The 133689-nt window shown below is 52.6% G+C and overlaps 3 protein-coding genes and 2 long non-coding RNA genes across 13 annotated transcripts; 3 read left to right on the top strand and 2 right to left on the bottom strand.

Annotated features, from left to right (window-relative positions):
- Positions 1 to 22539: 22539 nt before the first annotated feature.
- On the bottom strand, positions 22540 to 32992 carry LOC112443173 (uncharacterized). Of its 2 annotated transcripts, XR_009492230.1 has the most exons (4): positions 32171 to 32992; positions 31419 to 31528; positions 26055 to 26175; positions 22540 to 23274 (listed from the first exon to the last, which is right to left on the bottom strand). It is a non-coding gene; the product is annotated as an uncharacterized lncRNA (long non-coding RNA). The 2 variants fall into 2 exon arrangements; XR_003031482.2 differs by having other exon boundaries at positions 31419 to 32992.
- A 1-nt stretch (position 32993) lies between these two features.
- Positions 32994 to 38361, top strand: HSP90AA1 (heat shock protein 90 alpha family class A member 1). The gene is made up of 11 exons (NM_001012670.2): positions 32994 to 33138; positions 33598 to 33759; positions 33849 to 34215; positions 34525 to 34658; positions 34945 to 35265; positions 35437 to 35602; positions 35779 to 35969; positions 36078 to 36225; positions 36388 to 36656; positions 36945 to 37278; positions 37558 to 38361. The coding sequence occupies exons 2-11, from the start codon at positions 33598 to 33600 to the stop codon at positions 37665 to 37667; spliced, it is 2202 nt and encodes a 733-aa protein (NP_001012688.1). The 5' UTR covers positions 32994 to 33138; the 3' UTR covers positions 37668 to 38361.
- Positions 38362 to 49148: 10787 nt separating this feature from the next.
- LOC786914 (RIKEN cDNA 1700001K19-like) lies at positions 49149 to 64485 on the top strand. Of its 7 annotated transcripts, XM_059879203.1 has the most exons (9): positions 49149 to 49257; positions 50871 to 51009; positions 51666 to 51756; positions 51983 to 52189; positions 52464 to 52570; positions 59958 to 60018; positions 60656 to 60796; positions 61579 to 61629; positions 63678 to 64314. In XM_059879203.1, the coding sequence occupies exons 7-9, from the start codon at positions 60689 to 60691 to the stop codon at positions 64170 to 64172; spliced, it is 654 nt and encodes a 217-aa protein (XP_059735186.1). In that variant the 5' UTR covers positions 49149 to 49257; positions 50871 to 51009; positions 51666 to 51756; positions 51983 to 52189; positions 52464 to 52570; positions 59958 to 60018; positions 60656 to 60688; the 3' UTR covers positions 64173 to 64314.
- A 1709-nt stretch (positions 64486 to 66194) lies between these two features.
- On the bottom strand, positions 66195 to 127233 carry DYNC1H1 (dynein cytoplasmic 1 heavy chain 1). Of its 2 annotated transcripts, none has more exons than NM_001206138.1 (78): positions 126845 to 127233; positions 119352 to 119439; positions 117240 to 117413; positions 116751 to 117006; positions 116177 to 116363; positions 114414 to 114685; positions 114095 to 114322; positions 109909 to 110985; positions 109057 to 109236; positions 107413 to 107562; positions 105487 to 105633; positions 104024 to 104164; positions 103497 to 103673; positions 103297 to 103407; positions 103095 to 103214; positions 102370 to 102609; positions 100562 to 100717; positions 100308 to 100421; positions 99981 to 100091; positions 99694 to 99903; positions 99394 to 99540; positions 98889 to 99055; positions 98621 to 98794; positions 97687 to 97852; positions 97417 to 97605; positions 97127 to 97321; positions 96200 to 96482; positions 95610 to 95710; positions 94876 to 95035; positions 93692 to 93935; positions 93337 to 93520; positions 92897 to 93109; positions 91915 to 92153; positions 91594 to 91750; positions 89859 to 90086; positions 89169 to 89399; positions 88916 to 89056; positions 88471 to 88704; positions 88178 to 88384; positions 87972 to 88093; positions 87411 to 87576; positions 86297 to 86460; positions 85252 to 85381; positions 83121 to 83254; positions 82545 to 82659; positions 82285 to 82446; positions 81704 to 81918; positions 81417 to 81621; positions 80250 to 80423; positions 80030 to 80149; positions 79742 to 79862; positions 78242 to 78437; positions 77758 to 77875; positions 77463 to 77678; positions 76966 to 77178; positions 76736 to 76863; positions 75059 to 75212; positions 74342 to 74488; positions 74088 to 74238; positions 73717 to 73970; positions 73488 to 73622; positions 73282 to 73376; positions 73000 to 73174; positions 72745 to 72820; positions 71928 to 72088; positions 71692 to 71803; positions 71536 to 71596; positions 71323 to 71446; positions 71117 to 71230; positions 70367 to 70537; positions 70069 to 70286; positions 69869 to 69972; positions 68372 to 68583; positions 67850 to 68003; positions 67307 to 67449; positions 67054 to 67222; positions 66738 to 66865; positions 66195 to 66578 (listed from the first exon to the last, which is right to left on the bottom strand). In NM_001206138.1, the coding sequence occupies exons 1-78, from the start codon at positions 127095 to 127097 to the stop codon at positions 66450 to 66452; spliced, it is 13938 nt and encodes a 4645-aa protein (NP_001193067.1). In that variant the 5' UTR covers positions 127098 to 127233; the 3' UTR covers positions 66195 to 66449. The 2 variants fall into 2 exon arrangements, with proteins under 2 accessions (NP_001193067.1, XP_005222282.1); XM_005222225.3 differs by having other exon boundaries at positions 66206 to 66578; positions 66708 to 66865; positions 126845 to 127228.
- A 42-nt stretch (positions 127234 to 127275) lies between these two features.
- On the top strand, positions 127276 to 133160 carry LOC132343395 (uncharacterized). The gene is made up of 2 exons (XR_009492231.1): positions 127276 to 127491; positions 128006 to 133160. It is a non-coding gene; the product is annotated as an uncharacterized lncRNA (long non-coding RNA).
- Positions 133161 to 133689: the final 529 nt, after the last annotated feature.

The raw sequence follows: 133689 nt of genomic DNA, 5'->3' as shown, positions 1-133689 counted from the left end.
AAACACAACCCAGAGAATGGGAGAAAATATTTGCAAGTCAGGTACCTGATAAGACAATTGTATGTATAATGTATAGACAACTCCTACGCCTTAAAAAAACAACCTAGTCTTTAAATGGGCGAAGGACTTGAATAGACATTTCTCCAAGAAAATATACAAAAAAGCCAGTAAGCACATGAAAAGATGCTCAGCATCACTGTCATCAGACAAATGCAAATCAAAGCCACAGTGATATCCCACTTCACACCCTCTAGGATGGCTATGATCAGTAAGACAGGTAATACCAGGTGATGAGTATGTGGAGAAATCCAGACTCTCATATCCTGCTGGTAGGAATGGGAAACAGCACAGCCACTTTGGAAAATAGTCTAGTGTTTGTTCCTCAAAAGTTTAAACAGTTACCAATGACCTAGCAATTCCTCTCTCAGGTGTATGAGACCCAAGAGGAGTGAAAACGTGTCCACACAAAAACTTGTACATGAACGTACATAGCAGCATTAGTCATAATAGCCAAAAATTAGAAACAATCCAGATGTCTACTAACTGATAAATGGATAAACGAAATGTGGTGTATCCATGCAGTCAGATTTTGTTCAGCCACAAAAAGAAATGAGGTACCAATGTGTGCTCCAGCGTGGACGGACCTTGAGAACATGCCGAGTGAAGAGGCTGACACAGAAGGCCACATGTCTTATGATTCCATTTATAGGAAATGTCAGGAAGAGGCAATTCTATAGAGACAGAAAATAGGTTAGTGGTTGCCTAAAGCTGGAAGGGGGAGGGGGAAGGACTGGCTGCCTGTGGGTTTGGAGTGTCTTTTTAAGGTGACAAGCTATTCTAACATTGACTGCATAGTTGCCTAGTTCTGAATATACCAAACCCCACTGAATTGTGTACCCTTTACATGGGTAAGTTGTACGTGCTATGGAGTCAAAACTAGAGCAAGCTACACAGGGTCCAGTTTACTTTTCAAACAGCTACTAAGTTATTAGGAATAAGTCCCGTTAGGCTGTTTGGACTTAACCTAATAAACAGTTGGTAGGTGTTTTGTTCTAAGCGGCAATGGGTGACGTAAAGAAATTGCTGATACGCTCAGACTGAGAACCAAGCAAGTTTGGGAATCTCTGCCCTAAGGCATGAGCCTCCCCCAGTCTCCAAGCTGTACCTTCATTTTTCTCTCTGTGTGCTTTTCCTTTTCAAAACAAATTTCTCCCCCTTGCTCTTGTAGGGAGTCCCTCTTGTGTGCTCAGGATAGCATGCTTAATTTCCCTGGCTCCCAGGCACACTGCTGCCTCCACTGCCTCCTTCCCGGCAGTGTGAACTTGCTGAGCAAGGAATAGTAGTCAACAGAGGTGCTCTTTTTCTCTGCTTAAAAACAAAACACTCTATCTCATGCCCAGTCTCTCAGCTCCCAGCCTTGAAAGACTCATAGCTGTCTCCCCGGCCTTATATATATATTCAGTTCCACACATGCTATTTTAAATGTCTTAGACTCTTGGGATAAGACAGAAATGTGGATTTCAAACCATAGTAATGAAGGAAAAAATACAGGAAGAGAATGAGAGAGTCATTTGTTACAAGGCTGTGACATTCTCTCTGTCGCTCACAGACCCAGAACCAGTGGAATGATTTAAGGCATTCTTAGAACTGCACCCAAATTCGAACATCAATTTTTTGCGGTTGGAGCTTGTGCCAGCTTTGTTTTTCATTATGAAGCTCCTCTGGTTGCAGGTTCAATGACAGCCTGTCCAAGCAGCCCAACAAACATGTTTTATCTGTTAGAGATTAGAGCAAGGACATTCAAGCTTAATAGCCTCAATAACAATTTCTGATGTTTTCTGAGAACCTTAAACAGAAAAGAGAAAAGGAGATTGAAAAAAGAGTTGATATGCTATCTGTAAAGAAAAAAATTAACATGCTGCTAACTCATGATTAAAAGAACTTGACTCTTTGGAGAGCCTTATCAACATTTTATTAGGCTGTTGAGAAGCAGCAAAGCTGAGTGATTTCTAGCCATCAGCTGCTGTAAAGTAGTGGTTGGGAGCCTGTAGTAGAAAGTAAGATGATTTGTTAATTTAAAAATCCACGGGACTTCCGAAGTGGTCCAGTGGATAAGACTCCAAGTTCCCAATGCAGGGGGCACAGATTTGATCCTTGGTCAAGGAACTAAGATCCCATATGCCTCACAGTGTGGCCTGGAAAAAAAAAATCCATTTTGGGGAATTCCCTGGTGGTCCAGTGGTCAGGACTGCGCTTTCACTGCAATGACCCAGGTTCAAGCCATGGTTGGGAAGCTAAGATCCCACAGGCCTCGCAGCATAGCCCTAAATAAAATAAAAATCCACTTTAGGAGTTACCGTTGGGTAAAGCAAAATGCAATTTATATTAAAAAGATCTTGTCTCAGACAGGGTAGAGAGTATTCTCTGAAAGATTATTGTTAAGGACGGATATTCCTGTTATCCATTCAGTTAGACTCCAAGTTGACCGAGAGGACAAGCCATTCTTTTTCCTCTTTGGAATGAGGAGGATCCCCTCTCCCTCATGTAGCGTGACGCACATACTCAATGAATTTCCAGCTTTCTCCATGCGTGCACGCTCAGTCACTAAGTCATGTCCAACTCTTTGTGACTCTATGGACCGTAGGCCGCCAGGCTCCTCCGTCCATGGAAATTTCCGGGCAAGAATACTGGAGTGGGTTGCCATTTCCTTCTCCAGGAGATCTTCCCAACCCAGGGATAAAACTCTCATCTCCTGCATTGGCAGGCGAGTTCTTTACCACTGAGCCGCCTGGGAAGCCTTCTCCTTTTCCACCTTCCTCATATTTTTGTCTTTATTTTTTCTTTCTCTTCCTGGTGTTTGCACTTACACACCTTCCCTCCCTGAGCTGTGATACTTGTAGTTCCTCATACCTGTCACACCTAAGCTTCCGTGCCTTTGCACAAGCTGGAGTCCCTTCCTCCTCTGCTTCTCAGAGGGGATAGAAGGCCATCTCGTCCTGTGAACCTTCGCTGGGAAACTGCCCCTGCCTGGCGTGCTCTCAAGTTTCAACTTAGAGGCTGCTTTCTCAGGGAGGCTTCCCAAATGTTCCAAATTTAAATTATGGCACCCGATTCTTCTCTGAAGGGCTTTCCAGGTGGCTCAGATAGTTAAGAATCTGCCTGCAACACAGGAGATGTAGGTACGATCGCTGGGTGGGGACGAACCCCTGGAGAAGGGAATAGCAACCCACTCCAGTATTCTTGCCTGGAAAATTCCATGGACAGAGGAGCCTGGTGGGCTACTGTCCACGGGTCGCAAAGAGTTGGAAATGACTGAGTGACTAACACACAAACACGTTGTTTTCTGCACGTCGTTACACCCTTCAGGTGCCGGGGTCCCCAGCCTCCGGGATGTAATGCCTGATGGTCCGAGGTGGAGCTGATGTAATAAGAATAGAAATAAAGTGCAAAGTAAATGTAACACACTTGAATCATCCTCAAACCATCCGCCCCATCCCCAGTCTGTGGAAAAACTGTCTTCCATGAAGCCAGTCTCTGGTGCCAAAAAGGCTGGGGCCCACTGCTTTAGAGCACCTACCCCAATTTCTAATAACACATCCGCACATACTTCTGTGTTTACTCCCGGGTAGACTGTAGGCTCTTTGAGAAGAGGGATGCTGTCTTCTTCATCCAGCATTTTGTGTCCAGGTTGGGTCCTGACAGGAGGCACCCCATGTAGATTTGCCAAGTGAATGACTCACCCACTTTGAGAAACAGCCTCTAACTTTTAGCACCTGATGGTAATACTTAACTTGATGATGACATTTATTACACTGCAGTCTCATCCCACCAGATAGTCAGCTACGCATGACTGCAGCTCATGTGCTTGAAAACACGCTCAGTCATGCTTTCCTTACCCCAAGGGTAGACCTTCCCCCAAGGTTAGACCGTCCCCCAAGGTTAACCCTTCCCCCAAGGTTAGACCGTTCCCCAAGGTTAGACCTTCCCCCAAGGTTAACCCTTCCCCCAAGGTTAGACCTTCCCCCAAGGTTAGACCGTCCCCCAAGGTTAGACCGTCCCCCAAGGTTAGACCTTACCCCAAGGTTAGACCTTACCCCAAGATTAAACCTTACCCCAAGGTTAGACCTTACCGCAAGGTTAAACCTTACCCCAAGGTTAGACCTTACCGCAAGGTTAAACCTTACCCCAAGGTTAGACTCTGCTTACGGGCCTCATCGCGTGTGCTATCCGTTACCTCTGCTTCCAGCATCTCAAGGGGGCATTCGGTCCTTTGTTTCCTTTCTGTGTATGGCTTTCAGGTAAATATCGATCATGCCCTTTGGGCCGCTTCCCTCTCCTCAAAAAACAAGCAAAACTGTGTCCTCTTTTTGGAGAATATTTCTTTAGGGTCACATTTCTATTTAGTAGGATAGAATACTGAACTTGTCAGGTTTTTAACAGCATAAGAATTATCAACTGGATATTTACTTAGATCTCTTTATTGGGATAAGAAAAGATTATGAACTAGAGCACTGAACAGTTTATTTTTCCTTTTACCGTATCTTTCTTGTATAGAATGATGCTTTTTATGTAACTGGGGCTCAGCAATCATTTAATGAATTGAATATGTACCTGAAAAAGAGCATCGGGAATTAAGGTCAAAAGACCTGATGTGAGTTCTGCACTTAATCCCATCACTTAATATTGTATTGGAAGTGTTAGCCAGTACAGAACATAAAAGTCGAAGGTGAAATTATCATTAGTTATCATGATTACATGTTGAAAACCTGAGGATCAACTGAAAGTGTGAAGAAACAACAAGTGTAGCAGGTTATAAAGTGAATATTCAAACATCAGTAACTTTCTCGTGTCAAAATAGTATCTAATTTAAGTATAGCAGAAGAGAATATCACATAGTAAGAAAGTAAGGTATAGAAAGGAACTCATGACGCATTGAACAGGGACCTCAATCATTGACGTTAATGTGAATAGCGCCCCCTGGGGTTGAACTGTGCAAAGTCTCTGAATATATTCAGAAAGTTTTCAGTACTTGAAGAATACTATAAAACTCTATGAAGAAACCGAATAAAATAATTCAGTGAAAACACCTTGTTCCTCGGTAAGAAGACTCACCAATGTAAAAATGCCAGTTCTTTCTGAATCAGTATATGTACTGAATACAACCTAAATCAACAGAATTTTCTTTAGAACTTGTCAGAATTAGGGACTTCCGTGGTGGTACATCTGGTTCGATTCCTGGGTCGGGAAGATCCCCTGGAGAAGGGATAGGCTACCCACTCCAGTATTCTTGGGCTTCCCTAGTGGCTTAGCTGGTAAAGAATCTGCCTGCAGTGCGGTAAACCTGGGTATGATCCCTGGGTTGAGAAGATCCCCTGGAGAAGGGAAAGGCTACGGACTCCAGTATTCTGGCCTGGAGAATTCCATGGACTTCTTAGTCCATGACGTCGAAAAGAGTCGGACACGACTGAGTGGCGTTCACTCACTCCCTGCCCTGGTGGTCCGTTGGTTGAGAAGCTGCCTTGCAGTAGTGCAGGGGATGCAGGTTTGTTCCCTGCTTGGGGAGCTAAGATCCCGCACGCTGAGGGGTAACTAAGTGGGCACACTCCAGAGCCCTCGGGCTACGACTAGAGAGTCGGTGTCGAGAAAAGATCCCCAGAGGTGCAGCGAAGATCCCATGTGCCGCAACTAACACCCGACACAGCCAAATAAATAATTTTTTTTTTAAGGGACTTGTCAAAATTGTTCTAAATTTCACTTAGAAGAATAAATAAGAATCACTATGGAAAATTCTGAAAAAGAAGAGTAACGTTGGGGAATGACTTGCGTTGCACTAATGTGCATATTAGTACAGATTTTGAAACCTCTTTAATTAAAACATCAGTAGAGCTTCCCTGATGGCTCAGTGGTAAAGAATCCGCCTGCCAATGAAGGAGACACGGGTTCGATCCCTAATGTGGGAAGAGCCCCCATGCTGTGAGCAGCTACGCCCGTGTGCCACGGGTTCGATCCCTAATGTGGGAAGAGCCCCCATGCTGTGAGCAGCTACGCCCGTGTGCCACGGCTATTGAACCTGTGCTGTAGAGCCTGGGAGCTGCAACTGCTGAAGCCCACGTGCTCTAGAGCCAGGGCTCTGCAATGAAGAAGCCACCTCCATAAGAAGCTCTTGAGCCGCAATTGGACAGTAGCCCCCATTCACTGCAACTTGTTTTGCACAGCAAAACGACCCAGCATAGCCAGAAATAAATTATTTTAAAAATCAGTGGAGTACAATAGAGCATAGAATTAGACCCCCAATAAAAATAGACATATAATAAAGACAGGGTTAATAAAAGGGATTGGAAAAATCAACTAGCCAATTAAAGTAAACATGGATTCCTAATTCCTTTCTCAATCCAAAATAAGCTCCAGATGGATCAAAGACTTAAATATAAAAATTAACCTAAGAGTCCAAAAAGAAACTACTTCAGTAAATATTTATATTGGTAATCTTGAAATAGGGAAGGCTTTTCTAAATACAGCCCCAAACTCAGAAGCCTTAGGCTATTTTTATTCTATATTTTGCATGGCACAAAACACCATTTAAAAAGATAACAAACTTGGAAAAAATATTTGTAACATATATGGCAAGGGGATATTATCCCTAAAAATAAAAATGCTTCTTTAAATCAATAAGAAGGGAAAAATAATCATTTTTTGAATATGTAGGCAAAAGACATAAATAAGCAATTCACAAAATTGCATTTATTAGACTTTTTATGACTTCTGAGTTTCTTGTCATACCTAGAAAAAACTTCTCCACTCTAAGATGCTCAGCTTTTCTAATAATAAATGCAAATTAAAGTGAAGGTTTTTTTTTAATGTCACATTGGAAAATATAAGTTATCAATAAAAACTTGATAAAAGGGTTTCCCTGGTGGTTAAGAATTGGGTGCCAATGCAATCAGGGTTCGATCCCTGATCTGGGAAGGTCCCACATGCCTCAGAGCAACTAAGCAAGCCCATGCTCTGGAGCCCAGGAACCACAACTGCTGAGCTCATGTGCTGCAACTGCGGAAGCCTGTGTGTCTAGAGAAGAGAGAAGCCACCACAACGAGAAGCCCACGCACCACGACTAGACAGGAGCCCCCACTGGATGCAGCTAGAGAAAAGCCTACGCAGCAGTGAAGACCCAGCACAGCCAAAAATTAAAACAACAACAACAACAAAAAAAACCCCAACAACTTGATAATAATGTTACTGCAGATTTTTCATTGGCAAAATTGTATGAAATTGGCACTTTTAGTCTCCATTGATGAGTGTGAAGTGCTATTATTTGGAGGGAAATTTGATGATCACTGTCAAAATACCTGATGGAGTGATGCAATTTGACTCAACAAATCTCCAATTCCTGCACAAATGTACAAAGTGTAGGTATATTGCCTTTTTGGTCTGCATGAGTAAGTCTTAAGTTTTTAGGGGGTGAAAGACCCCTGTGGAAATCCTGTGGACGTCTTAAACCCCCTCCCCCAACCCAAATGCATACCTGTACCCGATTTCATGTACAACTTTAAGGGTTTCATAGACACTTCTTCAAAATGAAAAACGAATTCCGTTGATTTCTGCTGTTAACCCTACTCTTCAAGGTGCCTCAAGAAGAGGAAAACGGACTTCCCTGGTGGTCCAGTGGCTAAGACACCTCGCTCCCGATGCAGGGGCCCGGGGTTCCATCCCTGGTCAGGGAACTAGATACCCCGTGCTGCACCTGAGACCTGGTACAGCCAAGTAAACTTTTTTAAAAGAGGAAATCATTTCAACGCTGTTAGGGGTTGACTCGTGTCCCCACTGAAGAGATGTTACAGTTCTGGCCCTCGGTGCTTGTGAATGCAATCTTTCTGGAAATACAACCTTTGCAAATGTACTTATTAATAAATTATGATGACACCATTAGGATGGGCCCTGATCCAAAATGACTGGTGTCCTCGTGAGAAGAAGAGAGGCACAGACACACAGAGGCAGTGAGCAAAGCGCTGCGGCTGCAATTGGAGGAACCCCGGGATTGCCAGCGAACCCCCCAAAGTAGGAAGAGGCAGGAAGAATCCTTCCCTACTAGTTTCAGAAAGAGCAGACCCTGTCTGTACCTCAGTTTCAGACACTGAACTTCCACATCTGTGAGACAGCAAATGTTTTAAGTCACCCGGTTTGTGGTACTTTGTCGCATTAGCCCTAAGAAATGAATACAGATGCTGTAGGTAATCAGAATATCTAAAAACAAGTGAATTTTAGACCTGAGAAACATTCTAATTGGGGAAAAAAGGTTAAGTTATCGTTATTTACACATGATATTTGTTTGGAAAATGCAAGAAAATAAATGAAAAGGGACTTCCTTGGTGGTCCAGTGGCTAAGACTCCATGCTTCCAATGCAGGAGGCCCAGGTTTGATCCCTGCTCAGGAAACTAGGGCTTCCCCAGTGGCTCAGATGGTAAAGAATCTGCCTGAAGTTCAGAAAAGGCATTAGACCCAGAGTTGATCCCTGGTTCGGGAAGATCCCCTGGAGAAGGAAATGGCAACCCACTCCAGTATTATTGCCTGGGAAATTCCATGGGCAGAGGAGCTTGGCGGGCTACAGCCTACAGGACTGCAAAAGAGTCGGACACGACTGAGCAACTAAAAATCAACAACTTGTTGCAAGGTACACACCAAGGTTCAGTTCAATTCAGTTGCTCAGTTGTGTCCGACTCTGCAACCCCATGGACTGCAGCACTCCAGGCTTCCCTGTCCATCGCCAACTCCCAGAGCTTACCCAAACTCATGTCCGTCGAGTCAGTAATGGCATCCAACCACCTTGTCATCTGTCGTCCCCCTCTCCTCCTGCCTTCAATCTTTCCCAGCATCAGGGTCTTTTCCAATGACTCACTCAGTTCTTCACATCAGGTGGCCAAAGTATTGGAGTTTCAGCTTCAGCATCAGTCCTTCCAATGAATATTCAGGACTGATTTCTTTTAGGATAGGATTGATTGGTTTGATCTTCCCGCAGTCCAAGGAACTCTCAAAAGTCTTCTCCAACACCACAGTTCAAAAAGCATCAGTTCTTCAGCACTCAGCTTTCTTTGTGGTCCAACTCTCACATCCACACATGACTACTGGAAAAATAATAGTTTTGACCTTTGTCAGCAAAGTAATGTCTGCTTTTTAATGTGCTCTCTGGGTTGGTCATAGCTTTTCTTCTAAAGAGCAAGTGTCTTAATTTCATGGCTGCAGTCACCATCTGCAGTGATTTTGGAGCCCCCAAAAATCATTGTTTCCCTATCTATTTGCCAGGAAGTGATGGGACTGGAAGCCATGATTTTAAAACCACAAAACCCAGACCCTTCTCCAGTGATAACAGAAGACACCGGGGACACGGCTGCCCAGATGGCCTGCATTTCTGGGGTGTTAAGTATTGACCATGGTCTTGCTTATGAAGCCTAGTAGAAGTGATGTGCTGCTTCTGGGTCTGGATCTAAGACTTTTGGGTGCCTCCTCCATCACTTTTGGGTGCCTCCTCCATCACTTTTGGGTGCCTCCTCCATCATTTTTTTCCCCATTCCTGCCGGCTGTCACCTAGACGCGTCAATGACACAGCTTCAACCAAAGAGATGGTGAAGTGCCCTGGTACTGGCAGAAAACGAAAATGTAAGGAATCAAGTCTCTCGAATGACCATGTAGACAAGAGCTGTCCCACCAACCTGAACTGTTCACCTCGGACTGGCATGGGAATGACTTATTTCTTAATGCAGTGTTGAATATCTTTATTTCAGTACTTTATTCTTTCCATACCCCAACTACTACAAAATGATAACACGGAAGACAAGGTGGTAGCTACCTCAAGGAGAGGCACATAGAGAGCTTCTAAGATCCAATAATACTGTTTCTTAACCTGAGTGATGGGTATACTGCCATTGATTGACTTTATTCCTTTAAAAATTGTTATTTTTTGTTTACTCATCTGGCTGCACCGGGTCTTAGTTGCAGTGTGTGGGGTCTAGTTCCCCAAGCAGGGATCAAACCCAAGCCCCCTGCACTGGGCTGCAGTGGGGTCCTCACCACTGAACCACCAGGGAAGTCCCTGGTTTTATTCTTATTCTTTTAAATACACACTCTTGTATGTATACGTGTTTGTATGAATCAACCTAAAGTTCTAAAAAGTTAAAAATAGAGTAATAATTAAATACCTTTTGACACTTGCCATATTGGCAAACATTAAAAAGTCTGATCACTCACCTAGAGCCAGACATCCTGGAATGTGAAGTCAAGTGGACCTTAGGAAGCATCACTATAAACAAAGCTAGTGGAGGTGATGGAATTTCAGTTGAGCTATTTCAAATCCTGAAAGATGATGCTGTGAAAGTGCTGCATTCAATATGCCAGCAAATTTGGAAAACTTGGCAGTGGCCACAGAACTGGAAAAGGTCAGTTTTCATTCCAATCCCAAAGAAGGCAATGCCAAAGAATGCTCAAACTACCACACAATTGCACTCATCTCACACGCTAGCAAAGTAGTGCTCAAAATTCTCCAAGTGAGGCTTCAAGAGTACATGAACCGAGAATTTCCAGATGCTCAAGCTGGATTTAGAAAAGGTAGAGGAACCAGAGATCAAATTGCCAACATCTGTTGGATCATCAAAAAAGCAAGAGAGTTCCAGAAAAACATCTGCTTCTGCTTTATTGACTACGCCAAAGCCTCTGACTGTGTGGACCACAACAAACTGTGGAAAGTTCTTAAAGAGATGGGAATACCAGACCACCTTACCTGCCTTCTGAGAAATCTGCATGCAGGTCAAGAAGCAACAGTTAAAACCGGACACAGAACAACAGACTGGTTCCAAATTGGGAAAGGATTAAGTCAAGGCTGTATATTGTCACCCTGCTTATTTAACTTATATGCAGAGTACATCATGCGAAATGCTGGCCAGATGAAGCACAAGCTGGAACTGAGGTTGCCAAGAGAAATATCAATAACCTCAGATACGCAGATGACACCACCCTAATGGCAGAAAACGAAGAGAAACTAAAGAGCCTCTTGATGAAGATGAAAGAGGAAAGTGAAAAAGCTGGCTTAAAACTCAACATTCAGAAAACTAAGATCATGGCATCCGGTCCCATCACTTCATGTGAATAGATGGGGAAACAGTGGAAAGTGACAGACTTTATTTCCTTGGGCTCCCAGATCTCTGCAGATGGTGACTGCAGACGTGAAATTAAAAGACACTTGCTCCTTGGAAGAAAGCTATGACTGGACTAGACAACATATTAAAAAGCAGAGACATTACTTTGCCGACAGCTCCATCTAGTCAAAGCTATGGTTTTTCCAGTAGTGTATGGATGTGCGAGTTGGACCACAGAGAAAGCTGAGCGCCGAAGAATTGATGCTTTTGAACTGTGGTGTTAGAGAAGACTCTTGAGAGTCCCTTGGATTTCGGGAAGATCAAACCAATCAATCCTAAAGGAAATCAGTCCTGATATTCATTGGAAGGACTGATGCTGAAGCTGAAACTCCAATACTTTGGCCACCTGATTCGAAGAACTGACTCACTGGAAAAGACCCTGATGCTGGGAAAGATTGAAGGTGGGAGAAGGGGATGACAGAGGATGAGTTGGTTGGATGGCATCACCAACTCGATGGACATGAATTTCAGTAAGCTCCCAGAGTTGGTAATGGACAGGGAAGCCTGGCGTGCTGCAGTCCTTGGGGTTGCAAAGAGTCAAACATGACTGAGCGACTGACTGAACTGAACTCAAATAGTCTGATACTATTCAGCATTGGAGTGTGTATGGCAAAACTAGCATCTTCCTAAATTTCAATAGAAAGGTAAATTGACCTAAACTTTTTTTAATATAATGTTACATAATGATGAAAATTTTAAATATATAGAGAAAATCAACAAGAAGACAACCCAGTATTTTAAATGAGCAAAAGACTTGAACAGACACTTTACAAAAGGTAACATTCCAATGGCCAATAACCTATATGAAAAGGTGCTAAATGTCATCACTCATCAGGGAAATACAAAGTGAAGCCACAGTAATACTCTTGCACTCGCAACAGAGTGGCTAAAATTAAAAGCACTGACTGAAAAACCAAGTGTCGGGGAGGAAATGGAAGGAAATGGAACAACTGAAAGTGTGTATTGGTTACAACCACTTTGGAAGATGGTTCTGCAGTGTGTGCTAAATTGAGCACATGAATGAGCTAAAACCCTGGAGAAGGAAATGGCAACCCACTCCAGTCTTCTTGCCTGGAAAATTCCATGGACAGAGGAAGCCCTTGGGCTACAGTCTATGGGTTGCAAAGGGTTGGACATGACTGAGTGACTAACCCACACATGAGCTGAAACACATGCCCTGTGACCTAGCAATTCCACTCCTGTATACAGACCTAATTAAGATGCATACACACGTTTTTACAGTAACTTTATTTATAATAGCCAAAACTGGAAATAACCCAACGTCTATCAGCATGAAATGGTTAAATGGGTTGTGGTATATTCATATATTCCTGTGGAATTCCACATAGCAATGAAAAATGACCAGTGCTACATACACAGCGTGGATGATTTCACAGACACAATATTGAGTGGAAGGAGCTGGCCGTAGAGTACACATTGTATAATTCCACTGCTGCTGCTGCTGCTGCTAAGTCACTTCAGTCGTGTCCGACTCTGTGCGACCCCGTAGACGGCAGCCCACCAGGCTCCCCCATCCCTGGGATTCTCCAGGCAAGAACACTGGAGTGGGTTGCCATGTCCTTCTCCAATGCACGAAAGTGAAAAGTGAAAGTGAAGTTGCTCAGTCGTGTCCGACTCTTGGCGACCCCATGGACTGCAGCCCACCAGGCTCCTCCATCCATGGGATTTTCCAGGCAAGAGTACTGGAGTGGGGTGCCATTGCCTTCTCCGAATTCCATTGCTATGAAGTTCAAAAACAAATAAAACTAGTGAATGGTATCAGAATAGTGGTTATCTTGGAATGAGATAATGATTAACAGGAGATACATGGACCTTTCCAGAGTGCTGGAATTTTTTTTTTTTTTTTTTAATTTTAGCTTCACTGGGTCTTGGTTGCAGCATCCAGGCTTCCTCTAGTTGTGGTAGGCAGGGGGCTTCTCTAGTTGTGGTACGCCGGGGCAGGGGGAGGCAGGGCTTCTCTACTTACCCCCAGGCATGTGCGATCTTAGTTCCCTGACCAGGGATTGAGCTCTCTTCCCCTGCATTGGAAGGTGGAATCTTAACCCTTGGGCCACCAGGGAAGTGCCATGGAAATTCCGTGTTTTGATCTGGATCTGTACATTTGTAAAACTTTATCAAGCTCTATGCTTAGGATCTGAACACCGTACGTTTACTTTAATAAAAAAGTTAAAAAAAAATCCAATGGTCTAATTAAAATAAAATATAACGTCCATAACCTTACTAAAGTCAGGACAAGAAAGGATGGGGACTCCCCTGGTGGTACAGTGGATAAGAATTTGCCAGTGCAGGGGACGTGGGTTCGAACTCTGACCCGGAAAGACTCCACAGCCACAAGCGTGGAGGCCCGCGCACCTCAAGCCCATGGTCCGCGAGAGAAGCCAGCACAGCGAGAAGCCTGCACACCCCACGAGGCGGAGCCACTGGTCGCCCCGCAGCTAGAGAAACCTGCACACAGCAACAAAGCCTCAGCAAAACCCAAACTTAATCAACTAGTTAATTGTTTAAAATAAGACAGGAATGGCCATCGACTGTACTACCATTTACCATGGTGCCGAAAGTATTGACCAGAGCAATCAGAAAAGAGGAAGAAATTAGATGTATAGAGATTAGAAAAGAGGAGGTAACACTTTTACTATTTGTTGATAATATAATCAGATACTTAGAAAACCCAAGAGAAGCAGCTAAAAAGCTGCTGTTCGGTGAAGTGATAGGGTATAAATTATCTACAGAAGTCAGAAAACTTCCTGCACACAAATACACCAGGGCTTCACCGTGAACATCTCTTGTGTGTATCCTCTTAGGGGCCCACATGACCATTCCCCTGGATGAGTGCCCGGGAGCAGGATCCCTGGGTCAGAGGCTTCATGTGTTCTTCATTTGACTGACACAGCCAGATGGCCATCTGGGACAGCTGCACCCGCTGACACACCCACCAGCATCCTCGTGAGTGTGTGCCACGTCCCTAGAGAACGTGCTTCTGCAACGTGGGGGCTGAACCAAGAGAAGGATGACACGGGACCTAGGGAGCAAGGACTCTAACCCAGGAACGTGGGGAAAGGAATTCCCAGGATGTGTGGCAGGTTGGAGCAAGACGATGTGAGGCTGTGGGAAGGAGGCTTCCAGGAAATTAATAGTTGAGCCACTGCATTTAAATGGTTTGAAAATATTATATTGATAGTTATTTGAATAACCTGTTGGAGACTTCAGGAAAAAAATTGGGGGAATAAAAAAGGCAGTGCAAATGTAAATACAAGGCAGTCATTAGTGGAATAACTCGAAGTTATCAACGACGGGAAGGACGCAGGAACTGCCCTGGTGGCCCAGCAGTAAAGACTCCGTGCTTCCACTGCAGCGGGTGCTGCTTCAATCCCTGGCCAGGAACTAAGATCCCACATACCTAGTTGCTTCAACCAAAGGGAAAAAAAGAACACTGTTGCTGAACGTGAAAGTGTTAGTCACTCAGTCATGTCAGACTCTGCGACCCTATGGACTGTAGCCCACCAGGCTCTCTGTCCATGGGATTCTCCAAGCAAAATACTGGAGTGGGTTGCATTTCCTCCTCGAGGGGGTCTTCCCGACCTTGGGGCTTCCAAGGTGGCGCTAGTGGAAAAGAACCCGCCGGCCCACGCAGGAGACGCAAGAGACATGGTTCAATCCTTGGATTGGGAAGATCCCCAAGAGGAGGGCATGGCGTCCCACTCCAGTACTCTTGCCTGGAAAATCCCATGGACAGAGGAGCCTGGTGGGTTACAGTCCATGGGGTCACGAAGATGGACACGACTGAAGCACTTAGCACGCAGGGATAGAACCCGGGTCTCCTGCATTGCGGGCAGGTTGTTTACCTTCAGAGCCACCGGGGAAGCCCTGTTGCTGACCTCCCCTCAGATGTTTTCTTTATTATCTTCTTTCTGCTTTTTTTGTTTTCTGTCTGGGAATGTCCTGATTCTCATAATCTTCCTTGTGTCTACTGCCTTAAGGTTCAGTACCTGTTTTTCTTGGCTGTCGTGATTCTTCTCTTTATCCTCATGACTTTGACCATAAGAGTGTTTAGTGTTGTGGTAAAATGGTACCTTTTAATGTTCCAAACTTTCTGTACCTAAAGAAAGGTATTTCACTTTCTTTCATTTTAGGTATTTCGCGTCCACTAGGTTGTCTCCTTACCATATCTGAATTTTGATGTGATGAACAATTCAGAAAGAATCTATAAAATTAACCTGAAATGAAGACATACAAATGACAACTCAAATGTGTTTCAGCTGCTGTGATGCATTGCATCTCATTATTGTAATCAAGTTGTTTGTGCACTTCATACATCGGTGTATACGTCTGTGCTCATCGATGGAAATGTGCGGGAGCCTTAACTCAGGAACACTTTTTTCTGTGGCTGTTTTGCTGCCTCGGGGACAGTTTTGCCAACCGGACTTCATCAGGATAAGGTGCATCAGATATGCAAATTTGCACTCCAACAGACTGGGGTGAGGGCTTCCCAGGTGGCCCTAGTGGTAAAGAATCCACCTGCCAATGCAGGAGACATGAGATGCAAGTTCGATCCCCGGTTTGGGAAGATCCCCTGGAGAAGGAAATGGCAACCCACTCCAGTATTCTTACCTGGAGAATCCCATGGACAGAGGAGCTTGGTTAGCTACAGTCCATGGGGTCGAAAAGAGTCAGACAGGACTGGAGCAACTTAGCAGGGCAGAGCACACTGGGATGTAGAAAACACACGTTACCAGTCCACATGGGTGGACTTGGCTATTTGTCATATTGCTGCCGGTACTTGGCGAGGACACAGGAATTCTGATCAAGTTTATTTCATGTATTTCTTATCAAAATGGAAAAAAAAATGTGTGATGTGTTTGTAATTGTTTTCACTGCTTGCCAGAGTATATCCCTACCAGAGGAGACTTCTGTTCTGACAAAGTATTGATGAGAACTGAATCCTCCTTTGACATCTGGTAACTGGAAGAATTTTCACCAGCAAACTCCTGGTTTTGTGTATTTCTGACACGTCGTGTTTCTCCCCACGTCACACGTGCTTCCGTTGCCAGGCACAGTAGGACCCGTGGGAACTGCTGGTCCTAAACCCTTGACTCACTGGGTCTGAACCCCAGACTGCACAGAGAAGTGACCCAACCGCATCCACACCACCCAGGAACCCAAACCAAGGGGACGCTCAGACGCGGGGCAGAGGGCGACAGCGGAAACGGAGGAGAAAGGGGTCGGGACCATTCGTGTTGATGTGGTTTGAATGTTCAAAACCTACCAAAACGTGAGCACATCACTAGGCCCATCCAAGGGAGCCCTTGCAAGCGAGGGACCTCTGTGGTGGGCCCACCTCTGCTTTAACTTCTGCCCCGTGAATGGCAGCTGTTCTTGAAAACGCGCCAGACCCCACTGACTCCCAATCAGGAACCCACTCCCACATCTAGACCAGGAGACTCCTCTTCCTACCGCCTCCCTTCTCTCCACTCTGCTCCGCCTCCTTTCCCACAGGCGCCACCAGCTCCTTCCGCAAGCACCCCTGCTTCCCCAGGATAGAGCCTCTGCGTTGCCCTGATTGGGCCTCCCGGATCCGAACCGGCCATGCAGCAGCAGCAAAGGCTCTGAACATTTTGCCTTAATAATTCCATTGTTTTGAGTCAAATGTTGCTTCTCTGTAACTTCGACTCATTGTCCTGTCTTCCTGGCTCAGATGAGAGCCCTCCAAATAGTTCCCACCTGTCTCATCCGTCAGTCTGGGTTCGTCAGCCGGTGGTTACATCGGTGCTGGTCAAGGTGCCGGTCTATGAGAAGAGCTTGCAAACCATCTTCACTCCTGCACACTCGGTTGGGTTTAGCTGACTTCCTTTTGTAGCAAGCTCTATCAAGGGGCTTCCCTGGTGGTTCAGACAGTAAAGAATCTGCCTGCAGTGCAGGAGACCTGGGTTTGATCCCTGGGTCAGGAAGATCCCCTGGAGAAGACACAGTTACCCACTCCAGTATTCTTGCCTGGAGAATCCCATGGATAGAGGAGCCTGATGGGCTACGGTCCATGGTGTCGAAAAGAGTTGGACACGACTGAGTGACTAGCGTTTATCAAGGAAGCAGGGCATTGAGTCTGTCCTGTGGCAAGCAGTCAGGTAAGAGTGTGTGAACGGGCAGCCGGTCCACAGGTCATACTTTGAGCAGCACCATCTTTGAGGAGAGGATTTACAGTCTCAGGAGGTTTGTAAATAACCTCTCGCTTCCCTGCCTGAGTTCAGAATTACTTGAGAGACACAGGACTTCTTGGATGGGTGGAGATTAAGCTATTAGCTTTATTACTGAAAAGCTGATTAGAAAGATGGGTTATACATCTGTGGCCCAAGGCACTTCGCTGTGAGTTCAAATTCCCTTTGAATTCATTTCACCCACCATGTCCCAGTCTGGTGGGACCATAACTGACCTCTCTCCAGGGCAGAGAGCCAACCAGGAGGCGTGCAGCGTGCAGGTAGGTGATCACAACAGAACTGCTTTGAAGGCGTTCAGTTCTCCTCCCAAACATCACCCATCATTTATTTCCTCTGAGAGCGGAGAAAAAGGTACAAGGTGGGATGAGAGGGCCTAAACCTGTATCCATGACTTCTGAGTATTTGTGAAGTCCCTGAAATGGAGCTGTGTGCGTGATATCTTTCCAGATAGCCTATAGTAGGTATTGTGGGCACCTTGACCAGATCCCTTTAGCCCCAGGGCTGCGATGAGTGTCGTCTGTTAATCACAGCTTCCCCCTTCTCTATGATAACAGCCAACACACACTGCAGCCCTGGGGTAAAGGGATCACAGGTGCCCCACTTCTCTGGGCTTCCCAGGTGGCACTAGTGGTAAAGAACCCGCCTGCCAATGCAGATAGATGTAAGTAGACACAGGTTCAATCCCTGGGTCAGGAAGATCCCCTGGAGGAGGAAATGGCACCCACTCCAGTATTCTTGCCTGGAGAATCCCATGGACAGAGGAGCCTGGTGGGCTACAGTCCATAGGGTTGCAAAGAGTCAGACCTGGCTGAAGTGACTTAGCAGGCATGCCGGCCCCATTCTCTGATGAATTTCTTTGGCCATAAGGGAGCCCCGAGCCACAGAGGCTATACCTGCCCCCAGGAGGGGAAACTGACTGCATCAAAGGCTGCCCCCTGGCCTCAAGGTGGGAACAACCGTGTAGCGCGGCTCATGTTCCAGGGCCTCTCCCGAGGTCAGGCTGAGCTTACCTGCCGCTGAGACCACCGTCCAGCTTAGTTCTCCCCTGCCTGAGCCTGCTTCTCCTTGGAGCCCTCCCTCCAAAAATCACTCATACAACAACCCCTATCTCAGGCTCTGCTTCCAAGTGAAAGTGAAGTCGTTCAGTCGTGTCCAGCTCTTTTCGACCCCATGGACTGTAGCCCACCAGGCTCCTCCGTCCATGGGATTCTTCAGGCAAGAATACTGGAGTGGGTTGCCATTTACTTCTCCAGGGGATCTTCCAAACCCCTGGGATTGAACCCAGGTCTCCCGGATTGCTTTAACCTCTGAGCCACCATCAGTCCTTCCAAGAGCTTGACCCAATTCAAGGCTCATTAGCTCTCATCAGATTCTGAAAGTGGTTTAAGATCGTGTAGCGTGTTGTATGCGTACGTGCATGTGTGCTAAGTCACTTCAGCCGTGTCCAGCTCTTTGCGACTCCATGGACTGTAGCTCTGCTGGCTCCTCTGTCCACGGGATTGTCCAGGCAAGAACACTGGAGTGGGTTGCCATTTCCTCCTCCAGGGGATCTTCCCAACCCAGGGATGGAACACAAATCTCTTTTATCTCCTGCATTGGCAGGTGAGTTTTTTACCACTAGTGCCACCTGGGAAGCCCAGTGGGTTGTATAGTGACCCCCAAAAAAATATATATCCATGTCCTGAACCCTGAAACCTGTGAATGTCACCTCCTTTGGAAAAAAAGGTCTCTGGAGACTAATTAAGTTAAGGATTTTAAGATGAGATCATCCTGGATTATCCTAAATCCAATGACGAGTATCCTTAAAGAGACACACAGAGAAGAAGCCAGGTGAAGATGGAGTCAGAGACTGGAGCAACGTGGCCACAGGTCAAGAGCACCCGGAGCATCAGAGGCAGGGCGGGGCAGGGGCAGGGAGTGAGGTCCTGCCCAACCTCGATGTCAGGCTCCTGGCCTCCGGAAGCTTCTGATTTATGCCCCCTAGTCGCGATAATTTGTTATAGCAGCCACACATACCCCGCAAAGGTTAAGAACTCCGTATAGTTATTGAAGCTGAAGTTCTTCCCCATGAAACTATGAGAGTGCTGTGACCGACCGTTCCCCACCAGCAGCGTTGGAGTTTCCAGAGTCCTCATTCCCAGGCTTGTCAAAGTGTTCTTTGTTCATTTTGTCTTTAGACTGCGGTACAGCATGCAGGATCTTAGTTCCCCAACCAGGGATTGAACCCATGCCCCCTGCGTGGGGCGCATGGAGTCTCAGCCGCTGGACCGCCAGCCGATTTCATCAGGGGAAATGGCCTATACTTTGCCGAAATTACTGCGTAAGACATCAGCTTTTCTGTCCCTGGAGGTCAGCATCTCTGCCTTCTCTCAGCATCACTCCACTTGGAACTGTCCCCCTCATCATCCCTTCTTTGTTCTTCTTGCTCTAAGAATAACTTTGACGACCTTTTCATCTTCCTCAGGGTTTCTGGCAAGCCACAGCACTTCCCGACAGTGTTTTTCAGGCATGGTGTCATTCCCCAGGCCCCGTCTGTGTATTTCATTCATCTGTATTTTGTCCATCTTCTCGTATCAGGCAGCTCGGGCTGGCAGGCTGATCTCTACTACAGCGTCCCTCTTCTCATCTTCATCGTTATTGTTATTCATATGACCATCATATGATTATTCATGACTGTATAATCAGGATGGCTTTTTAAAGAAGCTCCCTACTTGCTATTAGCTGACAGAAGGAAAGGTTCTCCATTAAAGGGTGGCTCCTTTCTGCTCCCTGAAAGGCAAAAGCTAATGAAATACTTTGACCAAAATGAAAACAGCAGAAAACTTCAGGAGCAGTTGAGCAGTTGTTTGGGTGGATGCTCTCAGAGGTCAGGAATAATTGATCCGAGGGCTGTAATTGAGCAAGTAAGGGAGAAAGCAGACTCGGCTTACACCCGGGCACGGATGTGATGTGAACGCCTGGCCTGCCAGGCGCCGAGTTCACAGGACTCTCGCTTCTCTGCCTGGTCCCTGGGAAGAGCTTCCTGATTGTCTCTGTGCGTCTAACCAGTGCAGGAATTATGCCCGCCCTTGTGTCTGTACAGCCGGTCACCAACACCTGTACCCTCACCTGATTCCAATGAGTGAAGTGCCTTGTTTTCCATACAACTTGGCCCCTAAGTCACATTAACCACCCCATCCAGTGCTTAGAGAAGAACCAGCACCAGTTCCAGGCTGGAGCAAAACCCATGGCACACATCTACAAACAGATACCCTCCTGGGGGGCGTTTCAAGAGAGATTGCCCCAGCTCACCAACCGTGCGGCCCAACCAACCTTCAGACACTCCAGTTCAGCTCACCTGCGCCGTCCACACAGTGCTGCTCAGAGCCTGGGGAAAAGAAGCCCCAGGTTCCAGTTTTCCCCCGGGCCCTCTAGCCCAGTCCACAACCACCAGTTGACATGCCGCCTTCCTGGGAAATGGGAGTTGGGGATGAGCTGACAACTTTGAGGTCACCCAGCTCCCTGTCCTCTGACTCTGTCTGCCTTTCGGATCCCCACGGTGGCTTTCCAAGCAGGAAGAGAACATGCCACGTATTTCAATCCCTTAGACAGTGGCAGGGCTTCTAAGGAAGCCCAGCGTGTCCTACCTGGCAGGTCCAAGTTCATCCTGTGCCCGCCACAGGTCCTGGCAGGAAGCAGGTGCTTGGCACGTGTGTGTTCGATGTGTTTCTACCTCGTTCAGGGGGTCCCCTCCCACGAAGCCTCCCTCGCCTGCTGCTTTCTCCCCCCAGCCTGTGTCTGGGTGACTTGCTGGCTGATCTCTGGGTCAGCTTCCAGGTGTTCATGTTGCTCCCGCCGCTGTTGTGTTGGCTCAGACAGCTTCCCTCCTGACACCTGGAGAAACCCTGGCTCGGATCGCCCGTGGGCTCTGCCTTTACCGAGAGCTGACTATGCAGGTTTGGCCCGAAGTCGGGAAGATGGTGTTTGTGTTGTCAGCGGGGTGCTCGGTCACTCGAACCCAGCAAAGTTCCAGGGACTTGCCTGGTGGTCCAGTGGCTAAGACTCCACACCCCCAATGTCAACCCCTGGTCAGGGAACTAGATCACACATACCGCAACTGAGATGGATATAACCAAATAAATATTAAGGAAAAAAAAAAAAGGCCCGAGTGTCCCCAGGTGTGAGGCATGTATGTCTGGATCCATCACTCAGTCTGTCTCTGAGAATAGCCCTCCTCCCCAGTTCTCTGGGCTCCCTCGGGAGAGACCCCCTCGCAATGAGGTGGCCACTACATGTACAGTTGTATGGTTAGGGGTGAGGGGACTAAGGTTTACAATTCCTATCCCAAGCATTTCTAGTTAGCTCCCCAGCCCTCCACACCACCCTCGGTGAGGGGCAAGGATCCCAGAATGCAAAGCTGATTTCCCTTGTCTGCCCATTCTTCCTTCACTGCACCAGCATCTCCTTGGGGGCCACTAGGGCCCAAGCGGTGCCCAAGAGGTGCCAGGTCCCTGCCTGAGTGCAACTGGCAGTCAGCCACAACACAGGGCTAGAGAAGAGTGCTGGGGCAAAGGGGAAAGGCACGCGACCCCCTGGGCTCCCAGAAGAGACAGCTCTGGGCAGCCCCTTGAGCCCCTGCTCACTAGCGAAAGCTCAGGGGTGGCCGGCGGGGCGGGGTGCTGCAGGGGAGAGGTTGGAGTGACCGCATCTTGGGAGGAGAGTGGTGCTGGCAGGAGGTAAGTGGGGGCCGGGGCAGGGAGGCAGGGCCTGGTAGATGTGCTGAGGAGTTTGGACTTGATCCCAAGGTCAACATGAGCCCTGGAGCAGGGATTCAAATCCATGACCAAGAAAAGACATGAAAAGACTGGACTACTGGGACTTCCCTGGTGGTCCAGTGGTTAAGACTCCAAGCTTCCAATGCAGGGGGCACAGGTTCAATCCCTGGTTGGGGAACTGCAATGCCATGCGGTGTGGCCAAAAAATTAAAAGGATATAATTACTAAACTAGGAGATGCAAATTAAGATCACAATGAGAAACCACCACACACCCACTAGACTGGAAAAATTTGTTACTGTGTCACAGCAAGAGTTACTGATAATGCAGAGCAACAGGGACTCTGCTGGGAGTGTCGACTGATATAAATCACTGTGAAAACAATTTGGCTGTGTCAGCTAAAACTAAGGCGTTCAGTACCCTGTGAAACATGGAAACATGATTGGAATATCCACAGCAGCACTGTGGTAGAATATTACACAACTGGAAAAAGGGATAAACTGGTTATTCAAGTCAATGTGAATGAATTTCACCACGCTGAGCCAAAAAAAAAAAAAAGTCACAGACTACATATGATAACCCTTTATTTACATTCAAACACATCCATCATTTAAGGACACACATACATATATGGTAAAAGAGAACACTTCAGCACGATTGGTGGGGAATTCCCTGGTGGTTCAGTGGTTAGGACTCAGCCAAGGGCGCAGGTTCAATCCCTGGTCAGGGAACTAAGATCCCACAAGTGGCGTGGCTCAGCCTAAATAACTAAATTTATTAATAAAAATAATTTTATTATAACATTAATTTATTGATAAGCTAATGGATTTGTTATGAAATTTATTTAATAATAAATTTGTCATTAACAAATTAACAATAAATGTTTTTATTAATAGTAAGTGTATTTATTGACAATAAATAATTAAAGCTTCTTTTTTAAAAGACCATAAATTGATGATGTTGAATGACCTTCAGCAGGGTGGCCCTGCATGATTCTATTTCTTTGTTGAGAGTCTTCCCATCACTCTCCAGCTGGTGTATATACATGATAGCTCAGCACACTCAAAGTATTCACTGGGTCCAGAGCCGCCGCTGCTGCCGTCCTCCCTATAAAAGGAAATATGCTCGGAGGCTTGTCCACCTTTCTGTTTAAAAGGGGGGGCGGGTTTAATAATGACTTCATTTATAGATTTTTTTTAAAAAGAGATGCAAAGAGATAGCGTTAATGACAGGAACACCTAGGCCTCTGAGAACAGGGGGGCAGGTGCTAACCCGTGGCAGGGTGGTGGGCGCAGTGGTGACTGTGACCGCCTGGCCTCCCGCCCCTGTGAACAGCCCAGGGTTTCTAGGACAGGTCATTCTTCACTAGACCCTTCGTACACTTGTCAGGTTTAATTCCCTAGTTGTTTTATTTTGGATAATGAGACAATGCTGATTGAAATGTCGTGTTGGGTGGATTTACTTATCCAGTAGTTTTAAATGAAATGCCAAGTTTTGTTGAAAGGGCTTCGAATTTACAGGGCAGCATGCTGTTGGTGTGCTGCTCAGAACACTGCATTGGGAAACAGCTTAGAAATTAGAAGCTTCTGGGGCTTCCCTGGCGGTCCAGTGTTAGGATGCCTCGTTCCCACTGCAGGGGCCACGGTTCAATCCCTGGTGAGGGAAATAAGATCCTACATGCTATGTGGCTCGGCCAAAAAAAAAAGGAAAAAGAAAAGAATCTTATTATACATCCCTTTGAGGCTTTCCTGGTGGCCCAGATGGTAAGAATTCGTTTGCAATGCAGGAGACCTGGGTTCGATCCCTGAGTTGGGAAGATCCCGTGGAGAAGGGAATGGCTACCCACTCCAGTATTCTTGCCTGGAGAATTCCATGGACAGGGGAGCCTGGTAGGCTTCGGTCCATGGGGTTGCACAGAGTCGGACACGACTGAACAACTAATGCACTTTCATATATCCATTAGCAACTTGAACTGCAGACTCAGCTTTATCTGTCACAACACATTCATTGGGACACGGCTGTTAATTAACACACTTACACACGCTTGTCTACCATAACTTCAGATAAAGTAGAGGGTGTTTGCAAAGTGCGGAAGTTTCCATTAGCTCATTCACTGCTTGATTCTGGGTAATAACACATATGTGCCACAGTTGATTTGTCCTTGAGTGAAAGAATTTAGCACCATATGAAGACAGATTGTTGCAGGGGGAGGCAGGCTTCCCAAGTGGTGCTAGTGGTAAAGATCCTGCCTGCCAATGCAGGAAATGTAAGAGACTCAGGTTTGATCCCCGGGTCAGGAAGATCCCCTGGAGGAAGACATGGCAACCCACTCCAGTATTCTTGTCTGGAGAATCCCATGGACAGAGGAGCCTGGTGCACAGTTCATAGGGTCGAAAAGAGTTGGACAAGACTGAAGCGACTTAGCACACACGCACCCACGCAGGAAGACAGAAGGAACCTGTTCCGATTGTCCTGTCCCTGCCCCCGTTTTCCAGGTAAGGAAACTGAAGCTTCAAGAGACTTGGCCCCAAAGTCAGCAGAGGAGGCACACAAGAGGGACAAAGAATCAGACAGCACCTCACTGGGCAGGGAAGGGGTTGATCTTGCTCTTGAAGGAGTGGGTGTTTTCCAGGCTGGACAGGAAGAGAAGGCAGGAGCAGAGGTGTGAACAGGCGGGAGGCTGGGGCAGGCAGGCAGAGGCCCTTATTGCAGGGTGTTGAGGTGGGGAGCAGGAGGAGAAGCCTCCTGGCCCTCCAGAGGGCCTTCCGGAGGGCCTGGTCGGGACCCCTTTATGGGTAGTCGGTGCCCAAAATGATGACCCTATTCGTGGCAAGCTGGCCAGACCTAGGTGTCCTCCCCCTGGGCCACCTGGGCAGAGTCTTGACAGCCTGGTGACCCCTGGCTCAGTGCAGATGGAAAGGAACTGTCACCTCCCAGGCCCAGGAACGTCACACCCGCTTGTCCCCCTCCCGTTTCAGCTTCTGACCCACCTCACCTCACCTTGGGGCGTCTGAAGATCAGCAGCAGCTGGCCTATTCCTCCACTGGCTGAACACAAGGCTGCCCTTGGGGAAGTCTCAGCCTAAAGGCCCCTGCCCTCATGTTGGCCAAGACAAAGAAGCGAGCAGGAAGGGCAGAGCCGCCCCCAACCCACCTGCGACCCCCCAGCTTTAGGGCCATGACCCTGGGATGCCAGGGAGGCGGAGTGGCCTGGGGAGGGCTGGACTCACACCTGACTCCATCTTAAGACTCAGATGATTTGAGGTTGGCATCTTTTAACCCTCCAGTCTGTCTTTATGTATATGGGGTTTTAGTGGTGAAATACACACACACACACACGTTGCTATTGTTCAGTCTCCAAGTCGTGTCCTACTCTTTGCGACCCCATGGACTGCAACACACCAGGCCTCCCTGTCCCTCACCATCTCCTGGAGTTTGCCCAAGTTCATGGCCATTGAATCAGTGATGCCATCCAACACACATATATACAAATTATATATAACTTAACACATGTACATATATATATTTTTAATTTAAAAAAGTTGCCTCCAGTTCTCTCAGTTTCATTCCAACTCAGTGACAGGCTGACAGCTTTGTCACGAACTCTCAAGCGTGAGACATTAATGATAGTGACCTAGGGAATTCTCTGGTGGTCCAGTGGTTAGGACTCAGCTTTCACTGCCTAGGGCCCAGGTTCAATCCCTAGTCCGGGAAGATCTGCAATCCGAGTGGCACAGCCAAAAAAAAATGATGGTGATTTAGACTGCATCTCACATAATTCTCTCCTCTCTTTCCTAACTCTCCAGCTGGTGAGAATAAAGAAAAATGAAATTCCTAAACTTCAATGCCACTTCCAGTTGGAGGCCCCAAACACAACCAATCACCTACCTGGCCCTTAGATGGCGCCAAAGGTTAATCTGCCTTCGAAGGGGAGGAGTCCCACCTGGTCTCTTCCAACATCTTTGTGCGTGGAGATGGTAGACAGCCACCTGCCCAGGCCTGCTCTGAGCTGGGTTTGGGGGATCAAGAGACAAGACAAAACCTAGTTTCAGCTCCTCCCTGTGGATTAGAGCGTGGAGGAGGCACCCAGAGGAAACCGGGCAGGCGATCTCTGGGCTGAGCTGAGCTCCATGCAAGTGTCACCTGGAGGAGGAGAGGGTGTCTAGGGGGATCCCCTGCCCTGGAGTCCCTCCTGCTGTGCCTTCCCCGGATCCCTGGGGGTGGCTCTGGGAGGGGCTGGGCAATGGAGGTGGGAGGCTGGAACAACATCGGAGACCACCACCACACTTTCAGTCTGTCCTTCCTCCCTTTGGGCCTGTTTCTCTGCCATATTCTTCTTACTGGTCACCTGGGCAGGGTTGCTGATGGTGGCGCCCCAGCCTCGGACAATCAGTGGGGCTGGGGGCTGGGCCGGGGGTGGGCTGCAGGGGTCTGCAGCCAGCCTTCTGGGTCTGAGAGCACCTAGGTCAGGGGTGGGGACAGGGGAGTGGTCAGGCTGAGGTCAGAGCCAGTGGTCGGAGGAGTGAAGGGCCAGCGGCATGATCGGGGCCTGGGGTGTGAACACCCAGACAGGGCTGCTGGCTGGGGGTCCCGCGAGCCCCAGGCATTTCTGCCAAAGGAAGTAGGCAGGTGAAGACAGGAATGCAGAGCAGGTGAATCCAGGGAGAGCCAGGTGACCATGGCATAGAGTCTGGATCCAAGTGGGACCCTGAGCTTGGAGAAAGAGGACGTCTTAGACGCTCCCGCGGACTTGGCAGCTTCAGAACGTGGGGGCTGAAGGGTGAGTCAAAGAGGACTCGGAAGGCCTGAAGGTGAGTTCAAGGGAAGATGGCAGAGCTTCCGAAAGTCGTCTGCGTTCCTGTCCAGGACCACCGTTTCCTGTAGGAGCCAGGGATGGGCCTGAACTCTGTCCGTCCCTCCCCCACGAAAGTTCTGAAGGTTAGGTCTGGGAGTCTCCAGCTGAGCCTTGGCCCCGGGCAACGCGCACAGCTGCTCACCCATCCTCTGCCTGACTTGGGCGCAGCACAGAGACCAGGGAGGGCTGGGTGGGGGACGAGGAACCTTCCAGGAGGGTGTGCCCCCCGGCCACAGCCCGCACCGGGCCCTGCCTCCCCCAGAAGGCGTCGCCCCAAGCCCAGGCCCTCTGCCTCCCGGCCCCAAGGCCACACCAAGGCTGCAGTTCTCAGGAAGTCCTGCTTCTGCCCTCACTGTCCAGCTCCCTTCCTGCCTGGCCAGCCCTTCCCTGCCTTCTTGCCCACGTCTCAGCAGCCCCTCTACTGGACGCCTGTCCTCCTGAATGCCTCACAGACGTTTGTGCCCAACACGGGTCACACTGAACCGGTCACCTGCTGCCCCGGGGTGACCACAGCCCCCCCCCACACACAGGACCCTTTGCGTCACCCAGGCTGTCCCTCATTCTCCAGGTCTTGCCCATGCCTGCCCTTTCTCCACCCACTGGCTCTGCAGGTGCAGCCCTCCATGGATCTCACTGGTCCCCACCTTGGCCAGAGTGGACATGGGCCCCCCGGGATGGCCTCCGATACCTCCCATGGTCCTCGGGCCACATTTCGGGTCCCCTGGTGCAGCGCACTCACCCCCTGCCTCACACTGCTGTGTCCCCCAAACCCCATGACTCGGAAGGGCTCTTCCCGCCTCCACTTCCTTTGCTGCCTTGCCCTCTCCTTCTTCCCCACTGACTCCTTTTAGATTTTGCTTTCGCTAACTCTATTTCTTTGCCTCCTCCTGGGTGCCTCTCCTCTCAGCTCTCAGAGGAGGCTCTGGTGTGCCCACACCCTGCCATCTTATGAATCCATGGGTCGGCCTGGCGCTGGCTCCACACCTGCCCCCACCGTGAGGGCAACGACCCAATTTGCCGCCCAGTGCGTCCTAGGCCTGCACACCGGCTCAGTAAACAGGCATTAAATGTGCCCATTACACAAGACACCATTTCCTCTAGCAGGAAAGGCCGGCCGCACTCAGCGCTCACAGCAGTAACACAGCAGGGGGAGAGAGTGCATCTCTGAGATGAACTGATGAGGAAGTGGCCAACCCCTCCCAGACCTCCAGGGATCTCCCAGAAGATTTGCCAGAAGAAGAACAAATTCAGCACCAAAGTATCCCCAATCTTGCAGTCAAATGGAAAACTGGTTTGCTCTGTGGAAATGTACCATAGAGTGGACTCACACACACACACATGGCCAGAAACAGAGGGCTGGCCCCCTTCCCGCTTGCAGCGTTCATCCCCACCTTTGGGGCTCTACTGCCAGCCCTCCCGCCCCTCTCGAGTTAGAGCTCAAACCGTGCAGGATAGATTCCTGGTGTTCCATGGCTGCCAGCGAGGTCACCCTATCTCCCTGCTCTCCATCACGGGAACAACAGGGTGCCCATCCATGGCGCACCCACTGCACCCCAGGGGCCAAGGCTTCCAGGGATTAGCTCAGGGCATCCTTCCGTTTCCTTGTTGTAGAAGAGACAATAACGAAGCACAGAAAGGCTGCGTAGTCTGCTCAGAGTCACACAGCCAGCAGCTGACTGTGGCACAACAGACAACCTGCTCCACGTCAACTATACCCATTTCCAAAGCGGGCATTTTCCAACATAGTTATAACTTGATTGTGAACGTTTCTCCAAGGTCATCCATACCCATCAGTTTTTTAAAAACAGCTTTATGAGACATACCTGATATGGAATAAAATGAATGTGTAAAGTACAATTGATACCTTCTGACATCGGCATGCACCTGTGAAATCACTCTTACCACGGAGATGAGATAGTGAGCAGACTCATCACCTGAAGTTTCCTCCTTCCTACTCCTGTCAGCCCCACCCCCAGGCAACCACAGATCCTGAGGGGTTTCAGCTCGCACTTCCTAAAATGTTATATAAATGACTTGGCATAATTTCCCTTGACATAATTATTTTATGTATAAAACATTTACCAAGATAGGCCACAACCTGGGCCATAAAACAACAAATCTGAAAAAGAATTCAAATCACGCCACGTACTTCCTGTGACCATTGTGGAATTAAATGTTAGAAATCAATAATAAATATCTGGAAAACCTCCAAGTACTTAGAAAGTAACACATTTATAAATTACCCATGGGTCAAAGAAGAAATCAAAAGGGGAATTAGAAAGCTACTGATTTACGGTAATAAACATGTGTACAGCAGTTACTGCCTGCCAGGTGCTGTCTTGGGCCGGTTCCCAAAACAGAATGAGCCCACATTAGGCCTTACAACAGCTCTGTGAGGAAGACACATACCCATTCTGCGGACACTGAACCCTGAGGCCCAGAGAGAGTAACGAGTTGCCCCAGTGAACAGAGAGGCAGTGGCAGAGCTGGGATTTGAATCCAGGACACCTGCCCCCAGGGTCCGGCCCTGGTGTCCGAGCTTACCAATGGAGGGACACGGAAAGGTTTCAAATGGAGAAAGATGGTCAGATTGCCCTGACAGCATCACTTTGGGATGAGTTCAACAAATACTCAGCAGCTAAGTCTGCAGGACTTGAAGATATATTTATTAGACATAGCATGGTGGAGGAAGCAGGAGAAGGCTGGGAGTTAAAGAAGTGAGTGGAGACCACCGGGGTAGGGCTCCGTGGGGCTCAGGCCAGGAGGGAAGGTGTCCACACGCTGAGAACCCATCTCTATCAGGGGACAGGCTGGGCCTGGCAGGAAAGCACAGGCAGGAAGGGGCGCCTAAGGAAATGCCTGTGCTGAAGCTCCCCTAGAACACTGATGAGCAAAGACACCAGTGTTTCAGGTCGAAGGGAGACCATGTCCCAGCCTGCGTGGGCAGGCCGCTGGTGGAGTTGAGGGTTAGAGAAGAGCGTGGCAGGGTGTGCAGTGGGAACGGAGGACCAGTGGGTCGTGGGGGCGCCCTGCAGGCCTGGTCTGTCTCCCAGGAAGGATGGGGTGTCCCACAGGGTCTGGGGCGTGTGTGCGGGAGCGGGAGACACGGCCAGATCTGGTTCTCACAGCTCGCCCCAGCTACGGGGTGGGGGACACACGCTGGACACGCCAGGGCAGAAAGACGCGCAAGGCGGCCACGCGGCTCTGGAGGTCTCGCAGGTGAACAGCGGCGTGAGGGGGTTGGGGCGGGCTGGGGACAGACTCCAGGTGCCCGGGGCGGGGGTGATGCAGGCGGGGGGTGGGGGGGTGATGCAGGCGGGGGCCGTGAGCGCGGCACCCAGGCCTGGAGGCTGGAAGCGCCCTGGCGCCCAAGAGGGTACGGGGCGGGAGCGGCAGGGGAGAGGGGACCACGGCCGGCCCGGGCCATTGGTTTGGAGCCGGCGCCGGGAGGAACGGGGCCCGAACCGTCCTGTCCTCGGCGACCGCGGCTAGTAGGCGGGCGGGCGGCAGGAGTTTGGAAGAAGGGGGTTAAGGCTTGGGGCTTGCGGGGAACGCCGGGTCCACAAGCGGCCGCTGGAGGAGAGGAAACGAGGGCCCAGACACCGGGGATCTCATCGCCGGGGCTCTGAATGGCTCGTCTACGCCAACTCTTAAACTTCCCCGGTCGCGGCAGCGGGGCGGAAAGAAGGAAGCGGGCCGGGCCGCCGGAGGGGTGCCCGCCGACGGTGGCGACCGAGAAAGTTCGGCGCCATCGCCCCGGCCGCTCCCCTTGTCCTCCCCCGCCCCGCCCCGCCCCCAGCCCAGGCCGCAGGGAAAACCCGGGCCGCCTGCCGGGAGCTGCCACCCCATCTGAGGTCAGAAACACGTTTTACTCCTTCCCTCGGACGCTAACCACCCCCACCCACCCTCACCACGTGGTTGCTGGTTTCCAGTCTGTTCTCCCCGTTTTAACGGGACTCGGGACGCCCCGCGTGTCACAGCCTCCCAAAGGGGGCTCGAGCCCCAGTGTGAGAACCCTGTTCCTGGAAAAGCTGGGTTTCTCTGGAGACTAGGAAGTGGAGGGAGTCGTCAGTCAAGTTTGTTTACATCCTAAGGAGCTTCCAGATTGTTCCCAAGAGCGGGGGGTGGGGTGGGGGTGGCAGTGGTAGAAGGCACTGGAGACAAAGGAGACCAAAGGAAGGGGATGGCGAGGCGGGAGAGGCCTGGGCAGGGCAGGGGTGCTGCTCGGAAGCCTCGCCTTCCTGGATCGCCAACGCCCACCCCCGCCACCCCCCGTTATTGACCGGGCTGAAGACCCAAGATACTCCCCCACTCGCCGCAACCATCTGACACTCTTCTAAACACTTTTAGGATTCCCATTTAGAAATTATCCTTTAAAGTAAGTTAATTACCCATACCGTGAATTATATACTTCATGTGTGCCGGTATGTACTCAGTCGCTCAGTCGTGTTGGACTCTGCAACCCCTTGGGCTATGTAGCCCGCCAGGCTCCTCTGTCCATGGGATTCTGCAAGCAAGAACACTGGAGTGGGTTGCCATGCCCTCCTCCAGGGGATCTTCCCAACCCAGGGATGGAACCCAGGTCTCCTGCATTGCAGGCAGATTCTTTACCGCAGAGCCGTCCACCATACGATATCTCAAATTACACAGAATAAGTAAAAGAGATGGGCCTTACAAAATTATGATGCGTGCGTGGGTTGGGTGAGCATGAATCATCACCAAGTCCCAGAATTCCAGACTAGGGCCTGCAGTGCGTTGAAAGATGCGGTTTTAAAACAAACCCAAAGTAGGTAACAGGGAAGCCACCGGCTCATTGCAATGCAGGAAGCCTGGGTTCGATCCCTGGGGTCAGGAAGATCCCCTGGAGGAGGGCATGGCAACCTACTCCAGTATTCTTCCCTAGAGAATCCTCATGGACAGAGGAGCCTGGGGGCTACTGTCGCAAAGAGTCGGACATGACTGAGCGACTAAGCACAGCACAAAGGAGGAACAAATGCCCAAAGAACTAAGTAAAAGTGGAAGAATTCGGGACTGTGTCCCTTTCAACATTTACCCCCTGGGCGCAACGGGGCCTAAGGACAGGACATCCCCATACCGGAGTAGAGGCCTGCCTTGGGGTGGGGGAATGGCGGTTTGTTCCAGGGCTCACCTCTGGTTCAGAACCAGCCGAACGGACCCACGAGGCTCTGGAGCTCCCCTCTGCTCCCCCTGCACACACGCTGGTCACCCCTCGCTCACAGACCGCTGCACCCCACAACCAGGTTCTGGCTCTGAGCCTCCGCGTTAACGAGGCTCTGGCAGGCACTTGTTGCCTGAATTCCTAGGGCCCTGAACCTATAACCGCTGTCCCTGGCAAAGAGATGCGCCCTAGACCCCCTAATCGCTGCCCGGACCCCCCAAACCCCTAACCATGGACCTAAGCCTGCGATCAAGGGCCCGAGCATATACATGTGACACGGGACTGGACCCCTCACCCCGGCTTTGATCCCCTAAACGCGGCCTCAAGGCTCAAAACCTAGCCCCAGGCACGCAGTCTGGGAGTCCCGATGCTGGGAGGATCCGGAGTGCACACTATCTGGGGACACGCTTTAACCGCCGAGAGTTTACTTTTCTGGACTTCCCAGAGCCGCTGGCACGGGCGATCAGCCCCCGGGGCCTGGACAGAGATTGGGTGGGGAGAGCGTTAGGCCGACGCGCGCCGAGCGGGGTTGGCGGGCCCGGGATGGGAGGCCGGCGAGGCGCAAAACGCCGCGCGCGGGGGCAGGTAGGGTCGGGAACTGCGGCCCCGGAAGGCGCGAGACCAGCCCGAACGTTCCGGGTCGCGCAGGCGCACTGCGGCGGGCGCGGGCACGCTTGGCACGCAGACGCCGTGAGGCGTGGGAGCCCGCGGCGCGGCCCCGAGGAGGGGGCGGGCGGCCTCCAGTACGCAGGCGCAGGCGCGCGGCCGCGCCGGCGGTTGGGGAGGGTTCTTCCGGAAGGTTCGGGAGGCTTCTGGAAAAGGCGCCGCGCGCTGGGCGGGCCCGCCTCTATATAAGGGCGGCGCGGGGGCGGTGCGCCAGTTGCCTCTGCGTCCCGGTGCTGCGTCGCTGCGGATCCCGTGCTAGTCCTTCAGCCAAGGTGAGGGGAGGCGGTTGTAGGGGGACGTGGGGATCCAGGGACGGGTGGGCGGCGGCGAGGGCAGCCCCCGGGGCCCCCTGAGGTCGGCGGGCCCGGGGCGGCCATGATTAACCCGGCAGGCCTCGGGCCTGCGGCGGTCTCCCGTCCCCTCCCCCACCCGCCGTCGGGAGCGAGTGGGCCCGGGGCTGCGGGGGTCGTGTGGGATGGTAAGGGCCGGGGTCTGCGGCCCCGGAGTGGGGTCCCCGGGCCGCGGGCGGGGGCGCCCGAGCGGAGCGGCGGCCGCGCGGCCGGCGTGGGCTGCGGCGGTGGCGGCGGCGCCCGGCCCCCGGAATGAGGTCATCCTTTGTCAGCCGGCTCCTCCCGCGCGCCCCGGGCTCGGGAGCGGGAGCGGGAGCGGGAGCGAGACGCGGCGGGGAGGGGTCCGGCCGGTGGCTTCACGGGCTACGCGTACTCCCTCAGATGCCCGAGGAGACCCAGGCCCAGGACCAGCCGATGGAGGAGGAGGAGGTGGAGACTTTCGCCTTCCAGGCGGAAATTGCCCAGTTGATGTCACTGATCATCAACACTTTCTACTCGAATAAGGAGATTTTTCTGAGGGAGCTGATTTCAAACTCGTCCGACGTAAGTCTCTCAATGTGGATTGGGGTGTTTGAAAGGGGATTGTTTTAGGGGGGACGTTGTGCGTCATCACGTGTCATCTTTTTAAATAGGCCCTGGACAAGATCAGGTATGAGAGCTTGACCGATCCCAGTAAGTTAGATTCTGGGAAAGAGCTGCACATTAATCTCATACCGAACAAGCAAGATCGAACCCTCACCATCGTGGACACCGGCATTGGGATGACCAAGGCCGATTTGATTAATAACCTGGGCACCATCGCCAAGTCCGGGACCAAAGCGTTCATGGAGGCTTTGCAGGCTGGCGCTGATATCTCCATGATTGGCCAGTTTGGTGTCGGGTTTTATTCAGCCTATTTGGTGGCTGAGAAAGTGACCGTCATCACCAAACATAACGATGATGAGCAGTATGCCTGGGAGTCTTCTGCAGGAGGGTCCTTCACAGTAAGGACTGACACAGGTAGGCACCCGAGAACAGGGTGGGGTGCTGTAGGCACTGGAACCCCAAAGGAGGGATGAAGTTTGTAGTTTTTTTTTTTTTTCCTTTTTAAAACCTGTTTCTCTGGAGGGTGATAGCATGCACTTGTGGCTGTTTATCTTGGGCAAGGCCGTTAACTGCCCTCAGACTCTTCCCAGTTGTAACCGCAAGCTTCTGCTTCGTAGACTTTTCGGATAACTGCCCGGGAGAGTGAAATAGTATTTTTATTTTTTTGCCTTGATCAGGCCATTGTGATTGAAATTGGACTCAATCTCTGGACTTTCTTTTCAGGAGAACCAATGGGACGTGGAACAAAGGTTATTCTGCATCTGAAAGAAGACCAGACTGAGTACCTGGAGGAGCGGAGAATAAAGGAGATTGTGAAGAAGCATTCTCAGTTCATTGGCTATCCCATCACTCTTTTTGTGAGTTCCATGTATCCTGTATATGTAGGTTACTAAAGTGACTGAACTGAAATCCTGTTAGTCCTTAGTGCTTTTCATAAGAGATCCAAACTTGCATTAATTCCTGGGCTGGTGGGTCGACTCTTGTCAAGGTTCCCGGAACTGTTAAGATCCTTCAGAAATTGGTGAGTGGCTTCCTGGCTACTAGTGTTTCTCAGGTGGCGTTGGTGTAAGTGCTGCAGTCTCCTTTAGCTTTTTTCCCCCGGTTTTGTGATGGAGAGGTGACAAGATTTGTCCTCCTTTGAAGGTGGAAAAGGAACGTGATAAAGAAGTTAGTGATGATGAAGCAGAAGAGAAGGAAGACAAAGAGGAAGAGAAGGAGAAAGAAGAAAAGGAGTCTGATGACAAGCCCGAGATAGAAGATGTTGGCTCAGATGAAGAGGAGGAAGAGAAGAAGGACGGGGACAAGAAGAAGAAAAAGAAGATCAAGGAGAAGTACATCGATCAAGAAGAGCTGAACAAGACAAAGCCTATCTGGACCAGAAACCCTGATGACATCACTAACGAGGAGTATGGAGAGTTCTACAAGAGCCTGACCAACGATTGGGAGGATCACTTGGCTGTCAAGGTGAGTGACTAAGTGCTTCAAAACTACCATCCCTGCACATGTTTGAGGCAGCATTCTGTTCCCCGATGCCCCATTCTTTGCCCGGAGTCATTGTTAGGTAACTCTGTAATATATGGGGCTTTTTGTTGGTTTAAGTTGTTTGCCCTGTGTTAATCTTGATTGTTTTTACAGCATTTTTCAGTTGAAGGACAGTTGGAATTCAGAGCCCTTCTTTTTGTCCCAAGACGAGCTCCTTTTGACCTGTTTGAAAACAGAAAGAAGAAGAACAACATTAAGTTGTATGTTCGCAGAGTATTCATCATGGATAACTGCGAGGAGCTAATCCCTGAATACCTGAGTAAGTATAGTCTTGATACAAAGAACGATGACTGTTATTGGTCTGAGTGATTCATCTTGTCAACTCTGGTTTTTAAACTAAACATGGGGGAAGGCGTTCATCTTTGGATTTTTGGGTTTACAAATTAGTCAGTTTTTGTCTTTGGAGTGACTGGTTGCATTTGGTCTGTTTTTCAGATTTCATTAGAGGTGTGGTGGATTCTGAGGATCTTCCTCTGAACATTTCCCGTGAGATGTTGCAACAAAGCAAAATTTTGAAAGTTATCAGGAAGAATTTGGTCAAAAAGTGCTTGGAACTCTTCACTGAACTGGCAGAAGATAAGGAGAACTACAAGAAGTTTTATGAGCAGTTCTCTAAAAATATTAAGGTTGGTTAGAAACACATTTGACTATTATGAGTAGTAATCAAACTGATTTTTCATTTGAAATAATTTGAACACAGAGAAAGTCTTCTTAAAGCTAACAATGTCTTTCAGCTTGGAATACATGAAGATTCTCAAAATCGGAAGAAGCTTTCAGAGCTGTTGAGGTACTATACTTCTGCTTCTGGTGATGAGATGGTTTCTCTCAAGGACTATTGCACAAGAATGAAGGAAAACCAGAAACACATCTATTACATCACAGGTAACTTACAGGCAGTAAATGCGCCCGTCGATCTTTGTGTGATCCCATGGGAACAGTTGAGTGTGTCTTCTGCCCGTGTGGTGGTACACGTAGTTTAGTAGGTGTTAATCTAACAAAAATAAAGAGATTGCTGTTAAAAGATCTAAAACTTTGGCTTCTTAGGTGAGACCAAGGACCAGGTGGCCAACTCGGCCTTCGTGGAGCGCCTCCGGAAGCACGGCTTGGAAGTGATCTACATGATCGAGCCCATTGATGAGTACTGTGTGCAGCAGCTGAAGGAGTTTGAGGGGAAGACCTTAGTGTCAGTCACCAAAGAGGGCCTGGAACTTCCAGAAGATGAGGAAGAGAAAAAGAAACAAGAAGAGAAAAAGACAAAGTTTGAAAACCTCTGCAAAATCATGAAGGACATTTTGGAGAAGAAAGTTGAAAAGGTGTGTGAATAGTCTTTTTTTTCTTTTATTTTTTGGTTACTAACCCTTCTTAGGGGTGTTAGGTGTCTTTTGAACAAGTCACATATACATAGTCCTTAAGATTTTTAAAGACATGCGAACTTAAAAGGAGCTTAAAGCTTCGGATTTGTATTAGTATTTGCAAATAGTATTTCTGATTCATTAATACTCAAGTTCCTTAAATATTCAAATAAACCTGGTATCAAGTACTGAGACTAGAACATCTCTATGCCCAGTTATCACTATATACTTTTTTTTTCCTGATGAAAGGTGGTTGTGTCAAACCGGTTGGTGACATCCCCATGCTGCATTGTCACAAGCACATACGGCTGGACAGCAAACATGGAACGGATCATGAAGGCGCAAGCCCTGAGAGACAACTCCACGATGGGTTACATGGCTGCCAAGAAGCACCTGGAGATCAACCCTGACCATTCCATCATTGAGACCTTGAGGCAAAAGGCAGAGGCTGACAAGAATGACAAGTCTGTGAAGGATCTGGTCATCCTGCTGTACGAAACAGCTCTCCTGTCTTCTGGCTTCAGTCTGGAGGATCCCCAGACACATGCCAACAGGATCTACAGGATGATCAAACTTGGTCTCGGTAAGCCTTACGCGAGTGCTATGTGTAATACCATTGAAGAAAAAAACCCAAACACATGACTGGTGAAAAGGGTGAACTTTCAGCAATTTCAACAAGTTGGGGTCTCTTGTTCCATTTGTGAAACGCTGAAGTCACATGAGTTAAAAGGGGGTAAGTAAGCATTTTCCGTCACGTACCTTGTAGTTCGCTCAGCCTTGAGAGTGGGTATGATGAAGCTGTAGTGTTGGACTAATTATGTGGCTTTAAGAAGCCTAATGCGTGTTTTTTGTTTCCTTTAAGGTATTGACGAGGATGACCCCACTGCTGATGACAGCAGCGCCGCGGTCACTGAGGAAATGCCACCCCTGGAAGGAGACGACGACACGTCCCGCATGGAGGAAGTGGACTGAGCGCTGCCGAGGGTCGCTCTGCTGTGTTCAGCGCTCTGTCTCCATTCCCTCCAGTGTGTTTTCAAGTATTTCTTTATTTTTGTTAACATTTAAAAATCTGTATGGCATGATAACTGCATAAGGGGAGGATAAGATTTCTTTATACTAAGTGTGATACTGTGATACTTTTAGCACTAAAGCAGAGCTAGTTGTTGTTTCCTAGTTTCATGTTGGCTTATTTTAACACATGGAAGTAGTTGCCGTTTGTTGTAAGGTGTGTATGTAACCTCTGTTAACTTTGTGGTCTGAAGTGTTTAGCTATCAAGCAGATTCTTTAGTAGACCAAAATTTTTTGTCACTGAAATGTTCTGAAGTATATACCTTGATGTTTAAAAGAAACACTTGTCCCAGCAAGTTTTCATCTTCTGGGATATACTTTGTAAAGCTTCCATCCCCTGTAGTTATGACTGCATGTGCCAGGCCTCTAGAAGTTAGTGTGTTAAGCTGAACCAACTTGATTGGAGTCATTGTCCATACATCGGGCTTGTTTTCCAAAGAAAAATATTGTTTAGAGTAGCAAAATTATAAGCCTGCCCAGGCATGTTGTAAAGCCGCTGGAAAGGTAACTTGGAGCAAGTTTTGTGAATGGAAATGTAGTGCTCAAGTCACATTCTGCTTCAAAAAGTTGTAACAAATACAGATGAATTAAAAGAAATGATGTGTGATGTCTTATTTGTGGGGGTGGTCCCAGAATGTAAAACATGAGGTGTGCACCTCTTCCCTAGGAGAGTCAAGGAAGCAGGTGGGTGGTGTGGCCTCCCTAGAGCCTTACTGCTGCAACCTTAGGGTGCTCAGGCCACATGTGTGGGGTGAGCCTCTGCTTAAAAGACACAGGAGAATGGAACTTGCTGCTTCTGTGTCCACGTGTTAGATTTTCTAATGACATTGTGCTGTAGGATTTCAGTGTCTAAGCTGCACTTTGATGGTATTGGTGAAACAGGGGATATGCAGTACTCCCCTTTTACTGCCTGGCCCTCACGAACCACAGCTGCTGAACGCCTTCCCACCTGAAGCCATCTCTGCTGCTTGTTCTCTGGTTCTTTACTGAGCCTCAGGAAAGGTGTGTCCGGGAGGCTGCTGCTGCTGCTAAGTCACTTCAGTCGTGTCGACTCTGTGCGACCCCGTAGACAGCAGCCCACCAGGCTCCACTGTCCCTGGGATTCTCCAGGCAAGAACACTGGAGTGGGTTGCCATTTCCCTCTCCAATGCATGAGAGTGAAAAGTGAAAGTGAAGTCGCTCAGTCATGTCCAACTCAGCAACCCCACGGACTGCAGCCTACCAGGCTCCTCCGTCCATGGGATTTTCCAGGCAAGAGTACTGGAGTAGGGTGCCATTGCCTTCTCCAGTCTGGGAGGCTACTGACAGCCATAAGCAGCACACAGCAGTTGGAGAGGGCAGGGGTGAGCATTGGAGTACTTGGTGGGAGTTCTACCCAGGATTTGGACCTACAGCCTGAGAGAGGCCTGAAGAGTCCATAGACTGTGGCAAGTCTGTCGGATAGTAAGCGCTGGTGGGTAGTAAGTGCCTGGTAAGCAATAATCTCCTTTAATCCTTAAAATTTAATGCAGCAGCAATTTTTAACTCCCATTAGTCTAAGGAGGGCTTCCCTGATAGTAAAGAATCTGCCTGCAACGCAGGAGACCCTGGTTCAATTCCTGGGTTGGGAAGATCCGCTGGAGAAGGGGTACCACCTACTCCAGTATCCTTGGGCTTCCCTTGTGGCTCGGCTGGTCTGGTGCCAGTGGTCCTGCTGTTCAGGAATTGGTAACTGAAGGGCAAAAAGCAAGTTTTCTTACTTCCCACCTCTAGTAAGGAGACTAATTCCATTCAAATTAAAAGTATTAGATCCTCTATAAATGGTCTCCAGTGGAAAAAAAATGCCCACAGAGCATTTCCCCTCTGAATATGGAAAGTGTTTATGGCAGGCATGTAATTGGAACTGTCCCCCAGCAAGCCCCATGCCAGAGACGGACCACGGAGACCACACGTGCGCACCCCGGGGCTGAGAAGATGAGGTAGAGGACAGCAGCACCTTCAGTCGTCAGGGGGTCCCCGCCTACTGCTGCCAAGTCCAGCGTGTCACACTCCTGAAACTGGTCCCACGCTGGTGAGTGGACAGAGCGCTGGAAAGCGACATTGGTATGGTGCAAGGTAGGAATGTGCTCAGTTGCTAACTCGTGACCGACTGTGACCCCCATGGACTGTAGCCTGCCAGGCTCCTCTGTCCATGGGCGAGAGGACTCGAGTGGGGTGCCATTTCCTTCTCCAGGGGATCTTTCCTAACCAGGCATTGAACCTGCTGCTCCTGCATTGACAGGCAGATAGTTTACCACTGAGCCACCAGAGTGGAAAAGATTTCCTCCGGGATTGTGGTTGTGAGAAATCTACAAAACCGGCACAAGGATTCATCAAAGTCCCAAGATAAGAGATCAATATACGAAATGGGATTTAAATTTTGTTAGCAGGAAAAAAAGTCATCAGTGTTTTAAAATGCCTACTACCATTTTAAAATCTGTACTAGAAAACAACAACAAATTGTAATAGTATACTAAACAGGAATATATTTTACAAGAAGCTATGCAAGACCCTGCATCTGAGAACTGGAAAGCAGAAATTAGAGACCGAGGTAAACGGAGAAAAGTGGAAGAAGCCAGACAGAAAAAACACTGCCTCCTAGTGGACTGGACTGCAGGGGGTCCAGGAGGGAACTCGTGCCCGGAAACTTGGGACAGCTGCACAGCCGTGTGTGTTTATTAAAATTCCAGCTTAAAATACACAAAATGGGTGAATCTGAACTGGGTTTTGTACATAAACAGCAAATGAAAAAAAAGCAAAGCTATAGAAAGCAGTCTATAGGGATTCAGAAGTGAGTTTGAGCACGTCCTGTGCCTCATCCCTTCACTTGTAAATCAGCTAATATAAATACTCAGGAGCCTGTTCCGGTGTTCCCTAGGTAGTGGGCTTACCAGGTGCCTGGTGTCTAACGGGCTCACTACTCAGCCGGTCACCTTGCTTGGACTCAGTTCCCCCCGTACTTTCTGCAGTGTAACCTCCTGCAAGCCCCAACCCAGGCCTCGCCCTTCTAGAATTTTCCCCAGACTGCCGTGGCCTTGCTGTCTCCTGGTCCTCTGAACTCACTGGTTGCTATCAAGCACAGATTCCTCATGCTTTCATTGAACAGCAGCGAAGGACCAGCCCAACACATGAAAGACGCATCATCGGGGGTTTCCCTGGTGGTCCAGCGGTAAAGAATCCCCCTGCCAGTGCAGGGGACACGGGTTCGAACCCTGATCTGGGGAGATGCCGCGGAGCAGCTAAGCCCGTGTGCCAGAACTACTGAAGAGCCTGTGCCCTAGAGGCCCTGCTCTGCAACAAAAGAAGCCCCCGCAATGAGAAAGCCCACGCACTGCAATGAAGGGCAGCCCCAGCTCACTGCAACTAGAGAAAAGCCTGCACAGCAGTGGAGACCCAGCACGGCAAAAATAAGTATTTTAAAGAATAAAAAACTACAAAGAAACATGCATGATGGGGGAAGACAGCCATGGCAAAGGTCACGGAGCCCCAATTTTTTGTGGTTGGAAGTACAGGGGCTCAGCTGGTGGGGCAGGGTGGGCAGGTGTGTGGGAAGGCTCCAAGGGGGTGGTGTGGGGGCGGGGTGTGCTCCAGGAAGAGGGTGACTGCTGATAGAAGGTGGGGGGCTTCCCAGTGTAACCAAGTCTTGAGAGCCTGGATGTGTTAGGTCTTGAGAAGGGACCCCTGAGCATCTGAGTGATGAGAGAAAGCTAGAAGGTGAAACCTACTGAGTGTGCCTTGAACAATCAGCTTTGGGCCTGGATTGGAGACTGTCCAGCCACTTAGATGATGGGAAGAGGGTCGCCGTGGTCTGCCATGGGGCTGCTTTTTCAGAATAGGGGGGCCCACCCCTTGGGAAACGCCCTCAATACCAGGAATACTGAGTGGATTTGATGTGACCAGTCAGCTCTACCATCTCCGTGAAGTTGCCTCATCTTTGTACCCTACACACAGGAAGAACAGCACTGAGAAATCCAGGGCACGCCCACAGTGGCAATCCCACACTCGGTCTGACGATCCTACCTTCAGTGATGGGTCTGAGGAAGAGCCAATAGGACCAGCCTGACTCGCCAACATAGATTGGTAAGTATCTGTATCCAAAATACTTAGTGTTTGGCACATGGTACTCAGATATCTCTGTACAAATTAGTCTCAGACCTTCACAGTTTACAAACAGTTTACAGTTTCTAGTTTCTTTGTTAACTTTTCTTTTGTAGATTTCTAAAGTGCATGCAGAAGTGGAGAGAGACAAGTAAGTGTTGACAAGGACACGCAGTAATCAGAGCCCTCACACACCGATGATGGGGAAGTAAAGTCGTGCCATTTTGGAAAACAATCTGGCAGTTCCTGGAAAAGTTAAACATAGAATTACCGTGTGATCCAGCAGTCCCACTCCTAGGTATGTACCCAGGAGAAATGAAAACATATGTCCACAAAAATACATACAGTCCTCCCAGGGTGTCTATTCCTCAGGGGCTTTGTTCCAGGACCCCCGAAGACACCAAAATCTGAGGATGCCCAAGTGTCTTGAATGAAGAGAAGGGTGAAGTCAGCCCTCGGAGTCCTTAGGATATGTGTGCACACATTTTCATAGCAGCATTATTGCTCCTAAAGGAAATCAACCACGAAATTCATTGGAAGGACTGCTGCTGAAGCTGAAGCTCCAGTACTTTGGCCACTTGATGCAAAGAGTGGACTCATGGGAAAAGACCTTGATGCTAGGAAAGACTGAAGGCAAAAGGAGAAGGGGGCGGCAGAGGATGAGATGGTTAGACAGCATCACTGGCTCAATGGACATGAATCTGAGCAAACTGCAGGAGATAGTGGTGGACAGGAGCCTGCAGTCCACGGAGTCGCAAAGAGTCGGACACAACTTAGCGACTGAACAACAATTATTCATAAAAGCCAAAAGGTGGAGACAAACCAAATGTCCATCAACCAATGAATGGAAAGTAAATATTCCATGGCAGTGGGATATTACTGCCATAGAAAGAATGAAGTACTGATTCACACTATAATACGAGTGTACCTTGAAAACTATGCCAAGTGAAGTAAATCAGTCACAAAGACCACAGTTTTATCTCATGATTTCACTCGTATGAAATGTCCACAGTAGGCAAATCCACAGAGACAGAACGTAGCTGCGCGGCTGGCCAGGGACCTTGGGGAAGAGACATGGAGAGTCGCCGTTTAACGCCTATAGAGTTTCTTTTTGGGGTGTTCATGGTGTTGAACATAGATTGTGATGGCTTTTCAGTACTGTGAAAATAGTAAAAGTTGATGAACTGTACACGTTCGGAAGTTTTTGGCTGTGCCTGCTTTCCGTTGCCGTGCGGGGACTTCTCTAGTCGCTGTGCTGGCTTAGCTGCTCCTTGGCTCGTGGGATCTTAGTTCTGCCACCAGGGGTCAAACCTGCACCCCCTGCATCGGAAGACAGATTCTTAACCCCTGGGCCACCAGGGAAGCCCCAAACTGTACCCTTTAAATGAATGAATTGTATAGTATATATACGACTATCTCAAACTGTTACTGAAAAAATGTAGAAGGAGTTTGGTCCCTCAAAAAATTAAACTATATGATCCAGCAATTCCACCTTAGGGTATATACTCAGAAATCAGTGTTCATGGCAGTGTCATGATATTAGCCAGAAGGTACAAACAACCCATCACTCAGTGAACTGATGGATAAACAAAATGTGGCGTATACACACGATGAAATGTTATTTGGCCTTAAACAGGAACGATCCACTACGTGTTAAGACATGAATGAACCTTGAGGACAGTATGCTATGTGAAATAAACTAGACACAGAAGGACAAATTACTGTATGACTCCACTTATTTTTTAAAACTTTTTGCCTGTGTTGCACAGTTTGCAGGATATTAGTTTCCTGATCAAATTGAACCCCAGGCTGCAACAGCAAAAGAGTGGAGTTGTAATCACTGGACAAGCAGGGAATTGCCATGTGTGATTCCACTTAATATGAGGTATCAAGAGGAGTCAAACTCATCGACACACAGTACCAGGGTGGTTGCCAGGGGCTGGGGCAGGGGGAGTTGGCATTTAATGCGGACAGAGTTTCAGCTGGGGATGATGAAGAAGTTCTGGAGATGGACGGTGGTGATGGGGCACAGCGACGTAACTGTACTTGATTCCACTGACCTGTGCTCTTAGACGTGACCGTTGTTGTTCAGTTGCTGAGTCGTGTCCGACTCTGTGACCCCGTGCACTGTAGCACACCAGGCCTCTTTGTCCTTCACCATCTCTTGGAGCTTGCTCAAACTCATGTCTATTGAGTCGGTGATACCATCCAACCATCCCACCCTCTGTCATCCCCTTCTCCTCCTGAGTTCAATCTTTCCCAGCATCAGGGTCTTTTCTAATGAGTCAGTTCTTCGCATCAGGTGGCCAAACTATTGGAGTTTCAGCTTCAGCATCAGTCCTTCCAATGAATATTTAGGACTGATCTCCTTTAGGATGGACTGGTTGGATCTCCTTGCAGTCCAAGGGACTCTCAAGAGTCTTCTGCAACACCACAGTTCAAAAGCATCAATCCTTCAGCGCTCAACCTTCTTTATGGTCCAACTCTCACATCCATTTAAAAATGGTTAAAATGGTAACTTTTATGTCACGCCTATTTCCACACACACAGCAGGGGGAACTGTTCTGTGAGCCACTACAGTCCCATCAGCCAGCTTCAACAGTTATCGTTATGGATCTCACTTGAGTTTGGAATCTCCTTGTTTATCTATAATTTTATTGATTTATGACTGCTCTGGGGCTTCATTAGGCTTTTCTCGAGTTGCGGCGAGCCAGGGCTACTGTTGAGCTGCGTGGCAGTGGCTTCTCGTTTCAGAACACGGCTCTAGAGCACTCGGGCTTCAGCAATTGTGGTGCGTGCTTTTAGTTGCTCCTCGGCCTGTGGGATCCTCCCAGATCAGGGATCAGACCCGTGCCTCCTGTGCTGGCAGGTGGATTCTTTACCACTGAACCACCAGGGAAGCCCTGGAATCTTCTAAGGATCATTATTCATCCCTTTGATAGATGAGGCCACTGCAGCTCCGAGTGGTCCCGGGTAAGAGGGGGCGCCATGAATGGACCGTGTCTGCCACTTCTCACTCCTAGTGGGTTGTCCACAGACCTTTGGTTTTTTTCCCACACCAGCTTTCCATGACCCCATTCAAAGTGTGTGAGTGATGGTGGGCGCCTGATCCTCGCCCCCTGTCTGGCCTCAGTTTACCCTGCATCCTCCCCCTTTCTTTGACGCATTTCTCACAACCGTCCTGCAGCGGAAAGTGTGCGGTCCATCTTCCCGCCTCTCCAGGGCCTGTTGGCCGTGAAGGTTAAGTGTGTGTCCGGCTTGTCCACTGCCAACCCAGTGGCCGGGTATTCATCTGCGGGCTGAATGAAGAACTGGTGCACGCAACTGATCCTCCCCCCTTCCTGTGGGGATGGCAAATTGTTTAAACAGTTGTATAATCTGGGAAGATGGTCGTCCCTTTTCTAAGCCTTCAAGATCTTCTCGAACCTTTGAAAGTGTGATAACAGATTACTCTTCTATAGGAAGGAGCATTCCAGGAAGCAGGGCTCTTTGTGAGTCATGGTGTATTAATAGCACCATCAAAGTCGAACAAAGATCCTGTGACGCTGTTTCAGCTCCGAAGAGCTGAGCATATTTTCTGCCAAGTGTTATGTCTGCTCAGAACATAATCACCTCCTTATGAAAGTCCCTTAAAGCCTCAACACTTGGTCAGTGAAAGTTCTAGAACTTAAAATGTGGCCCAAAATGCACTGTTGTGTTTTTTTCAATTCCAAGGTAAATAAAAAAAGCTAACAAATGAAAGTGTAAAAATTGGTGTCAGCTCTCCACCTTTTAAAAAGTTGCATGGAAAAAAAATAAAAATAAATAAAAATAAAAAAATAAAAAGTTGCATGGATAGGGAATTCCCTGGCTGTCCAGTGGTTAGGACACCATGCTCTCACAGCTGAGGGCGCCGGTTCAATCCCTGTTTGGAGAACTAAAAGATCCCACATCCCACAAGCAGTGAGGTGTGGCCAAAAAAAGGCTAGATGGATGAAGCCAATAAAACATTTCACCTTTGAACTCCATTCATTGTGCATGGAACCCCATGAGCCCATCACTGTTCCCATCCAGCCAAATGGTCGAGGCCAGTCAGTCCCGTCCACACTCTGTACAACCCGCTTCTGTCCCCCAGGCTTTCTGAAGCAGTTTCTGAATTTCACTGAATCATATCATCTGTAAGTATTTCATCTTTTCCTTAACATTTCTTTGTAATTCAAACAGACTCAAGGTACTTGGCACTGCAATGAAAAATACATAATTAAAAACCAGGCAGGATGGGACGTCCCTGGTGTTGTGGTGGGTTAGAATCCACCTGCTGATGCAGAGGATGTGGGCTTGATCCCTGGTGGGGGAAGACTCCACATGCCACGGAGCAACTAAGCCCCGTGTGCCGTTACTGCTGAGCCTGGGCCCTAGAGCCCGTGCCCTGCACAGAGAGATGCCGCGCAGCGAGAGCCGGCGCTCCGAGCGGGGTGGCCGCCCTGCTCACCTCGGCCAGAGAAAAGCCTTCTGATGAAGACCCAGAGCTGCCAAAAGTAAAATAATAGTAAATAAAAATGAAAAAATAAGACAGGATGTTCATTTTTACCACCTGAATTTAACACCATCCTGGAGGTTTCAGCTAGGGCAGTTAGGCAATATAAAAAGTACCCTGACTGACAGAGAAGAGTAAAAGTGATCTCTGTGGATGACATGATCTTCTACATGGAAACCTTTAAGGAATACACACACACACACACACACACACACACACACACACACAGAGTGGACTATTACTCAGCCATAAAAAAGAGTGAAATACTGACATTTGTGGTAATGTGGACTATCCCCGGTGGCTCAGAAGTTAAAGCGTCTGCCTCCAATGAGGGAGACCCGGGTTCAATCCCTGGGTCGGGAAGATCCCCTGGAGAAGGAAATGGTAACCCACCCCAGTATTCTTGCCCGGAGAATCCCATGGACGGAGAAGCCTGGTAGGCTACAGTCCACGGGGTCGCAAAGAGTCAGACACGACTTCACTATTCACTATGCTTAATGAAATAGGTCAGAAAAACAGAGACAAATATCAATTATATGTGAAATCTAAAAAAATAATACTAATGAATGTATATACAAAACAGAAACAGATTCCCAGGCATAGAAACCAAATTAGTGGTTACCAAAGGGCAGAGGGGAGGGGGAAGGATGAATTAGCAGTATGGGATTAACAGATACAAACTACTGTCTATAAAACAGATAAGCAAGAAGGATTTACTGTATAGCGTAGGTAACTGAACCCGTTACCTTGTAAATAACCTACGATGGTGCATAATCTGTAAAAATACTGAATCACTGTCACCGGAAATTAAATACAACATTGTAAATCGACTATATTTCAATTTTAAATACTTAGTGACTGTGAAGCTAATATTATTTGTGGCATATTAATTTGGTAATTCCTTTCATCATTCATTGAAAAACAAATACTTTTGAGCAGTTGTGCTGTGCATATAACCACCATCCCCAATAAAAAGAAACGCAAGAAGGCAAAGTGGTCGTCTGAGGAGGCTTTACACATAGCTGAGGAAAGGAGAGAAGTGAAAGGCAAGGGAGAAATTAAAAGTAAACCCAACTGAAGGCAGAGTTCCAGAGAATAGCAAGGAGAGATAAGAAAGCTTTCTTAAATGAACAATGCAAAGAAATAGAGAAAAACAATAGAATGGAGAAGACTAGAGATCTCTTCAAGAAAACTGGAGATATCAAGGCAACATTTCATCCAAGGATGGACACTATAAAGGACAGAAATGGTAAGGATTTAACAGAAGCAGAAGAGATTAAGAGGTGGCAATTATACACAGAATTATACCAAAAAAGAAAATAAAAATATTAATGATCCAGATAACCATGATGGTGTAGTCACTCACCTAGAGCTAGACATCCTGGAATGTGAAGTCAGGTGGGCCTAACAAGCATTTCTATGAACAAAGCTAGTGGAGGTGATGGAATTCCAGCTGAGCTATTTCAACTCCTAAAAGATGATGCTGTTAAGGTGTTGCACTCAATATGTCAGCAACTCTGGAAAACTCAGCAGTGGCCACAGGACTGGAAAAGGTCAGTTTTCACTCCAATCCCAAAGAAGGTCAATGCCAAAGAATGTTCAACCTACTGCACAATTGCACTCATTTCACATGCTAGCAAGGTAATGCTCAAAATCCTTCAAGTCAGGTTTCAGCAGTACATGAACCAAGAACTTCCAGATATACAACCTGGATTTAGAAAAGGCAGAGGAACCAGAGATCAAATTGCCAAGATCCTTTGGATCACCAAAAAAGCAAAGGAATTCCAGAGAAACTCTATTTCTGCTTCATTGACTGCACTAAAGCCTTTGTGTGGATCACAACAAACTGAAAAATTCTTAAAGAGATGTGAACACCAGATCACCTTACCTGTCTCCTGAGAAACCTGTATGCAGGTCAAAAAGCAACAGGTAGAACCGGACACGGAACAATGGGCTGGTTCAAAACTGGGAAAGGAGTACATCAAGGCTGTATATTGTCATCCTGCTTACTTAACTTATACGCAGAGTACATCATGTGAAATGCCAGGGCGGATGGATCACAAGCTGGAATCAAAATTTCCAGGAGAAATATCAACAACTTCAGATATGCAGATGATACCACTCTAATGGCAGATAGTGAAGGCCAGGGAAACCTGGTGTGTGCTGCACTCCATGCGGTCAGAAAGTCAGACAGGACTTAGCGACTGAACAATGAGCACATGGCGGGGCTTAAGACTGAAAGGTCCTTGGCTCCAGTCTAGTGAACCAGGTAGAAATCAGCAGGCAGCTTCTATACAGGCTGGTCTGGCTTGCTGTGGGTGAGAGTGCAGAGAAATGGCTCTTAACCAAGACTTTCAGGTTAAGGAAGGTTTCTTGGAGGAGGTGCCAAACTAAGAGGAAGAGGATAAAAAGTCAGGGGTGGGGGCAAGGAGAGGGAAGCCTTTCCAGCAGAAGTCAGAGCCCTGGGCGGTTGGGAGGGAGGGATCTCGGTAACTTCCCGCATCTGGAAGGAGAGGTGGGGGCAGGCGCGGTTTTTAGGTCTGGATGCCGCCGGCAGGGAACGTGGGGTTACGGTTTGAGGGTCATCCCCTAGCACCGGGGAGTCACTCAAGGTTTTGCGGCAACATTGTGTCCGCGAGTGGAGCCGGGATGCGGGAGCCTAGCTCAGCGGGTTCACACGAGCTTCGCAAAGGGGCCGCGAGGTCGAACCGCCGGAGCGCTGGGGGCGCGGGCGGGTGGAGAGGCGCAGGATGCGTTGTCATGGAGATGTCTGTGACGTCACACCGGTCGGGCCGCAAGACCTTCCTTCTCGACCCAGTGGATGGTCACACTGGGAACAAAATGGACATGCCATTCAGAAGGTAGGCCTTCAGTGACAGTGCTGTGCCCTGCGACCCCAGCTGCTCTGAATAAACAGCACCTCGGCCCCGGCCTCGCTTGAGCAAGGGTCCCCCCGGCCCCGACTTGAGTAAACAACCCGCCCCCTCGGAGTCACCCTTGAGAGCCAGTTCCTCGCTGCTCCTGGAGGCCGCACGGGGCGCTGCGGATCTCGGGCAGGTGGGCGCAGGTGTGCAGGTGGGCGCAGGTGTGCAGGTGTGCAGGTGGGCGGCCACAGGCGCCTCCAGGCGCTCCCGCCCCGCACGGGGCGCCTTTCCCCGCACCTGCCGCCCGCGCAGGGGGGCCATTAAAGCCGCGCCAGCCGCGGTAGGTCGCGGCAGGGCCTCAAGACGCCCCAGCGGCCAGGAGGGGCCCGAGACAGCAGAGCTCAGACCCTGCGTGGGCTCCCTGCCCCGTGAGGGGAGGACCGCCAGTCCCAGGGAGGAGGTGGGCCCTGCCTTGTGGGAGTGAAGAGACCTTCCCCTGGTGGTGGGGGCCCCTGACTCCGGGGCGTGAAGAAACCCCACAGTGAGAGTGGGCGGCTCCTCACCCTGCCCAGCCAGCACTTTGGAGCCATCTTGGGTATGAGGAGTGAGGATGGTTCCTCCTCCCCGGGACTGGGGTCCCTGCCTCCGAGAGAGCCCCCTTTCTTTCCCCCTTAAGGAGAAATATCTGTTGAAGTGAAGCAACGTGAAAGTTGCTCGTGTCCCACTCTTTGTGATCCCATGGAGTATGGGATCCCATGGACTAGCCCACGGAATTCTCCAGGCCAGAATACTGGAGTGGGTAGCCTTTCCCTTCTCCAGGGGATCTTCCCGACCCAGGGATCGGACCCAGGTCTCCCGCATTGCGGGTGGATTCTTTACCAGCCGAGCCACAAGGGAAGCCCAAGAATACTGGAGTGGGTAGCCTTTCCCTTCTTCAGTGGATCTTCCGGACCCAGGAATTGAACCCGGGTCTCCTGCCTTGAAGGCGGATCCTTTTCCAACTGAGCTGTTCTGTCCTCCCCAAGCCCCCCTGCCCAGGGCTGGTGCAGGCTGAGGCGCTGCCATCTCCTCAGGCGTGGAGTGAGGGGTTGCGAAGGGGCACCGGCAGCTCCCTGCCAAGGTGGGGCGGCCTGGGCCAGCCCTGAGCAGGTGCGAGTGGGAGGGCGAGCTTGGGCTGACCCCACTCCTTCCTGGGACCTCTAGCAGCCTGGAGATTCCCCTGCCCCAAACCCACAGGAGAATTCTAAGAATTCAGGAATTTACCTGAAGCAGGAGACCTGGGTTCCATCCCGGGGTTAGGAAGGTCTGATGGAGGAAGAAATGGCAACCCACTATAGTATTCTTGCCTGGGAAGTCCCATGAATAGAGGAGCCTGGCGGGCTACAATCCATGGGGTTCGCCAAGACTGACTATACAACATGACTTAGTGACTAAACAACAACAAAATTAATATCTGCATGTAAAACTGCATTTATTTAATAAATAAAATATTATTCTAACCTGTAGTTTTCCCTAGACAAACTGATTTATAATAAGAAAACCTCAGATGGTCTCTGGCTTTTCTGTGGGTTCCTTCAGCCTGAATGGGAATTCTTTTATTTTGGGTGCAGAACTGGGTGACCTTGATGGATTCTGAGAGGAGCCTGGGAGCTCTGGAGAGGCCGACCTACACACACAAGTTACCATGAGATGTGGCCGCCTCTGAAACTGCTTCTCCCTTTACAGCTTGGTCAACATTGTCTTGGAGTTGTAAGTTTTGATCTGTTTTTCAGACAGGAGATTGCAAAATGAAAAAAAAAAAAATCCACTGTCATTTTTAAAAACTTTATCTCAGAATAATTACACCCAAAAGTGTCTGGTCAAAATAATACCAAGTGTGGTATGAAGAGGGGTTCATCTTAAAAGTTAAAGCTGGAGGGCTTCCCTGGTGGCCCAGTGGTAAAGAACCTGCCTGTCAATGCAGGAGACGCAGGTTCAATCCCTGCTCTGGGAAGATTCCACATGCTGCTAAACAACTGAGCCCCTGAGCCACAACTACTGAGCCTTTGCTCTAGAGTCCGGAAGCTGCAACTACCAAAGCCCGAACACCCTAGAACCTGCTTCACAAGAGAAGCCAGCTCAATGAGAAGCCCGTGTACCGCAGCTAGAGAGCAGCCTCTGCTCGCTGCAAGTAGAGAAAAGCCTGAGCAGCAACGAAGACCCAGCATGCCCATAAATAAATAAATAAATATGTATTTAAACAGTTAACACTAGAGGGAAAAAAACAGAAGAAACTTTCCCTGTAGTTTGTGCATGAAAATACAGGTCTTACTGTCCCTGCCTCTTCCCAAGAACCTGACCGAATATACTAGGCAGAACGTAATTCTTTGGAGTGTGCATTTTTCCTTTCTTTTCTTTTAAGCCAGGGATCAAACCCATGCCTCCTGTAGTGGAAGCGAGGAGTCTGAACCACTGGACTGCCAAGGAAGTCCCAGAGGGTTCCAGGAGGTGCAGGGGGTAATGTTCCGCCTTCTGGCCTCCCATTAGCTTATTACACTTCAATAGTATTTCCTGAGCACCTGCTCTGGTGCAGTGGATGGGAGTTGAGCTTGTGAAGGTGTCCTTGGAAGATGTACAGATCCAGGATTGTTTCTTGTCAGTGTGTGTGTGTGTGTACATGTGTGTGTGTGTGCAGGAGTTTATCTTTGGAAATTTGACCTTCAAAGACTTCTTGCTCTCTCAGGTTCCCAGTCCAGGAAAGGTGCTCAGATATTCGAAGCTTGACCCAGATCTTGGTTTCACGTGGGCAGAGACATAAAGACCCAGCACCCTGTGGAACGACAGACTGTTTCCGTGATGCCTTAGAAACCACTTTAGGGGGAAGAGGAGCTTGGGAAATCTTTCAGGGCAAATTTTATTGCAAGGAAAAGATGCCTGCTTTGAACTGCTGGTTAGTTTTTGAATATTGTTAAGGGAGAGCTTTTTGAGTGTGTTTTTCCTTTCAAGCAGAAACGCAAAATTGAGTAAAGCACGGAGGCCAAGTTAGAGATGCCCTGTTCTGCCTCCCAGACCCCTTCATCCCCAGCGTGCCTCATCCGTGGGGCCCCCTGCTGGGGGTGAGGAGGGTCACAGTGTCTTCTCCCCTTCTTGGCTGATCTTGAGAGTAGACTTGCTGAGCCCCTCTTTGGCCAAGGACCACTTTGCCTCTCTGTTCTCTTCTTCAGACCAGCGTCGCTCCCTCCCAACTCCTCTGCTCTCAGAAGCCGGCCCTCTGGACTTCACCTCCGCCTTCTCTCTTCAGCCTCTGCTCCTGGTTGCTCCTGGACTCCAGGTAGGAACCTTCACAGGGGCTCCAGTTTGGAGGCTGGCCTGTTCCCCAGGGCGCTCCTCCCAGCGTAGGGGGCCAGGGCAGGTCCAGACAGGGAGGAGAAGGGAGCCAGCTAACCTGGGCTGCAGAGAGGAGGCCACTCCAGTCTCTTTGGACTGATTGGGAAGGCCCCCTTTCCCTCTTTCTGCCTTGTTAACAGGCATTTAAAAAACTATGTCTGTGCTGGGGCTTCATTGCTTTGCATGGGTTTTCTCTGGTTTTGCTGAGCAGGGGCTACTCTTGAGCTGTGGCCCGTGGGCACTCTTTGCAGTGGGTGACCTGTGGAGCACGGGCCCTGGTGCACACGGGCTTTAGTCGTTATGGCGTGATGGCTTAGTTGCTCCGAGGCGTGTGGGATCGTATTTCCCACGTGTCCCCTGCCTTGAACACGTGTCCCCCGAGTTGGCATTCAGATTCTTTACCACTGGGCCACAAGGGACATGTCAGCAGGCATTTGCTTTAAAATTGAAGTATAGTTGACTTACGGGCTTTGCAGGTGGTGCTAGTGGTAAAGAACCCGCCTGCCAATGCAGGAGACATAGGAAACCTGGGTTCCCTCCCTGGGTTGGGAAGAGCCCCTGGAGGAGGGCATGGCAACCCACTCCAGTATTCTTGCCTGGAGAATCCCCACGGACAGAGGAGTCTGGCGGGCTACAGTCCCTGAGGTTGTAAAGAGTCGGACATGACTGAAGTGACTTAACATGAAGGCATATCTTATATTTCTTGGGGGTTCTCAGTCCCTTTGCTGCATCTCCAGGTTGGGAAACCTGTTGTCGGCCCTAGAACTTGCAAAAGTGCAAGAACTTCTTCGGCATAATTAATCTCCAATTTGTGGGTGGTCTGCCCTGCGGCTCTATGGTGGGGCTAATGGCGACCTCCTCCTCCGAGAGGACTCATGCGACATGCCGTGCGTCCCGGGGGTGCTGCAGCCGGAGCCCCTGTCCCCGCGGCAGACGGCTGCCAGCCTGTGCCTCCACAGGAGGCCCCCAGACACTCACAGGCAGGTCTGTCTCAGTCTACTGTGGGTCACTGCTCCTGTCCCTGGGTCTGGTGCACACAAGGGTTTTGCTTTCGGCCTCTAAGTGTCTCTGGTGGGTATGAAGTTTGATTCTAAACACGATTTTGCCCCTCCTACCATCTTGAAAAACATCTACTTCTGCTTCATTGACTATGTCAAAGCCTTTGACTGTGTGGATCACAGCAAACTATGGAAAATTCTTCAAGAGATGGGAATACCAGACCACCTTACCTGCCTCCTGAGAAACCCGTATGTAGATCAAGAAGAAACAGAACTGGACATGGAACAGCGGACTGGTTCCAAGTTGGGAAAGGAGTACGTCAAGGCTGTATGTTGTCACCTTGCTTATTTAACTTATATGCAGAGTACATCATGTGAAATGCCAGGCTGGATGAATCACAAACTGGAAAGAAGATTTCCAGGAGAAATATCAACAACCTTAGATATGCAGATGATACCACTCTAATGACAGAGAGTGAAGAAGAACTAAAGAGCCTCTTTATGAGGGTGAAAGAAGAGAGTGAAAAAGCCAACTTGAAACTCAACATTCAGAAAACTAAGATCATGGCATCCAGTCCCATCACTCCATGGCAAATATAAGGGGAAAAAGTGGAAGCAGTGACAAATTTTAGTTTCTTGGGCTCCCAAATCACTGCAGATGGTGACTGCAGCCATGAAATTAAAAGACGCTTGCTCCTTGGAAGAAAAGCTATGACCAACCTAGACAGCATATTAAAAAGCAGAGATATTACTTTGCCAGCAAAGGTCTGTCTAGTCAAAGCTATGGTTTTTCCAGTGGTCATGTATGGATGTGAGAGTTGGACTGTGAAGAAAGCTGAGCACCGAAGAATAGATGCTTTTGAACTGTGGTGTTGAAGACTCTTGAGAGTCCCTTCATCTGCAAGGAGATCATACCAGTCCTAAAAGAAATCAGTCCTGAATATTCATTGGAAGGACGGATACTGAAGCTGAAACTCCAATACTTTGACCACCTGATTCGAAGAACTGACTCCTTGGAAAACACCCTGATGCTGGGAAAGATTGAAGGCGGGAGGAGAAGGGGACGACAGAGGATGAGATGGTTGGATGGCATCACTGACATGATGGACATGAGTTTGCACAAGCTCCGGGGAGAGGATGAGGGACAGGGAGGCCTGGTGTGCTGCAGTCTATGGGATCACAAAGGGGACATGACTGAACAGCAACAATATTTGTTACATTCAAAACTCCTCATGTGTCCCCCCCTCTTCCCCTTTGGTAACCACAGTTTGCTTTCTGTGTCTTCTGAGTCTCTGGGTCTGTTTGTGTTTTGTATGTGAGTCGGGAGAAGCCACTCTGTTTTTTTATTGGCCTGCTATGTGGTTTGTGCGATCTTGGTTCCCCAACCAAGGATCGAACCTGGGCCCTGGCAGTGCTGGTGCCAAGTCCTAACCACTGGACTGCCAGGGATTCCAAGGAGCAGCTCCTTTAGACGTCTGAAGTCCTGCATCGGGGTTGGTAGCAGACCTGGGTTTGGGGCCCAGGAAGTCTGGTCCCAGGCCCAGCAACTCTTCAGCTTCCAGGAGAATCTTTTTGGTTCCTGGCTTAGGGGTCCGGGAAGATGGTGGAGCCCCTTTAGGTTCAGTGGAGACAGGAAAGGAGGGGCATGTCTTGCGGGGAGAGCCTTTGGTTTGGGACACCCTAGGTGAGAGGCCCCTGTGTAGCATACAGGTGTGGTTTACCCCGGGAACACTCGCTGAGCACTGGCCAGGCTTGGGGGACACAGCAGTAAAAAGCCCGGGCGAGTGTGAGCTGGTTGGAGGGACTGCAGAGCCTGGAGACAGGCAAGGAGGGTACAGAGAAGGTTAGAGATGAAGACCAGGAGATGCGCAGCCTGTGTGTGAGCCAGAGAACCGACAGTGAAGGCGGGGAAGATTAACGCACAGGAGGTGAGGCGTCTCTATCAAGAACTGATGCTGTGGAACTGCAGGGGACTCTCGAGCCCCTGGGAAGCAAGGAGATCCAACCACTCCGTCCTAAAGGAAATCAACTCTGAATATTCACTGGAAGGATGGATGCTGAAGCTGAAGCTCCAGTACTTTGGCCCCCCGATGAGAAGAGTTGACTCACTGGGGAAAACCTTCATGCTGGGAAAGATTGAGGGCAGAAAGGGAAGAGGGCAACAGAGAATGAGATGGTTAGATAGCATCACCAACTCAATGGACATGAGTCTGAGAAAAGTCTGGGGGATAGTAGAGGACAGAGGAGCCTGGTGTGCTGCCATCCAAGGGGTCGGACAGGACTTAGCACCTGAAAGACACGGGAGATAGTGAAGGACAGGGAAGCTTGTCTACGGCAGTCGCAGAGAGGGGCCTGACTGACCGACTAAGACAGGACAGAAGGGAGGGGCCGCCAGGTGCAGGTCAAGGGAGGCTGAGCCCTGGGGGTGGGAGGGACCCGGTGGGCGCTACGGGAGAGCTGGGGGAGGGCTGGGACTTCCTCTGTAGCAGGGCATTGCTCTGGGCTGAGGACTGGGCAGGGCTAGGTGAGGGGCGGGGTGGGGGTGGTGGTGAGGGGCCGGAGGGGCATGGGGGTTGGGTAGGCCAGTGAGGAGATGCAGAGAATGACTGGGTCAGGGAAGGAGGGCAGTGGCTGAATTCTGGGCTCATGGGAAGCACAATCCGTGTGGTTGGTCACTGAATGTGGGGCTTGGGAGAAAGGGGTCGTCATATGATGGGAAGGTTGTAGCTTCACCGAGCTAGGAGGACCCCAGTGGGGCCATTCTGGGGAAAGATCAGCTATTTGATCTTGGCTGAGTCAATTTGGAAGAACCTATTAGGGACCCTAGAGCAGGCTGGGCGGTGGGGCCCGGAGGAGTGGTGCTGGCGATGGACGGTGCGGGGAGTGGCCTGTGGGTGCGGCCTGTGTGTGTGAGCACAGGTGTGTGTGTGTGTGTGTGTGCATGGGTGTGTGTGTGCAGCGGGCAGATGCTGGGTGGGCAGGGACTCACAGGACTTGCACTGGCAATTGTGTGGCTGGCTCTCAGCACAGAGGGTCACTTCTAACTCTTCCTCAGGAAGTGTCCGGAGAGAAAGCCCTCGAACATCTCCCGGAGGGGGGCCACCCGAAGTTGTCAGTTGGGTTAGGTTGTGGTCTCTCGGCAGAGGCTCTGAACTGTTGGGGCAGGAAGAGGGGAGGGTGGCTGCAGAGAGGCTCAAGGAGAGCTGCTCGGTGGCTGCAATAGGCCTGGGGTCCTGGGGCAGAGCCCCCTTCCGGGCAGAGCAGGGAGGGCCGGGGTGGGGATTGGGGCTGGGGCCTGCCTGAGGCCCACTTTGACCTTGACTCGGAAGAAGGGTCCAGAAGGAGAGGCCAGGAAGGACTGCAGGGTCTGTGTAACCCGGTGGCTTCAATAATAATAGGTTTGGTTTCAAAGAATTCTCCAGAAGAAGGGTCTAGAAGGAGTGGCCAGGAATGACTGCAGGGTCTGTGTAACCCTGTGGCTTCAATAATAATAGGTTTGGTTTCAAAGAATTCTCCAGTAGATCTGCATGATAAGGGCTTTTTAGTGTAACCTGTGAGGGTGTGCGGGGAGGGGGAGGGGAGAATCCTGGGGCGTTGGGAATTTGTATCTTTGCTCTGCTGGAGAAGCTGCTGGGCCAGCAAGTGGGGCGCTGGCCCTGAGACCTTGGGGTCCTGGACATCCCCTTAGGATATCCCCCTGGTGACATATAGTGTGTGTGTGTGTGTGTGTGTGTGTGTGTGTGTCTGTGTGTGTGTGTCTGTGTGTGTGTAGGGGAACAGAGCCCAGCCAGTAGGAGCAGCTGCTATGCGAGGAGGATCATTCCAACCATTCTGGGGAGGGGGCAGAGATTTCCAGGAATTGGGCCACCGCCCACTTTTTGGCCTTTGATGGTCTGCGTTGGAACGGTCCTGGCATCTCTGGGTGTGTCGTCTAGCTTGAGCGTGCACTAAAGATCAGGGTTGTTGAATCGTCTGCTGTCTTGACTCTCTGTGACTCTGACTCTTATCAGCTTCTGTTAAGCCCTCAGACAATGTCACTCTTCCAAAGGTTGTGCTCTGCCCCCTCTCTCCTGTTTCACTTTGGCCTAGAGAGCGCGTCTAACTCTTTCTGACCCCTGGACTGTAGCCCGCCAGGCTCCTCTGTCCATGAGATTCTCCAGACAAGGATACTGGAGTGGGTTTCCCTCTCTTTCTCCGGGGGATCTTCCCAACTCAGGGATTGAACTCACATCTCTTATGTCTCCTTCACTGGCAGGCAGGTTCTTTACCCCCAGTGCCACCTGGGAAGCCCATAGAGAGTCCTAACTAACTCACAGCGTGTATTCTCCTGGAAATCAAAATTAATTTGGGTTGGTCCTGTTAGAGGGACGCAGGAGCCAACTAAAGTTCCAGCCAAAGTCAGGACGACATAAATGACGTCGTCTTTATTACAACCCAAGTACAGATGCTGGAAAGATTGAAGGTGGGAGGAGAAGGGGACGACAGAGGATGAGATGGTTGGACGGCATCACTGACTCGATGGACATGCGTCTGAGCAAGCTCCAGGAGTTGGTGATGGACAGGGAAGCCTGGCGTGCTGCAGTCCATGGGATTGCAAAGAGTTGGACATACATGAGCAACTGAACTGACTGAAGTACAAAGTCTCAATCCTCTTGAGAGTCCCTTGGATAGCGAGGAGATGAAACCACTTAGTCCTAAAGGAAATCAACCGTGAATATTCACTGGAAGGACTGATGCTGAAGCTGAGGCTCCAATACTTTGGCCACCTGATGGGAATAGCTGACTCACTGGAAAAGACCCTGATGCTGGGAAAGATTGAGGGCAGGTAGGTGGAGAAGGGGACGACAGAGGATGAGATGGTTGGATGGCATCACCGACTCAATGGACACGAGTTTGAGCAAACTCTGGGAGATGGTGAAGGACGGAGAAGCTGGGCCTGATGAGGTCTGTGGGGTTGCAAAGAGCTGGACGCAACTGAAGAACAACAAATATAGAATTAAATGAGTGCATGCTGACATGAATCAGTGATTGAGCAATCAGTTGTTGTTCAGTCCCTCAGTCGTGTCCGACTCTTTGCGACCCCATGGACGGCAGCACGAGAACTTCCCTGTCCTTCACCATCTCCTGCAGTTTTGCTCAGACTCATGTCCATTGAGTGGGTGATGCCAAGCAATGAACAAATCAACAGGTGGGAGAAAAACCACCCCAGCCGAGAAATTTAGGCAGCTGCTGCCCTCCGAGGGCGCTGGCCTAACCCTCCGCGAGCGAGCAGGTGCTCCACAGAGGGCCCTCTTTCCAAAGAGGGCAGGACGGAGGGGGCGGTGAGACCAGGTCCCTGTCCGGGGGAAGCCTGCGGGGCACGGCCTCAGCCCAGCGATGGGACACGCCAGGGTGACGGCGCCTCCCGTGACGCCCTCAACAGGAGAAGGCGCCTCACGTCAGGTGTTCCTCCCACTCCCAGGACCCCATGTGTGCATGGGAGAGCAGGGGCAGATCCCAGCTGAGGGACAAGCCCACCAGGACGGTCAGGGTCATCAACGGCAGGGGCGTCCGAGACAATCACGGCCAAGAGGAGGCTCAGGAGACATTAACTAAATGTGATAGGGTGTCCTGGGTGGGATCCTGGGACAGAAAAATGACTTTGGGGGACAACTAATGATATCCGAATGTATGGAATTTATGGACTTAATATGAAAAAGAAAAAAGGGAGTTTTGGACTTTACCGGGAGCTTTTCTAGCCTTTAAAATGCAAATGCAGGGACTTCCTTCCTGGTAGCACAGAGGTTAGGAATCTGCCTGCCAGGGCAGGGGACACGGGTTCCATCCCTGGTCTGGGAGGATTCCACGTGCCAAGGGGGCAGCTGAGCCCGTTTGTTGCAGCTACTGAAGCCTGTGCGCCCCAGAGCCCGAGCTCCGCAACGAGAAGCCGCCGCGAGCAGCCCGCGCGTGACCCTTGCTTGTCACAACTAGAGAAAGCCCTCGTGTAGCAACAAAGACCAAGCACAGCCAAAAAATAAAAAAAAAATGAGGGGCTCCCCTGTCTGTACTTCTGTTGCCGGGGGGCCCAGTTCCATACGTGGTTGGGGAACCAAGATCCCACAGGCCGTGTGGCATGGCCAAAAAATAAACTGATAAAAATAAATTTAAGTAAGCATCTTTAAAAAAATAAATAAAATGCTAATGCGTATGGTGCTTTAGGGTCTGATTTGTAGCTTTTCCTGTTTCTGCCTCAGAACTGGTATTCCCAGGAGTCTGGTGTGGGGCCCCTGAGTCGACCACGCGGGCACACGGGTGGTGGGCGGTGCGTCTTTGTAACAGAGGTGTTTCCTGCAGGGCCCAGGGCGCCGACCCCCGGGATTCTGGAGGGAAGCAAGTGACATGAACCAGCACGGAGGTGTGTAGTCTCTCGTCTCAGTAAGTCGCGCCATGATCTGTCTTGTTTTCAGTGGATGTTTTCTCTGCTCTTCTTGGGCTGCATGGTTTTTAAAAAACTGTCAAATGTTTTTGATGACCTAGTGCTTCTGGGGGAGGGGCGGGAGGGAGTGCTCTCCGGGTTTGTCACCTTGGGCGCGTCTGTCCACAATCGGGGCTTATTTTTCTCATCTGTTAACAACAAACCAAAGCGGGGAGGGCACGGGAGCTGAGTGCGTGACCCCCTCCCTTCTCCAACCTGGAACGTTCAGTGTCAAGGACGTGTGACTTCGCCCGTGAGCTTCTACACGACTGGGTGTCCGGGTGCGAAGGGGCTTTCCCCTCACCAAGGTGCTGTTTGCGCACGGCCCTCCCAGGCCACCAGCTGCCTGTGGGTTTCCTTTTAGTTAAAAAACTTTTGAAAACTCCCTGGGTTTGTTCTGCTGAGCTCTCACTCACAGTCACCCCGTTGGCAAAGAGTTCTGACTTGTGACATCTGCATCAGCCCAGGGGAGACCAACGGCTCCGGGGCCCCAGAAAGTTCCCTCCACGCCCCTGTGGTCAGCCCGCCCCCACCCCTCGCAACCACTGAGCTGTGCCTTGTCCCTGATGCTCTGCAGTTAAGTGAAAGGTCCACCCCCGGCCCCCGAGCCATGGCTGGTCTGCGGAACGGCCATCGCAGCTGCATCCGGGCCGCGTTCACGGCCAGCACCAGGGCCGGCTTCCAGAAGAGGCAGAGAAACAGGCTCCATCGCCTCAAGGTACCCCTCCCCTCTTGGTGAGGCAGGGACAAGGTGGGGAGGGCGGAGGGGACTGGAGGCCAGGGCAGACTCGGACCCACCCCGGAGAGAGCAGGAGCCCTTGCCAGGACCCCACCCCCTTCTTGGAATTAGTCTTCTCTGCGGCTCTTGGCATCACCTTCTCAGGTTTTTTCTTTCCCTGCCAACTAGCAATGTTCAAATTCCTGTCCTTTGAGAGTCTGTCTTTTGATGAAGAACAAGAGTTGCTTTTCCCGGTAGCCTGGTGTTAGAGGGGAAGGTTCTGGAATATGGGATGCCAGTCCTGGATTCTTCCCAGGGACCCTGAGCAAGGCCTGGCCCCTGTGTGAGCCTCGGCTTCTGCGTCTGCAAAGGGAGGGTTTGGGGTGGATGACCTAGAACCTCCCACCATCTTCTGGCTTTGGGTGCAGCACAGGTACCCCGTGCTGTGTAGCCGGGAGGCCCTTCCCGGGGCTTCCCGGGCGATGGTGGGCTGCCGAGTCTCTGTCCTGGCCACATTCCTGGCTCTGCTTTCCCCTCTTGAGTGGCCCAGGTTTTCATCTTAAGTCCTACAAACACACTCTTGAAGGAGGGTCCCTGCCTGTGCTCAGCTTCCTGGGAGCGGGCTCTCCTTGTCACCACCCACCGCGGGCTACCGTCCATGAATGTGGGCAGGACAGGACCACTGGCCAGGGCAGTGAGCCCCTGGATCCTTGCCCTTGAATACGAATCTGCTGTCCGCCCTCCCTCTTAGAGAGGATGACCCAAACCCCTTGTTTTTCCAGGCCAGTCACAAGAAGAATCATCTGGACTTTGTTGAAGGCATCTGGAGAGAGGTACGTCCCTGAACGAGGCAGCCAGCAGCCGCTCCTGTCTCTGGGGACGGTTGGGCCCCCAAGCCCAAGTTCCCAGAGGCCAGGCCGAGGGCAGCATTGCAGACCTTCCTCGGGAGGCCGTCGCAGGCCTGCTCCGTGACCTCTGCCCTGCCCAGCGGCGTGGCTACAGTTTAGAGAAAGCTTCACTGTGACATTTACCTTGATTGTTCGCTCCTCTTTCAAGTTTTTAAGTAAGAACAAAAGGCTTCATGTAGTTTGCCTGGAAGATAGATTGAGGAGACCATGGGTTTGCAATTAGTCAATCTCAGAATGAATCTCAGGCAAATTAAATTCACTCTCAGGGATCACACAGGTGTAGGTAACCCTGGCCTCCTGGTGGTTTACGACGCCAGGTGCCCCTGGAGAGCAGGGCGTGCTGCTAAGTCCGTCTACCCAAAACCAGTGACTGGGGGGCCTGGCCAGGCGTTTCTTGGTTTGCCAGGACAGATTCTGTGGGCTTATAGCAACGTGAGGCCCTCACGGCACCCCCGCCCCCACACCCGGGGACACTCACTGCTCTGCTGAGGGTGGGCTCACAAGAGCGAGTGTCTGCTTTGTGAATTCCAGCGATGCTGACCAGGTTCTGGCCCCGCAATGGTTACGGTTGCCAGTAGATTACGGTGTTTACGTTCATTTCTCCTTCTGGAGTAAATGAATGTCAGCTGTCCAAAGACCAAGTGAGCTTTCTCGGGGGTTGTCACCACCCAAGGGAAAGGGCCCCTGGGGGGTCCCCCTGCTGACTCGGCCTGGGGTCCCTCTGTGCAGAGGCCGCGGGTCAGCGGGGAGGGAGGTGCTCACAGGTCGAGTCGTGTGGGTTGCGGGTCCTCACAGCTGGAGCCTGTCTGGAAGGGTCTCCGTGCAGCACGGGGTCGTCCCTGGTCTTGGGCACCTGGGCTTTCTCTAGAGACCTTTCCAGCCAGAGCCCCGGGGCAGGAGTGAAAGAGAGTAAGAAACAGAACTTTCAGTCCCTAGGTGGTGTGAGGAGGGTCCAGAAAGCTCTGCAGCCACCGTTGGCTGTGGCGGTAGAGGTCGGGGGAGGCGTTTGGCTGCTCTGGGGTGTCGCCTGGCCCTGATGGGCCCATGGTCGGCCTTCAGGAACCCCCCGGGGCACCTTGGAAACAGTGACTGTTCTAGAGACTCACTTCCACCTCCTTCGGCGCCTTGGGCGGCCTGTGCGGTGGAGGCTGTTGAGGCTCCACGGCCTGCTTATGCAGGCCGGTCAGGGGCCCGGGGCGGCCCAAGCGAGGCCCTCACCGGGGTCAGAGCAGGAACATGAGCTCAGACTGAGGTGGTGGGCAGGGGCTGCCAGCGCTGGAAGGGGGGCTTTAAACGATGGGGCTCGGGCTGAGACACCCGCACAGTGGGGCACCCTTGGGCTTTTAGGAGGCTCCTGGGATATTTATCAAATGCATTAAAAAATATTTAGTTATGTGGCTGCCCTGGGTCTTAGCTGCAGCACGCGGGATCTTCATGGTGGTGTGTGAATGCTTATGTGGCACACGGGATCTAGTTCCCCGACCAGGGATTGAACCTGGGCCCCCTGCATTGGGAACATGGAGTCTTAGCCACTGGATCACCTGGGAAGTCCTTATCAAACGCATTTAAAAAATAATTTAAAACGTGTTTTGGCCTGCGCTGGGTCTTCGCTGCCGCACACATGCCCTCTCCAGGTGTGGAGAGCGGTGCGTGGGCTTCTCGCTGCGGCGGCTTCTCCTGTCGCAGAGCCTGGGCCGCAGGGCTCAGGGCCTTCTCACTAGTTTTGTTGCTCCTCAACGTGTGGATCTTCCCGGACCAGGGATCAAACCCATGTCTCTTGCCTTGGCAATTGGATTCTTGACCAATTGAGCCCCCAGAGAAGCCCTTATCAAAGGCATTTTTGAAGATTTATTTGCAGGGCAGATCGTGCACAATTTGCCAAGGTCCATGACGGAAGAAATTACTTATGCGTGTAAGGCGTGTGTTCTCCTTGATTCCCCTGCTCGCCGGCTCAGAAACCCTTCTGTCATCAGCTTTTAGATCCTTACGACGCTGACTGGGAAGACGCCCGTGGTCACACCTCCTGTCATTTCAACAGCTGCTCCTTGGGTGCTGCAAACTGTGATGGGCCTCTGCACACGCTCAAGTCCAGGGGTCCAGGGGACGTGAGCTTAGAAGACCCCCTCTTGGCAAACCTTCCAGTCCTGGTCCTGACGGCCACAGGCTGGGCCCCTGCAGCCCCAGAGGCCAGCGACGTGGACATGCAACCTGCGGAGGCCGGTGGCCTGGAGGCGCGGGGGAGGATGGCCCGGCTGCCGGGACCCCCGGAGGACTCGGGGATGATGGAGGAAGACCGGGGATCCCCCGAGGCTGTCAGACCCCAGGGCAGGGCCAGAGGGTCACGGCCGCCCCCCAGACTCGGGACTGAGAGGGACAGGGGGCCCAAGCTTGCCCTCTCCAAGAGGAAACTGGAACTTTTACTTGCAGAGCCGGAGAAGAGTAAGCGAAAGAAGCAGTGTGTGGCCTAGATCAGGTGAGCGGGGCGATAGGTGACATGGGCCAGGGCCTCGGAGGCGAGGACAGCGTTGATGAGCATAGCAAAAAGAGCTTCCATGAAGCATGTGGCTCCTTTTGTGTCTTCTTGTTCAAACAATGGAAATGTATCATGAAGTTTCAGGAGCTGATGGTCTGCGGATGATGCGCGGGTTACTCGTTTATGTTGTAAATAACGCCTCTGGGCCCCACCACTGCGCTAAGATGGTTTCCAGCTCAGGAAAGGCCCCACCTCCCCGGCCTGAGTCACAGAGAATTCCCTTAAGTAAATATGTATGTATTTTTAAACCTGGACTCAGAGGCTGGGGCCTGTGGCCCTCTAGCCCACCTCGGTCCTGGCTGTGACTCATTCCCCCAGAGCTCCTCACACGCGGCCGAGGAATCGGCTCCCGGGGTCGCTGAGAACAGCTGGAACGTGGGGGGCGCTCAGTTGGGGTGGAGGCAAGGCCGCAGGAGGGATTCTCCCAGCAGCCCTGGGGCCGGCCCTGGCCTCAGATGCCTCCCTCTGCTCCACCCCACGCTTCTCCGGTTGCGTCTCCCCTCGGGGACAGGGTCTGCTGAGCGCGGTGTCTTGCGATCAGGGCCCCAGTGGGGTGACAGCTGGGTGTGGAGGTGCTTTCCTTTTTCTCATGCAGCCTTTTAAGACCTTCCTGGCAGGGAGGATCGGAGTCCCCCTCGCTGTGTTTGCTGCCCAGGGACACACAGTTCCAACAAAGGGAAGTCCACTGAGGCGAGGCACGTGGTCTCGTCCCTCCTGGCCGGGGTGGACCCCCGAGGCTTCTCCAGGGCACTGGGTGGGCAGGGGTGCCCAGGAGGTGCTGTCTGCCCTCCCCCAGGTCCCCTCTGGGCCCCCTTTCTGCCAGCTCTGCCTACTGTCCAGCCTGACCCCGCAAAGGCAGGTGAGGAGTGATCTAGGTGGGGTCCCCTTGGACCCCCTAGACTGAGCTCACATCAGGGTGAGGCTGGGAAGCAGCAAGTAAGGGGCCCCAGGCACTCCTGGTGGGGTCCTGGGCCTGCGGTGCCCTACATCCACCCCCAGGACACTCGGGCATCAGGGTCTGGCGGCTGCAGCGGCCCCTCCTCCCCAGCCAGGCCTTTGGGGCATTGAAGACGGAGGTCCTCCTCCTGCACCAGGAATCCCTGCCCAGCACCAACAGGCCTCTGTGCTCGGGACCTACTGTAAATGGGGTGGGCACGGGAGGGTCAGGCTTTCTGGGGGCTCTCCTCGGTGTTAGCAGCTTCCGGGCGAGAGACTGCGGCACTGCTAAATACTCTGGGTGACGAGAATGAGTAGTAAGTAAGTGAAGTCGCTCAGTCGTGTCGGACTCTGCGACCCCATGGACTGTAGCCTACCAGGCTCCTCTGTCCATGGGATTTTCCAGGCAATAGTACTGGAGTGGATTGCCATTTCCTTCTCCAGAGGATCTTCCTGGGTCTCCCACATTGTAGACAGACGCTTTACTGTCTGAGCCACCAAAAGCTGTATTTGTTGGCTTAGAGGAAAGCATTCAAAATGGGCCCCCATTTTCAGTCAAACACAGCTCTGGACAGCGCTCAGCCCCCCAAGGGACCCCAGAGGGCACGTCCCGGAGCCAGGTGGGCCGCAGCTCTGGCTCTGCGGTCTGTCCGCTGTCTGGGGTTGGGGGGACAAGGCTGGATAGGGGGTGCTGTGGGGCCTCAGGCTGTCCCTCTGGAGCCGAGCTCGCTTCCCACCAGAACGAGCAGGTCTTTATTGCAGGGCTGGTGCCATGCCCGACCAGTCACCCAGCCACCGGGAGCTCTCGAGGCTCCGGACGCACCAGGAACCCATTCCACAGGAGGCCGCACCTGGCACCCCAGGACTGTGGGGACGGAGAGCCCGGAGGCCGCGGGCTTCCTGCGGAGGGACCATGGCTGGGCCCCGGAGGTGCGCGTCACGGGTCTGGGGCGGGCCAGCCGGGCTGCCGGAGTCATGCGGGCTCCCGGGTGTCCCCCAAAGCCAGAGATGAGACGACAGGCCGGAGCCAAGTCATGCTTAGTGTTTTATTTCATAAAACAAGCCCCGCCTCGGCCCTCAGAACCGCGGCCCTGGGTCCCTCCCAGCTCCACCTCCCAACCGTCGGGCTTTTTTCCACGTCCTGCAGCTTCCAGCCTCGCACCAGCAACGTTGCCTTGACAAGTCCGTACACTTTAAACAGTGAACCTTCCGTAGGCTTTCATAATGAATAACGTTAAGTATCAATCACTGTCACACAAGGGGACTGGAAGGCAGCTCACTCAGTGCAGAGCACGGCCACGCCGCGCTCGTAGAAGCTCCGCGGGTCCTCCTTGGTGGCGATCTCGAAGTCGACCGTGAAGATGAGGTCGGCGCGGGTGAAGTTCAGGTAGACAGGCAGGGTCACCTGGGAGAAGGCGGGGCGCTGGCTGTGCGAGGGGAGGCAGCCCCGGGGGCGGGGCCCACCCGAGAAGGGAGCGGTGCGAGTCCCCCGGGGGCCACAGCCCTAGTGCCCAGGGGGCGCGCACGGAGTCACCTGATCACGGAGGAGGGAAGGGGCGCTCACCACGCTCGCCTTCTTCTCTGCGTTTGTCTGCTTGACCCAGCGCAGCTGCGTCAGGGGGAGGGCGGTGGAGATGGCGCTGGACAGCGACAGCTTGTTGTTGGCGCACGTGGCCCCTTGGAGCTTCAGGCCTGTGGGGGTGCGGGTGGGGCGGTCAGGACCCCGGGGGCTCTGTTGCGGGCACAGCCTGGGGGCACTAACCAGGCACGGCCACGCGGGCACCGCTAGCAGGCAGCCCGTGAGGGGCGGTGGCTGAGCCGCAGGCTGGGGACGGGGCAGGGGGGCCTGAGGGAAGCTGGGCGGGAGCACCCCCGCTCACCGGTGACCCCGAAGCTGCAGGCGTCCAGTGTGGCACCCTGGGAGGTGGTGACGTTCACCTCCAGGCAGAGCTCCTCCAGGGACCAGCTGTTGGCCTGGGCCACGTACTGCCGGGTGGCGGTGATGTAGGCCTCGGGCACGAACAGGCCGCCCAGGCACACGTGGATGTTCTGGAGGAGAGAGCTGCGGGTGAGGGCCGGCCTCCCCGAGGGCCCCCGCCCAGGCCCGAAGCGGCCTTGGAGAGCCGCCCGCACCTTCAGCTCCTTGGCGCCCCCGGAGGCGGCCGCCTGCGAGATGCTCTGCAGCTGCTTGACCCGCTCGCTGAAGTCAGAGACCCACTGGATGACGGTCATGCCGGCGGGCACCGTGTAGTGTGACCAGCTCCGGGGCAGGATCCCTGCAGGGAGGGCCCGCCCGCGTCAGTGCCCACAGCCCCTCTGCCGAGCGCTGGCGGGCCCCCCGTGTGGGCTCCACGGCCTCCCTTGGCCGGTGCACCCCCACACCTGCTCCACACCCAGTGTGCGTGACCCCCGGGGGAGTGAGGGGGGAGCACGACCGCCCCGAGGAACCACAGCTGCAGACACCCCCTCTCGGGCGGTGCGGCCAGGTGAGACGCCTGGGGCCTCGCCCTGCCCTCCCTCGGTCCTAGAACTCGGGACCGCGGGACGCGAGGCAAGGTCCTGGCAGATGCTCAGTGAGGCAGCAGGAGCCAGGTCCTGGGAGTGTGGGCCCGGCGGGGGGGTCGGGGTGAGTGCCGAGCTGCCCTCCTGAGCTCCCGGGAGCCCCCAGCTGCCCACCTTTCACCAGCTCGTTGATGAGCGTGCGGAGGTAGTTGGTCTGCTTCTTCCTGCCCTCGCACACCTGCACCACGTCGGCAAGGTCCTGGCGCACGTCCTGGAGCAACTTGGCACCCATTTTCACTTCTCTCTCAAAGAATCGGAACAGAGGATCCTACGGTCGTAGGGAGAGACAGAAGGCTGGGGTGGAGCGGTGAGGGGGATCGGAGAAGAGGAAGGAAACCGGCAGTAACTCGGCCTCGGGAGCCCTGGGTTTGCAGCACTGCCGGAACTCGACCTTGAACTAGACTCGGTGTGAAGCTGTGGGCGCCTGACCACAGCAGCTCCGGACCACCCTGTGAAGACGGGGAAGCACCCCTGCGTCCCGGAGGGTCACTGACCTCCTCCACTCTCGGGCGTTCCAGGCTGGGCCCTCCGGCTTGGCCCAGGCGCACACCTGCCCTGAGACAGCACTCACCCGCCCGGCCCAGCCCCACCCAGCAGGGCCGCCCCAGCCCCAGGCTCAAGGCCCGAGGCCACCACCTTGATGTTCTCCACCGTGCGCTTGAGGTGGCTGAGCGTCTGCGGGATGAGGTGCAGCCAGTTGGAGGCGGTGGTGTGCAGCGTCCGCATCCAGGCGGGGCGCCCGTCGGACGAGGAGTCAGGCCGCGCCTTCTTCTCCGTCTCCGCGTAGGCCAGGTCGTCCTCGTCCTCCAGCATCTGCATCTTCAGCATCTTGCTGATCATGTCCACACCTGGGCGGGGGCAGGGGCGCGGGGGGGCCAGGCTGAGCGCGGAGGCCTCCCTGCGCGTCTACCCGGGGGCCCTGCGCCCCGTGAGGTGCCCTGCGGGCACCCGTCCCTACGGCACCGAGGGCAGGCTGGCCGGGGAGAAGGCCCAACGCCACGGGTGGAGCCACGACCGCGGGGGCCGCACCGAGGCTGCGCGCAGACACCAGAGACGGCACCAAGGCTCACGCGTCCACGGTCATCGGGGAGCAGGTGGCCTCCTGAGTGCCCCGGGCTCGGCCTGTGCCCAGGGTCCTGGCCCCAGGGAGAGCTCCCTCCGAGTCCAGCGCTGAGCTGTTCCCTGGCCGGGCCCCTGGGGCTCAAACCTCACAGCCTCCAGGTGGGACACACGACCTTGGGCACCCTTAGCCCAGGGCCTCCTGCACGGGCCTGGGGGCGAGCTTCTCTGCAAAGCTCCGGCTTTACTGGGGCTCAGACACCTTCGCTGCGGTGCCGAGGGGACCCCGAAGCTACTCCCGGCAGGAGGCACCAGAGTCGGCATTCTGCCCTCTGAGCACGCGCTTCTGCACAGGAGGGCGCCCACCCAGGCCCCCGCCTCAGACCCTCCCCTGCGTCCCAACTAAATCGAGACTCAACCGCAGACAGCCCGACCTCCCTCGTGGTCACCATGGGGCCCAGCGCCTCGACCCCATAGCGAGAGGCTTGAGTCAAGGTGGTCCTCAGGCTGGAGGCGGGCCCCACAGCTAGGGGTCCTCGTTACAGAGCTGAATCGAGGGCCTGTCCTGTTCCCCAGCTGTGTGGCTTCGGGCACGTCAGTCTTCTCCAGTAAAGAGAAGCCTGGGTCAGAGCACTTCTCACACCTGTGAGGGTCCCGGCACCCCTAGTTCGGATGCCCGGGGAAGGGTGGGGCCCGAGGACCTGCATCTCTAAAGCTGCAGTCCGTCTGAGGCTGTTGGTCTAGGGACCACACTTTGAGAACCACTGCGTTAAATGATCTCTTGACTAGTCTTGAAGTTCTAATAAAAATACCTTCTAGAAAGAGACTAACAGTTCTAAGACGTCACTTAATGCCAGGAACTTAAAAGAAATTGAACAGGAGGAAAGACGACATCACTTCTGAACCCAAAACAGAAATCTAAGTGCAATCTCCAGACCCCATGTACTAGCTCCCGAGTCCGTGTCCCAGAACCGAGGCTGCAGAACACACACCGCCTGGGCCGAGGGTTTCCCTGCCTCCCGGGGGCTGGTCGGAGGAGGAGTGCCCGGCTGGCCAGTGGGCGGGGGTACCCACCCTGCGTGGTGAGGAGAACCTTCTCGGCGTTGTTGGGCAGGCCCAGCCAGGAGGGCGTCTGCGTGTCGGGCAGCAGCTCCACCCACTGCACGAACTCCTCTCGCCTGGAACAGCAGCACGCCGGTTAACACGTTACCGTGGCCGGAAGTGCCCGGTGCCCCGGCCCCCTGCCCCATGGTGGTGGTGGGGAGGGCACGCACCTGATGCCGTCCGGCATCTGGATGTCCTTGTGCCCGTCGACCTTGCAGGCCAGCTTGAACTCACTGTCGAAACTCCGGGTGGTGAACAGGCGCTCCAGGAAGGTGTTGAGCAGACGCTGGTCGAACTCGTTGTCCACCCGGCCGCCATAGATGGACTGGGCCATCAGGGTCTTGAGCGCGGACCAGGGGATCTTGTCTGGCGAGATGTTCTGTCTCCCCTGTGGGAGGAGAGGCGGGTCACGGCTGGGGCGGAAGCGGCGGCCTCACAGGCCCCTCCCACGGCGCAGCCCGCGCTTGCCTTGGCTGTGTCGTCCAGCCACGTGTCCACCGTGTCGCAGGCCGAGCGCAGGTCAGACTCCCCGAACTCATACTTCTTCGACCAGCCCAGGGGTGCGTATCGTAAGCGCTCCTGGATGACGGCGTGGAACCAGGCCAGCAGGAAGTACAAGCGAGCACGCTCATTGGGAGACTAGGTGGGAAGTTAGCAAGAACAGGGTCATCGGGATGTAGGCCCGTTCTAACTAAGAAGACAGTCCAGGGCTTGCTGCAGTCAAGGTCTTAAAAAGTGCTCTGCACGTACTCACACTGGGGGCACCCTGACCTCAGTCATTAATGCGAATGGTGTTGCTAGGAGAAAACCACACCAAGTTTTCTATTAATAAAGATGTGTTCCTGATTACACTGCTAAGCTAAGTGATACAGCCAACAGGAAAGTACACAGAAGACAAGTTTCTAAAAATGGCAGAAAGGGTGGATTATGGCCCAAAATAAAAGAGGACTTAAGAAACACAAAATTGGTAGATAATTTTATTTTTTTAATGCCACGTCGTGTGGTATGTGGGATTTTAGCTCTCTGAGCAGGGACTGGGCCCAGGTCCCCTGCAGGAGAAGTACAGATGCTTAGCCACTGGGCCTCCAGGGAAGTCCTGTGATGCAAAATTCCTGCCATGACCCCCTCCTCCCGCCCACAAGCCCTGGCCTCAGCTTGGCGCCCAGACGTCTGTGCGGCCCCGCACCCCAGCCCGACAACAAGCTCGGCGGCACTCACCTTGCATATCCGAGACACGGGGATGCTGCTGAAGGTCCTCAGCATGTTGGCCTTCACGCCCGGGGGTGGCTCGAACACGAAGATGCGGCCGGCTCGGAGCAGGTTCACGGGCACCTGAGGGGCACACGGGGCCCGCCGCCCGTGAGTGCTCGGCTCTGCCGCCCCACCCCCGCCCGGTGCCAGGCCAGTGCCCTCGGTCCCCGCACCTTGGGGTTGATCTCCATGGTGAGGAAGAGCCTGAAGCAGGCATGCGGCTGCAGCGAGTGCAGCTTCTTCTCCAGCTGCATCAGCCAGCCCGGGGCCAGGTGGACGTTCTTTAGCATCACCCACCTGTGGGCAGGGAGAAGGCCGCAGCCTCACGTCTCTGGCCGGAATCCTTGGGGACTCGGGCCTCATGAAGCAAAACCAAAGCAGCCTACCTGCCCGACTTCACAGCTGTGTTTATTGCCTTGTCTGCCTGGTTAAAGCCTTCTGTAGAGCCTGGTGACAGACAGCTGAAGGGTCAGCAGGCGGACTTGGACTCTAGCGCCCCCCACCGTGAAGTCCCAGGGAGGGGACAGACCGACTGCCCTTACCAATGGCGATGGACGTGATCTGCGTGTTCTGCTCGGCAGCAAGGTCCTCCACATGCCCGCTGGCGTCGTACCCGGGCACAGAACACATCAGGACGGGCGTGTTCGGCTTGACCTGCAGACCGGGGAGTCGGGCTTTGGTGAGGGGGAGGCCCGCCAACAGTGAGCCCGTCGAGGGGCAGGGCCCTTTGGGGGCTCATGCAGACGGGCAGCTCAGTGCCCACGGGGCCGGCGCGCACCTCTGTGTCCACGATGTGGGTCAGGTCGAGCGGCTGCTCCATGATGGACATGAAGGACTCCCCGAGGTTGGTGGACACAAACATGTGCGCCATGGCCAGCATGCGGTCGGGGCGGAAGGCCTGGATCAGGAGCAGGCGGTGGATGGCCTGCCCGATGGGAGCTGGAACGAGGCCGGGAGGAGGGTCGGCGACAGCACAGGCCTGAGACAGCCCCCCAGCTGTCCCTGCCACGGGCCCCTGCCCCACAAACAGTGGGGCAACACTCTGCTCAAACAACACCGCAGAGATCAGGACACCCCCTCTTCCTCTCTGCCTGTGAATCGCCAGCACCCCACCTCACCACAGCACCCTCTGGGCACAGCTGTGACAAGACCTCCGCCCAGGGCCCTCCGTGGGTGACGGGTGGCTACTGACTCTGAATGACCACGTGGAGCCCGCTCAGGAAGGACTCCGAAGAGCCCGAGAGACTCGGTAGCCACCGCCAACCTGTGTCCATGCTGAACCCCGGCCCCCGCACCCCCTCCCGGGACCCGGCTGGCCCAGAGCCTCATACTCAGAAACAGCCCCCTTCTCCTAACGCCTAACCCCGGGCAGGGACCTTCTGGCTATTCCTCTCAGTCTTTCAAAAAGAGTTGCAACAGGAACTGAAAATTTTTTGCTTTCCCATGTCCAAGCCACCCCCACAGGTTCTAACACTGAGATGCGAATCTCAGGAATCAGTGACTTTCTGTCCCTGGCCGTCCCTGCGTTCAGCCAGCGAAGTGCATTCCACGCCCAGGTTCAGACGGCCACAATGAGGCAGGCCCCAAGGGCTTACTTGCAGGGTTCTCCTCGCTCCAGAGGTATGGCACGGTCTGCTCGGGGGAGCTGCTGTCCAGCCAGATGCCGAATTGCTATGGGGACAACAGAGGACGCATCACCGTGGGCTCTGCCCACCTCTGGGCAGAGCGGTTGGACTGACGTGTCCGACGTTTGATGGGAGAGAACACAACACGAAGTTCTGGGCTTTATAGGACACGCGACTCCCTGGGAGGAGGCCAGCTCCCGCCGGGGACGCTCACCGGACCCTCACCTCGTCCGCCTGGACCTTGGCGATCAGATCCTTGAAGGCGGGCAGGCAGCTCAGCCTCACCACGGCCTCGGCCTGCTCCCCGGTCAGGCCCTGGATCTTGGGTGTCGAGCCCGCGCTCAGCACGATCTCCTTCCCCCTCAGGAAGTGCTGGAATTCCGCGTCGTAGGTGGGCTCCCTGGAGAGGGGGCAGCTGTCAGCCAGGGCCTCTCGGCAGGGGTCCCGTCCGCTGTCACCGAGACAACCGCGTCCTCTGGGGGCACCGCGCTAGGGCAGCTGACTCACCCGACGGTGCCCTTGAGCTTGATCCTGGCCAGCAGCATGGCGAAGGTGATGTGGTCCTGGTGCAGCATGCCTCGGGCCACGCGGTTGAACGCCACCTGGAGACACGCCGCGGAGCGCGCCATTGGAACACCGCCGTCCCTGGAGCACGCATCCCCGCCCCCTGCCCGAGGTGCACCCCACGCCGGGGCAGCCGGCCCGCGCTGTACCTGGAAGAGATCCTTGGTGATGATGGACAGGCGCTGGGTGTGGTCGGTGACGCCCTTCAGGTTGGGGTTCTCGTACAGGACGTTGTGGTAGATGTCCAGGAAGAACTGCAGCGAGTACTGGTACAGGAAGTGGATCTGGAGGCGGTGGAGGGGGCCATGAGTGTGCGTGCGCGGGTGGTGAGGGGGGTGGGGGGGGTGGGGGGGGGAAGCCCCGGCGCAGCCCGCCCACCTGCTTGAGCGACTCCATGGTGAAGTAGATGCTGCTGCAGGCGGTGGACAGTGGCAGGTACTGCTGGGACACGGTCTCCACCTCCTGCATCACGATGTCCGTCTCCTCCACCTTCCTGGTCACCTCAGCGGCCTCCCTCTTGAGGTTCTCCAGCGTCGTGATGATCGTGTCGTCGTCCAGGATGCGGCCCTTGACCTCGTTCAGAGCTTGCAGCAGAGACTTCTCCAGCTGACGCAGGCGCAGCTGAAACTCCCCTGAAACGACCAGAAGTCGCAGAGTTCACCCTGGTGCTGCCGTGACGCGGCCGGGGCACCTCGTCCCGGGGAAGCTCAGCCCCACATGCACCGAGAGCCAGGGACCCGGAGCCGTACCTTGGAGTTTCAGAAGGTCGGACCGTTTCTCGTCCACATCGGGTCTTTCTGCTTTGAGGACTTCGTTGAGGCACTGGCTCTGCAGGCTGCTACGGGTCACGGTGAAGTTGACGAAGGTCACCCGGGAGCAGAGGTCAGGGGGGAACTCGACCTGCCAGGAGGGGCGGCGGGGCAGCCGGTCAGCGTCGTCGCGTCCCGCGCCCTACCCGTCGCTGCCCCGTCTCCGTGGGGTGGGCAGCTGCCCGGGGCCTTACGGTGGGATCGCGAGTGGACAGGAAGATGACGAAGGACGGCGACAAGTCGATGTCCTGGTCGCCGAGCGTGATCAGCACTCTGCCCCCTGTCCGCCGGACTTCACGGTTCAGAACTGGGTTCAGAACGGGGTCGTAGCTCTCCACATCCTGCGTGTGTGCGTGAGGTGTCGTTAGCAGCGCATTTCACAGAGTGTATTTCCACCCACATGTAACTGATTCCTGCTCCAGATAAACACACCTCCCCAGCAGCTCCCAGTGGTTTAGACCTGTGCTGAGTGACACGTGGCCGCTAGGCGCCCACGTCTACTTCAGCAGATGAAGGGCTCTGCTCCTTGCTCACACTGCTGAGCAGGGTGCTCGGCAGGGTGGCCACAGCTCAGCACAGGTCTCAGAGCCCCAGGGGACTTAGTCCAGACTAAGTGGAGTTAGAGGGCAAACACTGCTTCTGCTGGGTTTCTATGGCGCTGTCTCACAGCTTTATCCCTGCTTTTTTTTCTTTTTGGGCTGTGCCGCGTGGCTGGTGGGATCTTAGGTCCCCAACCAGGGACCAACTCCACACCCCAGCAGTGAAAGTGCTGAGTCCTAACCACTGGACTGCCAGGGAGCCCTTTCTCACAAAGCCCAGAAGGCAGCACCGTGCTTTGCGACGCGTGTCAGCTGCGTTGCAGATCACTGACCCGGCCCGAAGGCCTTCCCTCTGGCGGCGGGGGCACACACCTGGACCAGGAGGGGGTTGCCGAACCTCAGCGCGCTCTCCAGGTTCTTCCTGAAGGCGTCGTCCAGGAAGCTGGTCCGCGTGATCTTCCGGTCCTTGTACTCGTTCATGATGAACTCTGTGGCCTGCCCCGAGGGGTCGATGATCAGCGGGTACCTGAGGATGGGCCAAGGACCGGTCAGATGCCAGGGGAGCCCGAGGACATGACGGCAGGGCCCAGCAGGGCGATGGGGAGGTGTCCCAGGCTCAGATGTGGGCTCCAGTTTACAGGAGAGACCACGTGACCCAAGGCTTGGTGCTAAAATCCTCCTTCTGAGGACCTCCTGTGGGGGCGGTGACTCAAGCAGAGTGCTCAGAAGGGCTAACGCCAAAGCGCTAGTCTCTCTGGGGCAAGGACGCCACTCCGTGAAGGCCGAGCACAGGCGCTCGGCTGGCTGGGTGGGTTCGCTGGCCCGCGGGGCAGACTCCTGGAGAGCAGGAACTGGCACCCCTGTCCCGCAGACTCATGAGCTGCAGGTGTGCCGGACCCTCCCACTCAGTGCTCACGGCAACCCTGTGAGACAGGTGTGATCGCCACACCAGGCTTACTTATAGAGGAGGAGACGAGCCACAAAGGGGCCAATGTCCTCTGTTCAGGGTCACACAGCCAACTCAGGTTTTTTAAAAATAACGTAACACTACGCGCGATTGTACAGGATTCAGAGGCTACAAAAGGGCAGGTGGTGAGAGCCCTCCCCCCTCCCCCCGTCAGCCTCTGGTTTCTGCTCTGTGTACACAGAGGAGGTTCAGGCCATTTGTAGACGCACACGGCCCCGGAGCACACCAGCCGGCACTGCCATCTGCTGCAGCTGCCCCCGTGTGGGGCTCTGGACGAAGGGCTCCCAGCTTCCTGCCGGGGTGGGGGGAGACACACAGTGACCTTGTCACTGGCCCGGACGAGGGGCGTCTGAGGCACTTCCGGGCCTTTGCTAGGACACACGCTGTCCTCGTGAACGTTCACGCGTGCAGGCTCTGCGGGACGGGCACTGCAGTGTGCACTCTCGCACAGGTGAGTGCAGCCCTCACCCTGACCCACCAGGACGCACGGCGTGGACATGCCCACCAGCGCCCCCAGCGAGGCCCTCTGAGACCTGACGGTCGGCTCCTCTTTGGACCCCGGGGACAGCGACACACAGCGAGAGGTACAGATACGATGAGACAGGAACCCGGGGCTTGGTTTTCAAAACAGAAAGAAAACCCAGGGTGCCTGGGTTTGGGAGCTGCCACGGATGAGGGAGGGTCCACCAGGGAACCTCTGCGCGGGCTCAGGCCTGGGGATGCCCGGACGGCACTGTCAGCCCCCTCCGCGGCAGGCCTGTTCCTCTTCTGACTCCAGCCTCCTTAAGCCAAAACCAGGCAGCAGTTTCCCTTAACTCCAGCCAGATGCTTTCAGTTCTCACAGTATTTTAAGAGAGGGTCTGTTTTCACAGAGCCAAGCACATCAATTTCACAAGGTCACAGGGGGGCCACTCAGGGAGGGTCACTGTGGACAGTCACAACACAGGGACGAAGGAGACCGTGCAGAGCCCGCCGTCAGAGGCGAGCCTGCCGGCCCAGCCCGATCTGCTCACCTCTTCCACAGGTAGCGGGAGCACTCCCCACGCACCCTCCCCGCCCCTCGCCACGCACGAGCACGCTACCTGTTGAACCTCTTCAGCATGATGGCATTTTCCGTGCACAGGTCGTCCGCAGGGAGGGAGCTGGCCTGCCAGCGGAGACGCTCATCGGCGTTGGACAGGTACTCCGTCCTCGCGATATCTGTGCGGAACTGAGAGGGGGAGCGGATGGCGCGGCTTCCGGTGAGGCCACTGAGAGCTCACGGACCCTCATGTCGGCCCCTGCCTTCCTGAGAGTCTCTGCAGACAGTTACCTGGATGTTGGCTTGCTGGAGGTGATGGGACCAGGTGGTAAACAAGTTCTGGCGCATCTGCTGATCGAAGTAACCTGCGTAAGCGATAAAGGCGGCTGACAGGAGACAGTCCCCAGCGATGGTGGACATCTGGTTCTTGAACGTTTCACTCGTCTTCTCCCACCGTTCCCGTTCGGCAGACAAGCTCTTCAGAAGAGCTGTGCTCCGGTTCACCTAAAAGGAAAATCAAACAGGTTAGTCAGTCAGTGAAGTCAAAGTCGCTCAGTCGTGTCCGACTCTACGCGACCCCATGGACTGTGCCGTCCATGAAATTCTCCAGGCCAGAATACTGGCGTGGGTAGCCTTTCCCTTCTCCAGGGAATCTTCCCAACCCAGGGATCAAACCCAGGTCTCCCGCCTTGCAGGCGGATTCTTTACCAGGTGAGCCACAAGGCAAGCCCGCGCAGAGGTAGCGCTGCCAGGGCGGCAGGAAACCCGCCTCCCAAGCACAACCCGACCTTGGCTTCCACGGCCGCCAGGTCCGCCTTGATGGCCTGGGCCTCGGAGATGAGCACCGCATACTCCTCCTTGTAGCGGGCGATGCTGGCCTCCAGGTCACGGATCATCTGCTCCACCTCGTTGGCCTTCTGCTGGTTGTCCTTGGCGTCATCCTCCAGCTTCTGCAGCTCGTTGCGCAGCGGCTCCACGCGCTTCAACATGTCGGCGTAGTTAAGCTGCCGAGGCGGACGGGTGGATTTTAGACACGACCGGGTGAGGAGGCCCTTGCCCGGGGCTCCTGGTGGGGCTGCTCACCTGCGCAATGGCCCATTTCACCATAGGCCCGCAGGCCAGAGAGGCCCGGTTGACGATTTCGTAGTTGTAGCTGGGGTTGGACATGTAGTTCTTCTTCATCTTCTCCCTTATGGCATCACTGCAAAAGAAGACCTGTGTTTCTAAGCATGTGGAGGCCTTAAGTGAAAAGGAGCTTTTCGGAAATCAAAAGCCAGTTCCCCTCTGCCGCCCTGGTGACCACGGAGGACACTCCAGGCCATGGCTCTCGCTCCCGCCCCTTCCCTGCTCCCCGGGGCCAGCTCTGCGCTCCCAGCCACTTGTGGGGACAGCAGGGGCAAGGGATCAGAGAACTGCTGTCAGGAACGAGGGGAGGGAATCTGGCTCTCTGGGGTGGAAACAGCCTGGAGAGGCGTCTGTGTGACCCGTGAGCTGACACAGCCTCCCCTGGAGGCCATGTCAGAGACGCCCAGGCCCCAGCAGAAAGGAGAAGCCCGGGCCCGCCCACCTGATCTCCTCGGCGGAGAAGTTGACGATGGTGGGAATGAAGTTCTCTCTCATGATGATGGAGCGGATCTGCTTCCAGTCCGTCGTGCTCTCCCCCAGCAGCAGGCAGATGGACTCAAGCGCCAGCTTCACGGCGGCAGGAGGGTTGGCCATGGACCGCACCTCCACCAGGTGCTGCTTCTTGATGGACTTCACGGCTGGGCACGAGGGAAGGGGCGGTGAGGGGGGCCAGACCACAGCGACGCCGCAACTCCCAGCAGAGAGGGGTGCGCGCGCAGGAGAGCTGAGCCAACGTGGGACGGCCTGTCTTAAAACCCTCTGGAGTAGCTGCAGCGGCCAAAACAACTACTAAGGCCTTCCGGTGCTGAGCCCAGATCGCCACGTTCTGGAAAATGGAGAGTATCTGTACAAACGCCTCACAAATCCTGACTCCTTTACCTCTGTAAAGACGTAAATACTCTTTTAAAGAATGAGATTGCTCATTTATGCTACACCCATTAAACAAAGATATCTTCATAGTACTTGTCTTTACTGGCTGGCTGAAGATGTGGAATTAACAGTTCAAAAAAATTGGCCAACATGTTCCACAAGCAGAAACGTGCATTTTTTCCCAGTCTGAACTTTCATTAAAACACTTTTAAAAGTGATCATTTGGCAGGTGAGACCTAAATCCTCATCCAAATCCAACTCAATGAAAACCCACAGTTTGGAAGGTCACTGCCAGTCCTCTGTGGTGTGAAGACTACAAGCCGTCAGGTGACCCGAAACAAGTCTGAGGCTGGTGGGCGGGAAGGCCAGGGTGAAAGCCGCTCCCAGTGCGGGGCAGACAAGGACAGGGGCGCGCGTCACCATCTCCTCCTGCACGTGTCCCAGCAGCCGGGGTGCAAGAGGAGGCGGGGAGGAGGCTGCCGGTGTTAGACTCGTCACTGCCGGCCTCGACCACGACACCCTTAACAGTTAGAGCAAAACTGCATGCTTCATGACATCCCTACATGGAATTCAAGCCGAGGATTTGCAAACAGTGTACTTAGGAAATCATTACCAGGTTAAGAGAATGTTTTGATGAAAAACTTATCTTGTTAACTTTTTCTCATAAAAAGGGCCCAGGTGGCGCTAGCGGTAAAGAACCCGCCTGCAATGCAGGAGACGTAAGAGACGTGGGTTTGATCCCTGGGTCAGGAAGATCCCCTGGAGGAGGGCATGGCAACCCACTCCAGTATTCTTGCCTGGAGAATCCCATGGACAGAGGAGCCTGGTGGGCTACTGTCCATGGGCTCACAAAGAGTTGGACACGACTGAAGCACCTTGGCATGCGTGCATGGGAAGAGTGGACTCGCTCCACGGGGACTTCGTTTTCAGAGATGAGGACAGTCTGAAGTAGTTAGAGGAGGTTTCTGAGACCTATCACTGATGCTTTCGGGGATGTACAACACCGGGACCTGCGGGGAGCCCTGCTGCCCCCCGCCCTCCCCAACGCGAGGCCCCCACGGCGAGCACACACCATTCTGGGCCTCGATGACAGCCGGCTCCACCTTATCCAGGTCCTCCTTCACGCTCATCTGCTTGTCTGCAATGACCTCCTGCTGCTTGTGCAGCTGCTCCTGAATTTCTTGGCTCATGACCTAGAGACAAAGCATGGCTCAGCTCTGGGGTGAGCACTGGTTAACTTGCTGAATGAAACCCTAGACAGCACTCCTCACGCCGCCTGGGACACACACGCGCACACAAACCCGGGAGACGGAGACGGGCGGCCCACACAGGCTATGGTTCCCGGGACAGGAAGCGGCACCTTTTTCTTCTCGGCCTCCTGCTGGTCCTTCACCATCTTCTTCAGCTTGTCGTTGGCCGCTGCGTTCTTCACCTCCAGCTCCTGGCTCTTTATCCTGAGGTCCCGACGCAGCTCTTCCACCTGAGGAGCAAAAGCCACATCAGGGCAACAGAAACACGCAGGGCTTGCCTACACCTGCGGGCCGGCGCCCCCAGCGAGGGCCTCTCGCGCTGTGGCGCACCTGGTCGACTGTCTCCTTGATCTTCCTGAGCCCCACGTTCAGGTGCATCTGCTGCTCCTCCAGCTCGCTCCGCTTCTCATGGAACAGGTTGGCGTAGTGGTTGATGAAGTCCAAGTAGTGGCGCGGCGTGATGGCCATGGTGCGGCCTCCTCGCTTTGCCAGCCGGGCGTTCGCCTTTTGAAACATGACGACCGTGTTAGTTCTCCGTGATTTAGCCTCAACACATCGCGATTTAACCTCAAAATGAGACCGTTCTGCTGGTGTGGTGTGGTGGCATGGCTCTAGACCTCAGGAGTCCCATCACTCGAGACCGGGTCCGGCTGCCTCCCGTGAGACGCCGAGAAGCCCTCCCACCTCGGAGCTTTCTCCTCCTGCTTCTCCGAGAGGAGGAGGGTGGTGCTGGTGGCCGCAGGGGTGTACTTCCCAGGAAAAGACCCCCAACACTAGTCGTCACTACACAGGCATCAGTGCGCCTCCTCTACCTTCCGCTGATTTTCAGCAGAACCAAAATAAGAAACGGCATCGAGAGGGGTGAGGCAGATCTCCAGTCCCCGCAGGTGGAGGGAGGTGTGGAGAGGGCAGGGAGCGGTGGAGGTGGCCTGCGGGAGCGGGAGGGCAGGGCCCACAGGATGCCTGCAGGTCAGAGTGCTCTTCACAGACCCCTCTGATGGGGCAGACTGCACTCCTTTGATACAGAGAGCTCACGGAGAGGCAGCTGGCAGCGGCCAGCAGGTCACGCCCTGCAGGGTGGCCTCTGCACGTGGGGCTCCCGCTCGCTCACGGCCACGAGGCTCTCGCACCACTGCTGCAGAGCGGGGAGGCCGAGCAGGGACCCTGAGGCCTGAAACACCAACCAGCTGGCCCTTCACAGAGAAACCATGGCCCCCTGCGCCAGGGGAGGACGTGGGCCTGGAAAGAGGCCACAAGACAGGTCAGATGGAGTCAACGTGGGGAGGGGGCCAGACGGCCCAAGAACATGCAGCTGGGCCCCGAGCAGGTGAGGCGTCGCTGGCAGAGGCAGGAAGCAGGCGAGAACCAGGCACTCTTTCCCAGGTGACAGTTCAATGTCAGACCCGAGGTGCCTTGGGGGCTACTTCTACATCAGCTCAGTTCCAGTCAGCACGGTGGTCAGTTTCGCTTCTCCCATGACCTCAAGACAGAACCCACCTGGTGAAGAGTCTGGTGAACAAACACACAGCTGTTCACGATGGCCTCGCGGTGCGAGGGCGGCTGCGGCAGCTTGTCGTACACGACCGGCATGTAATCAGGCACGATGTAGTTTGGCTTCTCCAGGTCCATCTTACTGGTGAATTCTTTGCCAACCTGATACAGAGCTTCCGTGGACCAGTCCCCAAACCAGTTCAACACACACCTGCAAAGACGCCCATGTCTCAGAGCAGCTCCCGAGGGCGGGGCCTGCCCCTGGAAAGCAGAGCTGGGCGCAGTGGGCGTACCTGTTGAACAGCGCAGGGGAGGTTGCCGCGCGGTCCTTGAGGCCCTCAGAGGACGGGTTCATGGTGAAGACGACGTGCAGGTTGCGGATGACCTGGCTGGTGAACCACTTGTACAGCTCCTCGTGCGAGTCCAGCATCAGGCCCTCCTTCTGGGCCCCCTCCTTACACTGGGTCATCAGGGTGGCGTACTCATCTCCCTCGAAGAGGCCGGGCACCTGGGAGACAGGACAGCGCCCTGGCTGCTGGTCCTCAGAGCCCCGCCGCGGACCGCGACCCGCGCGGCTGGCTGCTGGTCCTCAGAGCCCCGCCGCGGAGCGCAACCCGCGCGGCTGGCTGCTGGTCCTCAGAGCCCGCGCCACGGAGCGCGACCCGCGCGGCTGGCTGCTGGTCCTCAGAGCCCCACAGCGGAGCGCGACCCGCGCGGCTGGCTGCTGGTCCTCAGAGCCCCGCCGCGGAGCGCGACCCGCGCGGCTGGCTGCTGGTCCTCAGAGCCCCGCTGCGGAGCGCGACCCGCGCGGCTGGCTGCTGGTCCTCAGAGCCCGCGCCACGGAGAGCGACCCGCACGGCACATCAGGGGTTACCTCGCCGTTGGCCAGCAGGGTGTTCATCCGCTCCAGGAACCCAGAGTCCAGAACGTTGGACTCGTCCATTATGAACGCGATCTTCTCGTTTTTACAGCCAGAACGCCGCAGCACCGTGCGGAGGTCTTCATCGAAGTCCTCGCCCGTGTATTTCCTGTGGACCTGCAGGAGCGGGGCGGGTCAGCTCTGTTCTCGCCCAAGGAGCTGTGTGCATGAGCAAGGATCCACTGTGGGGATCAAGGGACTCCGGCCAGACCTACCTTAATCTGGTACACGCTCAGCCCGTTCATCCAGGCCACGAAGCGCGACAGGGTGGTTTTGCCCGCTCCACTGACGCCAATCAGAAGCAAGTGGCCCTGAGGCTGACGGAATATTCTGGAACATCATCAGAAGGGATGCAGGTTGAGGCTTTTATGCTCCACTCCCCCTTGGACACTCAAATCCTAACACTTTTCAGGATCTATTCTACAATATCTGGAATGCATTTCAACTTGTATTTGTACTTTAAACATCCGTGGAGCAACTGTGACTTGCCAGTGAGGCAGCAAAGGTCAAAAAAGACATGGCCCTGTCCCCAGACACCCTGACAACTCGAGCAGGAGGGTGAGCGGCCGTAACCAAGGCAGGTGGGAGGAGCCTGGAGAGGCAGAATGAGGCTCTGCTTAGTGGGGACGTTGGGGACAGTACAGCTGGACTCAGAGGAGAAGCAGGAAGTGCTGGCGGAGGCACGGGGCCCTGTGAGGAGGCCAGCACAAGGCCAGGCATGAGCCCTCCCCCCACCATTAAACTGAGAGCAGTGTGGGTGAGCGGTGAGGCTGCAAAAACCAAAAGCCCACCGGTCAATCCTGAGCACGTGGTCCAAGACCTCGTTGAACAGGACCAGAGGCACGTCCAGCTCTTCCTCGTAGAAGACTTTCAGCCTGGCTTTGACATAATCTCTTAACTCCTCTTGGTCTACTGGGATGTAGTCCTATAGGAAAGAAGGGAAGATCCACTTAACTAATAAGAAACCACCTTAGTTCTTACAGAAAAGTGGATCACATCTCTACATGTTGAAAACTGTCATAAAGAAGACAAAAGTAGGTATTTACAACATAGCAACAAAAATGGAAGTAAACTAGGGTGAGATCTAAAGACATGGAAAATCTTTATGGAGAAAACCGAACATCACTGAAAGACATCACAGAAAGTGTCAGTAAATGAAGAGACACACCACAGTCACGGAGGGAGAAATACATGACTGCAACCACGCCAGCCCCTCACAAGCGACCAGCGGATTCAGTGTAATCCCAAAGACTCAGTGGTGGATGGTGGAAGTCACAGTGGCACAACTTGACAAGCCAACTCCAAACTTAATTTGGAAGAGGAAAGGCCCAGAATGGAAAGACCCCCCAGAGAAGAACCAGGAGTGAGGTACTGTCGTCCCAGCAGGCAGATTCACAGCCATGATCATGACCACGTGGTTTTTAGCCCAGAGAGCAATGAACGAACCAGCCAGCAGGACAGAGCCCTGTAAGAGGCCCCGCAAAAACCCAAGTGACAGAGCCACCCAGAGCCCCAGCGCCAGGCCGTGGACACGCACTCGGGGAACCCCACGCGCTAACTCAATTCAGACTGATTGAGGGTTTAAATGACAGTCCGTTAGGAATGCGCATTCTTCCAATGATGCTATAAACAAAGCGAAAAGACAAGCCACTGGTAGAAGATGCTGCCTGTGAATGAAACAGGATTAGTATCTAGAGCCTGGAAGTAAACAGGACATTCTAGCAACACTGCGTTTGGAGAAGGAAATGGCAACCCATTCCAGTGTTCTTGCCTGGAGAATCCCAGGGACGGGAGAGCCTGGTGGGCTGCCGTCTGTGGGGTTGCACAGAGTCGGACACGACTGACGCGACTTAGCATCAGCAGCAGCAACACTGCACAAAACTCGCTGTTCTTCCTGCTTCTATGCCTGTGCTTCCCACAGGCCGTAGGTCTGCCACGCCCTTCCTGACACCCAGATGGAGGCCTGTGAACACTCACCTGAGCCCCCACGCCGGAGTCAGCCCTCCCAAGACAGAGCTGCTTCACCCTACGAGTCTGAGCTCCTAAAGGAAGACTGTCCTCGGGCCCAAGTCAGCACTGCCTGCTGAAGAAAGGCATGCCAAGGTTGCAACCTTCTAAGATGCCCTGCTCTCCTTCTGAGAAAAGGACAACTCCCGGCTATTCTGGAAACGTCCACTCTGCCTAGGATCTCAGTACACGGAACACTTGCACACAGATTACCCACAATGCCTTGTTTTTACTGTGAGGAAAGTAAAAGCAGGTGAGGCAAAGACTCCCTTCAATGCAAACATGTTGAACCACACCTTCTGGTGGTCAGCATCCACAGCTCTCAGAGCAGCCTGCTCCTGGGATTGTTTGCCCTAAATTATCCACAGCTACAATCCTGCAGCCCATCATGCCTCTGTCATGTGAGAGTTGGACCATAAAAAAGGTTGAGTGCCAAAGAATCGATGCTTTTGAACTGGGGTGTTGGAGAAGACACTTAAGAGTCCCTTGGACTGCAAGGAGATCAAACCAGTCAATTCTAAAGGAAATCAACCCTGAATATTAATTGGAAGAACTGATGCTGAAGCTGAAGCTCCAATACTTTGGCCACCTGATGCAAAGAGCTGACTAAATGGAAAAGACCCCGATGCTGGTAAAGATTGAAGGCAGGAGGAGAAGGGGACAACAGAGGATGAGATGGTTGGATGGCATGAGTTTGGGTAAACTCTGGGAGACGGTGATGGACAAGGAAGCCTGGTGTGCTGCAGTCCATGGGGCTGCAAAGAGTTGGACACGACTGACCGACTGAACAACATCATGCCTGTAACCATACCTTCCTTTACAGTGAATGCAAGTCAAAGACGTTTCTGATTAGATGTTGATCCTAACTGAAAGGACAGAAAAAAGGAGACTGCAGACACGGTGCAAGCACGTCACCTTTGACAGCCAGTTGCTGTACAGGATGGGCCGGCTCATGGCCTTCTCCTTGTCGATGTTGGGAAAGTGCTTCAGGGCAACCATATCGATGTTCTCGTCGGTCCAGCGCCTCTCCTCGTCCTCGACCAGTCTGCAGGGGAAAAGACAGAGGCCGCGCTGAGAAAACACCCGGCTCTGAGGGTGCCGTGGGCTACTCCAAGGCCTGGCGTTAAGTCTTCTACCAGAAACCTTCATTTCCTGCAAATGGAAGAACCAGAGAGTCTGAACTCAAGATGCCTTAAGTGATCCAGAATGTAGATGTTACAGTGGAGTGCTCAAACACATGAAATTAAAAATAAAAGGAAAATAAATAAGAATGACAAAGCAGGACCTAGGGAAACTAAGAATTTGTCATAAAACAAAGGTTGTACAGAGCTATAAACAATATAAGGAAAAGGTTCTGATTTTTAAAAGTCAGTAATTCTTAAGATTCCTTAAAAGATAAAAAGACTCAGCCTTTTACTGACACACTGGTTAAAACCACAGACCCTCCTGTGATCCATGCTAAATACCAACTACAGCTGTCAGCAAGTCTTCCCTTTGGTGCTGGTCACTTAACCAGGAAAAGTCAAAGCTTACAAGTGATAAATGTGATCAAAGCTTACACTTGATACAAGTGGTTAACAGGTAAAAGAGAAAAACCAAAGCCCCAGAGACACAGCTGCAAATCCCCTGATGAGAGCCAAGACAGGACGAGGGAGGGCTCACGGTTACAGGACGGCACCCCAGGCCTAGAGAGAAGGCACTGAAATCACCTGTGACCTCTGTACTCTGACCTTGCGTGGGGCCCACCCAACAGGGAGAGAGGTGAACTTAAATGCCTTGCCCTAGGTCCAAAGGTAACCAAGCAGGGCAGTCACAGCACTGAGATCCCGGACAGGGGGTGGCCGTGATCAATCACCAGAGGCGAGGCTCCCCTCTACCAGGGGGCAGGCAGGCCACGTGCAGATTCTAGCTCAGGGGTCAACATAGGGGAGCAGGGAGCTACCCGGACCCTCGGCTTCACCTGTCCTGGAAGAGACGGAGGGCTTCGTGTGCCCAGATGCGGATGAGCCCTTCCACAGGCAGCGTCTCCAGGGGCCTCAGGGCCTCAAAGATCCCCCGCACCCAGCGGGTCATCTCTCGGGGTGAGTAGATGTAGTGGGGCTGTGTGTCCTGAGTGAACCGCTCCTGCGGGAACAAAAAGAACACCAAGTTCCGTGTAAAGTCCCAAGACAAGAAAAGCAGTAGCAAAGGCAAATGCTGCCTAACACGTTTATATTAAAAATAAAGAATCTATACCCTGCGATATTTAGGAACGAAATGATAATGTTGGAACTATAATTTAGTACAGAGTTAGATCCAAAGTGCTCACTTTATGTTGAAATTATATCTTATTACATTGAGAAAAATCAAAGTAAATAAAACTACAGAAAAATTCTTATAAAAATGCTTTAAAAAATGTACTCCCTAAGCTGAAAGAAAACTTTTCTAAGCATTATCTCGAAAAAGAAAAAAGTTTACATTTCATGCTATTTAAAACATGTAGGTAAAAGGCTGCAATCATACAAAGTCTGAAGCATTTGTAATAACATGACAAGTGCATTCTCACACAGGACTCTAAGCCAGATGATGCCTCAGTGGAACACTGGCAGCTCTCCTGCAGGTGCCCTTGTCAGAAGCTAATAGAGGAATGCCAATCAAAACCATGAGAAGCACCTCTGCTCATCTAAGGAGCAAAGACGGTCTGAATCAGCCTTTTTCCAAGGCTGGATGAGGCGCCGTGGTGGGAGTGTAACTGGTCCAGCCTGAGTGTGGTGGCCACACCTGGTCACCACAAACACCATGGAAGAGTGAGTGCAGACCCACGTGCCCGGGTTGGGTCTGCTGAGACAGAAGCGTGCACACCCGCTTAGAAAGTGCACCATCCAGTCCCAGCTTCATCAGGGAATGAAGACGCACACACAGGCCGGACCGGGACAGCATAACAAGGGAGACGAGGCGCCTGGGCACGGTACTGGCTGGAGGAGTGACCTGATGAGGGCTCCGAAGGAAGCCTCAGCGCTGAGCAGGAGCTCCACAAGGAGCTCCGACTCTTCCCAGAGCCCTCAGCCCCGGGAAGCGGCAGGGAGGCCGCGCACCTGGGACATGGTGTAGAACTCCACCATCGCCGCGGTGAGCGGCTCCGCGTACGTGCGCAGCGACGGGATGAGCCGCAGCATGGCCCGGTTGAAGGTCCCGTAGATCTGCGTCAGCGAGGCGGGGCCCGGGTAATCCACGTACACCACGGGAACGTGGCGCAGGAACCTGCGGGGAGAGCCGGGCTCAGCCGCCGAGCGCGCGCCCGCGCCAGAGGACCGCCCCCGCCCCGCCCCCAGGCTTCCCGTCACAGCTCAGGGCTGCCTCACACCGAGCAGCAGATGCAGAAACCTGAATATGAAGCCAGCAGAGGCGGGAAGATGACTCGGGCTTCTTTCAGCCTCGCCCGGGCCCTGCAGGCAGGTGTGGGCAGCTCACTACTGCTTTCATCCTGAGTGTGTTTCCGAGGTTTCCAGCACAGTGCAGGGAAACCCAGGGGAACCCCACTGATGAGCAGTGGGGTTACCTTTTTTTATCATCAAAACCCTGTTTCTGTTATGCTTTGTTTAAAGCAATCCTGGAACTGGTGTCTGTGAGCCCGGGAAGTCTACCAGTGGTGGTACCTGTGAGAGAGGGGCTTTCTCCCAGGGTCGGTGGGCGGGTTACAAGCCCCCACAAACTGGATCCTCTCCAGCTTCACCCAGGTTTGGTCGGAGGTTCGGTAAAAGCCCCCATGCTCCACCATCTGAGGAAAAGGGAGTGATGCGTCAGGAGCAGAGGTGAGCAGTAACATGGGTGGGGAGTCAGGGGCTCGTGGACAGGAACAGACCTGTCTGATGAAGGATATGACCCTCTGCGTCCCGTATTTATCCATGTCTGGCAGGTTGATCTCGTCACAGAACAATACCAGCCACTTTCCGAGCTGCACGGGGGCCAAAACGACCCCGTTCGGGGTGCGTCTGTACTCGCAGTAGTGGTCAAAGGTCTTCAGCAGGAGCTCCGGGGTGGTTGCACTCGAGAAGTTAAGACCCACAACCTGCAGAAGGACAGAGGCCAGGGGAGCGGTGGAAGGCCGATCCCGTCCCTGGCCCCGAGGTCGGCCGCCCGTTCCTGCCCCTTTACCTCCATGTCGGGCAGGGCCCGCAGGGCGCTGAAGAGCGTCATGGTCTTGCCGGACCCGGGGGGCCCACACAGGACCAGCGGCTTGTGCTCAGCCAGCCAGGTATACAGGAGGGCCTCGTGGCGGACAGTGTCCAGAGTGGGCACCACCACGTCCGGGGCGGCCACCTTGTGCGTCTCCACCTCAATCTGTGGCACCTTGGCCTGCCACGGCGACCACTCTCCACTGATGGACACCTGCAGACGGGCGGGTGAGGGTCAGCCGGGCCTGCCCGCCTGCAGGACCCGCTCCCTTTCACCCAAGTCAGGACCTCCAAGTTAACCCGCCTTCCCTGTACCACAGGAGACTAAAGGGACAAGGTTCCTCTACGACAGGAAAGGCTGATTCAGTGCAGGCGAGGCTGCTGCAGGGCGAGAAGCGGGGAGGACGCCGCCCTCTGGTACATGCCTCGTAGTCGATGATGGGGATGTTGGGTGCGGCGGGCAGCGGCACCGTGGTGATCCTCCTGATGTACTCGCCCAGCTCTGCCCTCATCTTCAGCCTGCTGTCTCCGGACAAGGACCAGAGGATGGCGTAGACCAGGTACCGCTGCAGGGGAAGGAGGCAGATCCTGATTTGAGTGGAGTCTCAACATTCAAGGAGAGACATGTACAGCGACGTCGGCCCTGCAACCGCGGTGCCCAGAGCCCCCGGCCCTGACCTGGATGTAGCGCTCCAGCTGCTCGCTCTGCATGGGGAAGTCGGGGTGGTTGGCGTTGTACTGCGCCACGTTGCGGCAGGCCTGGTGCAGCATGGAGAAGAGCGCGCCCAGGCAGCGCAGGCGCGTCAGGTCCATGATGTGCTCCAGCGTGAGGGCGTGCTCCAGCGCCTTGGTGACCAGCCCACTGCTTGTGAAGTACGGCTGCATAATCGTCGCCGCGTCCCTCTGGATCTGCAAGGGTGGGTCAACGGTGCTCAGCGGCCAGCTAGCAAGGCCGGGAGACTTTCACCTGCTCTAACCCGGGCCTGGGGGAGGGCCCCGTCATGATGAAAACAGTTTTACGGGTTGAAAAATGAGGAGTCGAGGCTCCAGTGACCAATCCCACTCCTTCATCCTGGCAGCTCTCAAAAATCACGCTTCCTGGGAACACTGGTTTTACCGTCAAAACTGAAAATAGGCCGTTTTTCATCAATTTGTGGAGAAATCTGAAAGAACTCCTTAGATTTTCCACGCACGTCTACACTTTTGTAACTGTGACCACTGGCTTCCTCAGAAGCTGGCGTGAGACAACGCTGATCATGCTAACCTCCCGCAAGTCCCAGGCTGCAGCGGGGGCGGGGCTGCTGTGACATGCCTGGACTCGAGGGGGTGGGGGACCCCCTGGGCACATGCCGCCAGCCCTGCCCATACCTGCAGCATCGGGGAGGCGGCCTCCTCGCCCTCGTCTTCCTTGCCCTTGCGCCGGCGCTGGGCTTCGTCCTCCCCCTCGTCCAGCGGGATGCTGCGCAGCCTGGCCAGGAAGTTGTTGAAGATCATGTCCGTGCTCAGCACATCCTCGCTGAACCAGACCATGCCGCAGCGTGACACGGTGGCCAGCGTGGCGTACTTCAAGTCCTGTACCTCAAACATTATCCGCACCTGGAGGGAGAACAGCAAGTAGATTTAGGGATGTGGGCTTGGTAGAGATCAGGAAGTTAAAGTTGGTTTACCTACCTACCTACTGAAAGAGCGATTTAACTCTAATCTGTCTGCACTCAGTTCAGAAGTAAAAGTATCTGAGTCTGCATCATTACGACACCCGGCAACCTCTCTCCTTGAGAACGTGGACAGGAAAAAACCCCTGTGGTTGGGAGAACCGGGAGCTCCAATGGGACAGAACCACCGCTCCCTGGATGGTGGGGCCCGCAGTGAGGGGCTGTGGCCGGCCCTCGCACTTGAACCCACCAGGCTGGCCAGCAGGCTTTCCGTTTGCACAGGGGGTTGGCAGCCTCGCTGGGTCCACCGCTTTAGACGGTGAGGCTGAGAGGCAAACCACAGAGTCTGATTCCAGAGCTTTCACCTCAGGGCTAACGTGCCTCGCAAGGATATCCACCTTTCTGACAACAGTCAGAATCTACTGGGTGATGACCCTGACAAGTTACATCAAGACACTCATCTGCTGAGTGCGTGTTCCTGACCTGTATCTTGGTTTCTCAAGTAACATAACCCCTAACGCTGACCCTCTGTCATGATAAAAGCACCCACTCACCCACTCAGAGGTCCTGCTGGAGCCTCCGTTCCCTCAGCCCACCAGCAGATGCCACTGGCAGGCACTTTAACTCACACCCACAACTCAGTCACTTCTCAGTATCCCCACAGCCTCTCAGCTTATCCCAGCAGGCAAGCTCCAGTCCTCGGTGACCCCAGGCCTGTATCCCCTTGGGTCCTGTCCCTACGTCCCTGCGTGCTGGCCAACTGCCCCCCTCCTGGCGTGTGTGGGCACGCCTAGGGGCTCCTCCCGCCACCAGGCCTCCACCCCAACACCCAGGAGCTGCTTCCTCAGGCCCTGGTCTCCACTGAAGCTGCCAGCGTCCCCTTGAAGCCCTGACGGAGCGACGTCCTGCCTCAGCCGCATTACTCGTCTGCTCACTCCGCAGCCCCGTGCCAATTTCTCCCGTCTACGTGTGTCCTCCACCTCTGACTGTGAGCCCCGGGAGAGCAGCGGTTTTGTCTATGTTGGTTACGGCTATATTTGCAGCACGTAGAAGGGGCCCGGCACACCGTGGCACTCCATAAACGTGGGGTCAAAGCACCAACACACGTCCATGCCAGACCTGTGCACGGTTACCCACCTATCAGAGGCTCACTTCTGAGGGATGACCCTGAGGTCCACGTCTAAATCCCTCCCTGCGCCACTTCCCAGAAATCCCCACCACAACCCTACCTCCCCGGGCTGCAGGAAAGGCTGATTACAGAGCGTGCCTAACAACCCGTGAGCAGCAGGTTACGAATGAAGCCTCTGGAATGTCTCTCACTGGGCCTGGGAATGCAACAACCCTAGCAGAGAGAGGCGTGGACCACGAAGCTACTGCCACCCCGGCTACCCCAGGACGACCAGAGCCGCCCGCCTGGCCGAGCACGCTGGGCACAAGCACGCAGGCCGTACGTTGGGCGGGAGGCTGAGGCGCTCCCCGTTGGGCAGCGTCAGCAGCTTGTTGTCGTCCAGCACCGAGTTCAAGTTCTCCACCCACTCTGGGTCCACGTCGCCGTCGAAGACGATCCACTGGCGCTTCTGCAGCTCGCCTCTCACGTTGTCTATGATCCTGGAGTGGAGGGGTTACGACAGCGGTGACTCAGATGGAAACGTTCAGCTTGCAACCGTTTCTGAAGTGTTCCCAGACTGTGTAAGAATAACGCAGTTTCCCCAAGGACAGAGTGCCAGGCCCTAGTTCTCTGGAGGCCCCGACCCCACCCCACATGCACTCACTTTCTCAGAACGTGTGTGAAGAGCCCGTCTGTCCACTCCCGGGTGTTGGGGTCCAGGGTTCCGTACAGGTGGTCTTTGCTGATGGCTTTGGGGTCGATGATGTGGGCCACGCCCTCCACGCCCTCGAGCCTCTCCAGAGCCTTCAGAAGGACGCGCCAGGCCATGCTCTTCCCGCTGCCCGAGGGCCCCACCATCATCAGGCCGTGGTTGATCTGGGTGATCTGATAGAGCTGGAGAACCTGGGGGCAAATCCAGCGGCACCGTCAGCGCTCGAGAGAAGGCACGCCAAGGCTCCTTCCGCTTCTCACTGCGCCCGGCCAGAGACGTGTGCTGGGAGCCCTCCAGGCGATGCCTGCGATTTCTAACCAGAGTCCTTGAGCCGGCCACAACCACGGCGGGTAGAGAAGGGTTTAACTGCACTGAGGAGCTGTCTGAGGAGTCAGGAAGGCCGCAGCCGGTGGAACGGGAGCTGCTCAGCAAGCTGCCTCAGGAGAGACCCCTGCCAGGAGGACGGCGAGCAGCTGACGGAGCCATCCTCCGCCATCTAACCCGGGAGCAAGGCAGGCACAACCTGTGCACATGACCCATTTTCCTAAGTGACTCTCACAGAGGAGACGAAGGGAAGCAGCCAGGGCAGAAGAGACTGTAAACTCTGCCGATGGGCACGTGTACGTTGTTCACCGTGATGCTGGCAAGACCTACTATCGCAGACGCTTTTCCAGTGTCTGTCACTCCCCTTCAGCTGGCATTTTCAGAGAGCAAACTACACCACGTGCGTAAACATTTCCCGCAAGTTTTGCTGTCACTGCACTTAAGAAAATAATCCTGTCGGGGGACTTGGGACAAATGTTCACAAACCAGATGGCACGCCTGGTGGACACAGCCCCATCAGACGCAGCTCCTCACAGGTGGGCAGGGCCACTGTCACTCTCGGCCCCTGGGGACTCCGTGAGGCTCCAGCCAGCCCCGCGGCCCCACTCACCTTCTCGACCCACATCCCGCCGACCTCCTCTCCGTCCCCGTAGGTCAGGTACATCTCCTGACACACTTTCTTGAGCTCCTCCCGCAGCGCCGTCATCTCGCCCCGGTGGTACTGGACGCCGGGAAACACGTCCGACAAGAGGCTGAAGAGCAGTGGGATGTCTTCGGCCACGAGCTTCGGCACCATCGTCTCACAGACGCTCTGGATCAGGATCTGAGGGGGGAAACGGGCTGAGCTCTGGGGGTGGCAGCACTGCGTTCATTGCTCTGTCCCCACAGGGACCCATCACCCCCCCGCCCTGAGAACAAGCATGGTGACCCAGCGCCCCACCCCCCACCCCACCACTGCTGATTTAGCAGGTCCGTCCCAGGACCTGTGAGCCCCAGATCGGTGCGGGGGAGGCTGCACCGGCCCGGCCGAGAGGGAGGACACCCGCTCACCTCCTGCTCAGGCAGGTTTTCCGCGATCTCTCCTTCATCGACTGCTTCCCCGCGCTCTTCCTTCTCCCTCTTGATCTTCTGGATCCGCTCCCGTTTCACGTTCCCCGCGCTCACCAGCACGCTCTTCAAGGCTCGGAGACCAAAGTCATAGTGGCTTTGGGAAGAGAGCTGCTCGTCACACAGTCTAAAAGAGAAAGGGCTTCCTTAAGAACAGCACCCGCTGAGCCCCAAGCAGCGTCAAACGTTAAGAAACAAGAATGGACACAAGAGTGGAAAGAAATGTCGTAATTACACAGGCCACGTTTAAACGATGCAGTTAACATGTGCCAGAAACACGATCAGGAAAGTGACTCACTTGAAAAAAGGGACAATCTTGTTGGCGAGGACCTCGGCCGTGCGGAAGCCCTGAGAGTACAGCATGACCTGGGCGATGAGCTGACGGTCGGGCTTGGTCATGGCCAAGCTCCGGAACAGCTTCTTCAGGTTGTCTGGGAGGTTTGACCGGCCCGCGTAGCCAGGGTTCATGGTGATGAAGATGGCCATGTCTGGGCTCACCTTCACTTGTTTGTTCAGCAGCTCGCAGGTAATGGGGGCAGAGGCTGAAATTCAGATGACGGCAGTGAGGCTGTCGACGGTCAGAAAACCACCATAAGATCTGAAACCACAAGCCCAGCGCCCCGCCGGCCCGGGACCCCATGCGAGCTGTGGCCTGGCCTTTCTGCGGGGTCTCAGCAGCACGACACCACCTACCCGGGAGACCGATTTCCACACTCCCTGCCCACGTAAGAGCCACTCAGATGTGGCACGGATCAAGTCACCGGAGTGGGAAGCCCACTACCCCCTCTGCGCATGATTACTGAGTGTCACAAGGCCAATGCAAGAACAGAAACACAGCCTGACAGAAGCTGCAGCAACAAAAACCAGTCAAGTTGTGATAAACCTGACTGGCTAAGATCATGGACATGGCCCTTTCCTCAGGTCATTAAAAAAAAAAAAACCAAACCCACACACTCAAAAAAACATTCCACAAAACCAACCCCCAGCCCCCAACTCTGGACACTCAGGAGTCAGCTTCCCTCCATAAGCGAGCATGGAGTTCACAGGCACTCGTTTCTCTGACACTCTTCTTGTTTTACTCGGGTCTGGTAAGACGAGCTACTATTACTATGGACTAACAGGGAAAACCAATGGGTAAAGCACCTGTCCTGGATGTATGTAACTCCTCCAGCTCATGCGTCTAGGCTCTGTGTGGAACCAGCTCCCAAGGACCCCCAGACACATGACCAGGGTCTGGTCCCAACACTCCGGCCAGGAGGCCTGGCTCTGCGGGGCCACAGGGAGGAGCCCGGGGCCTCCATCTGCAGAGGAAGCACGGCCCACCCCGCTGGCTGCCATGGGGCGAGGCAGGCAGTGCCATCCTGGGCCCCGCCCACGTCTTCCGTCAGGATGCACCATCCCGCCTGCAGCCTAGGGTCTGGCACTGAGCCCTCGCTCATTTCTACCCCACAGCAGGGCAACTAAGCAAGAAGCGAGCCTCACTCTTCTCCAGGTTGGGGTTGGAGTGCTCGCGCAGCGCCTCCTGGATGCACTGCACTTGCTGTGACACGGCCGACAGCATCCGCTCCTCCAGGCGGTTGAACTCGTCAAAGCAGCCCCAGGCCCCCACCTGGCAGAGCCCCACGAAGATGCGCCCCATAGCCTGAAGAAACGAGAAGAAAGGCGCTAAAAGACGGCCCCGGTGCTGGCCGTACAGGGTTCCAATCCTGGCTTGGGGGACTGGTCCAACCCGGGCAAATCACATCCTGAGACCTGTCTGCTCATCTTTGAAACACGAGTAATACCACCTTCCTCCCAGAGGAGTGCAGTGGGGTGGAGAGGGCTGTGAAGGTGGAACCAGCTTCACCCGTGAGGCAAGGAGCCCAGCCCTACATGTAGCAAGTACTCCATTCACAGATGAACAGATGTAATGTATTATTTTCCCTCTTGTGCAAAAAATTCCAGTGACAGAGCTAACACTTTTTGTTGTTTAAAAAAAAACCTTCGCTATTTGTTTTTCCTAAACACAGACACCACCAGAAAGATTCGTTACACTGAAGAGTTAACCTGAAGACGTGAGGCTCAAGTTGGCGTCATGCACCGGCTGGCCCCTCAAACAGCTCCAGTAACCCGGTTCCCAAAAAGAGCGCTGTGTGCACCGCTCACGGCCCCCAGAGGCGTGGGCTGCGCTCCCCACCCGGCCCCCTGCTCTAGGCAGTCCCCCAGGAGCCTCTCACCTGGAAATCAAAGGTCTCGTCACAGTTGAAAACTAGAACAAAGCGGCCCAGCTGGTGGCCAAGGGCCTTGACAGACTCAGTCTTCCCAGTCCCCGCAGGCCCTGTAATTTGAAGAAAAGGAATTGAGAACTCAAGTGAGAACACGTCTTCAGCTTTAAGAACTGTAAAAAGCAATTCTTTTAAAAAAATCAAAGTACAGTTCGCCCTCTGTCTCTAAGCAAATTCCACCAGGTCCCACTGTCGGCCCTCCATATCCACAGGTGCCACATCCTGGATTCAACCAACCTCAGAAGGAAGCGTCAATTCACAGCTGGTTCAGTCTGAGGATGTGAATCCTGTGAACACGGAAGGCTGACTGCATATCTATTAAAAAATCTGTGTCTAAGTAAAATCTGTGTCTAAGTGGACCCTTGCAGTGCAAACCAGTGCTGTTCAAGGGTTACTACAAACGCAGTAACTGATGTAAAGATTTAAAATTTAAGAATGTACTAGCCACATAGTTAAGAAATACATTTAGATCATTTGCTTAATCTCTGAGAAGTAGGTTTACCACCTGACTTCACCTGACCAGGTTGTGTGGAGGCACTCACCGAACGGGGACCCCCCGAGCCTGGCCTCCAAGGCCTGTGTCATCGTCAAATAGCAGCGGTCAGTGAGGGGTGTCTGGACCAGCTTGTCCTGAACACCCAGGTATTCAAAGCCATAGTTAAACTTGGCATTCGCCATCTGAATCGACAGCTGCTGCAACACGTCGGTCTGCTTCGGGTCAAAGTAGAACCGCATCTGGCTGAGCCACTCGAAAGACTTGGCGTTGTCCACCCTGCTCTTGATCAGGGACCTGGTGACGTCTCTCTGGTGAACCAGCTCTGTGATCTGAAGACAGACTCACTTTAAGAGTTTATTGTAATGTACACTCCCTGAACTGAAGTACAGAAATGCCTCTTCTGGGATTACTTAGGAGACTTTGAAATTGAGTTCCTAGGCCCAACTATGATGTAAATAAATATTCCAGAACATAAATTTACTTTTAAAAATGATAGAACTGCTAGTCACACGATGGAATTACATAGAATAAAGAATTGCAACAAAAACAAAGAATGACAAAAACACCTTATTTTAAGTAAAAACCCTGCAACTCGCATAAAACATGATGGAGAAGAGCTGCCTCTGACCTAACAGTCTGCCTGACGCACACAACCTCACAAGCCCAGCAGCAAAATGGCAAGGCTCACAGACATGCCTCCGGAGGCGGAGCTCTGGGAAGGCGGGGCGAGACCCCGAGGGCTGAGGGTCAGCCTTTGAACCGGGAGGTCAGCCTTTGTACCAGGTCGTGCGTGTGGCTCCTGTTCCCCAAGGCTGCCCTTCAACAGGAAGAGAGCGCCAAGGACCACCCAGCACTTGTCAACAGCTCATCGACTTGCTTTCCTCCCAGACACTAATGAGGATATTTCTCGAGCGTGAGCTCTTTTAGCTGCTCGAGGGGAAGGCAGGGGAGCCTGACCAGGAGGAGGACTCACCAAGTGCTCCAGCTTGCGCCTGCGGAGCGGGGGCTGCTCCATGAGGACCGAGTCGGCCAGCACGTTGAGGGTGACCTCCACGTTGCTCAGCACGGAGTGCAGGGGGGCTGCGTCGCCGCTCCCGCCCATGCTGCTCAGCGCCGTCTCCACGTTCTCAGACCAGGCGATCTGCGCTGACAGGACCACCAGCTGGGCCTGGGAGGTGCGGCACACAGGAGACCCAAAAGAGTGGTTTTAAAGGTCAGCCAGTGTCCCCAGCTCCAGCCCGTCGCCCTGCTACTGGACAGTACCTGGTATTTGTCAATCCAGGTGATGTAGGTATTTGGGTCGATTGATGTTGCTTTACCAAAGATCTCGACTTCGGTAACAGACTCAGCGAGGAGTTTGGCCAGCGTGACCCGCATCTCCTTCTCCACCAGTGTGAGCCACTCGTTGATTTTGGGATGTTCGGTGATTGACACGGGAGTTTTAAACATAACCTGAAATAAAGACAACCTACGAATTAAGGTGTGCAAAGACAGGAGCGAAGTTTTCTGAGTTACAATCGTAAACCTCACTACCTCCTCTCCTTCACGGGACGAGATGCCCAGGACGACGGAGTTGTCTTCATTGAGGATGATGCTCGAGACTCCAGCAAACATTTTCTTGAAGTGTTTCTGTAACTTAGCTACATTCTTACTGTTTCCAATGATTTCAAGCAAATCTTCATCACCCACAAAATAGAATCTAAAATTGAAACAGCATTTAAGTTGCTAAAACATGACACATACACAAATAAGGTGAATCAAACAGTAAGAAAGGAAAGAGGACGTGGGTGGTGTGGACCGTCTCCAGCCTGAACGCGGGTCACATCCAGGTCTTCTCCAGCCCTCAGCAAGAGACTCACTCACCTAACAAGACACTGAAAAGAAATGCAATGCATTTCATATAATTCACCTCACTTCATCCATGTTTAAAAAACCTGCTCAACTTATAAGTAAACTATTCAGAGAGCTTCCCTGGTGGCTCAGACCATAAAGAATCTGCCTGCAGTGCGGGAGACCTGGGTTCGATCCCTGGGTTGGGAAGATCCCCTGGAGGAGGGCACTGTCAACCCACTCCAGTATTCTTGCCTGGAGAATCCCCATGGACAGAGGAGCCTGGCGGGCTACAGTCCATGGGGTCGCAAAGAGTCAGACACGACTGAGCGACTTTCACTCACTCAAACTATTCATAAAGAAAAAAAAAAATACCACTTAGAAAATAAAATCATCAGAGTGAGTTTTTTAAGAGAGGCAAGCTGCCTGGGAGGGTGAATAATAGTTTAAATGGAACTTAGTATACAAATCCACGGTAGAAAATTAAGAGGAATCAATCGATGAAAGGGAAACAGTATTCATTAAATGGATTACTGGCAACAAAACCCTTGATGTCAGAGTGAGCAACTCACAAGCCAGGAGGGAAGAAAGCACAGAGCTGGGCCTCCCCTCAGTCTGCGCCTGAGACGCCCCCCACCTGGGGAAAGACGAGCGCTCTCTCTCCAGGTACTCTCCCAGGGCCTTCTGGATCTTTCCCAGCAGGTCTGCCAACCTCTCCAAAGACCTCTGCACCCCCTGGATGTTCAGAACGTCCATCACCAGGGGAGACTTGGATACTTTCTTCATTAGAGCCAAGAACTCCGTGCTGATGCTACAGGTCAAATCAGAAGCGAGGTTACTGCCAGCCTTCACGCGGTGTTCCCAGCCAAGCCCGCCCTTCCGCCCCCGCCCGCTGGAGGCCACACCTCTGGAACCGCTGGGTCTCCACCGGCAGCAGGTGCTTGATGTCCGCGCTGCCCGTGAAGATGCCCTCCAGGTAGACCCAGCGCCTCTGCACGTCGATCCACACGTCGAAGAGGGCCATGATGCGGTTCAGCTTGTCTTCCCAGCTCAGGGCGTCCTCCTCAAACACCTAGCGGGTGAAGCAGGGCAGAGGTCAGCTGCTGCCCTCTCCCCTCTCAGATATGCCAGAACCTACCCCAAGATGCAGACGAACATCCTATCAAGTTATGCGACTCACATTTTCTAAAAACAGGTCCCTGGTAACTGTGAGCCTGGCCATTTTTATTTTTAAATGTTTATTAAGTTATTTTGGCCATATAGCACTTGGAACTCTTAGTTCCCTGACCAGGGATCGAACACGTACTCCCTGCAGTTGAAGCCTGGAGTTTTAACCGCTGGACCGCCAGGGACGTCCCCGTGAGGCTGCGGGCATTACGGTGGATGTGCGGGGGGGAAGCCCCCACGTACCTTGTAGTACGGAGAGAGCTTCATGGCGGACACGCTGTTGATGTGCTCTTTGACCTTGTTGAAGAGGTCGTCCCAGCCGCGGATCAGGCGACACTTGTTCTGATAGTTAACCAAGTCCAATTCATAAGTGTTCCACACTTCTCGTATCTGAATTGCAACCCAAAGAGGCAGGTCATCAATGTATGGGCGTGCGCCAACCACATGAGTGACCGAGTGAGTTAACGTTATGGGGACAAGAGGGACCACAGGTGGGGCTCCGTTTTCACACAGCTCAGGTGTGCGTCACAGCCCGACACGCACCTGCTTCAGAAACTCCTCCAGAGCCATCTCCCCCTGTGCCACAAGCAGCACATCCTTGACAACAGCTTCATTCTTCTGCAAGTCCACGTCCCAGATTTGGCCGAGGGTCAGCTCAGATACAACCCAGTTCACGTGAAGCCGCTTCATCAGCTGTTTCCAGTGGCGGTCCTTAAGTGCTTCGGACTTGAGCTCAATCACCAGCATGTTTATCTGTGGAGAGAGGGAGCCGAGTCATCCGCGTGGCGTGTTTCCGGCTGACTCCCAGCCGGCAGCTCCGGGTCACCCACCTTCAGGTAGCCTTTCAGGAGCCTCTGCACAAACTCGTAGGACGCGTACTGCCGCAATCGGGCAGGGAAGTTTTTCAGCTGGTTCAGGAGGCCATCTAAATTCTGTCGAAGCTGTCAAGAGAAACCCAAGGTGGTATTCAGTTTGCCAACGTTCCTTTAAAGGATGAAACATTTAAAAACTAGCCTTAAAAGAAATTTTAGATAAACAACCGGGAAGGGACTTCTTGTGAACTCACAGTACAGCTCCCTGCTTGCCAAGTTCCTAAGTACAGTCTCCAACTTTCATCATGTGAAGGGCAATGCGGTATCTGTCTTAGTGATGCATACCTTTCGAGGCTGCACAGAAACCCACGGCTGCTCCTTCATCTGGTCAATCTGCTCCCAGACCTTAGAAAGCTCTGACCAAACGCCTTTGAGGTCCTGTAACTCTTCTAAGGCCACCTGCGATCAAGGACGACAGAGCAGTTACACTTCAGAAGAGGAGCCACCTCGGACTCTGCTAGGGCCTTTGGGACAGCTGGGGTGGGGGCGAGGTCGGCACGAGGTGCCCGCACCCGCCCACCAGCGGGAGCGGCTCGTACCTGGACTCGCTCTTCGCTGCCGCTGAGAAGCCCTGTGTCGGTCAGCTCCAGGGCCTCCTTGGCCTTCGCGCACTTCTCGCGGTCGTCCTTCAGCCTGCCGAACTTCCCTTCGTATATGGTGAGAGCCTGAAGTGCCTCCTCTGGACGCAGGTTGCCCTGAAGCGGTCAAGGCCAGCGAGTCAGAGCCAGGTCTCAGGACGGAGGGGCCCAGCTCTGAGGCGCTGGAGGGGACTCTACGCTTCCTTGAGTGTCTGCGTGTAAATGTTCCCAAGTGCACGCTGCTGATGCGTGCCCGTTACTTCCAGGCCTGACCTGGGCAAGGGGAGCACCTGTCGAGTCAGGCATCCCCTTGCGGAGTGCCGGGGAGGCGCTGACCTGGGCCCGGAGCAGGACAGCCCTGCCAGGCACGCCCTCTGAGGCATGGCCATGGTATGAGTGACGAGGGAAGGTGAGGAGGAAAGCACCGCTCTCATCGGAGGCGGCTCGACTTCTGCACTAACACGATTCACAGGTGTCTTAATAATCTTTGAGAACGACTACACCGAGTACCGATTCGAGTTTTGTTTTCTTTTTTGCCACGCTGTGTCCTGTGGGGCCTCAATTCCCTGACCAGGGGGTGAACCCGGGCCCTCAGAAGTGAGAGCACTGAGTCCTAACCACTGGCCCCCCAGGGAACTCCCTCAAAGAGAGTTCTAACTAAAACATCACCAGCGAGGTGAGACGATGAGACGCCCACCCTGAGGAGCTGCACCCTTGCCTACTTACTGATCAGCCCTCACTCCCCCGCATGACCTGGCAGTTCTGCCATCAGTGAGGCACAGCCTGCTTCACCCCGGGGCCCAACCAGACACAAAGCGGGACCTCAGGGCAGCAGCACAGACCAGCTGAGGGCAGGACGGAGGCCGACCCAGCAGACGTGAGTGTGTGCTGGGGCCGGGGGCGGGGGCGTGGGGGGGGGTCCCCAGGTCTCGCGTGGAGAGCCGCAGCCCCGCCCACAAAACCAGACCAGCATCTAGGAGACACTCACACCTTCTCCTGCGGGGTGCACACATGTGCCTCTGAGTGAGTCCCACCCCGCAAACCAGGCGGGCCGGGACCTACATGGCTGAGCCCCGTCCTGCCTGTCTGCATGCCCCTCGGCACGCCTGCCTGCCCCCAGCGGTCTCCACACGCCAGACTCCCCGCAGAGCAGTGAGGCCCCAACACCCTCCCCCAGCACGCGTCTCCATCTGCCTTGAAGTGCGTGTCCTTCCGGTTCCCTTCTCACCCTGTCTCCTGCGGGAACGTGTCCCGCTGGGGTCAGGCTCCTTTTTGGTCACCGCTGTGTTCCTGCTACCCAGAACACGGCTGGTGCTCAGTACAAACTCGAGTGAACGCGGCGGCCTGGCTGCAGCAGTCTCTGGGCACAGAGAGCCTTAACCACTGCAATGGCAGTGGCACAGCCCAGGACGGCCCCAGGGCACAGGCCAGGCAGTGGCGCCGGGGGACGCCTGGCCTGAGTCCACAAGAGGGACAAGTCTAACTCCCGAGTACAGCTAAGAGGGTAACTTACGAGCGGAGAAACGCTAGGCTGTAGAAGCATTCCCTGCCTTAAATGACTGTCTCGAGGGGTCTGGCTGAAAAGAGGTCTATCTAAGCGGGCTTTCACGGTTTCACAGCCACTTTCTGCAAGGACGGCTCCCTTAATTACAGGAGGGCAGTGCCTTCACCCTGGAAAGCTCAGCCGCGGCAGGGCGCCTCACTCTGAAAGCGGGGACACAGAGGACGCTGCTGGTGCGGCGAGAGCACGGGGCTGCATTGGGGCTCACCGTGACGGGCTTGGTCTTCTCCCAGTCGGTCAGCAGGTCGGTGGTGCGGCTCTCCACAGCCCGGTCCTCCTGCACGATCTTCATCTGTAGGTTGGCCACCTGCTGCTGGATGGCGGAGTCCTTCCGCCTCATGATGTCGTTGAAGGCCCCCCACTCCCCCTCGATGTTGTCGATGTAGAGCCAGGACGGCGGGAACTGGAACCTCTGCTTCTCCAGCAGCCGCTGGCCATTGCGGTAGAGCTGGAGGGGGAACAAACAAATGGGCTTTTTCTTCTAGGAGTAACAAGAGCTACGGTCAGACTCCAAGAAGACACCCGTGGGTACAGGACACACCTGCTCTCCTCCAGGAACCTCCCCTCCCCACAGCGCTGCGCCCCAGGGCAGCAGGCCGCCGAGGGGCCCGCTGGGCCAGCCCTGGGACTGCCCTGGCCACACTCAGGCGGCCCCGAGCAGGGCCTGAGCGCCCTGGAACTGGGCTTCACACCCTAGGTCCAAACTATGAGAAGGAAATTCAACTTTGAGGACTTGAAGATCAACAACTAAAGTAAAAGATTTCAAAAAATAAGAACCTGTCGTTCTCAAACCTTGAAGTGCCTGAAGATCACCTGCAGAGCTTTTTAAAATGCAGCCGTCTGGAACACTGGCGTCCACCTTTACGAGGATGCCAGGGGGTAAGACAGAGACACCCCGGGGACCCCCAAGACACAGCGAGGGACAGAGCTCACCTCGACTTGCTTCTCAAACTGCTTGATCTTCCGTTTCAGGGACTGCACGTAGGTGATGAAGGTCACTGCGTCAGAGGTGCTGGCCGTGTCCACCGAGTGCTGCTCCAGCTCCTGGCGGGACTGTGGGCAGAGAGCATGGCGTCGATCGGGGAGCCGAGGCGGCCAGCGGGCTTGCCGCCCTGCCGGGATCCCGCCTTCTCACCTTGGAGATCTGGGAGTGGAACTCCGTCATGTTGGAGCCGAGCATCTGCCCAAATTTGCTGAGCACCTCCTTGTGCCAGGAGTCGTACTTCAGGTTCACCTTCGACTGGACCTGTGGGGGGAGGAGTGTTCACACTGCAGCTTCCCTGTGGTCAGACGCTGCCCTCACAGCGCGCCTTCTAGGCAGTCGGCTGGGCTCACCTTGCCGTAATCTATGACCACCGGCCCAAACTCTTTCTTGGTCTCTGCATTGTCGAAGGTCCCCCGGGCCTTCCTTATCTGGACCAGCAGAGCCTGCCACTTGCTGAGGTCTTCCCCGAGTCGGTTATAGATGTTCTCAGCTTGCATGTCCCACAAGCACTGATACTGAAGCCAGACCTGCAAACGAGAACACAGCCACCCATGGCAGCTCGACGTCTCGTTTTGTGAAATGTTAATACGTGCGGTCATATTCTGCTAAAAAGGTTTGTGTTCCTTCATCCCTGTTAGGAATAAACTCTCATTTCCAATGCTCAGTTTCCCAACCAAAAAAGAATAAAGTTTTCTCCTCTCCAAAATGATTAACATCCCAGAAGGTCCATTCCACTGTTCACTCCTTGCTTTAAAATGGCAAAGATCACCTCATAAATCGCATTACGTTTAGTCAAGACTTAGCTCCACATTCATTCAAGCTCACACTTGCGTCTAGGACAGATCACATACGCACCAGAGCGAGAGGCGCGCCTCACCTTGACGTACTGCTCGACCTCGGTGACGATGCCCATGACTGCAGAGTAGGACTCCTCCAGGGCCACGGGGCCATCCGGCATCCGTGTCAGAGCATTCCGGTAGAACTTCTCCTCTTCCGTCAGTTCATAGTGGACGCCCACCTAACCGAACAAAAGCGGAAATGAAAGCAGGGAGTGCGTACAGAAATGTGAACCTCAGCTGCCTTTCACGGCATTGAAGTAAATGGAAAGAAATGGTACCTAAGGGATAACGCTCACTCATCCCGGTCACAGGTAACCTAACTCATCAAACCAAGGAAAGGCGCGTCAACCACAAGCCAGAAGGTGTGGCGTCCCTGTTTGAGCAGGCGTGCCTCGAGCGGGGAGCAGGGTGTCCAGAGTGGGCCCCACGAGACCCGAGCCTCTCATCCCAGGGGGCGGGACTGAGGGTGTCACCTCAGCGAGCGAGGCACCACCACCAAGTGTGAACACCAGCGTGCACACAGTCACTCGGGGTCCACAACCTGTGGGCCGGTCACAGGCCAGGCACTGCTGCAGGTATTATGAGCAGACAAAGACCTCTGCTGGCACAGACTTATGTTCTGTGGGGGAGGAGAAGACAACCAAGGGAAAAGCAAACGACACAGGCCGTCAGGTGGCGAGCAGGGCTCTGGAGAAACGGCGGTGGGAAGGAATGCAGGGGCAGGACGTATTTCACACGGAGAGGCGCAGGAGGCCTCACTGAGGAGGTGACCCCTGGCAGAGCTGGGGGCAGGGGATGAGCAAGGGCAGAGGCCCTGGGGGCCAGTGTCCATCCGGCCCGTGTGAGGACGGGCAGGCCCAGCGCGCTGCAGCAGAGCCGGGGTGGAGAGGCAGGCGGCAGAGCGGCACGTGTCGGAGGCCCGCAGGCCCCGTGGTGGGCGAGACGGGAAGCCGTTACCAGGCCCCCCAAACAGCAGCGTCAGGGTCAACACACACCTAAGAGGTAATCTGGGCTGCTGCGCTGATGGCAGCTTTTAGAGGGGCAAGAGCAGACAGAGACCAGTGAGGAGGGGGCTTAACTAGGCCGAGGGGGGTGAGATGTACCATGCATGACTGCAGCACTGGACGTCACAAGAAACAGACCAGGGTAAATTCTGAAGATGGAAACAGCACACGGCTGGTACTTATGGCCAGACGGGACACGGAGGACGGGGTGGGGGGGCGGCGGGGCAGGCACAGAACACACAGGAACCAGTGATGTGGACGGGCCGGCAAGGTGCAGGGAGAGCTGGGGGAGCCGGGAGCGAAGACCAGGCCCCAGAGGAGGGAGGAGGGAGAAGGGAGCTACGTGCACAGCTAAGAAAAGAGATACACCTCAGACTGTATGGAGCAGTAACTACAGGGCAAGTGTCGGGTCACACTGCGCCCCTCCAGCGTTCCGCCAGAGCGCTGAGCTGACAGAGTGCTGAGCTGAGGTCTGGGGCTTCCTCGCAGGCACTCACCTGGTACCGCTGGCTCTGGATCCGGGGGAGAGACAGCACCACCATCTTCCAGGCGAACATCTCCTGGTACAGCTTGTACCTGCACTCCTCGATGGGCGGGTTCAAATAGATGACCTGGTTGGTGATCCTCAGCTCATGAATGACGTTCTGGAAAGCAAAGGTGTCGTTTTGACTCAGCAGTCTATTTCAGTTCAAGGGCTTTGAAATATACCATTTTCTCTCCCTGAATCATTACATTAGTTCCGTGTGAACCACAAAGTCTATTAAGTTACTAACAGATCCAGCCTTCTGTGAGCTCATGTTTGGTCTGCAGCCCTCCCCAAGGGCCTGGAGGGGGTCAGAGGGCAGCTCCGCATGGGCTCCTCCTGGGCACCCAGTGCCTGGCTGTCAGACACACAACAGGCGCTCAGCGAAGCGCCATGGGATCTGATGTCTGTGATGATCTCGGGACGTGAGGACCTTGTGGCCTGAGAAAGCAGAGACACAGGCCGACTTGGCTGGTGTAGGTTCACGGGCTGGGAGCAGCCTGCGCCGCCCGCCAGTGCTGTGGGCTACTTTCAGAACTCCAGCTCAGTCTTTACTACACGTCTGATCAACTCAGACACCTCACTTGCTTTTCTGCATCTCGGTAATTTCTTTTAAAAAGTATGCTCTGGGGATGAATATCTGTAGTATTCAAAAGTGAAAACATTTCAAGTATTAAAAGAAAACGTGAAGTCTGGTAAGAAAAAAAAAAAAAGCCAATTGTTTCTCTCAGATCAAAGCTTCTAGTCGCCCACTTCTATCAGGCTTCTGATCTGGAGACGTTCACTGGTGAAGAGAACACAAACACTGTAGACCATACAGAACAAATGCACGGCTCAATGCCATCAGTGTAAGGTGGACACGTTTATAACCAGCATCTGTGTTACGGGCAGAGTTTAAAGAGAACTTTCTGGAGAGCCTGCCAGCCCCAGCAGAGCCCTCCTTCCCACGGCAGGGAACAGTCGCGTGGAGATGAGGGCTGCTGTCCAGCGTGCTCCGCAGTGCACTGCTGCATCCTTCCGTGAGAATTCTACTCAGATTTTTATTAAAACTGACATTTTAGGGTCACAGTCTGAACTTCTGCTTGCAGCAGACCATTATATCCAGTTCTTCAAATTAATTCCTATGTATATCCTAGGAGAACAGAAATCTACCCCAGTGTAGATTTCTAAATGTTATTTTCCATTAAAGAAAAAAAAAAAAAGCTGGGACTTCCCCGGTGGTCCAGTGGTTAGGGATCTACCTTCCAATGCAGAGGATGTGGGTTCGCTCCGTGGTGGGGGAACTAAGACCCCACAAATAACTCAGCCATGAGCACAACTGCCGAGCCTGCACCGAAAGGGAGACCCCATGCCCTGCAACCAAGCCCCGACACAGCCAAATAAATGAAAAAATTAACCCCCAAGTGTTTCTGAAACTGTTTTTGACATAGAGCAGAATTCTAAGGCAGGCATGAAGAGGAAAGGTATGCACCCTCTCCGGCCTCCTCTCGAATGGTGTCATTACCAAAACAAAGATGTGAGTGCCGGTCCATTGTTCAGTGGCTCAGTCATGGGGGCTCCGTGACCCCACGGACTCCAGTCAGACTTCCCCGGGTCTCACAGGACACCACTTCACAGTTGGCGGCCACAGCCCCTCAATCCCTTCCACTCTGCGACACTCGGCTTTTCCCACTTTTCTCTTATGCCTTGGCACTTGGGGTGCTCTCTGCAGAACGGCCCTCCCCCCGGGTCTGCCTGCTGCTGCCATGGTGGATGGTGGGGGGAGGAGCTCGGGGTGAAGAGCCTCTTCCTCATCTCACGTCACCCCAGGACGCTGACCGGGCCCGGGTCTGCCCACCGCAGTGGCTTTTTCACTCGCGCTTTATTTACTGTGGAACCGGCTGCCCTGGGAGATACTCACCTTGATCTTTGGTTCTCCTCCAGGCTTGTGACTAACTTGAGGGGCATCTGTATCCATGTCAACCTCTGCTTTATCCTCCGCTTGTCCAAGGAGCACCTGCGTCCAAGCTCTCAGGCCAGCTTGCAGCCGGACGCCCAGTATCCTTTCAATCTACAGAGAAACATGTCCCGAGAACAATGTTTCTCCCAGTTAGCTCGCAGAGCGTACTGACAGAACACCGCTGTTTCCGGCCCAGGACAAATCGTTCCTGACCCCAAGCCTCCACCCGCGGCTCCTCAACCTCACGTCCTCACCCTCCAGCCCCCGCTCACGGACGACTAGGCTGGCTGTGCTCTCCGCCTGCGGACTCCCGCTCACAAGTGACAAGCAGACCCCACTGCCGCGCAGGCGTGGCGAAGGCCTTGAAATGTGTTCAGTGTGACAGGAAATGCACAAACACCAGCCTCAGGTACAAAACCAGGAAACTGGAGTTTGGAGATGAAACCATTTTTCTTTTTTAAATCGAGGCACAATTGATTTTGTTATTGTTGCTGTTCAGTTGCTAAATCATGTCTGACTCTGTGACCCCATGGACTGCAGCACACCAGGCTTCCCTGTCTCTCACTATCTCCTGGACTTTGCTCAAACTCGTGTCCATTGAGTCAGTGATGCTACCTAACCATCTCATTCTCTACCACCCCTTCTCCTGCCTTCAGTAACTGACTATAACATTAGTTTTGGATGTACAACATAAGGATTCAATATGTATACCTACTTGTAATATGATCATCACAGTAAACCTAGTCAACATCAGTCACCAAACGGTGACCATTTTCTTTCAACAAGTGAAGAAGGAAGTCAGAAATCTCTGATCTGTGAGATTTCCAAGGACTAGGGTGCCTGCGCATCTTGCTTAGAGTCCCCCTCCTCGTTGTGAGCCACTCAACCATCCTGGGAACACTGTGGGGGCGGCCTGAGAAAACCTGGGACTCGCACTCGATTCAGAAGACTGGGGCTTCTGAACGTTAGCTCTGTTCAGGGCCCGTTGGAGGAACTGCTGCATTTTACTCATCCACTTCAGAGGGGAAAACCTGTGACCCACACACAACTTCAGAACTGACCCACGACCACCTGTCCACTGAGTGACCTCTGCCATAAAACACCCTCCCTGCTTCTGGAGACTTCACAGCTGCTCTGACACCCGCTGACGAGAAAGCCACACGGGGTGCTAAGTATGCTCCCAACACCCACCCCACAAGGGTAAGCCAAGATCCTCTAAACCAGGAACAAGAGGTACGTGGATGCTGGGGGGGTGGTGGAGGGAGACAGGGTGGCCAGAGAAGGCTGCCAGCAGAGGAGGGCTAGGGAGAACCACCTCAATCAGCAGAGCAGAGACGGGCTGCAGGAGCTTGTCACACTCCCAGAAAGCAGACAGCACTCCTCCCCTCCCCCGGAGCTCCCTGCTTCCGGCGCAGGAGGGCGGCTGCAGCCAGCACAGCAGTTCAGCTACTGTCAGCTGCAGGGGGTTTCTGGAAAGAACTGGTGGTCACGGTCACTGATAACTGCCACAGAAACGAGCTTTTCAGGCCTGACCTAACAGACTTGTGGACCGGAGCCACCCCCAAAGATGGCAGACAATGCTAGGTGCAGCCGGCACCAGCTCACCTCCATGTCCAGCTTGCTGACCCAGATGGGCAGGTTGGAGTAGGAGTGCAGGTTGAGGTCGTCCACGGCCTTCTGCACTCTGTTCAGGATCTCGGAGAAAGTCTTGTGGTCGTACATGCACGTCTCCAGGGAGCGGACTTCCAGGTCTATCTTCTCCTCGATAATCAGCAGATCGTCCACCTAAAGGAAGGCACAGTTCGCGTTAAATCACCAGCTTACTCCATGCCTTTATGTCATGTATATTCTTCTCAATTAATAAACGTCTGAGACAGAGAAGTTCTTCCTCAGAGCACTAACCCTGCGTGCTAGCCTGATGCCACACCCCACCTGTCTCCGAGGAGGGAGGGGAAAGGTATGCACACCGGCGCCTCCCCCCTCCCACTCCAGGGAAGGCGCCCTCTGCCCGCACATGCGGGAACAGGACATCAAGGCACGCTGCTCTGCACCTTCCCTCTCCAGGAGCCAGCCACACACCAGACCAGTGGACTCCGCGCTGCCTGCAGAGGCAGGAGCAGGGCCAGGAGCTGACCGCGGCACAGCCAGGTGGGGGTTTTGGGGAGGAAGGCCAGGTCTGGGGCGGGCCGACCACCAGCCCGCTGTCCACGCAGCTTTATCAGTGACAACGCTCTCGTGCCCTTCATCTCTTCCCTGGCTCCCTAGCAACGGGGACTGTCACTGAACGGCCTCCCTAAAGGCCCCACACCATCCAACAGCCCGGTGAGGGGAAGGCCTCCTTCTCCCGCTCGGCAGACGTGGCCCTGAGCTGTTGGGACCATGGGCGACCTCTGTGGAGAGCTAACTGCTAACCGACTGGCCACCCTCTGGGATGGGGAAGATGGAAGCGGCATGCACCTTTTCCTGGAAGTTGAAGACCGTCTCCGCCAAGCGCTGCACGTAGGGGTCGAGCTTGTAGGACTCCCACACCAAGGCGATGCCCTCGGCGATCAGTGCCTGCACCTCCTTCTTCAGGCCCGCCACCAGCAGGGAGATGGTGCTCCGCTCCTCCACCTTCTCACACGTGCGCTCATAGGTCCGCACGCTCTCGATCAGCGAGATGGCAAAGGGGTACAGCTGGTTCGCTTGGTGAGCCTTGTTCACGATCGCCAGCGGGACGCGGAAGCCGAGCCACTTGAGGTTTCGTACTTCTTTGGAGAGGGTGATGATCTCGGGGAGGAAGTTGACCTTCAGCTTGAGGACGCTGCCGGCGCGGCCCCGGACGCGCGTGCTCTCGATGGTGAAGATGCGGCCCGACACGCCCAGGTTGCGCTGCTGCACCTTGCGGGCCCAGTCGTCGAATATCTCCTGCGTGTTGAGCTTCATGCGGAAGCTGTCCCCGTCCTGCTTCAGCTTCTGGCCCTCCACGTGGTTCTCCCAGCCCTTGCCCAGCACGTCCTCCACGCGCTTCATGTAGGCCGTCAGCTGCCGGTCGATCTGCTTGGCCCAGATGATGGAGCCGGACACGGGCGGCAGGTCGCGCACGTGGCTCATCTTACACGCCTGGCTCTGCGGGTATTGGACTTTGAACTTGTCGTGAAGAGACTCGATGTCGTCCTTCACACGCTGGATCAGCTGCGTCTGGTACTCGCGGATGGCCCCGCGAATGTGAGGCCGGACGAACAGCGCGTTGAACCTGGAGAAGATCCGGAACATCTCGTTGGCGTTCTTGGCGGTGCCAAGCTGGTCTCGCAGGCGCGCGGTGATCCGGGTCTCCACCCTGTCGATCCTCTCATCGTATCTCTTCATTGCGGCCTCCCAGGCCTCTGTGCCCTCCTTGGAGACATCCAGCCCGTCCACTTCCTTGACGTTCTCATAAGCCAGGTTGACCTCCTCTATGGCATTCGCGTCGGCAGCGTCGAAGAGAACCTCAGCCACTTTCATGTCCTGGGGCTCAGGCACCTCTCCTTGGTTCTGCTGTGCAACTGCTGTGACCTGGGAGGAGAGGGTTTGGAAGAAAACAGGTCTGCCAAGGGGAAAACTTTTATCTCGTTGAGTAGCACACACCACACAAGATGACCAGTCCACCATGTAAGCCTAACGTTTAGTCAAACATTTTACAACCACAAGTCAAGACCGTGTAAGACACGATACTGTACGTTTTAACTCTGCTGTAAAGACCTTCAGACAATGTAGTTTTGTGGCCAAAGAAGCTAAAAAAAAAAAAATGTGTTGAGACCTGGGTTTGGGGTTCTTCCCTCAAACTGCACTGGAAAGCTCAGGACTTCACAGGAGTGGTTCATACAAAGCCAGTACCCAGTACACTTCTCATTTTTATTTCTAAAACTTTAGATTACAGCCCAGGGTCCACACTGCAGCAGAGGGACAGGTCAAGCATGACAGTAACTGAGAGGGTCCGCTCAGTCCCCTGAACGCTCCTGGACAGACAGCAGAGCACACAGGCCCAGCACCTCGGGACGCAGCAGACCCCGGGCACAGCGCAGGCCCGCTCTCACAGAATTACACCGCCAGGCAGGGGGCGTGATCTGGGGTCCACAGACGCCGCCCATGAAGTTCAGACAGTCTGTGAATTTGTTTGGAGAAAATCATTTTCACTAAGCCTAATTAAATTTAGCATTTTCTTCAGTCATGATGTAGGCAACAGTTACAGCTGTCCCCAGTGCCCTCTGTCATCAATAAATTCTTCCAGGTCACACGACAGCTGTACTGTAGTCCTGAGAGCTTGTTTATGTTCACTACTTCAAAATCCTGCTAGCAGGCCTGTCTTGCTCTTTTACGTGTTCACGGAGAAGCACACAGATGACTGTCCATAGATCACAACTTCAGAACTGTGGACAAATGTTTCCTTGTAAACCTCTGCCTTTTATTTTATATATTTAAAAACATCCTGAGAACTCCTGGCAAGGACATTATAGGAGCAAAAACTGGACAGAATTATTAAACAGCCATTTCAGGACAACGGACAGCAACGGAATGCAGCTGACACTTTGAGGTGTGCCGACCTCAGGTGAGGGCGGGGAGCCGACGGCCTGGGGCGCTCCCACCCCAGGCAGGAAGACTCGAAGCTCTGCAGGTGGGAGCACAAGAGCAGCTTACAGCAGGGATTCTGGGGACTTCCCTGGCGTCTGAGGGGGTAAGAATCTGCCTGCGCTGCTCCAGGAAGACCCCACATGCTGCGGAGCCACCAAGCCTGTGCATCGCACCACAGAGCCAGCACTCTAGATCCCGGGAGCGGCAACTGCTGAAGCCTGGGCACCCCAGAGCCTGTGCTCCGCAACAAGGAAAGCCACCGCGACGAGATGCCCACACGCGGCCACAGGGAGTTGCCCCCACTCACCACAACTAGAGAAAAGCCCACGCAGCAACGAAGACCTAGCACCTACAATTCAGAAAACAAATAAAGGGGGAGTTCTGGAAAAGACAGTCTGACAAGGGCCAACGTAGTAAATTATACACACACACAGGAGCCCTTGGGAGCCCTGCAAGAATGAAAAGTCTGGACAGATTTACAACTTGCTGTCAACCAAAAATTCTATAACCAGTGAAACTATCCTTCAAATGTGAGAGTGCTGCCAGCAAACCTATGGGACAAGAAATGGCAAAGAATTTCTTCAGGCTACAGAGAGAAGACGGCAGAGGTAACTTAGTCCGCAGAAAGAAATGAAGAGAACTGGAAGATGTAAATCGGGGACAAATGGCAAAGATTATGTCATTATTTTTCTTTTCACCTGCTGATTTTTCTAAGATATATGTGACTGCTTAACTTGTAACACTGTAGTTCTGGGTTTATAATATATGTAACAGTAATACCACATAATAATAATATATTGGATACAGATGCATTGTAAGAATAGCGTTATTTCTCTTCTGTAAACATGACAAGCAGGAGGAAACAGATTTATATTGATTATGAGGTTCAGTCAGTATTGTGTATATCGTGATAAATTAGAGACCTATAGTAATCCCTAGAGGAAACACTAAAAAAGAAAATGCAAAGAAATATAGCTGTTAAGTCTAGCAAACAGCAGCTCTGAATCCAAACTTATCAATAACTACATTAAATGTGAACAATCCTCCAATAAGACCATCCTGAGAATGCACGCCTGCACACGAGTTCATTACACACTTTATGAACAAAAAGGCAGTGCAGACACCACATGGTTTACAAATGGAAAGCAGACAATGATGCTTTAACACAGTGATAGCTGAGAAGGACAGGGAACGGAGGGCTGAGTCCCAGCTTCAAGGCTCTCACGGACACAGTAAAGGGTTAACACGTAAAACCAACACACGCACACGTGTCCACGTGGATCGGGACTGACTAGCTGAGAAGGCACCAAGCACTCACTACGGACCCGCTCCACCCTGGTCCACCCTGGGCGGCAGGCGCTCCTCCTCAGAGAACGACCGAGACGGCAAGGCTCCTAGACCGGACCGCCCATCCCAACTAACACTGCAGAATTCTCAGAGAACCCTAAACACACACACGGAAGACCCCACCGAGAGCCTATGGTTAACACCAACCAATTAACATTGGCTACTGGCTTTATCGCATGTATCTATCCGTTTACCAATTCGTCTACCTACACACGTATCAATCCACCCGCTACTTCTGGATTGGATTGTTTAAAGCGAGAAAAGCAGTGCTCAGAAAAGTGGTGAACTGAGAAGAGAAAAAAAAAAGCATGAAGAAAGAAAAGGAGTCATTTAATTGTTCCAATAAATCTGAGCCAAACGCAATTATTATCCACATTTTACAGATAAGGAGTCTGAGGAAAAGAGTAAAACAGTGAGCCCAGTCACACGGCTAGTTCAACAGCTGAGTTAGGATGTAAACCCATGAGGTTTGGCTCTAGGGTCCATGCAGTTTGGGGATGGGAATGAATGGATGGAGAATGTTAAAGATCTGAACTCAAACACTATGATTCAGAATCACTAGATCTTCAAGATGACAGTGACAGATGAAAAAGGAGCTAGAGAAGCACTTCACAGTGTGAAAGAGACACAGGTAGCTGACTGTAAAAAAAAAGAGAGAGAGTCATTCAAGCAATGCAGGCATGAATTTTCAGACCGTGAGCCACACCTGTGGCCTCAGGACCCTGACGATGACCGCTCTCAGCTGCTCGTGCTGGCGTCTGAACTTTCTCATCTGGTCAAGGCGAGCCTGAAGCTTTCTGTGAGCAGGGTTGATCCGCCACACCATCTTGAGGTTTTCTTCCCTTTTCCTTTTGACAATGTCTCTCAGCAATACCTGGAGTTTCTCGTATTCATCATCCCAAGTCTGAAAAACTTCAAAGCACGCGACCATAACCTGGGATATAATTTAAGAGGGGAAGCTTATTATTAAAGCACGTTTTCATTGAAATGCCCTAAAGTTGGCTTCCTGAGATATTACAACTTACTTTTTCAAATTCTTCGTAGGCAACATGCATCAGCTTTCTAGTGCCCAGCACTTTGAGTAACTGAGAACTCAAGTCTCTCGAAATCGCCTCCACCAAGCGCAGTGCCCTCTGAATGGGATATTTCGTGTTTCGGATCTTTCTCAAATGGGTGAAAATTGCAACAAGTGCCTGCCGTATTTTGTCCAGCTCAGTGGCAGACAGCAGGTCATTCAGAGGAAAGTCTTTCATCAGAGGATTATAGTCGTTCACCGTTTCCAAAGCCTGTTTCAGACCTAGATTAACAGAGAAACAGTTACATAGTGTTCACATCAAGCGTCCACAGTCTCATAGCTTTCACATGAAGCCAGACAACTATAGTATACACTGTTATATGTCAATTACACCTCAATTTTTTTAAAAAAAGTAAAACAGTATTCCTTCTAGGTTTAAATATTGGCCAAAAAGTTTGTTCCATAAGATCTTATGGAAAAAGCCAAATGAACTTTTTGGTGAACCCAATACTAGTCAGGTAAACTAGGATACATCCTCAAAATGGAAGATTTTGATGCTGCAAAAGATTTAGTAAACACAGAAATTGTGCTGTTTGAAAAAACAATGTTATTAACAGGTGATCCCGGTGCGCTCTCAGTTTTGCTTCTGAAGAGTGTCAGCCAGTATGCTGTACACTGACTGTACACCGACTGTACACCGACTGTACCGTACGCGTCAGTCAGTATTCACGCGTACTCCACAGGCTGTGAGCGGCAGTCCAGACATGTCATCTTTGTCTGCTTTCTAGACTATCTAAGCATTCTAATAATACTACGTTAGTTTTGTAAAACTTGAATTTTATCAGCATTAAGAACACTGAAATTTAGATTTTATACACAGGGCTCAAGTTAGGGCGAGTGTATTATAGACATGGATCACAGAAAAACCTGGGTCTTGATCTTTTATTTTAAACTTTCTCTGGCATAAGATTTTAAAAAAAGAAATCTATTAGGAAAGAAATAAAGGTTTCAGAGGCATTAAAAAAAATTCAAAGTACACATTTCGGCACTAGTGAATGTCCGTATCTTAGTGAGTATACGAAATGTGGTCACAGGAACTGAAAAGGTTTCCTCTAACACTTAAAATGCGGGCACCACAACCTTTCTGGAGGGGAAGGAAAAGAACATGACGACAACTTCTGTCCCGATAACTGGTTCTAACGTGTCTCTGGTGAAGAGCACGGTCTGGCCAAGGCCGGCACTCCACATCTGCGCGCCCGGCACTTGCTCATCCAATGTCACCCTCCCTGCTACCCATTCAGAGACCACTTTCATCTTGACAATGGTTCAGAACAGGGAAGAGGGCGGAGAATGCAAGGAGGGGCAGGTAAATAGCAGAAGAGAAAGTACTGACCAGCCCTCCTTCCGCAGCCCTGTGGGCAAAGAACTTCTGCTTAACGTAAACCACGCTCCTGCCTGGACCGTCAAAAGCACGCTTAACTTTACACTGAAAGAAGCACAGTCTGTTCAGGGAACCAAGCAACTAAGAAACAGGAGGGGGCCCCGAGGGCTCCCTATACTCAGGCCTAGAACCTGGCTCCTGTTCTCGAAAGCCCTAAAGGGAAAGGGAGGTAGGTGGGAAGATCATTTCCATCACCTGGAGCTGGGGAAAGATGAGGTAAGATGCAACGGCATAAGCAGTCAGGAGAGACGGTGCATCTGTTCCTTTTCAGCACAAACCCAGGCTGAGAGCTCACTGGCATCCGCCTCTCGGCTCCAAGCTCTAGTCTTTACCTGTGTCAGTGTCAAAGCTGACGGTGGCATGGAATCGCTTGCCGTGTTTCAAGATGTCCAGAGTCAGGAGAACTTCCGGGCTCTCTCGTTTCTCCTGGATGCGGTATAACGCACGTTCCAAGTTTAGCCAAAAACTGATTTCCTGTAAGGCAGTTCCTGAGGCTGGATCTCGATCAAGTTTGGTCACCTTAAATACAAAGTAACATTCAAGAGTACTCAGCATTTAAGCAAAGGTAGAAAAATATCATTAACTGAATATGCGCATTAAAATTTAAGGCCAATATTTCAAGTAGATTTCCTTCCTTGTATAAAAGGTGGTTTAGTTTGGAACCAAAGGACTGAGACAGCTGAGATTAAGGCTGTCTCACGGGCAGTACTTAACCATGTCACACGGTACCCTGACCGCTCCATGCGGGCCGACATTAGTCCTCCACCAAGCACTCCCAGGACCAACGGGAGGGAGAGCCAATGGGCATCACAGAATTCACCTCCTTGACAAGAATTCGTACCGGTTTTCTCACAGACATTAAAGAGTAAAGCATTTTACATGATACTTTCAATACCATGCTCTTACCTTTTGGATTTCTCGGATCCAGCGGTTAACTCCAGATTGTAACTGATTGAGGAAGGTCGGGTCTTCGACCTTATCTCCAAAGTCTGTAACTTTCGGCTTTTCTCCACGCTCGTAACACTGTTTTGCAACGTTTGTAATAATCGGGTGAATGGGCAGGCTGATCTCTGGAATTTCAATATTCTGCTGCAGGTGCAGGAGTCCCATTTCAAGCTCGGCAATCTTTTTCTCAACCGAAGGAGCCATTTTATCACCGTCCCTTAAAAGACAAAACACATCTCAAATTTTGGCGTGCTATCGTCTCCAAAGAGATTCCATTATTTCAGGTCTGTCAAATATCAACGCTATACGTTAATGCAACAGATTCACATCCTCCAGGTTTACTGGCTTTACCCTCCCAATTTCTGAACACTGCATCATTCTCTCCATGGCGTGTTACGAACATTAAGGAAAACATGACATTCAAACTAACAAAGGAAAACTGATTTTTACCTGTCGGCCTTGCCAGACTCCCTGATATAGGACTTAAAGAAAGGAGCCACTGCATTGCTGATGAAAGAGTGCAAGGTTTCATATGGTGAGTCTTCGCTGAGCGTGAGGACTCGGAGCTGGGAAGACACTGGCTTGTCTGCATCAATCACTGGAGTTCGTTTAATGAACGCCAAGCTAAAAGAAAGGAAAAGAAAACATTAGAACAAATAGTCTCATCCTCATCAGTCTTAATGATGACAGACTTCTTTGTGGGGCACGCAAATTAAAAATCCATTTGAATGTTTTAATTTTAAAATCATATTAAGAATAAATTGTTGCTTTTCTAATAGTGAAATACGCTGCTTCGTTTTCTTTATTCTCTATGTGACAACAATGGAATCAAGGTTAAGGTTATAACACGTGACCATGAAACCAGGCCAAGTTAACCTGTCTCATATGGAGGTTGAGTTCATAATCTTGTCCTCACAAAAACTAACCTCCCTAGCAACTGCAAGCTACAAGCCGTGAAGAACTTAAATGTGATCTCATTATAATCTGTCCCATTCATTTATGATATTGAATCACATGTCAGCTTGACCACAACAGAAGTCACCTGCAGGTTAAAGTGATGAGGGAGCACTCCAGGCCCTTACACCAGGCCTAGACCAACTCCTCTGGTCTCCTCTCCTGCCATGCACCCCATACCCGACTTGAGACACCCTGTGAACCACATGACCCGTTCTCTAACAGCATGTGTTTTTCTGTAGTCGCTTAAGAAATCTATTCAACTGCTGAAGTTCCAAGTTAACCTTCAAAACCCAACTGCAGCATCACTTCTTCTATGGGACCTTTCCTAAGCAGAGGCAGTCTCCCAGGTTTCACGGTATTCTGCACCTCTAAGATTCTGCCAAGTCATATAGCTAGTTGTGTATCTGCCACTCTTCCTCCCCAAAGACCGTGAACCTCTTGGGAACAGGAGTTATGCTTTATTCCTTTGCACACCCACCGCTGTTATCTTGTGTGACAGGTGTAAGCACAGGTGCTCAAAGGTGAAACCAACAGCTTCAAGGGAAGCAATATCTGAGTTTTCCAGTTCTCACATTATGTATATGGCCTTTAGACACAATACTTCCTATTATTCTAAAAAGTCAATGAAGCTCCTGCTGTGACACGCTGAGAAGGAACACAGTCACAACAGTATTCCTGCCAAAAACGTACAACTTGAATGTAACTATGGAGAAGCAACAGACAGGTCCAGGGCAAGGGCACCCCATCAAACTACTGGTCTGTGCTCAGCAAAGACACCAGTGTCATCAAAGACACGGAGCTGGATCCTGGATCGTGGGAGAAATACTGCAAGGGGCAGTTTTGAGGACATACGAGCACGCACTGTGCCTAGAGTAAACTGTTCTAAAACTTCGGCAATTTGAAAACTGTACTGGGGCTGTGAGCAACGATGCGGCTGTTCTTGGGAAATGGCTGCAGAATGTTTAGGGACAAAGGGGCAGCCTGTCGATAACTCACTCTCAGATGGCTCTGGAGAAAAATGACAATGCAGACGTGGGAAAGGCTAACCGATATCTGGGAGGTGCCGTATGCTGTCCAGGGAACTCTGGTAAGCTTGAAATTATTCAAACTAAAAAGTTTTAAAAAGCCAATGCAAAATACACATTTACATAATTGAATTTCAATTAAGTCTACTAGAATAAAAATTGGCACAATCTTTTTAAAAGGTGGGAAATCTGGAAACGTGTGTTAAAGACGCTAATGCTGTATCTGAACTAGTGGTGCTACCTTTAGGGATTTATCCTGTCAAGAATCAGACCTGAACTAGGAATGTGCACCACTTATTTATAATAATGAAAACTCAGATATAATCTCAGAGCATTATTAGACATGTTAAGTATTAATACACTGTGGCTCAAGGGCTAATGCCCTGACATGGCAATTAAAATACTTTAATACTGACTTGGAAATCCTCTTAATTTGAGTAGATAAAATCGAAGACAAGAAACTGAATTTAAGAGCAGAAATCTTTCGAGTGTTTTCTTGGTAACTCTGACTTGATTAGGATTTACATTTAATTCTCACAAGTTTTATAGTCCAAAATAATGGTATATTTATACTACTCACCTATTGGACTTAACTCCGTAGTGAATGTCTATGTTGATGTTATAGGAAATAAATTCTTTTTCTTCTTCTCCTTCGTCACCGACATCCTCTGCAAATCATAATAGACATTCTATTAAATTCAAGTCAATATTTCAATTTTTAATTGAATTTATCAACTGCTCAGAGCCTGATGAGCCTCACCCCATCCCCAACCTGGCACTTACACCCCGTGTGACGTGGCTCGCCCTGATTTTCCCTTCCACCATTTTTTCCTGAGTGCCGACGGGTCCAGGCGCTTATTTGCAGCGTGATCCCGGGCAAGGTGCTTAAATTCCCGGCCTCTCTGCCTCCTCGTCTGTAAACCGGGGTGCGCTGGCATGCCTGGGCAGTTGAAGGGCTGACTGCGCCGATGCCCGGAGCGGGCCTGGCCTCAGGCGGTGCCAGCGGTGTCCGCGCACCAAGGCCAGGTTCCCCCCACCCCATCCCGGGAGCTCCTGACACGCAGGCCACCCCCCACCTCCCCACCCCAGGGTATTCTGCTAGGCTGTCTACTCGGCACCCTCTATGTGACAGGCATTACGTCGTGTATCACACACTTAACCCTCACGACAACCCTGCGGGGGTGGCATGACGACTGTTATCCATATGTTCCAAGCAAAGTACGTAAGTAAACTGCCTTCAGACACGTGACTAGAAAGGAACAAGGGACGATGCAGAAGCGATTCCAAACCTGGGGTCCTCACAGGTCAACAGCTTGCCCTCCTCCCTCCATCAAGAAAACTGCTGCCAAGAAACGCCCCCAGGGTCACAAGGGGGCGTTCGCCTGGCCTCCCCTCGGCCCGTACAGCACTTTGAGAGCCTGCTCTGCGGTCAACCTATGAATGCAGCAGGGATTTTAAAAAGCTTACTGGAATGTAAAACTACGATAACTCAAGATGAATGTGAATACAATTTCTAGAGAGTTAAAAGTCAAAGTTGAAAAAAATATAAAAAATTATAAAAAGGGGACGTAATCCAAACCTCTAGACCCAGCACTGACTGACTAAATGCAGACACCCGCTCGTTAAATCATCTCTGCGATGACATACTACGCGGGATAACTACATTAGGAAGAATAAATACGGAAGGATTACTCTAACTAGGTACATGGGATCTGCCGTTACTTCCAAGTCATGGTGTGATAGCAAAGGCAGCAGGCTTGACTGACTGATCTTGGGAAAGTCACTTTTCTCCCCTCAGCTTCGGATATGTAAAGTGTAAAAGCAGCACCAGAAAGGGGCTGGGCACCGAACCAGGTGGTCTGCAAGGTTTCTACAAATGCTGACAACTATGAGCAAAAGCTGTTTGCATCTCTGGCTTTAAGATGAGACAAATACAAAATTCACACTAAAAGCACAGAAAATATTGGTATCAAGAAGACAATAACTCTTCCAAAATGTTGTTTTTGGTATATCTTCAGGAAGGAGAAGAGAAGTGAGCAGCAGAACATTCTAGTGTGCCAGGGACTTCCTAGCTGTTTCTGAAACATTACCAACCAACTACCCAAAAAAAACAAAAACCAAAAAACCCAAACCAATCAAGTTTTCTAACTACTAAAATGTGGACATACCAACAGATAAATCATACTGCCTGAAATCAACCAAATACGTAACTGCAGTCTGTAAAATGCGAGCACAAAGAATATAAGGAAATACTCCCAAACTAAAGCAGCTGTCAGGGTGGTGGGACTATGAAGTATTTTTTCCCTCAATTTTTGGAACTTTCAGTAATGTTCTTCTATGAGTTACATAAAATAGATGTCCTTAAAATAACACTCCAACAATAAACAGAAAATAATTACCAAAGGAAATTACTGACATAATTAAAAAATACAGTAATAACTTTGAATAATTTCTTCCTCCCGGACAAAACATCATCCTCTATATAAATGAACTCAAGCATGCCGACTGGACTCAGCATCTAACCACGTTGCCCGCACGTTGCGAACGGGGTTAAAGGAGGTGGGCAGGCGGCCAGGCGATGAGTCACTGCCGCCTCGGCCTCTGTCTCCTTCTCAGGACGCTGTGCAGGGCCCGCCCAGCCCACCCTGGAATCACACTGCACTGCAGCAGGAGGCACGCCCCATGACATCACCCTCAGACAAGGGTGTGCAAGGTGTCTTCCTCGGCTCTGCAAAACTGCCTCTGATGACAGTAATTGCTGGAAGTCGTCAGTAATCAGCTGAAGACTACATTTTGAATTAGGCTTTTTAACCCTGTTCCCCATAAACACAAGGGCCACATGAAGCCTGAGTGGGTCCGAGTCCCATTATGGAGAACTCAGGACCTTGTTTTGTAAGCAGCCAAACAATTTAAACTTTCCTGCCTCTTCATAAATTATTACGTATTCCAAAGAACAGTAATTTTACTTCTGCAGAAACATTAAAAAAAAATTGTTTGGAGGAGAGAAAGATACTTACTAGTTGACTCCTAACAGAGACTATCCACCCTGCAGTATTAGAGACATAGACACACACAGGCTGCGTGTTTTCCAGGCAATATACCTCTTTCCGTAAAGTCTGAGCCAGTTTCCTAATGATGCTACAGTTACTGGTGAATACACAACAGATTGATACTGTGCTGTCTGTTAATACACGCATGGAACCGAAATACCAGCCCACAGCGTGTGCCCGCCTCTCGAATTCCTTTGTTGCCAGCCACCCTGATACACATTACCATGGCCTGTGGTCATCTCTCTGGTTAACTTCGGAGAGTCTATCAAAACTTCTCAACATGTTCAAAATGTCTTTAAGCACTACGCTGTGTATACTTCTTTTGAAAGACGACTGTATTTCAAACCACAAATGATGTATCATTACACTGTGACTTAGGTGAGCAATACGCCTCGCTGAATGAAATGCAAGCAGATCCACGTTCACCTACTCTAGGGCTCACGCCGCCTCTCCCAGGTGACGGGGGGTGCGTGTGCGCAGTCTGGTGAACAGGCCGGGCCAGGCTGGCCTGCCCGTGGTCACTCCCGCGCTCGCCGTCCCCTCCCAACTTTGTCCAGCCTCGGGGCAAGCCTCCTCGCAGCCAAGCAAACAAGGCCGCTCAGCTTCTTCAGCCAGAGTACTTGTTGCACGCTCCAGGTTCTCTTTCCGTTTCATCTTCTTTTCCTTTCAAAACCCTAGCATGCTGCTAATCGCATAGGATTTCGGCCAATCGCGACCACACATATCCTCCCCGCTTTTTCTCCCGTGGCCACTCCGGCTCTTCCCCTTTCACATCCCTGGAACCGTCTCCAGTCATCCCCAGGTCCACACTGTGTCCTCCTGCAGAGGTTGTGATGCTCTCGGGGAGAGCCCTGAGCCTCTTCACTCACCACCATTGGGAATATGAAAGGAGGGTTAAACCCCACGTTCCCCTTGTACCTTAGGGAAGTCTGGGGCTCATTTTGACACTTCTAGAAAAACGAGTAAGTCAGTCATGCCTAAGAGACTGAACACTTTTTAAGGCTCATACTAAGTGAAAAGAACCTCCATGAGGGAAATAAAGACAAACACCCCTTTTTAATGGATACTGAGGGACTGAACAGAGAAATTTGTTTTTAGGTTTCAGAATCCTCCTCAAAGCATCCTGCTCCTAACTGGGTCTTAAAAGCCTGCGGTTTCGGTTTCCTCACTCAGGACGGAGTGGGCTGGGCTACCTCTCTCTCTCCCACTGCTTCCAGCCAGATACTCTGCAGACGAAATTTCCATTTGTTTTTAGCTTTTCAAAAAGAAGTGACTGTTTTTCCTCTCCTGTACACGAATTCCACTCGCTATGAAGCACTGCCCATCCAAACTCACCCCTCGGCAGACCACTGTGACCTCCCGAGGGCCCGCAAAGGACAGTGAGGCCCCAGGCTGAGGGACTCCTGCCCAGCGCTCCAAGACAGGTCGGTGTCACAGGAAATGCCTCCTGTTCATTTCTTAATCATCTTATTAACCATTCTGGGGTCTAAGCAAAGGCCAGAAAGGAATACTTCTTATAATCATCAATCTATTTCTTCATCTTTTAGGGAAACCGAGTCTTCGGAAAAATAATGTTTAAAACTCCACAAAAATATTCCCCGTAAATCTTTCTACACCACTACACCTCTAGGAGAGCGAGTCCTGTAAAAACCACGAGCTTTCTTTCGTACTCCAGTTGCTAGCCAGCTTTGCATTAACGAAGCGGAGGTAAAACCGCCTCAACTACAACTGCCAGGAAAAACTAAAATTCCAAGTTTAGGTAAAAGGCAGCCACCATTTTCAGTCCCATCCAAGGCTAAGACACCTGAGTGGAACACAGCAAAACCGGAGCCCCAAGCACCTGCTCCCAGCCTGGCCACAGACAAGCCCTGGAATCACCAGCTCCAGCAGCTGCACCCAGAGCATCCTCACCTTCCCCCGCCTCCACCTCCACTCTCCTGGAGATGGAACTCAAACAAAAATGCATCAGGTAAAAAACGCTACAGAAATGTCACTGCCGTCGTAAAATGCCCATCACGTAATGATCACCTACCTGGTCATATTTTCAAAAGTACGCTATGAAGAAAACACTTTTCCACAGGCCAGGAATTATAGGAGGGAGACTTCTCTTTTTACATCGAGGAGCCATAAGTTAACCTTCCCTTTCCTACCAACTCTTCGCTATCAAAATGAAATTGATAGGAACTTGCCTGGTGGTGCAGTGGTAAGGACTCAGCGCCCCAACTGCAGGGGGCATGGGGCTCAACCCTGACTGGGAAACTAAGATGCTGCAAACTGCACGGGCAGCCCCCCAAACAAACTGCTAAATTCACAACCTTTATTCTACACTGCAAGGAGTGCTGTACTTCACCAAGAAAGTTTAAAGCTAAAGGCAGCAGTCAAAAAAAAAAAAAAAAAAAAAAAACAGACCGATCTTCAGTATAAAAAATGCTTCTATATTCAATTATGTGTTTAGAAAATTCTTTCCATAAAAATAGGGGGGCATGTGAGGGGAAGATAAAGTAAATAAATTCATTGAATAAATGATATGACTTCAATGTACGTGGTGGTCTTTATTCAGTTTAAACCACTCAGATTTGTTCTCAATATTATACTGGAAGCCTACTTTTCCACTGTAGTAACTACTGGATGTTCATATTTGCTTAAAGGAGCAAATGGCAACACTAACTCAAAAAACCACCTGGAAGACAGACAGTCTTCCTACTGAGTGACCCGGGCCTGCGCTTGTGTCTAAATTATGCTAGTGCAGCAGGATGCTAATTAGACTTATGGGACCATGTAAATTTCCCTCAGATTTCTGTAAGTGAAAAATAAGTTACAGACTGATTGAATTACTAGAAATACTTATGGGACTTTTATAAATACATGAATGAGGTAGGATTTCCATTTTAGACAGTCTCATTCCTTAGTCAACGTTCAAAAGTGCAAGTCATTATGGAGACAAGATTCGGATGCCTGGATCCTGAAGGAGAAAATGTACCATCAAGAAAACAGGTGATTTGCACCAGAAAGCGTTCGACAGAAATAGGGTTATTCTCCAATAATTTTAGCAAAGTTCAATCCTAAGATGTTGAGTTAAGTGAACCACTAAAGAGAACCCTAGAAGCAAAGAACAGAACTTACAGTTTATTTTTCGTAAAAAGAAACTGAGATCTAATGTAAAAATCACTGATTTCAAAACACAAACAGTGCAATGAAAATATGATCAAGAATTAGCCAAGGTCAAGCCACTCAAAATACAGTAACAACACAGATTAAAATGTATTTTAATAAAACAATGTATGTTCACTGAAAAACCACCACAAAGACAGACACCAAAAAGCTGACTGTGATCATATCTAGGTCGAAGGATTCCAGGTGATTTTAATTATCTATTTACTTTAATTTTCTATTGAGATCATATACTTCAAAAGAAAAAAAAAAAGGAAATGAGTTCAAAAACAGTTTTTCAAACACTGTTGGTTTCCATGTGGGAAAACAATCCCAAACATAAAAGAAAACCCTAAACATTAATATTCATATAACATAAAATATGCCTGGATGGTTTATTGGCTTTGAACGTTCTCTGTGGATCTAAGAAAAATTCTCTTTCCCCCTAGCTGACCCTCCTACAGAGACCAATGCTACAATGAAGCATCTCCTGAGTAAGAAAAGTCTTTGAAAGAAACAAATTATCTGAAACAAATCTAAGTCTGGGGGGAGGGGGCAGGGAACAGGACCATGAGGCAGACAGCACAGCTTTTTGAGATTACAAGAAGCTTGTCCCCCAACACTTCCAGACAATGCCCCATCCTCGGTACTAAGCTAGAATCTACCTGGTCCTCATCCTCTTGGTCCCTGCATGCACCCGGCCACACCCATACTGAACTGTCAAGACCCGCGGGCCACTGGCTACAAAAGGTCTCAAAGCATCCAGGGGAAACCCTCGTGGAAGGCTAGCTTCCCTCTCAAGAGGAGTCCAGCCCTGCCTTAGGAAGGTCACTACTGGAGGAGACCGCTGGAATATGCAAACCTTTCGCCCCTTCCCTCCACTGCGTGCCTAACCTGTTTCAGTATACCCGCTGCCAAAGCAAGCACGGTGCCTAACCCGAATCCTCTCCTTTGAAGATGGTAAAACGTGCCCAACATCCGTAAGATGTTAGGGAAAAACCCAAAGGAAGTTTCTGACCAACCTAATAGATTCAAAGACCGCTAGGTCATCGTTTAGGATCATTTTAAAAGAAAGTGAAGTCACTCAGTCGTATCCGACTCTTTGTGACCCTATGGACTGTAACCTGCCAGACTCCTCTGTCCATGGGTTTTCCCAGGCAAGAATACTGGAGTGGGTTGCCATTCCCTTCTCCAGAGGATCGTCCCCACCCAGGGATCGAACGCGGGTCTCCCGCATTGCAGGAAGACGCTGTCTAAGCCACCAGGGAGCATTCCACAAATACAAGGTATGTCTGAATGAAAACAAGCGGACTGGAAACTGAGATGCTGGGTCCAGTCTCGGGAGGATTCGCTGGTGTGACCTTGGACCAGTCGTTTCAGCGGGGCTTCGAGTTTTCTCGAGTATGAAGTTGGGGGAGAGGCACCTCGCCTCGGCAGGGGACAGCTTGAGGCCCAAGAGGCCGCGCTGAATGCGCTGTCCAACCCAGCACACGGGAAGCCCCGCGGGGCAGGCGGAGCTGCCACGGTCCCTACCCGGGCCCCCGGACGTGGAGCGGGGGGCCGCCGGGCCCTCCCCCTACATCCTGGCTACCGAAGGGCCCACAATCCAGGCCGGCCGGCAGGGATCCCTCCCGAGGGCCGGCCCGGCCTGGACACAAACCGAAACCGAAGAGCTCATGTGACAGCGGAGGCCGGGATGCGGCCTCCGCCCGCGCTCAGCCCGGGAGACGCCGTCTCCACCCAACTCGGCCATCTTGAGAGGCCGAGCAGACAAAGCGAGCCCATTGTCCCCGCGGGTCTCCGTCCCCGGGGGGGCGTCCCCGGCGGCTGCGGACGTGGCGGGGCACCCCCTCCGCCGCTCCGGGCCCCGCACCTTTGAGCGTGGAGCGCTCCACCAGGACCGTGTGCACCTGCGGGTCCGAGAGGAACTTGCGCATCTGCTCCAGGGCGCTCTTCTCCTCCAGCGCCGCCTCGAGCGCTGCCGGGGCCTCGCCGCCGTCCTCCAGCAGCAGCGGCACCAGCTTGCGCAGATGCTTCTGCAGCACCGACACGTCGGCCACGTTCTGCACCGCCGACACCTCCAGGCCGGCCGAGCCGTCCTCGCCGCCGCCCCCGGGCTCCGACATGGCGCCGCGCTCGGGACCCGCGCGCAGGGCTGAGGAGGCGCCCGCGACTCGGCGAGAGAGAGCGAGCTAGCGAGCCGGCGCGCGAGAGAAACGGGCGACGCGGGCCGATCGTCCGCTACCCGCGGCCGACTGAGGGAGAGCGGGAGCCGGCTCCGCCCTAAAGGCCACCGCCCGCCGTCCCCGCCCCGCCCGCCGCGGCCACGCCTCGCACGCCGCCTACGTCACGACGTCGCGCGCCCGCCCGCCGCGGCCACTGGCGCCTCGCGCGGCGCCTACGTCATGGCGTCGCGCACGCGCGCAGGAGACCCGGGCGGCGCCACCGCGCGGCCTTCTGGGACTCGTAGTTCTAGCGCTGGGCGGAGGCCTCGCCATCCCCGCACCTCAAGCCCTGAAGGTGGGAACTTGGTGGGGCGTGGGGCGGGGTGGTCAGGGACTCCGTTCCGCCTGTTCACTGCTGCGGCCTCAGCGAGCAGCGTAGAGCCTGAGACCCTACAACAATGTTGAATGGATGAATCAATGAATGAGTGCATAAATGAATGGTGTTAACCAGTTAACGCATTTAGAGCACTTATCTCTTGCTTGATGTTGTTCTAAGCCCTTAACCTGTGCTCTTTCTTTGAACGAATGAATGACTACGATGTGTCGAGCTAAAACATAGCTTTCTGTGTTTTAGAACACACATAGGGAGAGTGGGTATCTTTTTCACAGGGGGAGGAGAAGAGGGGAGTGTCACATTGCTAGGCCGGAAGGAGGGAAGTTGGGAGGGGACATTCCCAGAGCAGGTACCAGCTTCTGCAAAGACAGAGGCCTGACTGCAGAAGAGATCTACAGGAAAGCCCACTTGAACGGTGGGGTGAAGCCAAGCTGTTGTGTGTCCCGGTTGCTAATGGCAAAATGATTACCCCTAGGAGGCCCCGAGGACCAAGAGAGAGACCTACATGAGAGCATCCGCTTAGAACGGTGATGCTCCCCTAGCATCCCAAGCCGTCACTGTCCTTCCGAGGGTCTTAGCCTCGGGAGCCATACAAGGTAGGATAGGGGCTGCAGAGCCTGCTCAGTGAGTGTGCCCCCGGCTCCCATCTACCTGGATCTCCTCTGGTACACCGAGATGACTTAAGGGCCAGAATCCATGCTGCTCAGTTCTTGTTTTAGAAGTGACAGTTGTTATAAGGAGTGTTAATTGGCTTTTGAAAGTTCAAACTCATAACTCACTTTTTAAGTTGGGTGGAGGAAGGGAAGTCAAAAGCCCTATTTTTGTATCAAAATGCACAGTCAGAGAGCTAAGTCCTGATTGGTGGAATGACGATGGGCTGATTCGATTTCCCCAAATCATCTTTGGAAAACTGAGAAACATACAGTATGCCTATTCTTGCTCAATTACCAGGTGCCAAGTCCCAGGAGCTGCTGGAACATGAAGACTATCAGATGATTCTTAAGCAGCTCATGGAAGAGGGGACAGATTAATAGCCCATCCTCCTCCTGACCACCATCAGTCCATTATTTTTTGTGTGTGGAATTTTTTTAATTGAAGTATAGTTGATTTACAATGTTGGGTTATTAATAGCTTCAAGTGTATAGCAAGGTATATATACACACATATGTATGTGTGTATGTGTGTATATATACGTATACATATATATTTTTTGTTTCCGATTCTTTTCCATTATAGGTTTTTACAAGATATTGAGTGTAGTTCCCTGTGCTATACAGTAGATCCTTGTTTGCCTGATTTATATATAGTAATGTATATATGTCAGTTCTAAACTCCTAATTTGTCTCCCCCACCCCACCCCACTAGGGCTTCCCTGGTGGGCTCAGATGGTAAAGGTAGGAGACCCGGGTTCAATCCCAGAATTGGAAGGTGCTCTGGAGAAGGGAATGGCTACCCACTCCAGTATTCTTGCCTGGAAAATTCCATGGACAGAGATGCCTGGTGGGCTACAGTCCATGGGGTCGCAAAAAGTCAGACACAACTGAACGACTAACACTTTCACCCCACCCTGCTATTCCCTTTGGTAACCATAAATTTGTTTCCTGTATCTGTGAGTCTATTTCTGCTTTGTAAATAAGTTCATTTGTATAATTTTTTTTAGATTCCACAGAAGTACTACCACATAATATTGGTCCTCTGTCTGTCTTATTTCACACCAGTCCACTCTTGTGTCATATGCCTGAACAGACCTAACTAACGTTCCTGGGAAAAGATAAAGCACCTATAGTGAGTTTGTGCCATGATCATAATGGTAACGAGAAACAGTAATGCCACTGACAACGACAGTGCGTCATTAGCAGGCACTCTGCCGAGGGTTGCTCCCTGCCTCATGTCCTTTGGGGTTGGAACTGGGATGCAAGAGGATCTATTAGGTGCAGGTTAGTGAACCCTGAATTGACTACACACCATTTGAGCCCCAGAAACCCAGCAGTGACCTGGCAGATGGAGAGAGGCTGCTTGCAGCCTGCAGGGTGAGTCAGCACCACCCAAGAGACGCAGCCACTTGGGCCTCCACAGGACTCAAACGTCTGCAGCCTGGCTCTGAGCCAGGGCAACAGAGTAGCAGGCTCCAGATGTGCAGCCCTATATGTCTGATGGCTTCAAAATTAAGTGTTACTTCTAAACAGATGAAAATTAGAGGAACCTGAGTAATCAGGATCCATACACTGATCAAATGTGCTTGCATTTCTATTTTCCAAGGATGTTTCCCTGATAGTTCAGTTGGTAAAGAATCTGCCTGCAATGCGGGAGACCTGGGTTCGATCCGGGTTGGGAAGATCCCCTGGAGAAGGGAACCGCTACCCACTCCAGTATACTGGCCTGGAGAATTCCATGGACTGACTGTATAGTCCATGGGGTCGCAAAGAGTCGGACGCGACTTCCACTTTTTTTGCTGTTTAATAAATACATAGTAAGAAGAATTGTCAGTGTTGATTGAGTGCCAGGCACTGTAAATTCCTTGTTCTGAGGGCTGGCTAGACTGCCCCAGACTGACAGGGGAGGGGATATTTTTGTGAGATGCTGCCTTGGCATCCTAGGGCAGGACTTCCTGGGAAGCTGACTCTCCGTGGAGGTGCACCGTCCATCCAGAAGTGGCCTCTCCCCTTCTCCCCTGGCCACTTGGTCTGCCATCTCTGCTTTCTCCTGTCCATAGTAGAATCTGCTTTCTGTTGGCAGTGGGCAGTGGGTGCTGGCGAGAGAATCCTTTCTAAGATGATGGGCGATGGGAGTGGCTGCTGGGCCACTTGTATTTTATCTGAAATTGGTGATGAACCGTTGGCATGTCCATTCCCCCGCCTTCTTGGACTGCACCGGATGGCTCCTCAGATCTAAGTTGGGGACTTGCTCTCAGCCCCACTCTCCTTTCCCCTCCTTCTCCCGACCCTGGACCACACTGAGCTCTCAGCCCAAGCCCGGCTGGCCCAGCACTTTCAGGCTCTGCGCCTGGGGGCCCCCTCTCCCCCGGGGAAATTCCACACTGGGCTCGCACATTCATTCATTCATTCATTTCACGGCCCGTTCCCAGCACCGGCAGGGCCTGGGCCTACATGGGCGTGTGGTTGATTGACGGCTGTGAAAAGAAGGCCTCACGCCCGGGGAACGGGGCCGGGTGGCAGCGGCGGCCGGTCCACAGGGCGCACGTTAGGTGTGGAACCTCCCCAGCTGCATGAGATCAGGCGGCGGCATCCCGGCGCCGCCGCCGGACTCCACCCACCGATCGCTCCCCCGGGCTGCAGGTCTCTCTCTGATGACGCTTGTCCCAGCCTCCACCCCCTTTTCTGTCTCGGTGCCTTGTCTATCTAGCGAGCCTCGGGGCGAGGCTGGAAGCTCCCCGGGCTCCTGGCGAGGTTGGGGCGCCCAGGGGGAGCGCCTCGAAGGAGCAGGGCGGTGTCGTGGCGCCCTTTAGCGGTGACGCGGCGGACCCGCACTCCGGAGCCGTCTCCCGCCCCAGACCTCCTCCCTGCCTCCTGGCCGGGTCCATCCCCGGAATGCCTCCAGGCTCACCTTCCCAAGGTCACCCGGGCCGCCAAGCAAGCAACGGCAGTGACCGAGGGGGGGGGAATCCCCGCCCGTGGTCCCGCCTGCATCCCACCGCCCTTTGGTAAAGTTGGGGAAATTTGCCTCTAAAGCAGGCAATTCAGTCTCTCTGCTGAGCCCCAGGCCCTCTGAGACGCCTCCTGCCGCCCTGGCCGCCCCTCTCTGGAGGGATCCAGCCCCTTCTCTTACCTGAGAACGTCTGTGTTCCCAGCCAGGGCCACCGCTCCCTGGGGGCACTGGAGCCCACCCCTTCTCATGGACATGCCTCTGAAATTCTCCCCGCCCTCTCAAACATTCCCTCTTTCCCTCCTGGACTCTTCTCAACCATGTCCAGCCTTCTCCAACGCACCCTTTCTTTGGAAAGAAAGAAGAGAAACCCCTGCCACACCTCCTGCCAGCAGGCTCATGCTTTTCAGCAGAGTGTAGCTGGGGGCTGCCTCTCAGCCAGCTCCCCACCCCACTCCCTGGCAAGTGCCGTGGTGAAGGTCACCAGGTGGCCTGCACATGGGCAAATCCACTGACCCCTTCTGGGTCCTCCTCTTTCTTGACCCTTGGGTGCTGTGGACACAGCGGGTCTTGTGTGTCCTGCCAATACCCCCGAGCCCTGTGACACTCAGCACATCTGTGCACGGTGACTCCCCCCAGCCTAGGAGCCACACCCTCTGTTGTCACATGGAGTGTTCCAGAAAATGCCTATCCAGCCAGCTTGGCTGAAGTGTTAAGACTTTGTATCTGTGCTGCTCGTTCTATCGAGAGATGTATTGAACTTTCGGCGTATAACTGCGCGATGGTCTCTCCACACAGCTCAGTCTGGTTTTGATTCCTGTAGGTTGCAGCTCTGTTATTAGACACATAGACATTTCACATGGTTGTGACCTTTTCATGAACTGATTGCTTGAACACTATGAAATGCCTCTCCTATTCCTAGTGGAATTATTTGCTCTGAAATGTACTTTGATGTCAGCATGTTCTCTCGTCTTTCTCTGGATCAGCGTCAGTGTGAGGTCTTTTCCATCCTTTCAGTTCGGTTCAGTTCAGTCCCTCAGCCGTGTCTGACTCTTTGCAAGCCCATGGACTGCAGCGCACCAAGCTTCCCTGTCCATCACCATCTCCTGGAGCTTGTTCAAACTCATGTCCATCGAGTTGGGGATGCCATCCAACCATCTCATCCTCTGTCGTCCCCTTCTTCTCCTGCCTTCAATCTTTAATAGCATCAGGGTTTTTTTCCAGTGAGTCAGTTCTTCGCATCAGGTGGCCAAAGTATTGGAGCTTCAACGTCAGCATCAGCCCTTCCAATGGATATTGGGATTGATTTCCTGTAGGGTTGACTGGCTTGATGCCCTGATAACTGAATCACTTTGCTGTATACCTGAAACTAACAGCAGTGTAAATCAACTATATTTCAATTAAACTTTTTTAAAAAATAAAAAAATATTCCTCCAGGATCCTAAAGGGCTCGCTCCTTCTCTTCACCAGACCTCCACTAAAGTGGGACCCTTTAGAGGAGCCTTCAAAATAACACCCCCACTGCTCGCCCCTTTATTAATTGCTCCGTTTTCCTCTGGAGCATGTTTCTCTGTATGAGATATCCTTGCGATTCTTGCTCAGGGTCCGCACCCCCAGCTAGAATGTGATTCCACGCAGTGCAGGGCTTGCTCTGGTTAATGCTGAAACGCGGGGCAGGCCAGCGCCTGGAACTGCATTTTGCTCACCGTGAGTGAGGAGGGAGTCTTTGAGGCCTGAGGAAATCGAGTACTTCTGTTCCTTCCTGGTGAATTACAAGGTGATTCTCAAAAAACAGGAGATTTTTTAAAAGTATGACTCAGCAGCTATTACTGAGACCGTAACAGGCAGGAAGGCCAGGGGTCTCCAAACAGAGGAAACAGGCTGCCAGGGTCTCTTAAAATTCTGTGTTGCTATGACGACACCTGGTTCCACCTGAACTTTTCTCAAACCTGAGCTAACCAAATGTCTTCTTCTTATGGAAATATTTTTCTTAAGCTATGTTAATGAAACTGTGTATTTGCTTTGGAGTTTGCCTTTCTTCAAAATGGTTCCACCTAGGACTAGCTTTTTCTTTTCTCAAATCTTGGGCTAACAATAGCTCAACACACAAGTATTCACATCGATTGTTTTATAGCTGGGGGATGGCACACCTCGTGCCATCCCCTCAAAAATGCATTTTTTGGAGAGGCGCCTGGTGAAACTCCTTCAGCCTTGAGGTGTCTCTCTTATCTGATTAATAGCTCTCTAACAGACAGAAGAGAGCTTGCTAAAGTTAACAAGGGGGCACACTCTCGGCCCCCCTTCTGACATCTGTGTCAGAAGCTTTCTCTCTTTTTCACTTTAATAAAACTCTGCACCACAAAAGCTCCTGAGTGATGAAGCCTGGTCCCTGGTCCCTGGTCCCGAAGCTAAATCTTCTTCGGAGACCACGAATCCCACACCGTTCACTGTAAGCTCTCATTACCTGCAGATACATCGCAGCCGATTTGTAAAGAATTGGTCATGACATTTCCATGATGCTACAGACACTCGCTAAGCACCCCTCCTGTCACACAC

This window comes from Bos taurus, chromosome 21 (assembly GCF_002263795.3).
Source record: "Bos taurus isolate L1 Dominette 01449 registration number 42190680 breed Hereford chromosome 21, ARS-UCD2.0, whole genome shotgun sequence".
NCBI classification, from domain to species: domain Eukaryota; kingdom Metazoa; phylum Chordata; class Mammalia; order Artiodactyla; family Bovidae; genus Bos; species Bos taurus.
This window is presented reverse-complemented; position numbering and strand designations above follow the sequence as displayed.

What these genes read in the sequence shown, in the direction of transcription:
- HSP90AA1 (NM_001012670.2), top strand. Translation starts at nt 33,598, where the DNA reads ATGCCCGAGGAGACCCAGGCCCAGGACCAGCCGATGGAGGAGGAGGAG. An exon ending in AGTTCTCTAAAAATATTAAG is followed by an intron (nt 35,970 to 36,077) that starts GTTGGTTAGAAA and finishes AATGTCTTTCAG; the next exon opens with CTTGGAATACATGAAGATTC. An exon ending in GATGATCAAACTTGGTCTCG is followed by an intron (nt 37,279 to 37,557) that starts GTAAGCCTTACG and finishes GTTTCCTTTAAG; the next exon opens with GTATTGACGAGGATGACCCC.
- LOC786914 (XM_015459332.3), top strand. Translation starts at nt 60,689, where the DNA reads ATGGCTGGTCTGCGGAACGGCCATCGCAGCTGCATCCGGGCCGCGTTC. An exon ending in ACAGGCTCCATCGCCTCAAG is followed by an intron (nt 60,797 to 61,578) that starts GTACCCCTCCCC and finishes TTGTTTTTCCAG; the next exon opens with GCCAGTCACAAGAAGAATCA. An exon ending in TTGAAGGCATCTGGAGAGAG is followed by an intron (nt 61,630 to 63,677) that starts GTACGTCCCTGA and finishes TTCTGTCATCAG; the next exon opens with CTTTTAGATCCTTACGACGC.
- DYNC1H1 (XM_005222225.3), bottom strand. Translation starts at nt 127,097, where the DNA reads ATGTCGGAGCCCGGGGGCGGCGGCGAGGACGGCTCGGCCGGCCTGGAG. An exon ending in TGGTCATAGATTACGGCAAG is followed by an intron (nt 103,408 to 103,496) that starts GTGAGCCCAGCC and finishes CTCCCCCCACAG; the next exon opens with GTCCAGTCGAAGGTGAACCT. An exon ending in CCTGGATTGACAAATACCAG is followed by an intron (nt 97,322 to 97,416) that starts GTACTGTCCAGT and finishes CGCACCTCCCAG; the next exon opens with GCCCAGCTGGTGGTCCTGTC.